At 55.7% G+C, this 122,845-nt stretch overlaps 1 protein-coding gene across 1 annotated transcript; it reads left to right on the forward strand.

Annotated features, from left to right (window-relative positions):
- The first annotated feature begins 696 nt into the window (after positions 1-696).
- CACNA1E (calcium voltage-gated channel subunit alpha1 E) lies at positions 697-94,154 on the forward strand. Its single transcript, XM_068416746.1, has 48 exons — positions 697-962; positions 9,790-9,895; positions 10,336-10,475; positions 21,983-22,086; positions 22,520-22,672; positions 22,973-23,154; positions 37,984-38,087; positions 49,518-49,633; positions 50,299-50,352; positions 50,710-50,799; positions 51,148-51,357; positions 52,691-52,803; positions 53,064-53,176; positions 53,301-53,432; positions 53,771-53,843; positions 54,245-54,362; positions 54,689-54,756; positions 55,874-55,971; positions 58,972-59,028; positions 60,032-60,640; positions 60,737-61,011; positions 61,605-61,764; positions 62,270-62,399; positions 62,939-62,998; positions 63,334-63,440; positions 66,454-66,465; positions 67,886-67,982; positions 69,368-69,528; positions 69,954-70,091; positions 70,671-70,872; positions 71,071-71,235; positions 71,662-71,772; positions 72,949-73,032; positions 73,118-73,243; positions 73,438-73,503; positions 75,651-75,742; positions 76,186-76,351; positions 76,484-76,611; positions 83,998-84,094; positions 85,778-85,883; positions 87,027-87,134; positions 87,668-87,768; positions 88,185-88,291; positions 88,941-89,049; positions 90,473-90,601; positions 92,062-92,242; positions 92,345-92,538; positions 93,514-94,154. Exons 1-48 carry the CDS (start codon positions 697-699, stop codon positions 94,051-94,053), a joined length of 6,858 nt encoding a protein of 2,285 aa, XP_068272847.1. The 3' UTR covers positions 94,054-94,154.
- The last annotated feature ends 28,691 nt before the right edge of the window (positions 94,155-122,845 follow it).

Raw genomic sequence — 122,845 nt, forward strand, 5'->3', positions numbered from 1 at the left:
CCCCGCCGCAGGTGCCTGCCCGCCATCGCTGCCCCGGGGAGCCAGAGGATGGGTGGCCGGGCTCCGGCAGGCTGCTGAAGATGGAGTCGGGAGGAAGGAGTTGGATACTTGGCTCCAACTAGGCTGGACCACGCTGCAACCTGTTCCCCCGGCCTCCCCTCCGCTGCGCTGGGTGCTGTACCAAATTGCGTCTTCCTTTGCGACGGGGCGGATGGCAGGAGCTGGATCCCAGCCCTTTCCCTGCCTGATCTCTGCTGGCAGGCGGCCCCCCGGGCTCGCCTTGCTTGCGGGGGGGGTTAAAAAGGGCTGGTGTGGGCTTGCAGGCAGAGCGGTGGGAAGGATGTGGCTGGATTTAACCCCTTGCTTCGTGGCGGAAGGTGCTGCTGTGGCCTCAGCTGAGCGAGCAGGAGGGCTGGGGGCTGCCCCTGGGGCTGTCAGGGAGGGGGCTGGAGGCAACCAGCTGCCCACCACGCCGTGCCAGAGGCGCTGAGCCGGTGCCACACATTGCCTCCTCTCCTCCACGCTGGTCCCCGCTCCCCCGGAGGGATGGAGGAGAGCTGGAGCTGAGCATCACCCGGAGAGGAGGAGGGGGCTGTGGCTGGGACTGCGCCCCGCAACCCCCCCCTCCCTTTTCTCTCCCTCCTCGCTGCTGCCTCGGTGGTGCTGCTGGGGCTCACCTGTGTGTTTTCTTCCAGGATGGCTCGCTTTGGGGAGGCGGTGGCTGGCAGGCTGGGCTCTGGAGATGGGGGCTCTGACCAGAACCGGAGCCGGCAAGGACCTCCTGCTCCTGCGGGAGGGACCCCGGGAGCCTTCAAGCAAACCAAAGCGCAGAGAGCCCGGACTATGGCTCTGTACAACCCCATCCCCGTCCGGCAGAACTGCTTCACCGTCAACAGATCGCTCTTTCTCTTTGGGGAAGAGAACATAGTCAGGAAATACGCCAAGAAGCTCATCGACTGGCCATATCCTTTCTGAGCCCCGCTGTGCTCCCCGGATTTGCCTCAGTGGCCACCCAGGACACGTGCATGTGGCACTAGCCGGCTGGTAAGCGCCTGCTTTCTGCTCTCCTTCGGCGTGCGGAGAGGGCTGCCCCGTCCCCCCGGGGATGCTTTGCTCTGTTGCTGCTTCCCCTCCTGTGCTCCGCTCAGTGCCTGGCAGGGAGATGAGCCCCTTGTCCCCACGGGGAGCCCCCCCCGGCCCCTCCTCAGTCTTGGGTTTGGCAGCCCCCCATGCTGGCAAGGAGGGGGAGCTCTGATCCCGGCTTAACCCTGCATGTTTTAGGGCACTCTGGGTGCGTGTGGATGGGGGGGGGGGTCGCGGCCTTTCTTCTATGCCTCAATGTCTCGCTGGAGTTTTGCCACCCCACCCCACCTCGAGCCACCCATCCTGCTGGGGACGGACCCCCAGGAGCCGACCAGTCCCTGCTGGGTGGTGGCTTTGTCCCCTCCTGCGCTTGCCTGCATGTGCCCCCTTTGCTACTGATGACACCTGGCAGGGCGCAGCCATCCTCGCCCTGCAGCCCCCGGCCCCCCCGCTCCACGGGGGCTCTGGGAACCGGCTGCCCCCTCCCTGCGGCAGAGGGGATGATGCTGAGAACCTCAGGCTGTGCCCCGCCGCCCCATGGGGAGCTGGCGCAGGGGATCGTGATTTATCCCAGGGACCCCCCTCCTAGGGCTGTGTGGAGGGTGCAGACCCCCCACTCCTTTCCCTGCTCCTCCATCCTTTCCTACACCCCTACGGGCTTCTCTCCCCTCCCACCCTCCCTGCGGGTGCCCCCGGGCACCCTGGCTGGTGCCCAGCACCACAGCACGCAGTTCCCCATCAGCCTGGGCTCGGCGCCCTGCTGCCGCCCAAGACCTCTCCTGGGCTTTGTCCCCACCGAGGACCTGAGCCTGAAAACTTCAGCGTGGCCACGCTTTGGCTTCAGGACCCTCCCCGTGCCGTGTTCTGCAGTGGTGATTACATGCAGCTCTCGGCGCTGCTGCTGCTTCCTCTCCCTGCAACTTGTTGGTGAACTTGCCGGCTCCTCCGGCGGGCGCAGGAGAGCTCGCCCTGGTGCCAGGCAGCCGTGCCTTGGGCTGGTGCAACAGGTACCTCGGGGAAACCCTCTGGGGAGGTGCAGGGATTCAGGACAGGTCACCCGCCCTGCTGAGCATCGTCAGGGAAATAGTCTCCTTGCAGCTCTGCCACGTCAGGTTGAGCCTCTGCCAAGTAGGGGCTGGAGAGCTGCAAAGCCCCCAGGGTTGGGGGGTGACCTGGGGGTGAAGGGATAGCTTGGGGTGGCTCAATTCCCCGTGGCATCCCTAAATCTGCCTCGGTGGGCGGCTGCGGGAGCATTGGTGGTGTAGTGAGGATGGGGACGCGGCAGCCCAGCTGGGAGCCCTGCGGGGCAGCGGCCAGGCCTGCCTGCTTTTCCAGAATATGCCAAATTATTCATGTGCTTTCTCAGCGCGGTGTGGGAGGGCTCTCGCCCCTTCAGTGTTCGTTTAAAGCGAGGAGGAGCTGGGGTGCTGCCGCTGGCCCGGCACTCCCCGCGTGGGCCGGGGTCCCGTGCCGGCGTGTGATGTCTCATCTCCAGGCAGCCGCTGTCTCCTAGAGACTAGAGCTTCACCACTGCGCCGTGAAAACTCCCCGGCATTATTCTTTCCCGAAATTTGCAATGCATGAGGGAGATGGGCTCATTTCATATTTTCTTCCAGAAGTGAGTGACATATCCCCACGTGAGTGCCAGGGACGGGCGTGCTCCAGGCGCGGGAGCTGAGCATCCTTGGCTGTCCCCTGCCTGGCTGCCGTCTCCTTTCTGAGAAACTCATCCACCCCGCAGCTCCTCTGCATCCCTTGAGCTCTCGAGGGCTTGGGGATGGAGAAGACTTGTTGGTGATGAGTTTGGTGAGGTTGGCCAGGCGAGTTGTTCCCGTCCTTGTGGTTGTAGCCTGGTGCACGCAGCTGGTGCCTTTCGGTAGGGCTAGGGACAATGTGTGAGCACCTCAGCTGCCTGGCCCAGAGCCCCCTGGCATCGCTCCTGGGCGAGGGCAAGGGTGGTTTGGGGAGGTGAGCGTTGGATTTTGGCCACAGTCAATGAGAGCTGCTGGCCTGGGGAGGGAGGTGGCCAGTCCTAGTGCTGTGGGTTGGAACGGGCACGGCACTGAGGGAAGCCAAGGGGGCTGGGGTGGAGCGCGGGGAGGAGTGGAGGCTCTTCTTCATCCAGCTTCAGTTGACTAGGTAATAGGGCTAAAAATAACTGGTGATTCAGGCCTGTATATCTGCTGGGTAACTGTATAATTATAACCAGCAGCCTCTGCAGTTTGGCTTCCCAGTGTAAACAGGGATGATGCATGGAGGGGAAGAAGGAGAAAGAGGAGGAACTGGGATTGGGATGCAGCTCCGTGGGGAGCCGAGTCTTTGAGTTTCTTGCTGGAAAGCCCAGTGTGTTACCTCCGCTGGAGCTGCTCTTTTTACTGGTCCTGCCCAAAACTTGAGGCAGCTGCTGTCTGGGCTGTAGGAACATCTACTCCTCTTCTCCTCCAGAAACACAGCCTCGTCCTGCCTGCTCTTCTCCTGCTGATGGCCAGGCCTTCAGCCCTGATTTCATTTGTTCAGCTGCCTGGAAAGCTGCAATTCAGTTAGCACGAGAGATGGGCTGCAGCTCATCTATATCTGCTCCGTTCTTCGTCCGCTTAATCACATTTGACCTGGATAAGATCCCTCTCCCACCCTAGAAAGGCCAGATGATACTGCATGGCTCTGGCTGTGTCCCCAAGGACAGCCTCTGGCTGCAGGGACACGCTGGCCGCTGGACCTGTCCCCTGGGTTTGGCAGGGGAGAGGGATGTCCATTAGTCCTCTGGGGACCTTGCTGTTCCCTACAGTGAGGACTTCCTCCTATCTCAGCCCCTTTGAGGACCAAACCTGGTGCTGGGCTGGCCAAGAGCAGCTGGGGTGTCTGCAAAGCCCCAGCGTGCACATCCCCAGCCCAGCACACACAAGGATTTTGCTCTCTGTGATGCACGCCCGTGCGTGCCTGAACCCTTTTGCTCATGCTGACTCCTGCTTTGACCTGGGTATCTATGATGCTGCGTGGGCGCTGCCCTCGGGGACCCCGGCAGCGTTACACCGCACCTGGGCAAGCATCTTCTACACCTTCGCTTTTGCCCAGCCAAGATTTCAGCAGGTCTCACCTCCCTGCGGGAAGAGCTACGCCATGTCGTGCCATCCTTGGGCAGCTCCCTCCCAAGAACATCTCTTTTTTTGTTTTTTCTCTCCGAGGCTGTTTTCTGTGCCCTTCATTCATCAGATTTTAAAATGGGGGTTGTTTTTGGGGAGGGGCGAGTAGGTGTAATGGCAGGTCCATCTTTTTGACAGCCGGGGAGAGCGAGGCTGCCTGTCAGATGGTGAATTTGAACAGAGGCAGCTGTTGTCATGGCGACGCCAAGTTGCATCCTGTTGCTGCGGCAACCAAAGTTAAAAAACTGATGTTAAGGCAGGAAAAATCACATGGTGTGGTTCTTTTTTGTTTTAAAAAAAAAAAGAGGAGAGAGATTTGATTTCCAGTTTTTTAAGCGTAGGGTGAGGTGGAGGAGAAGGAGACGCTTCTCCACGGAGCTGTTTGCACGTGGTAGGCAGGCACCCCTGCCTGGTACTGCCTTCGGTTTAGCCCCTGCTGGAGACCAGCCTGCCACGTTTTGGAGTCATAAGCAACAATATCTATGGCTGCAGGTAGCGCGTGGAGTCTCCCCCGTGGAGGCATGGCTGTGCGGTGAGGTTTAGGCAGGCTGAGCACCTTGCCCAGGTGCTCCCTGCAGAGCCACAAGCACAACCCCAAGCCCACGCTCGCTCTCCTGAGCCCATTTTGCCTGGGAGCTGGCTCATGTTCAAAGCGTGATGGGAGGGTTTGGGGTCTGTCGGCACCTTGTCCCTCTGGACATCACTTTCTGTCGAGCCCAGGAAAGCATGGATGGGCTGGGAGTGCTGGGTGGCAGGGCGCAGGGATGGGGACAGTCACGAGGGGCCATGGCTCTACAGCTGCTTGGGGGCACTGGATAGCCTGATCTGCTGGGGGAAGGTCCCCCCGCCCTCAGGGACAAGCCAGGCAGGTGCTGTAGGGCTGGGGAACCCCAGAGTTGAATTAGGACTGCTTGTGGTATGTGCTCTGTTTGGTATTTTGGGTTTCTCTTGGAAAACAGCCTTGGAGAGGAGGTGCTCACTTTCCTGCTGGGGTGCGGAACTGAGAGGAGGTGGGTTGGGATGTCCTAGGGATGGGGATGTTGAAGAGGTGGGTCTTTGTTCTTGTCATGGATGGGGTATGGGAAGGTCTGCATGGGGGCAGGCAGCAGTGGTGGGGTTGGGACCAGCAAGATGAAGTCCGCAGATGTAAGAGTTGAAGCTCCCTCTCATTGACACCTGGGGAACAGGGAAAGGCCCTCAGTGCCGCAGGTCCTGGGGGGTGGTGGGAAACAGAGACTTAAGTTTCTAGGAGATGTTGGGGCTGGGTTGGGTGATGCAGGCAGGGTGAGGGGTTAAATCATTCCTGCTCTTCTTGCCGGCTCTCTGAGGCAGGCTTCCTCAAGAGCCCCTTTGGAGATGCCCATGCAGCCTCGCTCCTCTGGCTCCTTCCCCACCTGCCTGCCCAGGAGCAGGGAGAAGACACAGTCACTGGAGAGATGGAGGGGGGCTCTCCACAGCTCCTGGCCCTTGTCTGTGTCTGGGGAGGGATTTGTCTTGCACCCAGCCTCTTGAGGCTGTGTCAATGTGCCATCAGCACTGTAAATCCATCTTCAGGGCTTGGAGCTGGGCACACGCCCTGCGTTAGCAATATAGATGCTCTGGGAGGACTGGTTTTGGCACCTGCCTAGACAGGGAGGTGAAGAGGGGGGGGTCACAGCTGGAACACCGGTGGCCAGACATCTCCCTGGTGCTCCCTGCCAGCTCCTGCCAGACCCACCAAGGAGCTCCAGGGTGTGGGGTTAGCCAGCAGTGCCTGCTTCAGATGGGCTGGGGCATGGGGCTTAGGGGGGGGCCGCATGGCCTGGGGGCACCTTTCCAACCTCAAATGCACCAGGAGGGAAGCGTGGAGCTGCAGGTGTGGTGTGTACTGGGATCGGACAAGTTGCTAAGGAAACAAGTCAACGGTGCAGGGGAGAGAGCGTTGGGTAAAGGAGATAAATCAATAAGAAAACCTATTTTTATCGGCTCCCTAATGATCGTCCAGGAGAAGCCAGACGAAGGAGGAGGAGAAGGCTGGAGGGAGACGGGCTTCATTATCGGTCTTGGAGGGAGGCGAGTGCTACTCTGTTTTGGGTGACGGGAAGGTTGTGTAACTAGACATGTAATGAGAGAGGAAAGAAAGGTGTGATAGAGCACTGTCCGGTGGGCTCCAGCCCCGAGCTGGGAGGATACTTGCTTGGCAGAAGCAAACTGTGTCCAGTTCTGGGCCCTGCACTTCAAGAAAGGTGTTGAGGTGTTGGAGTGAGTCCAGAGGAGGGTGACCAAGCTGGTGAAGGGTCTGGAGGGTCTGACCTACGAGGAACGGCTGAGGGAGCTGGGGTTGTTTAGCCTGGAGAAGAGGAAGCTCAGAGGTGACCTTATTGCAGTCTACAACTACCTGAAGGGAGGTTGTAGTGGAGTGGGAGTCGGCCTCTTCTCCCAGGCAGCTAGTGATAGGTCAAGAGGACACAGCCTCAAGCTTCACCAGGGGAGGTTCAGGTTGGACATTAGGAAGCATTTCTTCTCAGCAAGGGTCATTAGCCATTGGAAGGGGCTGCCCAGGGAGGTGGTGGAGTCACCATCTCTGGAGGTGTTTAAGAAAAGCCTGGACATGGCACTTAGTGCCATGGTCTAGATGACGTGGTGGTGTCAGGGCAATGGTTGGACTTGATGATCCCAGAGGTCTCTTCCAACCTGATTGATGGATTGATTGATTGAAGTGTGTGAATAAAGTTTCCCCTGGGTCAGCCAGATGTTCCTGCTGCCCCTTGGGGAGGGTGTTCTTACCCTTGGCCTCTCAAAACCTGGCACAGCTGGAGCTATGGGGGCTTGTTTCCATGGGGTTGATGCCTTGCAGCTCTCGCCCAGCTCTAGATGCGATAACCCAGGCCTTGGGTCCTTGGAAAACTGGGCTGGTGGGGTTTGGAGAGTCGCTTTTGGCAGCAACCTTGTGCTTAGGGCACTGCTTAGGGCAGTGATTGCCCTGTTTCCCTTAGACCTGGTATCTGCTGACCCACATAGAATCATAGAATCGTTTTGGTTGGAAAGGACCTTTCAGATCATCAAGTCCAACTGTTAACCCAGCACTGCCAAGCCCACCACTAACCCATGTCCCTAAGCACCGCTGGAGGTGGAATGGGGACATGGTCCCGTGCTGTGGCTGTGACAGATGTGCACTGTCCTTCTGCGGTTGAGCCAGATGTTGGAACCAGCAAGGAAATATAGGGGTGAGCTGAGCTGTTAGAGGTGGTCCTGGGCCCCCCATGCATGGCCAGGCAGGGCTCCCGCGCTGCTGGCTTTGGAGAAGTTGGGTTTTTCCCGTCTGGGTGTTTCCCCAGTGGGATCAGCGGCCGCAGGAGGGGGTAGATGGTGGCAGTAGATGCCCGGTGAGGAGGAGGGTGGGATGCTCGGCGGGGTTAGCCGCGCTGGGGCGGGCAGGTGGCCTGGCCGCGCCGTTCCCACACTCCTTATCTAGGCAAATGTGCCTCGCACCGGGGGAGCCGGCTGCGCCGCCCTGCTCACACGCTGCGTTCTGCTCCGCCTGTGCTAATTGCTCGCAGACTTTCAGGAAAATGAAACAAAAAAAGACCCTCAAGAGGCCGGTGGCTCAGGGCCAAGCGCCGCGGCCTGCGCGTCAGCTGAAGCCTGCGGCCGGAGGTGGGGGGCGGGCTGTCGTGGGAGCCACGCGGTGAAATCCTCGCTTGTGTTCAGCCTCGGAGGAAGACTTTTGGGGTCTGGCCTCCCCCTGAGCACGGGGAGCTGCTCACAAGTCATGCCCGGCTGGCCCCGAGGCCCGAGCCCGTGGTGGTGAGCTCGGCAGCGGTCTCTCTTTTGGTTTGCCTTTAACTCAGCGGCCATTAATTTCACTGAGTGGCCTTTTAAATGCCTTGGCTGAATCTCTCCTGGCTCTGCTCCCTCCCAGGTTCGATACATCCCAGCCCCTGCGGGCTCTCCTCCCGGCCAGCTCTCCAGGGACCCGCTCCCACCTTGCCCGCGTGACGCAGCGTGCACGGGGTTGCTGCTGCTGGGGTTAGTTCATGGTTTCCAGTTTCCCGTGCTCGTGGCCAGCACTTAGGATGACGTCTCTTGCCCAGGACCGCTGGTTTAAAGTATCTCTCTGTAGGCAGTGGGTTTGGCAGCCAAAAGGCAAGGTTGCAAAAGGGAAAATCGTCCCTTTGCCCAGGGGGATGGCACAGGCGTTTGGCACCTCCTGACCTGAGCAGTGCGAACCTGAAGCTGGGTCTGGAGAAGGGAAGGGCTCAGATGGGGTGCTGCTCCCGGTGCCAGCTTGGGACGACTGGAGGGTGGATGATTTCTGTACAGGCAAATCCATCCCAGGTGGGATCACATCCCCTTTCCACAGCCACAAGCCTTGGGCAGGTGGCAGTCCCCTCCCGGGGTGGCTGCTGATGCCAGTGGTGACAGTAATAGAGCTATGGGTGTTTGGCTTGGAGGGAACAGAATTTGGGGTTCTTTCCTGGGCGCCAGCCTGCTCTTCCCTCCACCTCTTCCCCCCCCCCACTCACTCAGGTCCTCCGATGCCAGTATCTGCTGGCACTTGTCCTGGCACGAGGTTGCTCCTGGAGAAGGGTGTGGCTAGATATGGCTGTAGGATTTAGGGTGCTTGTAAGAGTCCAACCAGAGCCTCTTGATAAGGTGTCAGTACTCCTCGGGGTCTTGCTGAACTGTGGCTGAGCTGGGATGTCTCTGGGGGGAGTTTCAGCCCTGTCTGAACTAGAGCTCAGACCCAGGCACCATCAGTGTCTTGAGTTGCGAATGCTCAGCCTGGTGCTCTGCAGCTCCCAGTGCTGCCTGGGCTCACCCTGCCACCCACAGGGTGCTTGGCAAGGGACCCTTGGTTCCCGGGGCACATCCAGCTTGCCAACACGGGGCACAGGGAGGGCTTATCCAGGTCAGAACCCCAGGACCTGCCAGGGATGCCCCATCCTCCTCGGGCCATGCAGGTGGTCTCTCCCATGGGGATGCTTTGGGACCAGGGCTGCTGATAAGCCATGACACCCCCCCCTCCAAGTCCCATCTCCTGCTGCTTTGTGATGGAAGAGAGAAGGCAAGCAGCAGGGCTGTGGCATACAGGCACGTGCCAGCCCAGGCCACTAGCGTGCCATGCCAGGGAGAGCCTCCCTGACACTGCTAGGGACTGTGCCAAGCCCTTTTCCAGATGAAGCCCAACCTGGTCAGAGTCTAGTTGTCCACCTTCATACTTGTGTCCATCTTCTGGGCTTCCATCACCAGTAGCATCTCTCTCCCAAGCGAGTTCACAGCCCGGCAAAGGCCATTGATTAAATGTCCCGTTGCCTTGGGAAGGAGGTGACGATGCTCAGCAGGTCTCCAGTGAAGAAGGCCCTGAGGGCTCTCAGTTTTCATCACCCCTCTCGTTTCCAAACAGCACCAAGGTGGGCTTCACCCTCCTGCCCCAAAGCAGTGGGAGGTGAAAGCTGGGCTCTGCGTGTGTGTTCCTGCGGGGAAAGCAGTGGTGGGTGGTGGCTAATGAGTAGGTGAAATGAGGGGTGGGCTGGTGGGTTGGGGACATCATCTACCTCTTCTCTGGTCCTTAACTCCCCTCCACTCCTTTTGAGTACATGATCCTGGCGACAATCATTGCCAACTGCATCGTGCTGGCCCTCGAGCAGCACCTCCCCGAGGACGACAAGACGCCCATGTCACGGAGATTAGTAAGTACCCCGCGTCCATCCCTCTATACCCTGTGGGTGAGTGGGGGAACCAGCCCAGGGGAGCTACTCCATGCTACCAGCCAATTTCTGCTGGTTTCAGGGTGGTAGGGCAGGAGCTTTACTCCAGGACCAGCCCCTCCAGCCTTCCTGGAGCTGCTGTCACATACTCCTCTGGCATGGAGAGGGTTCAGGAAGGTTTAAACCCTTAAAAAGTGGAGTAGGGAAGGGGGATTGGGCAACTTGAATGGGACATAGCCCCCACTTTTTGTTGCAAAGACTGGTGTTGGCTGAGGAAGGGCTGGGGAAAGCTCCTAAAGGGGGAGGATGGAGGTGGGGAAGATGGGATGGGACATGAGATGGGTCAATGTGAAATGGCTGGTGCTGTGTTTGCTCTATCTCCATCTCCCTCTCTGACCGTGTCACTAATTCCACTCTGGCAGGAGAAAACGGAGCCCTATTTCATTGGGATTTTCTGCTTTGAGGCTGGGATTAAGATCGTGGCTCTGGGGTTCGTTTTCCACAAGGGCTCGTACCTGCGCAACGGCTGGAACGTCATGGACTTCATCGTGGTCCTCAGCGGGTGAGTCGGGCGGTGCGGGGCTGGGCAGTCGGTCAAAGGGGCTCATCCCGGTGGGGAGATGAGCTCCAGGGTGTGGGGCAAGGCCCTGGTTTGCTATTGTCAGTGGTGGTTCTTCATCCCAACGAGAGAGGGGAGGATGGTTGCCCGTGCTGGAGGCTCCTGTGTTGGCTTTGCTGTGGGCAGCTGATGGAGGGACAAGGTTCCCCATTCAATGAGGAGGACTGGCTCTGAGGGCATCATGTTGAGCTTTCCTCAGCTGGTGGCCTGGCATCTGTCACCCATCTGGGCATGGCGTGAGGTGGGGATGGGGTGGGAGTGCAGTCTGGTGAGCAACTGGATGTGGTTTGGGGGAGGTCTTGGTCAAAGCCCTCAAGGGGAGGGAGAAAAATCTCTTCTTCTCTTGCTTTCCCAAGTGCTTTCCAGCCTTGGCCCGGTGCTGGGCGTTTGGGAACAAGGGCCGGGTGGGGCCGTGTTCCCAGGTGATGCTTGCTCAGCATCCCAGCATGCAGCAGCGATGCTGGGGGTGGTAGTGCACAGAGCTTCGCGGGTGCTGGTTGTGTCACTGGTGGTGTCACCTGCCGGGGACGTGGCCCAGATTTGAGTCCTGCTTGTGGTGTGATGGGCTGTGCCGGTGACACAGAAACGAGCAGGGGCATTTGGGCTTGTGTTAGCCAACACTGGTAATTGGCTTGAGCAGAAGCCCCCTGGGGTGACACCTTCCCCCCCCGCCCCCAGCCCCTCGGGGGGCAGGTGGGTGCCTGCAACCACCAAGGGGACCCAGGGAAGGGGTGCCTGGATCGTGGCTATTGCTTTTTGCATGCCGATGGAAACACCATGTTCAGAGGAGCTGGTTTGATGCGTACAAACAGATGGTGCATGTGGATTTCTGAGAACTTCATGAGCTCTGCTGGCTGCAGAGCTGGCTGGGAAACTGAGGCACGGGAGCCAGGCGAGATACTTGGGGTCTCTCCTGAGTTGCTTGCTGTACAGTCCTGTCTCTTGGCTTGCAGCTTTCTGGGTGGTGGCAACACATGGGGTGTGACACCTGTTTGGGTGTTTGGAGGAGGGAGGCGGATGCTGAGCTTGGTGCTGCCAGGGATGTGGCGATGGGTGCACCTTGTCCATGGTGGAGACGTGCAGGTTGGGACTGCGCTCAGGAGAACATGACTGGGAATGTTTTGACTCCCTTGGTCCAACGTGGACCTGGATGGCCTCGCTGGGGAGCTGGGACCACGTCTGCCTGTGAAGGCTGGGTGTCTTGGTGTGCTGGTGGTGGGGTGACTGTGAAGGCTGGGTGTCTCATTGTGCTGGTGGTGGGGTGACTGTGAAGGCTGGGTGTCTCGGTGTGCTGGTGGTGGGGTGATGCTCCTTGGTGGGTGCCTGCAGGCGGTGCAGCCATCGCACAGGGTGCTGCTGGCTCTTCTGCGTCTGCAAAGTGACTCTCAGGGCAGCGCTCCATGGCCAGACGGGCTCGGTGCTGCCGGAGAGTGGCCGGGCAAAGGTGGTCACATCCCTGGCTGTACCTCTGGGGACAGTGTGGGACATGTGCCACCCCCGCTAACGACAAGAGGGGATGTCTCAGCCTCGCCGTGCAGCTGCGGTGCGGGGCTGAGCGCGCAGGAAGCGGCCGGGTGGCTGGGAAACGCCTGTCGGCCGTCTCCTGGCCCGGGCACGCTTTGGGTCCTGGGCCAAGGGGAAGCGCTGGGCGTTCGCCGCGGCCCTCTCCGTGCCCTCCCCGGGGCTGTAACCGAGCCGGTGCTGAGTCAGCGCTCGGCAGTTACTCACGAAAGCCTCGCCAGCTCCGTTCCGTGCCACGCCGGGCCCTGTGCCAGGGAATCAATTGTCCGTGAAGGGCTGTTAGTGCCGTGCCGGCCACCCTGCCGCGAGGTGCCCGGGTCCCCCCCGACACCACCGGTTACGGGGCACAGCCCTCCGGGGTCTGCTTCACCGCCATCATCTCCCTCACGCCCTGATGTTGGCTCCAGCAGGACATTGCTCCCCAAGAAGTGCCCTGTTACCCACCAGCTTTGCCCCAGCGGTGCCAGTGCCCACTGGTATGGGCTCACCAGGCTTTTGGGGCAAACCCTGTTGTCTGATGGGCAGAGGAGGCAACCTGCAGATTTTCATCCTGGACCAGTTTGGGGGGGATTGGGTCACTGGGGGATCAGCTGGACCAGGTCGTGGGCTCCTCCGTGCTGTTCAGCTCGCTTTTGCCATGCGGCGGTGGCAAAGCTGCTGTTCTCCAGCGCCGTGGTCGCGCCTCCCTTGCCACAAACTCTTGCCTGTTTGATCTGCTGAATTATTGGCAAATTTGTCCAGCAAATTAATCCTCGGCTGGCAAATGACTTGCAAACAGCTTGCGGGAGATGGTTTGCACTTGGCGGTTCCTGCTGCGCCGGTTGCGTAAGGCGGGTGGTGAAGTCTGCACGGGGGATGTGTGCGGGCGACCGGCGGGTTCAGGATCATCTCTGCAGACTTAAAACTTGGCGCTTGATTAATATGTGAGTGTCTGGACAGAGACTATCGAGCTCGGGAGAATTAATGATTGCTGGGATCTTGTCGTGACTTAGCAAGAGGCAGCGGCTGTGGTGGAGGGGATGTTGTGAGCATCAGAGGTGTAGGGTAGCGCTCGCCTCGGGATGTGCTGACCCGTTTGGGATGCTGATGCATCCCATGGTGATGGACCTCTTCTCCCAGGCCACTAGCAATAGGACAAGAGGACACAGCCTTAAGCTTCGCCGAGGGAGGTTCAGGTTGGACATTAGGAAGCATTTCTTCTCAGAAAGGGTCACTAGACATTGGAAGGGGCTGCCCAGGGAGGTGGTGGAGTCACCATCTCTGGAGGGGTTTAAGACAAGACTGGACATGGCACTTAGTGCCATGGTCTAGTTGCCATGGTGGTGTCAGGGCAATGGCTGGACTTGATGATCCCAGAGGGCTCTTCCAACCTGATTGATTCTGTGATTCTGTGACCAGAGAGGATATCCATGTGAGCAGGATCCATCCTGATGGTCCCAGAGGGACCCAGCATCACACTCGCTGGCCCTTGTCCCTCCAAGTGTGCCACAGGGTCTTACTCTTCCTTTCTGGACTTATTCTTTCTGCCACGTGTCCAATGGGAGAGGTGCTTAATGCAGGTGCCACCATGGCCCCCCAGACAGTGTTGGGGTTTCCACGAGCTGTGGGATATTCTGGGCATGCTTTCCCTGGTGTTAATTAGCCTAATGAGGGGCTGCTGCCGTGAACAGCCTCCTGGGACCCTGTGCAGGAATGGGTGGCATTGACTTGGGTTCAACTGGTGTTTGCTGCTTGTGTCAATAATTCCAGATTTTTTTTCATCTCGGTGGAAATCAACGCCCACCTAAAACTCCCTGATGCTAAAGCTTCCACTGGGGAACTAATAGTCACATTTGTAAATCCGCTCTGTTTATAACCTGTGGTTTCCAAATCATCATCGCTGCCTGAAAAAGCCCAGCCTGTTCTCCCCCAGCTAAAAATATTTTTCTCCGAAAATGTGCATAAAATACCTTCACTCGTTCTGAGGCAGAGCTGGGGAGGGGAACGTCTGGGTTTCCTCAAGGCTTGGGGATGCTCGCCTTGCCCACGTGTGAACCAGACCTGGCCGGGCGCTGAAGCTGGACTCGGGACCTGCTCGATGCAGCATGTCCTGGACCAAAAAAGGGGAAAACCACTCAGAAAGGGAAGCGGGAGCTTGGCGACCTCTTAATCAGTGTTCCCAAGAGGGAAAGGTTGAAGGACTTTCAGCCATCAGCAACCGGAGCATCGGCTCCCTGCTCCCAAGGTGCCACTAGCATAACTCTTTTTTTCTTCTCAGCAAGGGTCATTAGACATTGGAAGGGGCTGCCCAGGGAGGTGGTGGAGTCAGCATCTCTGGATGTGTTTAAGAAAAGACTGGACATGGCACTTAGTGCCATGGTGTAGTTGGCATGGTGGTGTCAGGGCAATGGTTGGACTCGATGATCCCAGAGGGCTCTTCCAACCTGATTGATTCTGTGATTCTGTAACTCATAGAGAATGAGGACCCTACACCAGCCCGCCTTGTCCTACACCATATTTGAGGTGCTCATGGAAAAAGAAGGGTTAAACTCCCTCTGCAAATATCCAGGTGGGTGTGGGCTTCACACACTCCGATGCCTGATCGCAGCACTGCGTTGGCTTTTTTGTATAGCAGTTGCAGCACTAATATAATAACACCTTACGTGAGAGGTGAAGGGGTGCGGGAAGACTTCTAACGATGGGGGAAAAAATCAAAATGAAAATCAAAAGGTCCTTGTGAAGTTGTGCTGCTCGGGAGCCAGGGAAGCAGCCGCTGTAAAACCAGAATAAATACACCGGGGTCACTGAAAGGAAGAGCTGGTGTCAGGTTTTTTTTTTTTGGAGGGTTTAATAACAGCTGCTACACCTGGATGCCTTTTGTGAAGCCCTTGGGCACCGTGGTTTTCATTAAGGGATTTTTTTGTGGAGTGGAACACGGCCAAGGGAAGGCAGGAATGAATGATTGCTGGTGGTGCCTGCCGTGCCCTTAGCAAACCCGGAGCCAACCGGGGGGCACCAGCCCGTGCTGGAGGAGGAAAGCCCAGCTCTACAAGCTGGTCCGGCAACCCAAGTCACAGAATCACAGAATCAATCAGGTTGGAAGAGCCCTCTGGGATCGAGTCCAACCGTTGCCCTGACACCACCATGTCAACTAGACCATGGCACTAAGTGCCATGTCCAGGCTTTTCTTAAACACCTCCAGAGATGGTGACTCCACCACCTCCCTGGGCAGCCCCTTCCAATGGCTAATGACCCCTTCTGAGAAGAAATGCTTCCTAATGTCCAACCTGAACCTCCCCTGGTGAAGCCTAAGGCTGTGTCCTCTTGTCCTATCGCTAGTTGCCTGGGAGAAGAGGCCGACTCCCACTCCACTACAGCCTCCCTTCAGGTATTTGTAGACTGCAATAAGGTCACCTCTGAGCCTCCTCTTCTCCAGGCTAAACAACCCCAGCTCCCTCAGCTGTTCCTCATAGGTCAGACCCTCCAGACCCTTCACCAGCTTGGTCGCCCTCCTCTGGACTCGCTCCAACACCTCAACATCTTTCTTGAAGTGCGGGGCCCAGAAGTCCTCTCCCTGCAAAGGCAAGCACCAGTCGTGAGCCTGGTCTCTCCGTTGGGCCTCCCACCAAAATCCTGCGCACACCCGTGCCCTGATTTTCAGCCCTGGCTGGGGTGAAGCAGGAGAGAGCAATTCCTAGGAGGCTGCTTCCCTCCGTGCTTGCAGGGTGAGCATGGGGATGAGGAGGCCAGGCTGGCTTGTTGCTCATTGTGGTGCTGCAGTTTTGGGATGACCATCCTGGAAAGTGCCCAGTGCCCTTTTCGCAGTCCCCCATGGCAGAGGTGAGGATGCTTTGCCCTCTGGTACTCAGTGCACCTTGCACAACCCAAGTTCTGCGTGTCTTAGCTGGTCTTTTTGATCTTGGAGGTCCAGAGATGGAGCTGAGGGTCCTTGAATGGGTGTGGGCAGAAGCTCTGTGTGGGAACATCCACCTCGTGGTTTGGGGTGTGGGTCCCCAGCAGAGTGCATGGGGCACCTCCAGGCGAGGAGGTTCGGGGGGTGGATGTGAGGCATGGAGCACACGTGCAGCGTCCTGACAGGGTTATCCTGCTGGAGCCTGTATGCTGCAAGGACTCCACAGGAGCCTCCAAGGAGTGTTGTCCTGTAGGGTAAAGCAGTAGAGGCAACCCCCAGCCCAAAAGCAGAGCGATGCTGTGATCACACCAGACAAGGCTTTTTTCCTCTTCCCTTCTTTTTCGTGGACCTGGTCTCCAACCTGATGCCTGCCCCATCTCCCACCCCCTTCCCAGCTCTTTCCTTCCAGGACAATTAGTAAAGTGTTTGGTCTTTCGTTTGGATGAATAATTAATTCCCCAGCTTTGTGAATGATTCATGTGCCATATGCCAGGGCGACGGGACGTGCCTGACATCGGCACCTCGTACAAAGGGCAGCAGGGCCGTTTCCCCGGCCCGGCGAGGGGATGGGGTGGGTGGCGAGGGAAAAGGCTTTGTGCTGCTGGGGATGGGTGGTGGTGGGGACATTGGGAGACCCGTGGGCAGGCAGACCCATGGCTCTGGCTTTGGGGGAGACGGGCATCTTGCCTTCCCCTGGCACAGGGTGTGGCCCACGTGCTGCTCACATGCTGTGCCCCGTCCATCCCAGCTCCTCTTCCCCGGTGACTGGTTTCCCACGGAGTGAGTCAATCCCTCCCACACGGCTGCTGGTCCCCGGGGGCATTGCCACCCCTCCACCTCATGCGGTCCCCAGAGGCTCCTTCTGCGGCCCCAACACCCCTGCTCTGCATTGCTGGGTGCAGAGCTCCCGAGCTGGGGTGAAGCACTCGTCCTCCCCGGGGGTAAAGCCTTGGGCCAAGCTGCAAAGTCCCCATGTGCCATTTCTTTGTGCTACCATGGACCTCACTCCGGGAGAGGAGTTGTGGGGTAAAAGCTTGGCTTTGAGGGAAGGGGAAAGGGCTTATTTTCCATCACATCTTCACGTGGGGAGGTGGTATCACCCAGGCTTGGGTGAACATCCCTGGGGTCTCGGACCTCTCCTTTGCCATGAGTTCGGACAGCTCCTGCCGTGTTGCGTGGTCACCTGTGCCGTATTGCTCTTTGTGGGACCAACTCTCCAGCCTCCTGGCAATGACTTTAGGTTTCCACCAGGTCCCCTTGTGCAAACGCAGTGTCGCCGGCATCTCCTCTCCCTGCCAAATCCTGCGTCTGCCCGGTGGTGGTGCAGGGGAGGGAGGTGCAGGGTGGGCTTGCAGAGAGGCTGCTCCATCGTGTGCCAAATCCTGGGGGCTTCTCCAGGAAGAAGTGGCCTTGGAGAATCTTTTCACCCTCCAGATTGAAGGCTGGTGAAGGCAGATTTTGTTGTTCACCCTCATCACACCTCGTAGGGCGTCGTTGGTGCCTGGTTCAGCTGCCAGGAACGACGGGATCAGCAGCTTTGCAGCAGTGCAATCCACTTGTGTCACGGCCCCGAAACCTAGAAAGAGCGAACGAGGATGATGGAGGCTTTGAGGTTGCTCTGAACTGTGCCGAGGGGAGGACTTGGACCTGGTTTGTGTCCCTGGCATCCCCAACGCAGGGTCACTGCGCTCTGCTGGGGCGTCCTCAGGGTGGGTGACCTGATCCCGCTGGCCTTGCTTCACGCAGGGTTTGGACCCAAGAGCCTAGAGCTCATCCTGTGACCCGTGATGCTCTCTGCGGAGAGGGGAGGGATGGATTCACCAGCAGAAAAGTGCAGGAATGGGGTAAATTCATCAGGTAACTTACTTTCCGTGAGCCGTTTGACCAGTGTATTAATTATGAAGCAGTCTCCCTTGTAGAGTCAGGTGGCAGTGCAAGCCTTCAGGGGCCTTTCCACTTAATTATAAATATTAATTTGTGTGCCAGCCAGCCAGCACCCTCCCTGCCCCAGATTTTGAGCTGAGATTAGTCTGTCTCAGCCCATCCCTCCCGCCACCCAGCGCACCCCGGAGCTGCCCCTTGCTGGGACGGCTTGTGTCCACATGCCTCTGCAGTGGTCTCTGGAAATGGTGGAGGATACTCGGTTTGGGGTGGAGGGGGATGAATTGAGGGTCGATCTGATTGTTTGGGGGTTCAGCCTTTGCTTGGGGTCCCTGGTGGAAGCCCTTCGCAGCACACGCTGAGCTGTGGGTGCTGTCCCTGGGGGCCGAGGCTTCAGGGCTGCTGGTGCCGCTCCCGAAGGGATGATGGGGACGGGAGCGGGTGCGACGGGCAGCGAAGGCACGGTGGGTGCTGTAGTGTGTGATAGTGCCCAGATTTGGTGCTGGCTCTGGGCTAGTGAAAGGGCTTTGTGCGGGCAAGGTCATCAAGTGTCGCTCGTGGTTTATTCCGCTAAGACCCAAAGAGCAGAGAGTAATTTTAAATGTGATTATTCTTAATTTATTTTTTTTTTAACCCCCCTGGGAAAAGAAATCCCTAGGTGCTGGTGTTCAGCTGGAGGCGAGGGCATGCGCTTTGCTCAGCAGCCGTGCCTGAGGGCTGTGCATCGCCCCACGGCAGCCAGCCCCAGAGCCCGCAGGTGCGACGGGCACAGCGGGAGCTCGCCCCTAAATACAATAAAATCATCAGCCTGGTTGCAAACACAAAGCATCAGATTTTTTTTTTTTCCCCCCCTGAAAACATGTTTTTGTCTACTGGTGATTGCTCGCTATTCAATTATACTTTGGGGATTAGCGTGTATTTCCCATCCTGCCTCCTCTCTCATTTGCATTCTTCCAATAGCTCCTCTCTGCTCCTTCCTCCACCTGAAGTCTCTTTCCTCCGAAGAAGTAAAACTAACCCCTTTGCCTGGGTGACCTATAAAAACGCCTTCACTTTTTTTTTCCCCCCTCCTTTTTTTCTCCGGTACATATGATGAAAAGCATGAGATCATTGGGATTTTTATAGCCCAATCTGGCAGCTTTTTCAAATAACTTTGGATGGTGAGATGTAATTTTAGTTTGGGTCCTTACCTAAAAATAAAGAATAACTATTAGCACGTCAGACATGGATATTGTAAGTGTTCGTAAAGGGTTTAAATTGTTCTACAGCTACCGGAGCTGCTGCCCTGTGTCAGCACAAAGGTCTGTCACTGCCCGAGTCCCGTCTCTGCGCCGCGTATCCTAAGGAGCTATACGAGACCTTTAACGTGTGTCAATAACTGAATGAGAAATGGGTCGTACTGGGTGATACGGGTGGCTCTCTGCAGAACAAAAACGCCATGCTTAGAGGGTTAATAAGCAATTAACAGGTGAGATGCTGAGGTCCAAGGCAGGAGGGTGTGTTTTGAGGGTTGTATTTATTATTAGCAGTACGGTGGTGGTGGTGTCTGTGCGTACGAGCGAAGCCTGGCTGTTGGGGAGAGGTGATGTCTGTTAATTTAGAGCCACTGAAGGGCTGGGGGAAGGCAGACAGAAGCCATCCTTGCCGTACCTGGAAGCTTGCTTGGCTTTTTCTAGCCACCTCAATGGGTGGTCCAGGGCTGCTCGGACCTTGCTCAGAGGCTCTGGGGTGCCTGGGTGCTCTGGGATGGATGGGTCCCAGGAGCCAGGAGCCCCGGCTGTGCCCACAAAAGGATGTGCAGGCACCTATTTCGTAGTGTTGGGTCATCTTTCTGTCGTTGGTCAGGAGACACGTCTACAGTGCAACCACCTTGCGCTGGTGATCTGTCCAAACCTCCTTCCAAAAGAGCTCGTGATGTCCCTTGTCCCCCAGCGAGGACAAGGAGCACGTCACCTTGCCACAGAGGAGTCCCATTCTTAGCAGCTAAATTAGGGCGCTGGGAAGTAGTGCCCTGAAATCGCCCGAACCTTGCCTGGAGGCTCGGCGCGGCGGCTCCCGAGCCCTACAAACAAATCTGGGTTAGCGGAGGACTTTGGAGCCGGGGTGCTCCGCTCCCCTCCGCCGCGATGGGCAGGCGATGGTCCTGCCCCGGGGAGGAGGTGTGCGGTGGGGCTGGGAGCGGTGACGGCTCCACCTCCATCACTCTTCCTGGCTCTGTAGGACCACGGCTTGTGCTGCTCCGTGGTGGTGGGAGGGAGGTGTCGATCCCGCTCTGCTGCTAGGAGCCTTCTAGTTGGGTTCTTCACAGCTCTGGGCTTGCATCGGTGAGCCCTTGGGAGGAGGGCTGGAGCTTGCATCCAGCCCAGGAGCATCCCTGCTCTCCTGGAGATGCTCGGTCCCAGCTGGAGTCAGTGCAGGGACTGCAAGTGCCTTTTCCCCATCCCTTTGTGAGGCTGGTTGGACACCAGGCATTGGGATGTGAGGAGTAAAAGCTGAAGGAGGGTCTTGGGGTCTGCAGGGTCGTATTGGGCACAGCGTGTCCTCTATGCTGGTGTTTTGGGGAGCGCTGGGTTACCCTCCTGTCGCTGGCAGGGTGCACAAAAGAGATGAAAGCGCCTGTGCTCTTCTCTCTCCCACGTGCTGCCGAGTGGCCGTGCTTTATTATGCTTAGTGGTTTTGATCTTACGACCGATTTAACAATGCAGCTCTCCCCAGCCTCTGGGTGCTCCTGACTTAATTAAGTCCCTTTTCTGCTCTTCCATCAGCCCTGTGGGGAGCGGGGGCTGGTCACGGGCTGGGGCACGGGGACTGTGCCGAAGCGGGGCAGGGGAAAGTGCTATCAAGGGTAAAAGGTCCCTGTGTATATCGGGGAGAAGCAGCCTGATATGGGAGAGTGATGGGTGATGCACCCCAACTACTGCCAGGGCCGGGCTCTGCTGTCAACCCCTTGCGCTGGGGCAGGGAGGAAGAGGAGGAGAGGAAAAGGAGTTAAAACAGCCTGGTTTGCTGGTGGAGGAGCGTTTGTGCTGCCGGGGTATCCTAGGAAACCCAGGCGCCTTTCTGGAGGGGCAGGTTGGTACCTGCCGTACCTCGGGGAGAGAGAAAGAGTGCTAATTGCTCCGCGCGCCGGAGAGCAGCTCTGGCCTGTAATTAGATGAATTAGTGGAACAATGACCCAATTTCCCTGGGTTTTTTGGATTGCTGCAAACAGCTCCGAGGTTGCTGCCTCCCGCTGTCCTGCTCTCCTCCCCGTCCCCTCCTTACCCATCCCCTCCCTCCTCCTTGCCCAGCGCCCCAGGGACCAAGCTTGGGTGGGAGAGGAGGCCACGAGCTCCAGCATCACCATCTGTGCTCCTGCGGCTCTGCTGGCATCCCCGAGCCGCACCATCCCCGTTTCCCCCCAGCAGGAATGGGGGCCCTGAGTATTTCCACTGCTGGACTCTGTGTGCGTCGGCTCCCTTCTGCCCTAATTTGTTTTCCAGAGATGGGCTCGAACAAAAATCTTTGTGTTTTAAAAGAAAACCCCTGGAGTCCTTCCTGTGCCTGCCGGTTGCCTTCCAAGGTCATCAAACTTTCATTACTATGGATTTTTGAATGCGTGTGAGGTTCTCTGCTTGTTCTCGGCAATCCCAGAGGTGGGATTCTAAGGAAGCTCCATGTGTGGAAAAAGCCAGAGCAGCTGACGGCTGGAGGTACTGCCAGAGGAGCATGGATGACCATCAGGGGAGTGACCCCTGTCTCTGGGGCACCATCTCTGGTCCATGTGCCACCTGCCTGGAAGGGGCTTTAAACCCATGCAGCTGTGATGAGGATGATGTCCACAGCGTTGACTGCATGGCATCGGTGATGGCCAGCACTGAGGTGTACAGCTGTCCCCAGCCATCCTGGCGTGCAGGGGGCATTGATGGGGGACTGTCAGGGCTGGGTGGCCCCTGAGTGGCTTTGGCTGGCCAGAGTGGCCCGTGAGCTTTGATGCCAGCATCAAACAAGGCTTGCTGGCATGTGGGCTTTGGGAGGTGTTGGATCTCTGTACCTGCCCAGGGACATGGTGCTCCTTGTGATTCCCTACAGCGTGGTGTAAGAACACAGCTCCTGGCACCGGGGTCACCAAGGGCCCTGCCCAGGGTAACTCTGCTCTCTCACTGTCTGCCCACAGCATCCTCGCTACTGCTGGGACACACTTCAACACCCACGTGGACCTGCGGACACTGCGGGCCGTGCGCGTGCTCAGACCTCTGAAGCTCGTCTCGGGCATTCCCAGTAAGTTGGATGCTCCTTGTTCTCCTCCTGGGGTGTCCGTATCCATCCCTGATGTTCAGAGTGGGAGGGGGTCCTCATGCCACCTCGGAGATGTAGGGTGCAATCAAGGAAGAGGGGGACAAACCTTCCAAAACCTTATCTCACTAAGCCCAGATGGGACAAGGACAGGCAGGACACCAGAGCAGAGACCAGAGCCAGAAATCAGGCCTCCTGGAGCCTTGCTGTGCAGCCTGGCCCTTCCTGCTCCTCCTGAGACAGAGCTTTCCTCCATGGTCCTCACCTTCCAAAGGGATGCTCCAGGCTGTGCTGGCCTCTTGCATCTGTCTGATGACTGTCCGTCCTCTCTGCTTACTGTCCTCCTCTTGCCAGGGGTGGGATGGACGTGCCCTGGGCAGAGTAGGTGCTGAGCTGTGCTCTTTCTTTCCTTTCCCAGGCCTGCAGATTGTGCTGAAATCCATCATGAAGGCCATGGTGCCTCTCCTCCAGATCGGCTTGCTGCTCTTTTTTGCTATCCTCATGTTTGCCATCATTGGCCTGGAGTTTTACAGTGGGAAGCTGCACCGAGCCTGCTACACAAACAATTCAGGTGGGGAGAAGGGCTCTGCGCCCACTTTGCATCCCTTGGGTGGAAAACAGCTGGGATGAGTGTGTGTTGCCCTTGTAGGAAGCCCAGGGCTGAGAAGATCCTGCATTTTTGGTTCATGCACACCAGGCATCACCTGGTTGCGTTGAGGATGTCCCAGTTCCTTACAGGAGCAGTTTGTGTGCAGCTAGGGCTAGCCCCAGTGGGGTCCCCTGCTCTGCCCCAAGCACGTCTGCCTTCAGGCTCTTCCCCTCGCCTGTCTCCTGCCTCTCCCTTACCTCTGCCTCCTTTGGCTCTCTGCAGGTGAACTAGAGGAGCTGGACCCCCCCCATCCCTGCGGGGTGCAGGGTTGCCCCCCAGGCTACGAATGCCGGGAGTGGATTGGTCCCAATGACGGGATCACGCAGTTTGACAACATCCTCTTTGCTGTGTTGACCGTCTTCCAGTGCATCACCATGGAAGGGTGGACCACAGTCCTGTACAACGTGAGTAGCGCTGCTCTGGGGCTCCGCTGGCCAGCTGGGCATGGGGAAGGGGAGCTGGAGGTGGTATTTCCGTGTCCTGGAAACCTGTGAGATGCTGAGTTTCTTTTGTCATGGGGATGGAGTCGGTCCTTCCCATTTGGGCAGGAGATGCGTGTGTTACATGTCTCGGGGCAAAGGGACCCCTAAGGGCGTGGCTCCCATCTCTGGACTGGTTGCACAACCCATTGCAGAGAGCAAAACCCTGTGGGCATGGCCTGCAGCAAGCCTCCTGCTCGAGGGCTGTCCCTGGGGAGCGGGGAGGCATCCTTCCTTCCCTCCTCCTTCTCCTGTGCTTCCCGGGGCAGCTCTGTAAGAGAGGATGTGGCTTCTGGGCACTGGGCATCTGCTGTCCCTGCGGACCAGGGGGTGGACGTGCCTGCATCCCTGCAGTAGCCTTGGGAAGCCCTGGAGCTGGGCTCAGACCCCCTCCCTGGGGCAGGGACAGCGTTTCGGTGTCCAACAGGGCTCTGAGACCTTTGGTATTCATACTGGAAACGTTTGTCGGTGCTGATGAAGCTGGGCTGGGTTCCTGTGGTTTGCAGCTGCTTGAAGTTGCTGATGTTCAAGCCCTTGGGTATGCTGGGAGCAGTGTGGGGGCAAAGCTGGAAGCAAGAAAAAAAGCTACAGGCAATGACAAAGTGCAGTATAGTTGTGGGTGATTGGCTGAATGTGTATGTTTTTAGTTTATGGGCTAGAAGCAACCGTGCCAGTTCTGTTCCCAGCCTAATTTCAGCATCAATTTCGGCATCATTGCACCGGGAATGTTTTTATACCCTGGTTCCCATAATGCCTGGAGATTGGCAGAGTGGCATTGCTCTGCGGGAGGCAAATTGGATGGCTTGTGATGGGGAAACATGCTTTGATAGTTACTTCGTTGTGAGCAGAAAGGCTGGTTTATAGCCCCAGGAGAAGGCACCGCACTGCCAGCTTTGGGGTTCCCCTCCTGCTCGGTCCGTCCCAGAGTCCTTCTGGGGGTACGGGATGGAGTATGCAGGTGGATGGACCATGAAACACAGACTGGGGGAGAAAGGGGGAGAGTTCATGGCCAGGGGTTGACTTTGCCATGAGGATTTGGTTTTCCTCTTCCTAAAGGAGATGGTGGTGTCTGGATCTTGCTACTTCGATGGGGGAATCAGGCAGCAGCGCTCCCTGTGCTAGAGCCCTGGTTGCGGTGTGCGAGCAGTGAGCTACACGGATGGGTAATTTATGGTCGGATCGACCTTGAGGGTTTGTACCGGCAGTTCCCGAGGAAGTCTGATTTCCTGCTGTTTGGGATATCCTTAATGGGAAAGCTGGAGCTGATCTGTTCGGTGTCTGGGACTTGCTGAGCCACCATCTGGATCTTACTGGGTGGGAAGGGTGGGAGGTGCTGCTGGGGGCCCTGCACTTCAAGAAAGATGTTGAGATGTTGGAGCGAGTCCAGAGGAGGGCGACCAAGCTGGTGGAGGGTCTGGAGGGTCTGACCTACGAGGAATGGCTGAGGGAGCTGGGGTTGTTTAGCCTGGAGAAGAGGAGGCTCAGAGGTGACCTTATTGCAGTCTACAACTACCTGAAGGGAGGTTGTAATGGAGTGGGAGTCAGCCTCTTCTCCCAGGCAACTAGTGATAGGACAAGAGGGCATAGCCTCAGGCTTCGCCAGGGGAGGTTCAGGTTGGACATTAGGAAGCATTTCTTCTCAGCAAGGGTCATTAGATATTGGAAGGGGCTGCCCAGGGAAGTGGTGGAGTCAGCATCTCTGGAGGTGTTTAAGAGATTAACTGGCCATGGCACTTAGTGCCATGGTGTAGTTGCCATGGTGGTGTCAGGGCAATGGTTGGACTCAATGATCCCAGAGGTCTCTTCCAACCTGATTGATTGTGAGTGCTGAAAACCATGCTGTGCAGGACCTACCCCATGGGGTCCCCTGATTACACCACAATTGCTAAATCGGGGGCTCTCCAGGACACTTGGGGTGTCACAGCCCTGGCGTCGAAATAATCTTCCCAGCACCAGTCACAACGCGGGGCAGACGTGCTCTGTCATGGTGTCCCCAATGTCCGGAACCATAAGGTGCCTCCCTTTCCTGCTCCTCTGCAAAGAACCACCTATTACTTACCTATAATGGAAAGGATTAGGGACCTTCCTTGGCTTTTTATTGAATAAGGATGGGGGCCTTGGTAGTAAAATGCTGCTGATTCACTTTGGGAGGCGGTGAGGGATGGCCGCTGTTCCCAGCACTGTCAGGCTGTGCCTCCCGCCCTCCCCGGGGCACAGGCTGTCTCGCAGGGTGGCTGTAGGCTGCAAAGGCACCGGGTGCTCGGTCCTTCTGCTGCTTGGAGGCAGCAAAATGGGCTTCTGCCTTTTTTTTAAATAGAAAAACGAGGTATGGACATGGGGGATGTTGTCCCTGGGGGATGCTGGAGGAGGGCTGGGCAGGGATGGAGAGCCACTGGGATGCTCTGCTGTCACCTTTGTCACTTGGAGCAGCAAAGCAGGGTAGGCTCCTGCTGCGGACAAGCATGGACCTTGCCCAGCCCGTGCCCCAGGTTTGGGGGGATCGGCGGGGGAGTCTCTGCTTTCCCACTGGGTAAAGCGATGGGAGGCTGCGTCCTCGCTGGTTAACGCCGCAGCCTCGCAGAGGAGAGGGAGATGGCAGGAAAACCGCTTTAGCGATCTCTCAAAGAAATTGCTTACTCCAGTATTCCCTTGTGTAACTGTATCGTGATTTTAAGATCCATTTTTCCACAATTTTACTGGGTCTAGAAGCGCGGCTCCCAGAATTGGTAGATAGCTTTGTGAAAAGCTAATCGGCCCCACGGTGCTTCCCACGTGTTATCTCGTGGATGTGCTTGCCTGTCGTGTTGTTTTCATCAGCCTTGCCTGGGTGAGATGCTCTTTTGCTGGGTAGGTCACAGTATGGGTTACAAAAATAAAAGCAAAAGCCTTAGACTGTGGGGTGTTATGGCTTTTCCAGCTCCTGTCCCTGTGAGCCTGAAGGACTTTAATTTCTTTTAGAGGGGAATTTCAGCTTTGTGGCTCCTCTGGCTGTCTCTGAATTCCCAAACCAGGGGCTAAGGAGTGTTTTGCTTTTCTTACCCTGGAACAGATGCCCCTTCCCTGGGCTGGCTCGAGACCACACCTGATTTCAGTAGAGACCAGAGGGAAAAATAACGCTGGCAAAGAGGCTCGCTGCCCTACTTCTCCGCCTCTGCAGGTGTGCTGGCACGGGGCAGGGGCCGGGTTGCAGTTTTGTCATTAAAAGGCCATGCTGGGGTCCAGGAGAGGGTGGCAGGGCTGGTGGGGGGCTGCCATGGGGCTGGCCGGGCACGGCACAGGCACTACATGGTGCTGGTGGCTTCGGATGCTCAGCCCGGCTCCCCCGGTCCCAGAGAGCAAACAGGAGAGAGGAGTTTGAAATCGTGGTTTCCTCCGAAACACCGACCTGAGAGGCTGTGTTACTCACCGAGGTGGTTTATTTGCTTTCCTGTTTGGAAGCGCCCAGCTGTGGTGCTTGCAGGTAGTGAGGAGGAGCCTGGCCTGCCCGGAGCTGCCGCTCTCCTCTTCCCCCACACTGTCAGGAGCTGAGGTGGGAAGTAAAACCACCTGTGGCCAACATGTGCTGGGGCTGTGGGCTGGCTCTGCAGGAAGAGGGGTCAGCCCTGCCCATCCTGGCTGGGTCCCTTGCCCGGACCACTGCTCTGCACTCGCCGGAGCCTGTAACACCAGCCACGCGGCACGGGAACCGCAGCCCCTCGTTGGGCATGAACATTAGGTTAGTCCATGACAAATGAAAACCCAAGTGCACGGTGAAATCTGCTCTTTATAGCTGTGGGAGTGATGCCAACGTGGACAGATGCAGGCAGGGGAGCCAGGGCTGCCGGCGTTGCTTGTGGGGACTGAGGCTGCCACGGGGTGCAAGTGGTTGTGGGGTGCAAGTGGTGGTTGAAGTTGCACGTGGTTACAGGGGGCTGTGAGTACAAGCGTGGGCACGTGCCCAGCTGTGGCCCCGGCACCTTCCGCTCCAAGCGCTTTGCAGATGTGGCACGGCCAGCGTGGAGAACCAGAGCCGTCGGGTTAAACTCCGGATCCCAACGTTGCGGCCCCAGTAAAGTCCCGAGAGCCGGACCGACCTGCAGACAGGCTCCGACTGCACTGCAGCAATAACCAGGCTGCAGCTCGGTGATGCACAGGGCCATGGCTGTCGGCACCAATGGAGAGCAACATTTGCCTCCTAGGCACGGGCGTTAAAGCAGCATGGGAAGAGCAGCCATGCTGCTAATTAAAAATGCATGGCAAGGCCTAATGGGAGCTAGCCGGCCACGCTATTTTTCTATAGACCCAAAAGGTCTCTTGTGGCACAAGGGGTTGGGACTATAGGGAAGCAGGAGGGCAAAAAGGTACAGGGAGCCTTAGGAGATGCCAGTGCTGGGTGATGGGAGCCTTCTGGGCACTTGTGCAGCAGGAAGGGAGGGTGTTTACTGGGGGAGAGAGAATCAAGTCCTTGGCAGCTTCCAAAATACCTACCAAAACTCAGTGGTTGTGGGGGGGAGATGGGGTGTGCAGGTCTTGCAGCCCCATGCAAAGAGACAGGCGGTTGGAGACACGCTCGGTCGGTGCCAAGCGTGAGCAGAGGCTCTGCGAGAGCGGCTGTCAAACGCGAGCTGCTGCCAGGGAAGGGGGTTTGCAGCGAGCGTGACTCAGCCGCCACGTGCCTCCAGCATGGCTGGGGTGCTGCGGCCGGGAGGGCACGTGGGGAGCCTGGCATCACCCCGGGGTTTGGGATCCCCAAACCTGAGACCTTCTGCCTGAGCCTGGGTTTCAAATGTGGAATGCCCACCCCCAGCACCACTAGTCGAGTGGCCTCGGAGGGGCTCAGAGGAGGATCTGTTCCAAAGCAGCTGCTTTTCCATGTGCGTGTGTGTATAAAGTTGCTCGTCACTTGCTGGCATCAACCAGGGTGTCACGGTGGTCCCGTGGGATGCTCAGCACTCAGCTGCTCTCCCTGCAGCACCCACGTGTGAACAGTGTGAGCGGGACCTGAGCATCGTGTAGGTCTGGGTGTGTTTCTCCTCTTGCCTTTTGGAGATCGAGGGCAGGACCTGGCTTTATGTGGGGCAGCCAGGGGTCAGCAAAATGAATGACTTGACCAGAGAGGAGTTCGCTGCTTTTGAGGTTTGCTCAGACCCAAGGTGAGCTGGGAAACCTCCCTGAGCCTGGGCATCAGTGCCTGTCCCCTGGGGTCCCTGGTCCCGGGGCAAGAGCTGCAGCAGTGCCAGCCATGTGCTGAGGGTCGTAGGGACTCTGCAGCGAGGGCTGGCAGTGTGATCATCCCCCCAAAGCAGCACGTGCCTTGACACCACAGTGATGTGTAGAGCACTGGAGGAGCTCAGTACAGCAGCGATCCCGCAGCCAAGGGCTGAGCCTGCCCTGCTGCTCCTTCGGGCACTGCGGGGGGTGAAGCTGGGAGTGTGATGGGTAACGGTGACTCCTGGCAAGGAGCGGCACTGGCTAGAGATGGTCTCAGGGGAGAGGAGGAGGAGGAGGGGGAGAGGAGGAGGAGGAGGGAGAGAGGCTGGAGAAGGAGGGGATGGGAGGGATGGCAAAAGGGGGAAACCACTTGGCTTTTTAGCCCTCTGTGCCCTGGGATGTTGCCATGCTCTTGAGCTTGGAATGCTTGCGAAGGGAAAAGGAGTCCCTTCTCATGTGTTTTAAATTAAAACGCAACACAAAAAATATCCTGTCGGGGAGGTATGAAAATTTAATCAACACCCAGTGCTCTGAGCAGCTCAGTAGCAAGCACAGATCTTAATGCCTCTGCGGCTATTCCTGGCGGCTCCCGGCCGTGCGGGTGAAGCGGGGCGTGCTGGGGGGGGACAGGGGCTGCCAAAAAGTCCCCAGCGCTCATGGCACCACAGGACAGAGCCCCTTCCTGCTTCTTCCTCCAAAACGTCAAACGCTGAGTGTTTTAAGTGCGATTAATTTAGCGAGAACTGCAGAGAGAAGGCTTCGAGTTCCACCCTGAAGGTTTAGAACCTTCCTAACTTTTACCGAAACAAGCTGTTTTTTCCCCAAACGGCTCCCATGGGTGCCCGTGCCGGCAGCTCGCGTGCTGCCAGCCGTGGGTGCTGGAGCCCATCCCCGCCGGGCACGCGTGCGGCAGCCAGCCTCGCTTCTCCCTTCGGAAACAGCATCTCTTTAAATGGCCCTTTCTCCGCACTCAGCAAAGCCAGACCCTCGCCAGCTTGCCAAACGTCCCTGCCTTCCCCCCCCAGCTTCTTTTCCCTCTCTGTGTGTGTGTGCTGAGATGACACAGCAAGAAACAAACTGTGTCTGCTGGATCCCCAGCTTTGCAGGCATGTTCTGTCAAAAGCTCCCTGCCCACACCCTCCTCCCTGCCCGCCTGGGAAAGTCTCGCTCCTAAACCATCTCCCGGCAGGACTGGGGGAGCCGAGGGGCCGGTGGACGCACCGATGCTCCAGCACTGCCCAACCACTCCAGGCTCAAGGAGAAAGAGGTAGCAGGGGGTCTCGGCGCTGCCTGGCCCCCACCGCTCATCTTCATTAAGCCCAGGGTTTCTAATTTCATTAGCAGGTTTGGCACTGGAAATTGTGCTAGTGAGGCTTTGCAAAACTGTTTCCATGCCTCAGTGCTGCTGCTGTGCATCAGGGCTGGACCTGGGGGTATTGGGTGAGTTGGTGTCCTTGAGCAAGGTGGTGTGTGGGTCTGTTGCCGCAGAGCGTCACAGCCAGGGATGTTCCCGTGCTTCAAGAAAGATGTTGAGGTGTTGGAGCGAGTCCAGAGGAGGGCGATCAAGCTGGTGAAGGGTCTGGAGGGTCTGACCTATGAGGAACAGCTGAGGGAGCTGGGGGTGTTTAGCCTGGAGAAGAGGAGGCTCAGAGGTGACTTTATTGCAGTCTACAACTACCTGAAGGGAGGTTGTAGTGGAGTGGGAGTTGGCCTCTTCTCCCAGGCAACTAGCGCTAGGACAAGAGGACACAGCTTCAAGCTTTGCCAGGGGAGGTTCAGGTTGGACATTAGGAAGCATTTCTTCTCAGCAAGGGTCATTAGATATTGGAAGGGGCTGCCCAGGGAGGTGGTGGAGTCACCATCTCTGGAGGTGTTTAAGAAAAGACTGGCCATGGCACTTAGTGCCATGGTGTAGTTGGCATGGTGGTGTCAGGGCAATGGTTGGACTCAATGATCTCAGAGGGCTCTTCCAACCTGACTGATTCTGTGATTTAAGAAACGTATGGTGGGGCCTGAGCTGCCTCTCTGGGCTTGCAGCGTGCTCTTACGGGACTTGAAACAAGCAGAGATCCAACCTGGCAGTCACCAAGCCCCATGGAGAAAAGACCCCAAAGGTGATCCCACGAAAACCATGCCCCGCTGCAGCGCACAGGCTCTGGGTCCAGCAGGAGAGGCGGCGGTGCTGGCACATGGCCGAGCCCGATGCTGAGGGTCTGCACTGGGTTTAACGAGGGCTACGGATCTTTGCAAGTGCTCTGTCAGGACAAGTTCATCCTGCCTGCGGGGCGGTTAAGGGGGTGCAGTTATCTGGGGCTGGGGAAGGTGGAGGTTCGGGGCAGGCGAGGGATGGCTGGAGGGAAGAGGAGGAGGAGGAGGCGTGTATGGGGACAGCGTCTGCAGATTGATGCTGGGGCATCAAGGTGCAATTTCTCGGTGGATCGGAGGAGAACAGAACACAAGTTGGTCTCCACGCCTATTTCAGCTGTTTTGAAAACCCTTGATTTTTGGTGACGCTTCTAGCAGTGCATTTTTGCATTCCATTTAGAAAACAGCAAAATGAAATACACTGGGTTGTCTCCTGTCTCCCCACTCCTTCCCCTTCCCTGCCCATGCTCTACAGGCTTTGAGCTTCGTGCACCCCTCTGCCGGGACTGCTGCCTGCCCCCAGCACCCCGGGGCCGGGGCATGGGGCAGGAGGTGCCCACCCTGCCCGGGCACCCCGATACGTGGCCATGGCAGGATGCGTCCCGCCGCGGACCAGCCCTGGCCCTGCAAAGGAAATGTACCAATTTCCTCATTAACCTCGTTTGGCGAAGCAAAGCGTTTTCATTCAGATCTTGTCCAGCGCCGGGGTCGCTGATGGATACCAGGCAGGGCTGGCGGGGAGTGAAACATGGCCCTGCCCGCAGGAGATCAAATTAGCACGATTAAAGGGAAGAAAGAGACCTGTTAGTGCGCTGGGGAGAGCAGCAGCGGGCGTCAAGGTCTTGAGGGAGCTGGTTAGGCCAGGGAATCTGCTCTAAGGTGGTTTTCTGGGGTTTTTTTCCCCCCTTTTTGCTGGGATATGGAGATTTTGAGGCTGTTCCTGCTGGCCTGCGTGTGTTTCCCGGCTGTGGTTTGCAGGAAGGGTCAGCCTGGGGGCCGTGGAGGTGGTGCTGCGGGGATGGCATCAGCCGTGCTGGGGGCACAGTGTGTGTCACCACTATCGGGAGCTGCCGAGCCGAGGATTTGGCGTACGACTTGTGGGAGCTGTGGTGGTTTTGCACCCGCTGTCCCGGCAGATCCGCTCTGCGCCCGCGCCGGGCAGCAAGCCCCTGGGAAGTGCTGGGGAAGGCAGGCACAGAACCCAGGGCAAAGCCTCCTGAGATCCTGGCTTTCCCCATCGTCCCCAAACCCCCTCACTAGGATTGCACTGCGGGGGGGACACACAGACCTCTCTTGTCTGCTTGGGATGGCTTGGTCACCCCGTCCCTGCCTCTTAAAGCTGTGTGCAATGCAGGCAAAGCCGTGGGTCCCCGCGGGAGCCCTCTGTGGGGTGGGAGATCCCTGGCACGTCACGGCCAGTGGGTTACAGTCATGAATGTATATTAGCCCAGTCTAATTACGTGCCGGTTTGGTCCAGATTCAAACAGAATCCCCAGAGGCTCCCTCCTAACGCAGATGGATTTTAGGAGGGGACTTGACTGCCTCTGGGGCACCAGCGCGGGCGGTTGGTGGTGGCCAGGCTGGTTGTGGAGGTCTCCAGGACACATCTCCTGCTGGGGAAGGGGCAGAGGGGTCCCCTTCTCATCAGGGGAAGCCTGAAGTGGGAGCCCAGCCCTGTTACTAGACCCTGGAGAACCAACGAGGGTGGATTGCTGCCTGAATGAAGTCCAGCGGCTGCCCACAACCTGCTGCTGCCCAAGTGAGCTGGGTGCCTCCAGCCTTGCTGCCCAGTCCTTCTCCCCAAGCAGTGAGTGTCCATTGAATGCACCCTGCACAGGCACAACATGCTCTCTGTTTATTTTTAGGTAGGAAAGACTGAATTTGTGGGATTTTTTGTGTTTTTTCCCCCCACTTCCCCTATAGCAAAGAAATCCTAAAGTTTCCCATGTGAGCGCAGCCCGAGGGAGGGTACGTGTGGGCTGCGAGCTTGTGCTTTGCATTCGACTCGCGTATATATTTAGATTTCTTTAGATTTCTGGCCCCCCAAGTGAGACCTGCTTTTGCAGCTCCCTGTGCCTTTTCCCGCTCTTTGGGGGGAAAAAAAACCCAACCCACAACACAAGAGCTGCTGAAAGAACAACCCCGTGCTGGGGGTGGAGAAGCAGGAGCCGGCGGGGGCTCCGTTACCCCATGAGGGTCCTGCTCCCACGCCTTGGTGGTGTCATTTATAGGCTCGGAGGCTTTGCCAGCAGTGGGATGGGTCATGTCCACGGCAGAGATGTGAGTCCAGTGGTTCATCTCCTGCCAGAGTATGGCTAGAGGTATCTGCCAGTGCCTTGGTATGAGAAACACCCTTGGGTGTGGAGTCCCTTGGGGAAGCTGTGGTTCCTTAGTCTTCACCAACAAGCTCACGTTGGTTGTATTCATGTCTTGGGTATGCCTGGAGGCAGCAACTAGCATTTCTTGGGCTGGTGGTTGTGGGAGAGCTTAGGTGGTGATGGTGTAGGTTGGTGGGGCGCATAACGAAAAGGTGGTTGTTTTAAAGGGAAAAGAAGAAGCAGCAAAGATCAGCCATCAGACAGCTCCTCCGTTTCCCAAAGGGCTTGGGTGAGCAATGGGACCTGGTCTTCACAGGGAGCCAGGAATTTCTTCATTAAAGGAGTTACAGTGTTCATGTAATTTGGGGATTAAACTCCCTGTGTCTGCCCTGACCTCTTCACATGATGACCTCCTGGTACTTCAGCAAAGGGGAAAAAACGGTGGGAAGGCACAGTGGACCAAGGCGATGAACCGCTGCCTTTGGAGGGATATTAAGAATAAACGATGCCCTACAGGGATGGGAAAAGGGGCTGCTCAGTTGAGACAATTACATCCTGGTGCTGAAGAAGTTGGGAAGTGCTATGAGAGCTGCCAAAAATCACACCGATGTGGACCTCGTGAAGGATGCTCAAAGGGGCAGCGAGCGGTTCCCCACCTCTGCACGGTGAAGTGACGGCTGGGGAGATTTGGGCACGGATGGATATTTCACCCCAGCTTTTGGTCAACACCAAGACAGCGGCAACAAAAAGGGCTGGGTAGTGGGAATGAGGACACGGGAACGAACGCAGGTGATGTGGAAGCCAAGCTCTGAGACCATCACACCCGTCAGCCCAGCACTTGGGATGGCTTCTCCCCACCCCGTTCTTGGAGGGAGCTGGCACATGAAATGGCAGGTCTGGTAACAAGTATTTTTAACGACTCCGTCGCGTTGGGGGAGGCACCATCTGACTGGAGAATAGCGAATGCAATGCCTATATTTAAAAGCGGGGGGAGGAGGGGAAAAAAAGTAAGGCAGGCAAGAATAGGACTGTAAGCCTGACCTCAATCGCATGCCATTTCGGAACAGATTTGGAAGGCAAAAGAGGAAAAATGAATCATGGGTTTGCCAAAGGTAGGTCACGCCAGGCTAACCTGGCATCAGAGACCTGGAAACGTGTAGAGCTGCTCTTTGTAGTAAAGCTCTTGCTATGGGAAAGTGTTAATGAAGCAGAGAAGAGGGGAAGGAGAAGAGGAGCTCTGCGAGGCTGGCAGGGAAGGGAGCAGCACCGGGATGGCGCTGGGTGGTGTTGAGGGGACGTGGTGACTGGTGGGGCTCCTCGGGGATGAGTCACGGGCTTTCCTGCTTCCAGAGTCAGCCGGCTTCCTGGAGCTGGGGGGACGGAGGATGCTGCCGCGCACTGGAGGAAGAGATGCAGGATGCAGTGAGAAATGTGTCCAGTTCTGGGCCCCGCACTTCAAGAAAGATGTTGAGGTGTTGGAATGAGTCCAGAGGAGGGCGACCAAGCTGGTGAAGGGTCTGGAGGGTCTGACCTATGAGGAATGGCTGAGGGAGCTGGGGGTGTTTAGCCTGGAGAAGAGGAGGCTCAGAGGTGACCTTATTGCAGTCTACAACTACCTGAAGGGAGGTTGTAGTGGAGTGGGAGTCGGCCTCTTCTCCCAGGCAACTAGCAATAGGACAAGAGGACACAGCCTTAGGCTTCACCAGGGGAGGTTGAGGTTGGACATTAGGAAGCATTTCTTCTCAGCAAGGGTCATTAGCCATTGGAAGGGGCTGCCCAGGGAGGTGGTGGAGTCACCATCTCTGGGGTGTTTGAGAAAAGACTGGACATGGCACTTAGTGCCATGGTCTAGTTGGCATGGTGGTGTCAGGGCAATGGTTGGACTCGATGGTCCCAGAGGGCTCTTCCAACCTGATTGATGGATTGATTGATTGAAATGGAAAGCCATGTGCTTGTTGAGGAACAGCAAAGATATCTCCTCGGAGCCCAGGTCTCGCTGGTTGGGAAGGAGCAGTGAGGAGGAGGATGGGATGAGCGAGTGAGCAGGTGCTCACTGGAGGAGACGGGAGGTTTGCAGGCAGGATGGCAAAGTCTTGGCAACATCGCGTAGGGGTAGAGTGGGGACCCATCAGGATCACTCACTCGGGTCTCCTGCGTCCAGGGAAGATGAACTGAGCCCAGACTGGAGTAGGGAAGGGGCTACTAGATGAATTAGGGAGGGAGAGCCAGTCATGCAAGAGAGAACTGGAGGAAACTTGCTTTGGCTAGCAAAGCAGAGGCTGGCGATGGCCGTGGTAGCTGTCTATAAATCCATCAGGATGGGAAACAGGATTTCAGCCAGAGGCCAATGCTGGTAAAAGAACAGAGGGATATATAAAATGACCACAAATAAATTTAGGCTGAAAATTAGAGCAGCCATTAGAGCATCTGCTTGAGGAGCCTTCCCGTGGGAATAGTGAGCTTTTAAGGTAGAGTCCTGCTGCACTGGGTACTTTGTGGTCGTGGTCTCTGCCGCAGGCTAGAGAAGCAGTGGAAGACGCAGAGCCTGTGAAATGTCAAGCCCCTTGTGTTTCCTAAACAGGTCCCCTCAGCTGGGACCTCTGCAGCCTGGGTGCTGCAAAGGTACTGGAGCAACTCTTCCAGCTCCTTCGGGATTAAAAGGGCAAATTCTGGCAGTCGGAGCAGCCAAGAAGGTACCAGATGATGGGGTGGAGCCACTGCATCCTGGCTGGGCATCACCAGCTCCTGGTTTTGGAGGGAGCACTGGGATGTGCCCTGGAAAATTTATGTTGGGGATGGAGGGGTTCCAGCAAAGCTGGCACCAGCCAGAGGGACCTGTGTGGCTGCTCGGGGCAGGACTGTTCCTGGGGCTGCTGGCATCAGCCTGGGTGGCTGAGACCATCCCCGATCTCACTGTGGCCAGTGGTGTGTCCTTGGGAATGTGGGGTCCATGGCCACAGCTCCCCTCCCCTGCCCCAGCAATTCCCCTCCTGGAGCTGCTGGCTGCTAGTGTTGCTGGACATGTAACCCCCAAAACCCCCTAAAATCTCCCTTTACCTCCACCCCCACGGGAGCTGGGTAACCAAATGCACGTAGAGATTGGGATAGCAGACAGCCCATCTCATTGGGGTCCTGCCAAGCCCCTGCCTCAGATTTTCCAGCTGCAGGTCCCCGGTGCCACCAGCTTTGTCTGTGTCCACAAAACACCATGGGAAGAGGTGGCCTGGGCACTGCTGCTGGTGTCACTGGCTGTTAACCACAGGGAAATTGCCCTCTGTTCCATCATCCCATCACCATCTCACACTCCCATCTTCTGCTGAGCATCGCTGGAGGGGAGAAGGCCAAAGGAGGAGGCATGGCGATAGCCCAGCCCTGGGGGAAGATGTCTTCTTCACCTCTAGGAAAGGAGCTCATCTGTTTTGCATCCCCTGTGCCAAGGACCTTGGGGAAAGCCCGTGGCTTTTGGGCAGGAGCCAGTTTCAAAGGAGAGCAATCCTGGCATGGGTGGCAGGTACCCAATGGCATCTTGGCAGACGATGCCTTGAAGACTAATGCCATGGCAAACGGTGCTGTTAGAGCAGAGCGCGGTGGCCTGGGTGCCTCTGGAGGGTGGTGATGAGCATTGGCTATATGGGATTCCCAGGCATCATTCCCACCTCCCTGCACTTGCTTCTCCCATGGCCCCAAGGAAAGGGGCTGGTCGTGGACTGGGGCCCTTGAAAGGCGTAGGACCTTGAGAAGACACGTGTGATTTCCCTGGTGCTGAAGGAGGAGGGTGGTGAGTCTTTCCAGATGCTTTCTCCAACCTCAAAGTCCTTATTGCTGCTGCGTGCCAGGTGCTCCTTGGCACTGGGGTCTGTGCCCATGGCATCCCCTGCCCGGTGCTGTGGTCGGGAGGGGGCTGGCATTGCCCTTCCTGCCTTGGGCTCGGTGTCAGGGTGGTGGGGACACCCGTCTGGGGTTCCTGCTGGCATCTTGGTCTCTGGAGGAAGACTTCAGCGTGGTGGCTTTCTCTCCCTCTCGGAGATGTGCTTCTCCCCTTGCAGAGCATCGTCTCTGCTGCTGCGCTGGACGACCAGGAGACGTGGTACCAATGACTCAGATAAAGATGAGGGCTTAATTAGCACGGGGAGAGGGAGGGGAGAGAGAGAAAAGAGAAAGAGTCTTTCATTGCAACAAGATTGATGCCACCTCCCCCAGACAGTCACGTTCTACCGCATCACCCTCCAGCCCGGCGTCATGTGCGCTGTGCCTGACACCGGAGGACAAATGGGGCCCGGGCAGCGGCTGCGAGGTACACAGGGGCACTGCTTTATTAAAAGCCTCGGTGAAGGCATGTCTGGAGGTGCTGAGCAGGGCTGCCAGCAGCCTTCTTAGCTGTCGGGCTGCAGTTAGAGCTCCCCTCAGCTCCTTGGGGTTGGGGTAACACACCTGGGGCGGGAGGGTGTCTGCAAGGCATCAGCAGTGATGCCGTCGGCAAAATACCCGTGTGAAGGTGTGGGGCTTGTCCGCACCAGCCCCTTTCCCCGCGTGCACGGAAGCACAAGCATCATCTCCCTCTTCTTTAGCCACCAGCTTCCCTGGCCCTAAGGCACCTTATGAATCTTTCCCTCTTAACCAGCGAGGCTGCCTTGCCCTGTCTCGGTGGGATGCGGAGGGGAGCACCAAATCAGGCTGTTGGGGGGGACACACACCCTCAGCACCCCGATTTTGGGCTGCAGGGCCCTGCACCTCTGATGGTACCACTGTCTTACAGCCCCTGTGTCCCTGCAGGGATGGGAGGAGGAGGAGGCAGAGGAGAGCGGTCCTGCCCGATGAAGGCTGGAGAGCGTGGAGGGGAGTGTAGCTGGGCAGGGTGCTGAGGGGCATCGGGGGCACCGCTGGCCAGGAGCCCCTGGCTGGCCATGCCTGCCTGCATGGGTAGCTGCCCGGTGCCCATCCAGGCTCGGTGGGCATGGCCATGGCCATGTCACCCTGAGGAACCTGCTGTGGTCAGCCTGGAGGGAGAATCACCACTGCGCCCGAGATAACACACCCTCCCTCCACCCCGGGTGCTGGTGTGGAACTTAACATCACACGTGTTTTTTCTTTTCCCCTCCAGACCAATGATGCCTTAGGAGCCACCTGGAACTGGCTGTACTTCATCCCCCTCATCATCATTGGATCCTTTTTCGTCCTCAACCTTGTCCTGGGAGTGCTGTCGGGGTAAGCGAGATGCCGTCCTTCCCCTCCAGGCCGTGCCCGTCGTGTGTCTCCGAGCCCTGAGGTTGGCCCCCAGTACCGGTGTGTCCCCCAGGACCCCAGTAGCTGATTCCCTCCATCCTTGCCTGCCTGCCCCACAGCAAGGGACTGATCCCCAGCTCTGTTTAGCTCCTTCACTGCCCAGGGAGCTGGGAAAGGGGCAGTATTGAAGATGCTTTCTCATTGTTTCGCCTTGCTGAAGAGCTCGTGGTTTCAGTTACCTGCAAGAAATGGTCAATGTTGATCTTGTGGCTGCTTGCGACCTGCTGGAGGGGAGAGGCATGGAGGGGACCTTATGGAAACGTGCTCGGGTCTGGGATGTGTTTGTAGCGGGGTGTGCATTTGCTGGCTGGTGGAGTGTGGTGGGCATGGGGTGGGATGGGTTGGGAGTGATATGGGGCACCTCTGGGCTGTGTCACACTGGTGAGGGTAGGGGTGGCTGGGGTGCACGTGGACAAGGTGGGGACGTGGGGACAATGCAGCCGTCCCTGTTCTGCTCTTCCCAGGGGAAAGGAGGTTTTAATCTAAGCCATTAAGCTGGGTTGGGAGAGAAAAAGGCTCCTTGTCTCCATGACAATGTACTGTGGCTGCATCAGCACATCCTCAACCGCTGGCAGGGGTTGGTGCACGGGGAGAGCATGCCCTCTCCTGCACTGGGAGGGGTTGTGGGCTCCTCTGCCCTTGCTGAAGGTGGCAGCAGGGACCCCATGCCTGGAAGCTGGTCATTTTTTTTTCCTAATTACCCATCATGGCAAAAAAAAAGCCACCGTGGGACTGGTTTGGCCAGCTGGAAAGCTCTCAGATGCAGGGATCAATGTGGAGACTGGCCCTGGTCATCTCTGTCACTGTTCTAAGTGTCCCCGTGAGTTCAGGTGTGATGGTGGTGGTTTCAGGAGTGCTTCTGGAGCAGCAGGCTGGGCTTCAGGGGCTGTTGGTGGGTTGAATTTCCCCAGCTCTCAGTCAGGGGTCTGACTGAGGCCAGGGGCTGGGGGACAGGCTGCGGTGTTGGATCATGCCAACGTGTGGTGTGTTGCATGGACACTGAGGCTTTCGGTGCCAGTGTGATGCTTTCGGGATAGCACAGCTCTGGCCTGCAAGCCAGCCACCGGCAGGAGGACCACGGGGGTGGCTGGTGGGATGCTAGGTCCGTGCTAGGTAGCTGTTCCCATGCCCGCCGAATCAGATGCAGTTGTCTAGGGTTCTTCCCAGGCGCCGGCTGGCATTTCGACTGTTTGTTTATCGCTAATGGGGTTTGTATTGGGGAAGGATGCAAGCGGGTGGGTGGCCTAATTGGCAATGGAGATGCTCTCGTGGCGTGCCAGATACCTAGGGAAAAGCACGGCTGCTCAGCTCCCCGGAGGGCTGAGCGAGGTTGGGCGGAGACGGCGAGCTGGGCTCTGCCACCCCAGGGTGAGGCCACCGCGTGTGCCCTCCTGCCTGGCCACGGCCACAGGCATCCTCTGCGGCTCGGTGGGTGCAGCATCCTCTTGCCAAAGCTGCTGCCGGAGCTGCGGAGGGGTGCGACACGAGGCAGGAGCAAACAATCTAAGTCCTTGAGTGCAATAAGTGCTTTGTTCCTCGCTTTGCTTGCTCAGTTTTTATTGTTGTTACCACTTCTTGTAATCCTCTTGTGCTGGAAGAGGGCACTTGGCTCTGTTGTGGGAGGGAAGGGTGACCTTCGCATCCCCCAGGCTCTGAGCTGGGTGAGCAGGCAGGGTCTGGCTGGATCCCCCTGCATGCCCCACGGCTGGGCTCAGCTGGGAGAAGGTCACTTTGGGGATGAGCTCCGTGGAAACACCTCCACGAGAAGGAAACCTCCACGAGAAGGAAACCTCCACTAGAAGAACGTCTAACCCGGCGTTACGGCACTGATTTGGGGAAGGCAGGCAGGCAGCCGTGCCAGGCTCGCTGAAATCAGTCACTCTGTTAACTCAGGGTGCAGCGGTCAGTGGCTTGCAGAAACCTGGACCCATGTCGCTTGCAAACTGCACCATCTGCACCGGCGAATAACGAGGTCCACTCGGGATTTCCAGCCTTCTTCTCAAAGGTCACGCTCACGAGCTGCTGCAGAGCTGCCTCTCTGCTCTCATCTCAGCAGCGGTTTTCTGCGGGGAAACAATCGAACGCCCAAGGCAGGTCCTGAATGCGAAGAGGACATTTGTATGTTTAACTTGCCACCATCAGAAGTTTGCCGGAGCCCCAGATTTAGCAATCTCCTGGTTGCGATGCGCATCTCTCCCAGCAGTCAGTTCCCCAACTGTTAAGCGGAGGCATGACCTCCGTGATGTAAACAGCCTGGATCCATCTGCTCCTCGGCACAAAGTATGTGGGAGAGGAAAAGAAATTATTTCCATCATACCCAGGCTCCTCGATTTTTCTCTCTAAACACTAACACGCACACATGAACTGGGATTGCATGCGACGCTGTTAAGAGGAGATGGAGTTGCTCCAGGCAGGAGCTTGGAGAGCCAGTTCTTCTGGGGCTTTGGCATTTATTAGTGTGTCTATTAACTTTCCCCCCCTCTATGGGTGCAATTATGGATCAATTAATTCTAACAGAAAGCAGGAAGGGGAAAAAAAAAAAAAATTGGCCCCGTTCCTCTTTGAGAGCAGGTATGAAGCCCAAGGAGATGTGACTGCTCAGCTTTTAAAGCTGCACAAGCTGCCGAAATAATCCTGGCAGAGGAGAGTCGGTGGGAGTGAGCGAGGATGGAGCATCAGCTGAAACGCCCTGTTTGCTGCCACGTGGCAGCCGGAGGGTTGGGGAGCTCGGGAAGATGCCGAGACTCACGGCGGGCAGTGCCCTGCGGTCGGCCGGCTCCGGGTCAGGGGATGCAGAAGGTGCATGGAGGTTTGCAAAGGTCTGCTCTGCTTCCTTTGTGAGATGCTTTGGGTTTGTTTTCCCTCAGCTGCACCTCATGTAAAACAGTTTGGATCTGTGTGTTCGAGCTGCGTCTCCAGAGCAGCGGGGCCCCCGTGGGAGCTGCGCTGCCCAATCCCTCCATCCACCACCTCCCATCCGTGGTGCTGCAGTGGCAGTAATGCCCTCCCAGTAACGACCACAGCTCACCACTGGTCCTGTCCTCACCATTGCGGAGGTCCTGCCTGCTTATCCCCTCCTGGCAAGAAGGCGGCTTATGTCTAGCTTGTCGCTGGGAGCAAGAAGGTGCAAGAGTGAAGATAAAATATAAGCCGTGCTTGGAGGTGTCACGTTGAGGACTCCTGCGGAGTTTCTGATACCAGACAGGCTGCGTTTCGCCTCTTTTCCATCTCCCTTTCCCCAGTCCCTGCAGAGAAAATCTCGTTTGCAATCACCCTCCTCTATTCATTGCAGCATCTCTCCTCCTGTTGAGGGTTGGTAGACTCCTTTCCTCTACCCAGTCTTGTATTTCCAGCCCCTTTCCAGGGTGACAAAGCTGTGATAATCACTGGTATTCGTGGTCCGCAGCGATAGCTGAGTGGGTGCAGAGTGGAAGGGGATGCTGCCCAACCTGGGAAAGCTGGGGCATCAGGTCTGCCAAGAAGACCACCTCTGGAAGCTGATGGCAGAGCAAGAAGTTGAGCACGGTGGCAAGAAAAATGAAATCCATCTGCCTTGTACCAAACAAGAGAGTAATTTAAATCCTCCTAATTGCTTCCCCTCATCCTGGTGATGTTAAGTCTTTTCTCCCTTTAAGTCTTTTCTGCCCCCCACCCCCAGCTCTTGCACTAAGCCTTTGAAAGAAACGACTAATGTTATAATTAAAGGATCAGTTTGGCAAGATCTCTTTGTCTTAAGATCTTCTTTCTTTCAGGTTGGGTTAGCGCTGTGTTCCCAGTCTCCAGAGAGTTTTCTTCAGCTCCTTCAGGAGCCTTCTGTACCATCTCTGAAATCTTTTCACTTCACTTAATTTGAATTTTTTTCCCATCTAATTTTGAGGCATAACAAACGATGAATAAAATTAAGTTTTATAGCAATTAATAACAAGGGTGTTGAAGGAATAGGTGTACATTTTCAATGGAGGCAGGGTTTCTTTTTTGCTGGCTCTACGCAAAACCTGGGCCCCGTGAGTTCAAGCTGGATCAGGTGGTTTGAAGCCAAAAATGCTGGGAAAAGGATTAATGTCTCGGAGGTAGGCGGTTTGTGGAGGGGAAAGCGGGGAGACACGTCGCCACAATGCAGGAAGGCTTGTGGGGACATCGTGAGTTGATAGCAAGATGCCAACAAACATGCCTGGGTAATGTTGCATTGGAAGCATGAAAGCTTGGAAGCATTGTGGGGTTTTTTTTCTTTAATGGTTGTAGCATCTCAGGGAGTGGCTTGGAGGAGATGTAGAATGTCTGTACCCGTTGTGTGTTTGGGGATTCACTAGTTGGAACTGCTTTTGAATGGAGGTGTGGGTGTCATGAGGAAGGGGGCTGTGATGCCTCCTGCCAGGTCCCCCAGCATCATCATGGGATGCACCTTGGTCAGGCCGTGTTTGATGAGAAACGACCACGCTTGTCACTTGGTTTTGGGGAAGCTCATCGACGTGGTATTTGAACAGGAGTGAAGCAAAGGAGCCTTTGAGATCTTCATCTATATTCAGCAGCCAGGTGGGCATCCATATTCAATGAGTGCCTCTCCGCCTTGCTCTGCTGTACCACCTTTCTGCGGAGGGCCTCCAAGCCCTTTGCAAACAAGCTGCCCGACAAGAGACGCGCGTGTCTGGTGTGCCGTATCCCCCGGTGTTACAGGGAATGACGACTCCTCTTACAGCTAGCTGGACAGGATTAAAAAAAAATCCACAACAAAGAGACGACTCGGTGACTTTCCCCTTTGATTTCTCTTTGCAAATTATTTGCCAGCATGTCTCAACCACTTCAAATTTGCTCTTGTTCATGCCTCCTTGCAAATCTGCTCTGTGAACTGCCCATTGTCTGAGGACTGTGGGTGAAAAGGCTCATGTTTGATCCTCTCGACAAAGCACTCAGCAGATAGTTCTTCCTTACAGATTGCTTTTGGAGTTGTTGTTCCAGATCGTCGTAATTTCCGTCATCCTGGTTAATGACAGCAATTGTGTGGCCATGGCTGCAGCTCTTTGACTCAGTGGATGGCTTTGGAGATGCCCAGTTCCTCCATGACTTGGGAACAGGTTGCCCAGAGAAGCTGTGGCTGCCCCCTCCCTAGCAGTGTTCAAGGCCAGGTTGGATGGGGCTTGGAGCAACCTGGTCTAGTGGAAAAGTGTCCCATGGCAGGGGGGGTTGGAACTGGATAATCTTTAAGGTCCCTTCCAACCCAAACCATTCTATGATTCTATGGCCAACTCCATCCTTGGAAGGGGGTGCTAGGCACTCCTCTTGGGTGAGGTAGACAGGATGTCCTGAATGAATTGCGCAGCATTCTCAGTTCTTTGTACCTCGTAGGCGACTGTTTGTTTTGCAGTGGTGGAGTGACATATCTAGCAGTTGCCTTGTGGGTTTTACTCTTGATGGTTGGTTCTGAATTCATTGCATTTGTGTGTTGAAGGCGTCAATTAGAGTGCTTGGAAGCTCCTGGGAAGTTACCATGATGAAATGTTGAAAATCAGTGATTTTTTTTCCGTGCTGTAACTCACCTACAGTACTGCCCGTGCACCTTTCATCTGCAGATCGCTGTCACTTGCAAAGAGGGACTGTAAAACTGTTCTCCACTTACAGAGGATAAAAGCTGGAGCATAGGAGGGAAGGGGAGGAGTGACATTTTCCCAGCGCTGCATGAGCCAGTGGGAGTGATTGCGAACAAAGCCCGGGGCTCTTGAAGCAGTGAAGCTGCGCTGCTCGTACCGGCCCTGCCTGCTAAGAGTGAAATCAAATCCAGAGCTTCCATCTCTGCTTCTTGCTGCTGGGGCTACCAGACCCTCCACCACCTTGCTGTGGCTTTCTTGCAGCCCGGGCTGACCGTGCTATTGCTGCCTTTGGTGCAATGCTGCAAACAGCAGACTTCTCTGAGCAATGGGGACAGGGATGCAAGCCTCAGCGTTGTTACCCTTGGAGAAATGTTGAAACTGAGACTCTACAACTGCAATGTCGGTGGCTCCCTTCTCCCAGTGATATTTGTCCTCTTTGTCATTTATTCTTCTCTACTTCAAAACAATAAGCTCTCCAAACTGTTGGCTGCTCTGAGCCCAACTCGAGTGTCATGGAAAACCTGTCTCTCTTTTAAAGGTTGCAGCAGGGTTGAGCTGAAAACAAAGCAAGCATCCACATTGCGTTTTTCTCACTTTGATCGTGGAGTACTCCTTATTCTTGGAGAGCATGCATTAAGTGTGTGGAGAGGGGCTGTTCCCACCCTGAAACGCAGAGGCTGGGCTGGATGCCTGCATCTCTGCTGGGATCCATTGGTGAGGGCCAGGCTTTTCAACAAGGTACAGCTGATGCCCAACGATGTTCCCAAGAGATGTGTGAACTTGCTCTTGCCCCTTCTTTAAATGGGACAGTGATGTAATGGGTAATCTCAGGGCTGATATCTCCCAGTTCCATCCCACTTTGCCATTCGATGTTGCCAACTGCTTGTCAGCTTTTCATTCCCCAACTCATGTGTCTGCCAGCGCTCTATAAACGTGCTCTCTTTAGCATCGTCAGCTGTACACTCCGCTTCTTGCTGCCGCTTTGTCACAATACAGCAGACACGTAACTCTTGCGGAAGCACACGGGGATGATCAAAAGCCAGCGGCCACTGCTAAAAGGGAATACAAGAAATAGGTTGTTTCTTTTTTCCTCTTTTTTGTATTGTTTCTTTTCGCCAGTTAGTGCTTCATGAGAAGAGTTTCTCGAGACAATCCAGCTTCATTAAGGTATCATAGAAGGGTTTGAGTTGGAAGGGACCTTTAAAGGTCGTCTAGTCCAATACCTCTGCAATGAGCAGGGACTTCAACTAGATGAGGTTGCTCAGAGCCTTGTCCATCTTGTCCTTGAATCTGCTCTGACTTCTGGCAATTCAAGTGAACTTAAATCAAAATCAAGTTACCCTTATCCAAAAAGCTTGTTGCCTCCTTCAAAGCAGACCTGTGAAGCACACCTTCCCTCTGCAGAGGTTTTTGTACCTTTTGAACACCCTGCTCTAGCCTTTGCTGATGGTTCAGTGCAATAATCCCGGTCTGCGATGCCAGTTCTGCTGTGCCTGCTTGCCACCGTCTGTTTCAGTTGAAGCACCGGGTTACAGGCTGCACAGTTAGTTCAACACTCTTACTTTAGTTCCTTTACGCCTCTTGGGTAAATACCATCTGATCCCCCTGGTTTGCAACTGTCTCATCCGTGTTTTCCCATCCGTCTGTTGTCAGTTCTGTCCCATAACCTTCTCTGACACCCTCCTGGAGTCGAAGGCGTTTTTTCCTCTAATTGTGCTGCTCAGAACTGAGTCAGAGCCATGAGCTGAGACCTCGCGAGTGCAGAGGAGAGCAGCAGTATTACCTGATGTCTTACAGATGGTGTTCCTGGTTATACATCCATTATATATGTGTTTTTCACAGCAGCACGGTACTGCTGCCTCATCCTCAGTGTGTAATCCAGTATTTCTCCTCTTCCCACCTCATCCTTGCTGCTGCCTCATATCGTTTTAAGACCTGTTTGGTAACTGGTTTGTTGGAGGCGTCTTTAATGGTGGCAAAAGGTGATGAATTGATGGGCTTGAAGAGGGTTGGTTTGTAGTTTCAAAGCATGGAAGCCATGATATTGATGTGACCAGCGCTATATACCCTGTCTGGACTCAAAGAAGCTCTGGAAAGGATGAAAGTGGGTTGCAGCATCCGTGATTTTTTTTTTTCCTGTTTTTTTTTTGTTGTTGTTGTTTTTTTTGTGGTTGTTTTGGGTTTTTTTCAAAAAAGGAGGCCCATTTTCAAGCTGGATGCTTCCACATGGGTTCTTCTCCCATTAAAACCAGACCTGAGCTCTCCAGTCCTTTGAGCAGAGCGCAACGGTGTGAGCGAGGGTTTGGGGGTCTGGGGAGGAAGGCAGCCGAGCATGGTGCTGTCCTCCGAGGTGTCCTGCCGGGAGCAGAGATGCCCTCAGGCCACATGAGGGGAATGCCGAGGCTGTAGAGGAGAATTTGCAGGCAGAAGAGCAAACAATCTGTGCTCCAGTCGCCCCAGCAGGCTGGGCATGGCGTGTGGATGGATGGTGCCCTTGCATGCAGGAGGACAGATGACATTCTGCTCCCCAGCTCCCACCGCGACCTTCAGCGCTCGCCTCCATCGCTCGCTGTGTGCCTTCAGCTTTATGAGGACGAATGGGGAAGGGCTGCCATGCCACAGGGTCGGCACAAGTGGAGCTTGGCTGTTGTGGGTGGATGTTTTCATGCTGGAGGCATCAGGATTTGGGGCCAGGAGACCCAAGTGGGCAAGCAGAGGTGTTGCTGGTGGGGACCGTGCTATCTGCTGGGGTCCTCTGAGCCCCCTTGCAGGGACCCCATGGGGCAGCACAGCCCCAGGCTCTTTGCAAGGCAAAATTGGGCCATCCTTGGCATTGTAACCCAAACATGCTGGGGAGCAGAGCCCCTCGATGGGAGGCAGGCGCCTGGCTCTCTCGGCAATGCCACGCTGCCCTGCCTGTGACTTGGAGCCTTCCCAAGCGGCTGTCAGTCACCGTCGCTGGCCCTGTTCTCGCTCACGTACAGTATTATCTCTACCCGCTGCTGCAAATTGGCTCTGAGCAATCCTTGATCTGTCAGCATCGCCTACCCACTCTCAGATGTCACCAGCCCCCGCTGCTGCCCTGCTCAGTAACGTGTCTCTCTGAAATGTAATAATTCATTAAGTTGAGCTTAACTATTTCCCCCCACCCCTCTCTCTGCCACCTCTTCCTCCTTCTAATGGACAAAAGCAATTAAGCTCCATTAGGGATCAAGAGTGTGGGAAGTGTCTCCCTCGGAGACGCTGCCGCAGGGGCACGGACCTTGTCCCTGGTTGCATGTGGCACCAGCTTCTTGCAAATTAGGGCTCTGTGAGCAGTTGGGTAAAGGGAAATGGTGCTTGATGAGGTGGAGCACTGGAAGAGATGCTCCCATTCCCTCCTCTGGAAAAAGGTGATTTGAGGCACAGCTGGTCCTTCTGGATTTTATCGTGGACACATGGTGATGGCTCCTTTCACCGAGCAGCAAAAGGAGACACTGGCTTCGGCAGAGGAGGAGCTGGAGGACAGAGGGATGGGCAAGCAGGAGGAGGCAGAGAGGGGCCAGATTCCCAGCTGGTGTAAATCAGGGGAAGCTTTCCAGGTGCTCCCAGTCACAGAATATATCTGTAGGGTCTGGCTGGCCAAATTTCTGCCAAGGAGCTGGCTGGCGTGGGGCTATGGCCCGTGGGGCAGAGCTTCAGCGCGTGGGAGGACCAGTGGACCAAACCAGAGGGAGAGAGGCAACTTCCCTGCTAACTCTGGGTGCAGACGGCATCTTCTCACTTCTTGACATCCCCATTTGGTAACAAAGGCTGGTGGGGGGTGATGGCTCAGCCAAAATGGTCCTGCCTTTCCTCCAGCGAGGGCAAGGAGGATTTTTGCGTGACATGCCCAAAACCGAGAGTGCGTTTCGCCGCTGGCTGTGGGAGGTCCTTCCTTCTCCCCCATCTCCTCCTGCCCTCCACTTAGGCTGCTTTTCTCTTCCTTGCCTTTTGTTGTCTCCCCCTTCCCTGCCCTAGGAAGAAAGTCTCATTTCAGTCTGAAAGCCAGCGATGGAGGGGGAGAGTCATTCGATGCTTAATGCCGGAGCGGCAGGAAACTTCACCTTCCTGGGGTGGAATTAAAAACGCTTGAATTGTCTGGGGATCTTAAACGAGAGATGCAGGGAACATTCAGGGCTTTTGACACAAACACGCGTACACACATGCGAAAGCCCACACAGCATTAAGGGTGTAATAGCTCAGCTGGGGTAACGCACTTGAACTCGCTCTGCAGCAGACAGACCAATTCTTTCAGTTCTTTTGAATATTTTTTTTTTTTTGGAGGCTGGAGATTGCTGCTGGTCTCCAGGGAAAGAGATGTTTGTCTTGCAGGGAGAATAGTGCCATTTGTTCTTTGCTATCATGCTGTGCTCAGAGCAGCCCGGGACGGGGCTGAGGGCATGGGCTGGGTTTCTCTGTGCAGCTGGGGCTCTGCGGCTGCCGGGGCTCGGGGTGGGATGGGGAGCTGCAGCCAGCAGGTTGCATCCCCCTGATGTTGTTGGAAGGAAGGGAGGGCGTGCTGGGGGGATGTCTGGTGGGAGGGATGCTCCTTGTGTACGCATGTGGTTGTCAATAGAGGTATAATGTGCGGCTCGGGATGCCCCAGGTATGTGGTGTGTGGGACCTCCTAGAAGCAGGTCCAGCCGTGTCATCTCACAGATAACCTGTGGTTGGGAGGTTGTCTAGGTTGCCACCCCTGTTTCCTGCCAAGTATTTCCATTTCTCTGTGTGTGTGCGATGGCCTTTGCATACATGCTCAGGGCTTCGGGTGCTTCTTTGTACAGGGTGGGTGAGAACCTCTGCCCTCAGGAGAGCAGCCTGCATGGGCCTTCTGCGCACGGCCACGAGCGTGCGTGTCCCAGAAAGCAGACCATGCTTGCCAGCGTGGCCTTGTGTTTTAACTGCGTGTGAGAAACCGTATGTAGCCCTAGCTGCATGTGGGTGGCTTTGCACAGCTCCGGGCTGGGCTATAGGTGAAATCATCTCTCTTATGTGCTGAGGAGCATGTTTATGATCGTGCCCAGGAGTGCACGGGAGCACGTGGATGCTAGTGCATCCGTGCACCACATGTGTTAGAGGCTGTGTGAGCAGTGGGCGCGGCGTTAGCTCTGGCCGGTGGTGCTCAGCGTTTGGCATGGCATTGCCTGCCCTCCTGCCTGTGCAGTGCCAAGCTGTTGTCCTTCTCTGGACTGGTCATAGCACCCGGAGAGTTTGTGTGAGACACTGACGTCCAGAGAAGGACAACAGGGATGTCACAAGCCCTGGGAAAACCCTCCAAGGAGAGGCTGGAAAGAGAAAGGATTCAGAGGAAGAGCTGGGGAAGGTAGGGGACAGGACCTGCCCTTCTCCATCACCTTGCTGCCTCCTTGTAGTGCCTGGTTTTTATTCCCTGAAGGAACATACAGAAGCTGAGCTGGTTCTGGAGTTGAGTGGCTCTGGGAGCATCCTCCCTGAACGACAGCGGCTCCCAGCCGGGGCATGCAAGGCTGAGCGACCGAGCAGCGTGTTTGCTCACGTGCATCCACACCTTTCCTCCTGCAAAGGAGCCTCTCCTCCTCTCTGATCGTTCACCCATCCCTTCGCCATGCTTTGGCTGGCAATGGCCATGCATTGCCCCAACATGCTCCAGCAGCCCTTGGCTTGTGCTCGCCCTTGGTCCCCTTCTCTGCTTCTGGCCCCATGGTGCCCACAGCCCCCTCGCTGCCCCCCGGCCGTGCTGTCACCACCCCTCTCTGTCCTCCCACAGGGAGTTTGCCAAAGAGCGTGAGCGAGTGGAGAACCGCCGAGCCTTCATGAAGCTGCGGCGCCAGCAGCAGATCGAGCGGGAGCTCAACGGCTACCGGGCCTGGATAGACAAAGCGGGTAAAGGCTGGGTGGGCAGGGGGAAAGCAGAGCAGTGGACAGTGACAGGGGTTTTCCAGTTAAACCTGCTCCTGGAGCAGACTGGAGGGGATGTACTCACTAGTTCCCAGCTCAGGGCTCCCACTTGGACCTGGGCGAGGGCTGGAGATGGTGGAGGTTTCCAGGCTTCCTGCTGACATCCAGCCATGCGCAACAGCCCGTGGGTCCTGGTGCCCAAACTGCCCCTGTCCTTGCTTGCACCTCGTGGGGATCAGTTCAGTGTGTTCGGCTCTGGGAAAGGATGATTTACGCTTTCATCTAGCATTCAGAGTGGACCAAGGATGGTAACTTGAAACAAGGCCTGAGCCCCAGACCTCAGCTTTGGTCCTGGGTTGGGCTGTTGAGCCCCAGACCTGTCTACAATGTTCAGCTTCTTTAGTGGGGTTAATTACAGTGGAGGAAGAAGGGTTGATTACAAGTAATTTTTCTTTCTGGTGCAATGTGTGGTAGCTGCCACATGTCATCCTCCAGAACTTACTTTTGGACACTTAACCAATACTTGACAAGTTTACAACATAGAGCAACCACCTCGAGGCTGAGCAAAGTGCTTAGGTACAAGTCACTGAGGTCTGATGTGCTCAGCCAGCAGTGCCTTGTCTCCTGATGCTGAACTCTGTTTTGCGTAGAGGAAGTCATGCTGGCTGAAGAGAACAAAAATGCTGGGACCTCAGCCTTAGAAGGTAAGCCAAGCAATGCCCTGCCTAAGCATCTGCCTGCCCTTCCTCCTGCCTGCCCGCAGCTGGAGGTTGAAACCCTCTAGCTGCGGTGAGAGGAAGGAGGTTTGGGGATGCCCCAGTGGGGTCTGTGGCCTTAGAGAGGGGTGTGGGGAAATGGATTGACAGCATAACCTCTAAGAGAGCATGGAGGCCAGGAGATGTCTGGTCCCACACAGGGACAGCTCTGGACTAGGGTCACCTAGGTATCTCCATCCCATTACCAGACCTGAGTCAGCCAAGTATTGATCACCAGGTCATGGTCCAATGAGCTGGCTACTGGCAGAGTTGGGCCACCAACACCCCTTCCTCTTCCCTTCCCAGTGCTCAGGCGAGCCACCATCAAAAGGAACCGGACGGACGCCATGAACCGCGACTCGAGCGACGAGCATTGCGTCGATATCTCCTCTGTGGGCGAGCGGAGGCTGGCGCAGAGAAGACCTCTTCATCCAACCTTGGGTTAGTGCAGTTTGGAGCTTTCCTTCCCAAAACCTCTGCCAGTTTATTGAGTTGTGAGGGTCACACCTATCATGTGGAGATCGTCACAGATCAGCCATCTCTACCAGTTTGACAGCAAAGGGCACAAACCACCTGCTGCCCCCTGTACCGTTTAAAAACCGTGTGGTTAAGTCGTGTCCCATAAGAGCAAAGTCTGTGAGCCAGTTGTCCTGTCTCATGTTGCAGGGAAGGCTGGAGCACCCAACTCCTTCTCTCACCTTGACTGGAGCACCCAACTCCTTCTCCCCTTTCTTTTTCCCTTAGGTAATCCCTTGAGTCACTCTGGCCTCAAAGGTGCCAGAGTGGATGGTGCCTCCTACTTACGGCACAAGGAGCGGCTCCTGCGCATCTCCGTTCGCCACATGGTGAAATCCCAGGTCTTCTACTGGATTGTCTTGAGCCTGGTGGCTCTCAACACTGCCTGCGTGGCCATTGTCCATCACAACCAGCCAGCCTGGCTCACCCACTTCCTCTGTGAGTCCCTGGGCTTTGTGTAGGTGTGAGAGCACTGGGTGGGCAGGCAAAACCCCCCACAACCTTCTTATCTCCAGTAGCCAGAGGTTGCAGCACGCCCTCGCTCCTTACCCCAGAGCACGTGGGGATGAATTCCACCAGAATCATGTTGGTATGGAGCTGAGTGGGGAATAACCTGAGCTACGTTCACAGTTGATAACAAGGGACTGTGTACAGCAGTTTAATTCAGCTTTGCCCTTGGCCCTGTGGCCACTGATGGCTGTCTCAGCCCTGTGAGCAAACGTGGAGGGGTTTTACTGGCCTCGTGCCCTTCAGGTCTGATGCGTTTGTCAAAAGAGGGAAACAAACTGCAGGTCTCAGCTGGGTTTATCCTGACATTGTGAACAGCAGTGATGGAAAGCTTGCTGGAGGTCCAGCTTTGAATGTTCACAAGCAATTGATGGAAAGGCTTGAGTTTGCAGGGATGGGGCTGGTCATGGGAGAACCGCCCGGTCAAAGTTTTGGTGCAGAGCATGGCATGGAGATCCCAAGCTTGAAACCAATTATTGGAGCATCCCCCAGCCCACCGTGGGCCGTGGTACAAGGTCACGTATAAGAGGCAGCACACCCATGTCCATTTTAGCATGGTGCTAACTGCAGAGCAGCGTGGTCAACCCCGCAGCAGCCATGTGTTACTCCAGAGCTGCTGCAGTAGGGACAGTGCTGCTTTCTCAGCCATGTTATTCTTACCTTGAAAATGTCCCCATCGAGCACTGGGCCCGCCCAAATCTGCATTAGCATGCTCAGGCCTGCCGGGATCCCAGCACGCCACGGTGTGGTACGGCAGCTGGTCGTGGCGAGAAGCATCTTTTGGACAAGGTGAAGAGCCAGACTCTTGCCTGCTAATATTCATGAACCAGCTGGAGAAGCTTTTCACTGGCTCTTGGCTGTTCAGCTCGGTTGCCTTGGCCAAGTTCCAGCCGTGCAATGATTTAAATCCAAGTTGCTACTATTCCCCTACAGTGTCGTGTAGTTAATGTCTTTGCAGATGCCTCAACCACTGTCATATAATGCTAAAGAGCTGCTCTGCTCCAAGCCAGCCATCTCTGGTCTTCTCAAACCCCTGGGTGTACCTACCCTGAAAGATTAACTTGTGGCATTGGTGCTCTGTTATATACAATTTAGCTCCTCACAGACAAGCTTCCCTCATCCCAAACCCTCAGAGCTTGGGGAAGCAGTGTGGTCCTTGACTTGTCCCATCTCTGTGGTGTGCTCTATGGGCTCTGGGTGGGTGCATGCAGGATCTGCACTGCTTGGTGCCCCATTGGTAGCGCATCTGGGTTTTCTCTTTCAGACTATGCAGAGTTCCTGTTTCTTGGGCTCTTCCTCCTGGAGATGTCCTTAAAGATGTACGGGATGGGGCCGCGGCTTTACTTCCATTCTTCCTTCAACTGCTTCGACTGTGGGGTAAGTGGCCCCAGAGATGTTCTGGGTGTGGCAGGAGATGTTCGGCAGGTGTCTGCAGTGCAAGGTACCAAGGGGGAGAAGAACAGGATGGGCCTCACAGTGGGCAGGGGAACCCTTTCTCCTACAACAGCCTGCCTGTGCCACACTGAGACACCAGGTCTTGGGCAGGGTGATGGTGCCTCGTCTTCAGGCACGTGAAGATTTCCTGCAACAGCCCGTCCTGAGCCTGTCTTTGACTCATGGCTGTGTCTGCTTCTTAGGTCACGGTAGGAAGCATCTTCGAAGTGGTTTGGGCTATCTTCAGACCAGGAACCTCTTTTGGCATCAGTGTCCTACGAGCCCTTCGTCTCCTGCGAATATTTAAAATAACTAAGTATGTACCAACCGTCTGTGCCAGTCACCCTCTGTTCCGGGCTGTGGCTGCAGCCCAGATTCAGTCACTTCTGCTCTTCTGTCAGCATCACTGCAAGTGCTCCAGCACTGTCTCTGTTTTCTAGGTACTGGGCATCCCTGAGGAATTTGGTGGTCTCGCTGATGAGCTCTATGAAGTCTATTATCAGTCTGCTCTTCCTCCTCTTCCTCTTCATTGTAGTCTTTGCCCTGCTGGGAATGCAGCTGTTTGGAGGCAGGTAGGTCGTTTCAAGTCTGGGGAAAAGGAATTTCTTGGTGTCAAAGCCAAGTGATGACACCCTCTTGTGTGCCTAGGAAGACTGTAGCCTTGCCCCTCAGCCTGCTGCTGCCAGTGGTACCTCTCCCATACAAAAGTCCCTGCTCAGGCAGGTGCCTCTGGGCTGTGTGGGTCCTTCTGGCCAGGACACCTTTTGGGTTCTGGCACCAAATGCTCAGGAGGCCTTCCTTAGAGTGGGGAAAGGTCCTCCTGAGCACAGGAGAGCTGAGAGCACAGCAGTCAGGGGTTTGATGACCTTGATACTCCAGCCCATTTGTGTCCTCCTGGTTCCACTTCCAGGTTTAACTTCATCGATGGGACGCCATCAGCCAACTTTGACACTTTCCCCGCAGCCATCATGACGGTGTTCCAGGTAGGAGCTGGGCTACAAGGGGGTGCAACCAAAGGGACTTGGGACCATCTGCTCACTCCTTGCTGGCTGGAGGGGGCCCTTTAAACCAAACAAGTTCCCCTCCATCAGCTGTTAGGATATAACTTGCTCCCTCCCTCTCCTCCTGTATAACACAGTGGATGGCAAGAGATGGAAACTCTTCCACCTCTGTTATGCAAGGTGGAGGAGTTTCAAAACTCTTCTGAGGGGACCTAAATCCTCATCAATGTCCAGCATCTTCTCCCTCAAGTGCTGTAGAGCTGGGTTATCCACTGCACAGGGTCTCTGTCCTTGGCTCTTGCATGTTGGTGGGGTTGATCAAGGGGGCTGTCCAGGTGACGAGAAGGTATGGGTGACAGAGCTGCTGCCTTGCTTTCCTGCAGATCCTGACAGGTGAGGACTGGAACGAGGTGATGTACAACGGCATCCGCTCCCAGGGAGGTGTTCGCTCAGGCATGTGGTCCTCCATCTATTTCATCGTCCTCACCTTGTTTGGAAACTGTATCCACCTGGCTGCTGTGCTCTTAGTGGAGACAACCCCATCTCATCTCCCTCTCTGGGGGCACCTCCCTCCCCACCCACTGCTCCTTCCTCCTCTCCCAGTTGAGGAAGCCCTATCACACGTGCGGCAGCCCTGGATATCCCAAACGCAGAGAAGGAGCTGTCTGGAGGTGCACTGAGGGCTGTATATGTGGGATGGGTGAGGAGTTTGTCCCTTTGGCTGCCCCTCACTGAGCTGGTGAGGAGCCATCAGGTCCACCCTCACTAGGTGGCTGCAGACACCCGTGTCCTTAACACATGGCTTGTGCATCCTTAGCTGTTTGCAGATACTCTGCTGAACGTGTTCTTGGCTATTGCGGTGGACAACCTGGCTAACGCTCAGGAGCTCACCAAGGTACGTTCCAGTTGCTCCTTTTTCTTCTCTTGTGAAGATAGAGAAGGATGGGGCCAGCAGGAAAGGCACTGGGAGCAGCGCCTGTGACTGTCCTCACTCCAGAGTCGGGGTCATCTAGTCCCTTAGCTCAGCCTGCCTTGGAAAGAAGTCGGGTCAAATGGGCAGTGGAGGCTTTCCCTCTGGGAGGGTACACAAGGTGCTCCCCTGAAACACAAACCTGTGTCGCTGGGCAAAGCCATTTACACTTTGATTTAGGAAGGTGCTTAAACCTGCTGGTCTCTCCAGGAACACCCACCCTTCCCATCAAGTGTGGCTTAACTATTTCTCCGTTTAAGCTCCCCAGTTTCGTTGGCCTTTGGTCAGATCGAGATAACCCTCATCTGTCTGAGGGGGTCTGATGATGGTTATTTGCCCGAGCACTTGAGATGTGGAGCGGGAAGCGCTTTCCAGTGGTGTCTGTATTTATTCCCCATCTGCCCAGAGGGCAGTGGACGTGATTTAGGATGCAATTTAGGATGGTGCTTGAGAAGGTTATTGGGCTTAGCTGATTTTAAGACCATGCTGGGAAATATTTGGGGAATGCTGAAATGTTGGGGCACCATCTGGCTAACAGCGAGTAGGCGAGAGCTGCAAGGGTCATTGCTGCTCTCTGGAGGCCACCAGCGATCCTGTGGTGCCCATTTTTTCGCAGAGCCCCTGCCTATTACTCGGGTCCCTGGGGCTCACCGAGAGGCTTCCACAGTGGTGTAAATCTGACCCCGTCAGCAGCAAACAAAACGGGGCATGGTGCTGGTTTGCCTGAGGGGTACAGGGCTCCCTGTCCTCCCACGGTGGGTGCAGGTGACAGCTCCAGGGCTGGGAGGGGTGGGAGAGCCCCTCGGTACCAGCAGCGTCCTTTAAGGGAGCGCTGAGGTTCTGAAAAGGCTGAACGCTCGCTGATGACTCCTAATGACATTTTTTGCTCCAGAGACACAACCGTACCCATTAAAGTAATACCTTGGCAAATGCACGCCTTGGCACCTCGGGTAGCCCCGTGCATCCCTCGCTGCCTCCACCGGCTGCACCTTCCCTTGAAAACCCAGCACCCCGCTAAGCAAGTCCCCTCTTTCCTCCACAGGATGAGCAGGAGGAAGAGGAGGCCTTTAACCAGAAGCACGCCCTTCAGAAAGCCAAAGAAGTCAGCCCCATGTCTGCCCCAAACATGCCTGCTATCGAGTGAGTGACCCCCCCCACCACTACCCCTGTCCCCCCTGAGCCCAGCAGGGTGCAGAGCTGAAGCAGAGCCAGGCACGGCTGGTTATGGGGCTGCAGCAAGAAAAAGGGCTCCCTGCACGGGGTGACTCCCTCTGCGGGTGTCTTCCTGAGGATGGGTGGGGATGTAGGAGCGTGCTCCCCACAAGCAGCAGTGCCTTCGGAGAGGTGTCGGAGCGGGGACCAGGTCACCCCACAGGACCTGGCCATGCCCACCCCTGCCCCAGGCAGCAGCCTTAGTGCTTGGGCATGGCAGAACTCTGCTAGAAGCGGCTTTCTGCCCCAAATGGGCAGCTCAAACGCTCAGGGCTGCTGCCAGGGGTGAGGAAGGAGGCTGGGGAGGAAGAAGGTGTCTCGTTTTTTTCTTGAGGAGGGGTGATATTTGTTCCCAGGGAGCTTTTCTTCTTGGCGGAGCTGCGGGATTGCAGCAGGGCTGGGGGAGAAGGGAGCAGCAGTGTCAAAAATCTTGCCCAGGCTCCTTCCCTGGTGGTGGTGAATGTGGTTATGAGAGAGGGAACAGGTTTGCAAAACCACATTTGATTGTACAGAAATTTGATTTGGGCAAGAAAAAAAAAGCCCCAAACCACATAAACCCCTGGCATGGTGTTAAGGAGCCTTGTCTCTGCATTTCAGCACAAGAAAACTCTGTTTTTTCCTTTCTAGATGCCTTTTTTCCCTTTATTTTGCAGTGTCGTATGGTCTAAATCACATAAAACTTTCAGTCAACACTGGAACGAGGCGTTTTGATTTGTTTCCCAAAACAGTACATTTCAGTACGGCTGAAAGGATTTTTTTTTTCTTTTTTTCTTTTTTTTATAAAATCCTTTTCCACGGAATTTTAGGTTTCGTTATGCTTTGAAACCCAGCCAAGCTCATACAGGGCAGAATCTCTTGCAGATTTGCCGAGAGAAACTGCTGCCTTCAGCCAAGTGCTGATCTGGGGGGGTCAGAGACAGCGGTGGGATGTGATGGTTCCCCATCCTGCATGCGTCACCTGTGGTTTTAGGGGCAGCAGGAGCCTGGGGGTACTTGTAAGCCCTGCCTGGTGTCCCAGCAGCCCCAGGTATCACCCTGGTTTGGGGGTGATGGGGTGTTCATAGTAAATCTGTGCCTGGCCAAGTGCTGGGGGGATTTAGGGGAGAGATGGCAGAGTCTGTGTGTCATGACTGTCTCTGGCTGCCAGGGGGAACGTGTTGGATAACGTGGGGGAATAGAGGGATTGAGGCTGCGGAAGAGGCTGGAGAATGGACAGGTAGGAGAGAGGAAGAGGAGGAGACGGGCTACATTAGGGCACTAAAGGATTTGCCCACGCTGCACATCCCTGCTAGAGTTTTCTAGCCATTCTGGTTAGGAAAACAGATCTCTCGAACCTGTTGTTGTTGTTCTAGTGGCACTGAAATGGGAGGTGTTGATATTCGCAGATCTTTTTTCCAGCTCCTCCCCCTCATCAGGACGGGTAGCGTCAGGGGCAGGGAAGGGAGCGCTGTGCCATGCAGGCGACCACCTCCAGCATCAGGGCTGGTGTGCTCTTGGTGGTGCCCCGCTGATGCTAGCAGCCAGGGAGGGACGGTGGGGACATCGCAGCAAGGGCCAAGGCAGGGCAGGGCTGTTGGGAGTGCGGAGCGGCGCAGGCGAGCCGGTGTCTGCGGTTGGGCGCGCGCAGAACGCAGATGGCTCCATCGCTACGTGGGTACCTGGCGCGGGCAGGGTGGGCACGCGCGTGCCTGCCTGCGGAGAGGGCCGGGGGAGCGCTCCCACGGGGCCAGGCTGGCGGGGGCGGCTGCGGTGCCGGCCGGGGGGTTGTGTTCATACACGGGCGCCGTCGGTGCAGATGGCTCGGGGCTGTTCGAGTGGGCGGCCAGATGGACGCACGCGGGTGCCGTCATGTGTTGGTGCCTAACGAGGTGCGTGGATGCGATTGATGAAGGCTCGGCCACTTGCTGCGGGGACAGCGGCAGATCCCTGCCTGCGGGTCCTGCCTGCGTGGCTGGGCTGGGCAATTCACCCTCTGCCTGGAGCGTGGCACTGGGCTGTTCCTGTAAGGAGGCAATGGCCAATGTGCCTCACCCGAGGCTGAGGGTATCGTTGCACTCGCAGGATGGCAGCGAGATGTGTCCTGTCTCTTGGTCGCGTGTGGTTGGAGTGCATTCACTTGCGTGTCCTGCACACACACACGCACACATCCATGGCATTTGCAAAACCAAGAATTGTAAATCACTGCGTGCACGTTTGCATCTGCTCGCGGCTGGTTGCTTGGAGCTGCGCGTAGCTGAATCTTTTCTGTGCTAGTACAAAGGATCAAGCCTCGAATCTCCCCAGCTGCCTGAAGTCGGGGGGAGTGAAGGGCACTGACAGCCCTGTTAGGCTGCCCTATGTCGGGGCTGCTCGGGTGAAAGGGGCTCTGCAGCGTCTCAGCCCTGGGCTTCTGCCTCGGTTTTGCTGGGGAGCTTCACGTTCCCCTCTGCAGTCTCAGGGCAGCATTAACCCACGGTGATGGCTCTGAGCAGCTCAGGGCTCGTCTCATCTCTTCATCTGTAAAATTGCCACGTGTTGCTTGGGAGAAGTGAATTTGGAGCAGTTTGAAAGAGCCATTACCTATCCAAGGGTGTACTAGGACTCCTCGTGCCGCTGCTGCGTGGCTGGCCAGTGCGGGGAAGGCTCCGTGGCCCCCACGAAATGGATGCTCATCGCTGGTGTGAGCACTGCTGCGTGCATCTGCCTGGCTGGCAGCGACGTGTGCCACGGTGGGGCATGGGGATTGGGGTGCAGGGTGTGAGCGCGGGCAGCCCCACGGGCACCTCATTGCTGGTGAACACGCAGGGGGTTCGCTGCTGGCTGCTGGCTGCCGCTCTCCGGCATCCCCGCAGCCGCCGGCCGACAGGCTGCCCGGGTGGGGGGACACCTCTCTGTGTTGTCCACCCGGGGTGAAGGGGGGGATTGAACCCGTTTGTTTTTCCTCCCCAGAAGAGACAGGCGAAGGAGACACCACATGTCCATGTGGGAGCCGCGCAGCAGCCACCTGTATGTGGGGCCGCGGGGGCGCGTGTCGTCTGTGGCTCCTGTGCTGTCTGTGCGTCCGTGGGGCCGGGGCACGTGCCGCTCCCCGCCGGCCCCCTCGGCGTGTGCCTGTACTCAGTGTGCTCCCGTGGACCCCCCGTGTGTGTGTGCGTGTGCCCTCGTGGTCCTGCGTGTGCCCAGCCTGCCCGTGGGCGTGCAGTTGCGTGTGCTCCGGGCGTGAGCAGTGTATATGTACGTGTGTACTCGTGGGTGTTTCCGTGTGCCTCGGTGTGTCGGGATGGGCACGTGTGTCTTCTCTAGAGTGTTCGTGTGTGTGTTCATGCAAAGGTTTCCCGGCACAGCCCAGCCCTTCCTAGAACAAACCTGCAGGGACACAGAGCAGCCCCGTATGGCTCCTTCCCAAACCGCTGCTCCCCAAGCCCCGGTGCAGCCTTCCTACCCGGCTCTTGTACCTGGCATCTTTTCCCCTCTGATTCACTGTCCCCGTCCCATCAGGACTGCCATCCAGCTGGCTCTCCTGTCACAGTCCCCTGCACCATCGTTTGCACCAGTAGGGCAGCACCGCTGGGCTGGCGATGCAAAGACATCCCCAGTGCGAGGAGGGATCCCCGGCTGCAGCGAGAGGACATCGCCCCTGTTTAAGAAGGTGCCCCCAGGCAATGACACAAGAGAAAAGTGGTCATTGCCTGGCTGGGATGGGGCAAGCTGGGGTGCTGGCTGCTCCTAGCAAGCTGGGCACGCTGCCTGAAAGCTTCAGGGCAGCTGGGAGGCTGCTGGGACTGGTCCTCCATCAGCCCGATGCCTTCTGAAGGGGCAGAAGTGCAGTCTCAGCCCCGTTCCCAGCACCAGAGGGATGCTGGAGGGCTGGGGACAAAGCAGGAGCCCAGCCCATGGCCCTGGGGATGGCATTTCCTTCTCCCTGGGATTCCCAAATGAAATCCAGGGTGGGTGCTTCACCGAGGGGGGGGCAGATGGGACGCCGACCCCTTGCTGTCTCCCATTGCAGGCGGGAGCGTCGCCGGCGGCACCACATGTCGGTGTGGGAGCAGCGCACCAGCCAGCTGCGCCGGCACATGCAGATGTCCAGCCAGGAGGGCATCAACAAGGATGAGCCGCCCCTCATCAACCCCCACGCCAGCATCTTCCGCAGGAAGAAACCGGGGGACGGCGTCGCCCTGGAGAAATGCACCGATGAGCAGGGCGGCAAGGGCGAGCGGCCACCGGCCGAGGGACCCGAGCAGCCAGCCCCGGGAGCCAACCCCGGTGGCGGTGAGGACAGGAGGAGCCCATCACCCCGGGCCAGGCGAGACAAGGAGCCGTGGCACCAGAAACCGTGCCATGGGAACTGCGAGCCGGGCGAGCAGGACGGGGCAGGAGGCGACATGGAGGATAGGGCGCGGCTGAGGCAGAGCCAGCGGCGCAGCCGGCACCGCAGAGCCCGGATGGAGGGGAAGGAGCCGGCCGGAGCCCTGGGGAGCCGCTCAGCCAGCCAGGAGATGGGTCTGGAGGAGGCCAGCCCCACGGAGGGGGCGCAGGATGGGGACCGGCACGGGGACGTGGCCGCAGCGGAGGCACTGATTCAGGGAGAGCCGGAGGCGAGTGGGGAGCCTGTCAGGTTGGTACACAGGGAGGGCATCTTGCAGTTCCCACAGCTCCTGCCCCTCTCCCCTTATCTTCTCGCACCTCTTTTTCTCCCACATCCCTCCTGCAGGACAAATGGGGTCCCTGCCGGTGATGCTGAGCTGGTTGGGACCTCCCAGGAGGGGAGCCCCCCACAAGCAGCACCCGAGCCCGCCCGGGGCAAGACGGGCAGCCTGACGGGGCAGGACCGCAGCAGCCTGGACACCAGCGAGCAAGCGCTGCTGGAGGCCAGCCGCACCGTCAGCCGCAGCGAGCCCGACCTCTCCTCCATCACCCCCAACACTGAGAAGGGCACGGAGAGCACCACCATCATGATCGATGTCCACGACTCCGCTGTGGTACAGAGTGAGGACCCGTCTCTCTTTCCTGAGCCCCTCACCCAGCCCTCAGGGACCCTACGGGGATGGGGAGCCGCTTGCACGGCTTTTCCTGTCCGTATCCATCAACCGGGGGACTTTCCTTGCTGCTCCTTGCAGCACCTCCCTCCAGCACCCCAGTTTTGCACCCCGAAGGCAATGCTGATGTGCCACCGTCCCCTGGGGAGCTTCTCCCTTTCTCACCTCCTTCCCACCCGCCCCTTCGCCTGATCCCTCCTTCCCCCTTCCTCTCCGCCCCGCTGAAACACTTGCATCCCCTGTTTTTCCTAACACCTCCACCCAGCTCGCTGCCACCGAAACCCCTTAACAGCATCCTTGCTGTCAAGGTGAGCCGCTTTACACGGTGTTATTAATTAAACAGCACCGTGAAAGCCAGCCTCGTTAAAACCCCTTCCGTCTGCTTCATCCTGGCAGCTCGTGTCTTCCCTTCTGGTCCCTCTCCCCATAACAGCATGGGGATGCGCAGCACAAACTGGGGAGGTTGCATGTGCCCGGGTGGCAGGGCCACCCCAGGGTGCTGGCTGGGTGCAAGGCCAGGCAAAGGCTCTCGCTTTCCTGCAGTTAGCAACAAGACAGACGGCGAAGCCAGCCCCTTAAAGGAGGCTGAGACCAAAGAGGATGAGGAGGAGATGGAGAAGAAGAAGAGGAAGAAGGAGAAAAGCGAGACAGGCAAAGCGATGGTGCCGCACAGCTCCATGTTCATCTTCAGCACCACCAACCCGTGAGATGTTTTTTTGGACCGTAGGAGGGCTGCGAGGGGAAGGACATCACTGAAAGCAGGGGATCCCCTTGTGAAGGGGGATGAAGATCTCCCAAAGAGCCTGGCTAACCAGCCATGGTGTTCCCCAGGCCCCGGCAGTGTTCTCCCTCTGCGCCAGCCACGCTCAGGGTTTTCTCTCCCGACTGCTGATTGCTAGCTGTGATTTTTTTATTCGGTGCTTGTTCCATTTTTCTGCAGTTTTCTGCTCCCCTGTAGCTCTTCAGCCTGGAAGAACAAGCACCCCAATTTCTGAGGGACTCTCCCTGGCGGGTCGTGGGGTGTCTGGGGGGCTGGGACAGCTGAGCAAAGGGGGGTCAGCAAGCCCAAACCACCCTTGGGCTCCCTTGTTTTGCTCCTTAGGCTTTGCTGCCCATCTTTCTGCCCACGTGGAGTGGGTTTTGCAGGTGGGCCATGTCCGGGGCACGCCGGGGGCTCACAGGTTGGGGCGCGGGCTGTCTCCCCGCAGGGTGCGGAGGGCTTGTCACTACATCGTGAACCTGCGCTACTTCGAGATGTGCATCCTCCTGGTGATCGCCGCCAGCAGCATCGCCCTCGCTGCGGAGGATCCCGTCCTCACCAACTCCGACCGCAACAAAGTGAGTGCAAACCTCCCCTGCTCCCCATATTTCAGTAGGGTTTTAGGTTCTGTGGTGGGGCACGTGTGGGACACGGATCAGGGCAGCTGGTGGCAGCGCTTACACCGTGCCGGGGGGTCTGACTTCTTCCCCATCACCTTCCTCTAGAAACCCTGGAAATCCCTCTCAGCCTCCCGCACACAGGGTTTAGAGCCTGAGGAGCAGACCGGGGCACCTTGTCGATGATAAAGTAGCTTAAACTGGGGAGATGCTGATGTGCACAGGGACTGGTATGGGGGAGCACGATTCTGGCTCGCAGCAGCATTTCAGAGCTGCTTGCACCACGCATGGGAAATGTTTCTCTCCTGCCTGTGCAGGCTGGGTTTGTGGTTTTCTTGAACTCTCAGGACACAGGCTGGGTTTGAGGGAAGCAAACTGATCCTCTGTGTGCCCCTGAGCCAGGCGAGCCCCAGAGCAAGGTGATAACGGGGTCTGGGTGGGCTTCAGTGAACCTGTTTGCTGGGCAGCAGCTGCAGAGCGCCCGTGCCCTCTCTCTGCAGGTCCTGAGGTATTTCGACTACGTCTTCACCGGCGTCTTCACCTTCGAGATGGTTATCAAGGTGAGAGCCCTCACAAGCTGCCTGCGCCGGGGCGCCGAGTCCCACAGCCTCCTTGCAGCGGGTGGGAAATAGCTCAGGTTTTCGGTTCTGGTCCTAAATTGGGATGATGGAGACTTTCAAGCCTGGTTCTTAGCGCTGGGAGTTGAGAGTGCTCAGCACCGCTTTTACCAGTCGCCAGGCTCCCGAAATATGATGCTGCTTGATATATACCTGGGGTGTAGGGACAGGACTGCTGCTCCCCAGCGACGTCCATGTCCCCAGCCCAACCCTGCTTCCACCTGATGGCCCAGCTGCTCATTCTCTGCCTGTTTTTCTCACCGTTTCCCCCCCCACAGATGATCGATCAGGGCTTGATCCTGCAGGATGGCTCCTACTTCCGAGACCTCTGGAACATCCTGGATTTCATCGTGGTGGTGGGAGCGCTGGTGGCTTTCGCCTTGGCGTAAGTGGCTGTTGTCCTCGTCAGCTCTTTGCCTTCCCTTGGCCGGGGTGGGAGGAGGATGCAACTGTGTGTTATGGCTACTAGACCCTGATTTTTTTTTTCTTTTGGATTTCTCTGCACCCTTCTTCTCTGCTTCTGGGTTGGCTCCTGGCAGCAGTGCACAGTTGCTCCAGAGATGTGTTTCTTGTTTATCAAATGGTGGTGAGCAAGCAGGGAGGGGGCAAGGCAAGGCAAGCTGGAGATGCTAGGAAGAGGTTGGTGGTGAAAGTGGACTTGAAAGAGGGCAGAAGGGGCTGTTAGAGAAGGAAGAAGACAGCGAAAGCAGCAGCCTGCCAGGTGGAGCTGCCCTCTGAATATGTTTGTGCTGGAAGTGGTACCCCCAGCCAGTGTCTTTTCCTCTGCTCCAAGGGGGAGCGTTGCCCAGAGCCCTGCAGGGATGGGGATGCAGCTGGTGAGGTTTATTCTTGCTCTGCAGCGTGTTCCTGCTGAACATTGCCTTGCAGTTGGGCTCTGGCCCCGAGCTTGTGGCACCGGCAGGTGGGTCCTCCTCTGCAGGGTGGCTTAATGTCTGTGGTGCCTGTGCCATGGAGGGGAGAAGCATCCAGGGATGACTTTCGTGCTGCTCTGCCCTCCTCTGTGCTGCCGGCTGGGGCAGGTGGTGCAGCGTGTGGGGAAGCTGCCGTGCTGCTTCCAGCCCTGCTTGCCACCTGCCTGCCTCCATACAGCCTCCCAAGGGAAGGGCAGGTCCCGTTGGGCACAGGGCAGGTGAATTATTGAGGGCGAGCACCCCTCGGCTGCACTGAGCCCCCTCCCATGGAGAAGGTCTTTGCATCGTGCATCGATGTTGCCTGGCCACTCTTGTAGCTGTAGCTTAGCAGGTACCGAGTTTCTTTTGTCATGGGTGAGGGCTCTTTGTAATGTAAACCTGCAGGATTGTCCCTCTCCCCCATGTCCAACGGTGGTTCCTGCTGGAGGAGGTGATCTCGTGGCGTCGGGGGTGAGGGGCACAAAGGAAACGCAACGATTTCCCATGGGTTTATGCGTTATAAAACATTTATAAGAACACCTGCCTCTCCCCGTGGCAGCCTGTTGTTGCTGCGGGGCTGGGAGAAGGAGAAATCCTTCTCTTTTCTTCTCTCTCCATGAGCTCTTTGATGTGGGGCCGGGGCGGGGACGTGTCCTTCCTCTCCCCCTCCTCATCTCCACAGTGCTGGGTGGGGGCAAAGCGATGCCCATGGAGCGGCTGCAGTGATTATGTGGCTGAGAGTGACTGGTGACGGGGTCCAGCACTTCCCAGTTGAAGAAGTGCTGGGACATGCTGTGCTGTTTGGGTCTTCTGCCCTTTTTGCCTCCCCTCTGTATTTCTGTTTTCCCGTGGCAGCCCTGGGTAGCCGTGGGTGCAGCACGAGGTCTCTGAGCTGGCCCAGTGGTGCTATCATCATCCCCTGGCCGTCAGCGCCACATCAAAATCACTAATAAGCAAGAGTCCACCCATAGAGCCATCTCCCTGTGTGCCATCACAGCTTGCCCGCTGCCCCCTCGGAGCCCGTACAGAGGTCATCTTGGCTCATCCATAGCTCTCTGCGTGGAAAGCTAATATGTCAATCCAAATGCAGCCTAAATAAAAAGCCTGATATAAACCCTTAAATCTCCAAAGAGTTCAAATTAAATTAGCTGAAATAACCAGAACCACAACTGAAGAGGCTGCTCGCTTTCACCTCCCGTGGCACCCTCCGAGGGAGGCATTGCGCGGAGGAGCAGCGCTCGCGGCTGTGCAGAGCTGCCGAGGGGTGGTGATGCCTATGCCTGCGGCTGGCAGTGGCGGCAGAGGTTGAGGGGTGGAAAGGTTGGTGGAGAGGTTGAGGGGTGGAAAGGTTGGTGGAGAGGTTGAGGGGTGGAGAGGTTGAGGGGTGGAAAGGTTGGTGGAGAGGTTGAGGGGTGGAAAGGTTGGTGGAGAGGTTGAGGGGTGGAAAGGTTGGTGGAGAGGTTGAGGGGTGGAAAGGTTGAGTGGTGGTCAGTGTGTAGCCCTTGTTGTCTCGTTGTCTTGCCTGGTGAGCAAGGGCAGGAGTTTCTCCACCCAGAGGTACCCAGCAGAGCTGCCTCTTTCTTTGCTGAGCAGCATCTCCTTATGCTTGTTGGCACCAGTGTCTGGAAGCAAGAGGGACCCCCGTGTACTGCAAAATACCCTGGTGTGAGGCTGCTCGGGACAGAGGTCTGATATCCCATCATGGAAGTGCTGCAGAGTTCAACTGTCACCTTTCCAACACACCTTCCACCTGTTCCGCTAGCGTGCAGCCAGGGCCTGGGGTTATTCTTATGGTTTTTAAGAAACATTTTACTTTGTAGGCTCGCCAACAGTGCTGAGCCCTCTGCGTGCACGTGGCAGGGACTGAGCTGAGTCAGGGACAGGGGCTTGGTTACAGCTAGGGACCTTGTAGACCGCCTTGGCTTCTCCGAGCAGCTGGTTGCAGGAGATCCTGTGCTTCAGCTCAGGCTCTTCATCAGTGGATTTCTTGATGGAGGTGATTTACTAAAGTTAGCCTGGCTGGATGGGAACTGTGGCCTTGCAGGTAGATTCCCTCAGAGGCACCTGCCTTTGGCTGGTTGGGGACGAGCCTCAAGGTCCCTCTGTAACTCCTGGCCGAGGAGGACCATGAACCCTCCTCCTGTCACCCACCGTCCCACTCTCCGTGGGTTCCTCTTGCAGCAGAGGTTTCACTACACGCCCCCATCCCAAAACCTCCAGTGGGGAGGGCAGGGGCTCCTGCCTCGCTGGGCGAGTCTCTCCCTGGAGACAGGCCCCATCCTGGAGGACACAACGTGGTCTGCTCATTGCGTCTTCCAACCCGGGCGTGGGGCGGTGGAGGGCTGCCGCAGGGTCCCTGCTGCCCGAGGGGCTGCGGTTGTCCCCCCACAGCTCCCCCACTGCTTTTCTTACCTTCTTCCTCTCTTCTCTCTTTTCCCCTCTCTCTGTGGGTGCTGTTTGGTGGCTGCCGGGCTGGATCGCCGACAGGAATGCTTTGGGGTAACTATGCCATGCGGGGTGCCGCCCCGGGGAGCGCGGGGGGACGGGCGCAGGAGGGTGTCTGTCTGTCCGACCCCTGTGCTGCCCCTTAGCTGTGTTTGCAGAGACTGGAGGACGCTGCTCTGCTCTCCCCTACGGTGCCCCAGGATGCGTTAAAGGCGTCGTGCTCTGGGAAAGTGCAGGCGGGATTCTCTTTGCAAGCTCTGCTGTGCCTCGCCTTCGGAGGGGGAGCTTTCATCCTGGATCATGGGATGTGGCTCATGCCAGGCTCAGGGGGCTGGGGAGAGCTCAGCAAAGCCAGGCTTTCCTCCAGGGGTCATCCAGCTCTATGTCCCATATCGTGCTGGATCCCAAGCAAATCCACAGGTTTCCTGACATCTGAAGAGGTCCCTTCAGATGTAAACAGATGTAAGCAGATGTAAACCACTGCTGTTGAGTTGCCCTTGGTGGCACCTTGCACCAGCTGAGCACCGCCCTCAAATCCTCATCCCAGCCCCGAGCTGGGTGCCCCAGCCTCGAGTCGGGTACCCCAGCCGCTTACCCAGGCCCTGATACCAAGCAAAGCAGGAGGCAGGAGGTGCAAAGCGAGTCCCAGGGCTGTTTGCACAGTTGCTTCCCATGCGTTTGTGGGGCCGTGCTCCTAGGGAGGATTATTAATTAGCGGGTTTGTTTACATCTCTTAATGATTAAGCCCATTATTGTGCTCCCTGCTGCATTAACCCTCGCAAAGGAGCTGTGTAATTTGGAGCATCTGTTGTTGTAAGTCGTTTCCTTGATGTTTTTTGAGGGTGCCTGGTGGATCCAAACCGTGCCACCTTCACCAGGACCTCTCTGCTCCATCCTGGGATCCAGCCCATGGGCTTTAGTTAAAAGACAAGAAAAAAACCTGGTGTTGTGGTTGGGATTAATCATCATATTCAAGCAATGAGGGTCACAAGGTGGCTATTCTAAATAATTCTACTGGTAAACTCTGCCTCCCTCAGCTGACTTGGGGTGGAGGCAAGTGCAGCCCTGATCTGGAGAGGGAAGAGAGGGCTGAGCCGTTCCATGCGTGTGAGATAGAGGACCAGGCTGACTGTGCTGGGTAGCTCTGATGGAATAAGGCAGAAAGCTGTAAGAGACAACATTTGTGTGAACAAACCAAGCACAGAGCAGGTGCTTCCTTAGGGGAATGTAAGGACCAGGAGTCTGGACTTTAAACCAGAATGGAATACCCTTTGTGGGACACCTGCGTGTAGACCCCACTGTGTGCATCTCCCTCATCTTATTATGAATTTCTTGCAACCAGTAGTAATGATAGAAAACAATTTGCAACGGTGGGAGCCTTTGGCAAGCCCTGGCTGCAAATGGTATGTGCCTGCCCCAGGTCTGCAAGTTTATTGTCTCTCTGTTTTATTTCTCGGTCCCTCCAACACGGTAGGACCAACAAGGGCAGGGATATCAAGACCATCAAGTCTCTCCGCGTGCTACGGGTCTTGAGACCCCTGAAGACCATCAAGCGGCTGCCCAAGCTGAAGGTAACGATCCCCACCTCCTGCCTTACGTTTGTCTTCTCCAGCACGGACCGGTTGGTGCGGGGACTGCATGCATCGGTTTGCTCGTGGGCGATGAACAAGTAGTGTTCAAAGCATTCGCTGTGTTTTAGGAGCCCTGTTTTCAAACACAACGCCCTTCAGGCTGCTTCACATCTGGAGGTGCAAGGAGTTATTAGAAGCAAGCCTGGATCTCTGCAAGGTGTCAGAGTTAGGTGCCAGGGGAAGTGGGGCTGGAGTGGACAGGAGGCAGCAAAGCCCAGATGCTCTTCTGATAAAATAGAAGTATGGGATCTCTTTCCATACTTTTCAAGCTCAGATCTCTTTCCAAAATTCATGATCTTTCCCACCAGAGCAGCTTGCAAACAGCTCAGGATTTTGTGTGCTGTGCTGCCATGGCATTGCACTGGAGGGAGTTTTCCCATCTCAAGAGAGGGATTATTTGTGCAGCACAGGTAGGATTATGGATTTCCCTACCTTAGCTGGTGGGGTATAGAGCCAGAAAGGAGTAAGAGACCAAGGAAGCCCTGTTTTTTTAATTACAAGGAGTTATTTGGCTGATGGATGAGACCCAGGGTGGCACCCCACAAACATGGGTTTTGACCCCAGCTTTTCTTCCTGAGCAGTGGATGGATTCAGCCCGTGTCAGTTCATTTCTGGACACCTCTGTCTCCACCACGAAGCAGGGATGAGAGCATTCCTCTTTCTTAAAGTGCTGTGAGATCTAGGGCTGAGAGCACAGCCTGGGGAGGTGCTGCTACTGCAGGCAGAGGTATTTGCTCTGCCTCGTTATTCGTGGTCATGTGAAACAATGAGGTGTTTACTAATTGGTCTTGAGTGCTGCTAATTGCATCATTGGGGCGGTCCCTTGTCTGCTACCCTGGTTGCAGAGAACATTGAGGATATAAATATCCATCCCTGTTGCTGTCTCAGGGGCTGCTCGGTGTCTATGTGTGTGCTGGGGGTACTGCGGGTGTTAAACTCGTTCATAAAATAGCTCTTTGCCTGGGAGAAGGCCCAGCTCTTTCCTCCTTTCCCCATCAGGAGTGGGAAATGTCTTTCCACATAAATTTAGATAAGATATTTGGAATAAATTCTTTGCTGTGAGGGTGGTGAGACACTGGCCCAGGTTGCCCAGAGAAGCTGTGGCTGCCCCCTCCCTGGCAGTGTTCAAGGCCAGGTTGGATGGGGCTTGGAGCAACCTGGTCTAGTGGAAGGTGTCCCTGCCCATGGCAGGGGGCTTGGAACTAGATGGTCTTTAAGGTCCTTTCCAACCCAAACCATTCTGTGATTCTATGGTAGTCTGGGTTTGGTCCTGCCCTTTGCCAAGACTGGGGGTTCCCCAAGGTGAGCTGTGCCCTCTCCTGCAGGCTGTCTTCGACTGCGTCGTGACTTCCCTCAAGAACGTCTTCAACATCCTCATCGTCTACAAGCTCTTCATGTTCATCTTTGCTGTCATTGCTGTCCAGCTCTTCAAGGGGAAGTTTTTCTACTGCACTGACAGCTCTAAGGACACGGAGAAGGACTGCATGTAGGTGCCCTGTTCAGTAGGTCCGATGCTGCTGACACCTCTGGCAAAGGCAGGGTGCTGGGTAATGTCTTCTGTGGTTCCCAGTTAAGTCCTTGGTCATGACTCGCTCTTGGCCATAGTCTCTTGGGGTGGACGGCATGGGCTGAGCCCCGTCCCCATTGCTGTGTCAGCATGGGGTGCAGGACACAGAGCCCCATATTTTGCTCCTGTTCTCATTCCTTCTTCTGTTCCCTTTTGCTCTCCCTTTCTCTCCTTCCCCCCAGTTGTTGTCCAGCCTCTCCCCATTTCTCCCTCCAGCCCTGCAGGAGGAGAGGTGTCCCTCCCGCCCCTCACCGCACACACATGCTGCCCCCAGGATTTAAAGCCACTATCTCATAGTCTGGCAGCATAAAAAGCAAGGCCACTGCTCTCTCCCAACCTTGCAGAGGGAACTACGTGGACCATGAGAAGAACAAGATGGAGGTGAAGTGTCGGGAGTGGAAACGCCATGAGTTTCACTATGACAATATCATCTGGGCTTTGCTCACCCTGTTCACAGTCTCCACCGGCGAGGGTTGGCCCCAGTGAGTATTCTGCTCCGTCCTCTCCCCTTGAATGCGGGTGATCACATCCCCATTGGGGTGGTCAGGTTAATAACTGGCTACACCCAGGTGGGACTGAGAAAGAAACTGCTGGGCAGGGAGGAGGAGAGGAAGGACGAGAAATTATGTCAGGACAAAAGAGCTTTAGCCCCCACATGAAGCTGGGACCATGGCTGGAGTAAGCTTCTTCCTTGGGGAGTGAAGGATGGATAATCCCTTCTCCTGTGTGGCCCTGAGGTATATCTTAGCTCAAGTTTAGAGGTGACCATAGGACTATCCCTTTCTTCATGCTCATGTGAACTTGGGCAGTTTTTTTCTCTGTATGTGGAGCACTGGAAAATCCATTTTCCATCAGAGGCACAGGCAAAGCACCGTAAATCAAGCTGTAGCCACTTAGAAGGGTTGTCCTTGTAAAGGAAACTAAGACAGAGGTTTGTCTTATTGTTACAAGTGTGGACAGACAGAGCTGGCTGTACCAGGTGGGTCCCGTGAGAAGTGCCGCGTGGTGGCAGTCCTGATGGGTATATCTCTGGTTGCTTTTCTCCACCTGTCTGCCCACAGGGTGCTGCAGCATTCGGTGGACGTGACGGAGGAGGACCGCGGGCCCAGCCGCAGCAACCGCATGGAGATGTCCATTTTTTATGTCGTCTATTTTGTGGTCTTCCCTTTCTTCTTTGTCAACATTTTCGTGGCTCTCATCATCATTACATTCCAAGAGCAAGGAGACAAAATGATGGAGGAGTGCAGTCTGGAGAAGAATGAGGTACGGTCTGGTGAGGGGGAAAGAGGATGTTTCCGTGGGTTTTCTGCAGTTTGGGAGGTTGGGGCTCCCTAGATGTTGAAGAGGTGTAAGAAACCTGTGAGCCACCTGCTTGTCCAGCCCATGAAGGAAAGAAGTGTGTCAGCCACTGTTCCTCATGTTACCATTGGACAGGGTCTGATGCGCATTGTTTTATTCCAGAGGGCCTGTATTGACTTTGCCATCAGCGCCAAGCCCCTCACACGGTACATGCCCCAGAACCGGCACACCTTCCAGTACCGGGTCTGGCACTTTGTGGTCTCCCCATCCTTCGAGTACACCATCATGGCCATGATAGCGTTGAACACTGTGGTGCTGATGATGAAGGTGAGTTGGTTAGAGTGAGCCTGGCCTGTTTGGGGTGGTGGGGAGAAGGAGGATTGGTCAGGGACCACAGGGTATTTTGGTGGTTTCTAGGAGATGCTTTAAGACAGAGTCTGAGCATGTATTCCCTTGGCATAGTCACTGGAAACACCACATGCCCCAAACTAGAGGCAAGATCTTCCCTAAATCAGATGACCCAAATGATCTGGACCTCTTAACTACTGTAGAAAGATCTGGATTTACTCTGTGCTTCTTTCTTAGAAGCAATGGTAGCTGTCCTGGGAGAGGGCTGGAGAGGGGAAGGAGGGGATGGTCTTGAGGCACCCAGGGCAAGGAGCATGGGCCACCGCAGGTCTTTCCTGGGACAGTCATCAGCCAAGAGGCTGGCAGGCTTCCTCCTGGGTAGTGATGTCTATCTCTTTCCATCAGTACTACTCTGCTCCATACACCTATGAGCTGGCCCTGAAGTACCTGAACATTGCGTTCACCATGGTGTTCTCCTTGGAGTGCGTCCTCAAGATCATTGCTTTCGGCTTCCTGGTAAGTGACTGCTCCTGTTCTTGATGAGGGCATTAATTTGGGTTTTGGCAGCACATGAATCACAGAGGGAAGGTGTTAATGATGTGAGGTTGCTGCTGTTTATTTTGGGTCCTAGGCTGAGAGCTGCTTTTAGGTTGGAATATCTCTCCTTTGGTTCTCATTAAACTTCCCGCTGCTGGATGCTGGTGGGGGAAGCCACACCGTTACTTTTCTTTTTGCCTCATTCTGCAATACTTGGGTGCCTGGACCATGTGCTGTGCAGCTGTTCTGCTAAAGCCAACTGCTGCTGCAATCATGCTGGTGGCTGCAGTTCCTTGTCCCCGTGAGCTACGAGATGCCAATGCGTTACTGTCCTTGGGCTGCATCAGCTGGACTAGACCTGACCAGCGGTGAGACGTCCCTGCCTAATTCCCAGTCTTCAAGTGCCCAGCTGCTCATTTAAGATTTGAATTGTAGAATCATAGAATGGTTTGGGTTGGAAGGGACCTTTAAAAGTCATCTAGTCCAACACCCCCTCAATGAGCAGGGACATCTTCAACTAGATCAGGTTGCTCAAAGCCCTGTCCAACCTGACCTTGACTGCTTCCAGGGATGGGGCATTTGAAGCCCTGGACTGCCTTTTCTTCAGCTACTCTTTGCTGCTTACGAGCAACTGTTGGATTTGCTCTTTCGTAGTTTCTTTCCTGTTTCTAACTCATACTGGGAGATGAGATCTGCTAGCCGGAGGGTTTCTAGGCACCCTCCCTGCTCCCAGCAGCTCCAGCCATGGTCAAATCCAGTCTTATACCAGCTGCTGCACAAACAGCAGGGACTGAGGTGGGTCCGTGTGCCCACAAAGAGGACAAAGCAGCCTCGTGGCTGTGAGGGTCGGTGTGATGAGCTGTTGCAGGCTGACCAGGGTTGGCTGTGGCTGCTTTTCCCACTCCCGTTCACCAAGGTGGCCTGTTGGATGCGTGAGTCATCTCCCAGGAGAAGCTGCTCACTGCAGACACGCTCAGGTCTGCCACCGTCTCAGACACAGGATGATGCTCCAGACCGTGGCCGCATACAAATGGGCAGCAAGGTCTCTGCCACTGCTGCCGTGGTCCGTGAGCAGCCTTGGCCCGTGGCCCAGCTCCCTTCAGACCTGCCATCCCCAAGCTCAAATCCACGTTCCTTCTCTCCTTCCTTTTGCAGAACTATTTCCGGGACACCTGGAACATCTTTGACTTCATCACTGTCATCGGCAGCATTACGGAGATCATCCTGACGGACACCAAGGTGACGCAGGGGCTGGGAGCAGCGGGATGAACTGCTGTGGGGTGGGGGGCTCCCGCCTCCCTCTGACCCTCTCATCTCCTCCCAGTTGGTGAACACCAGTAGCTTCAACATGAGCTTCCTGAAGCTCTTCCGGGCTGCTCGGCTCATCAAGCTGCTGCGCCAGGGTTACACCATCCGCATCCTGCTCTGGACGTTCGTGCAGTCCTTCAAGGTAAGTCACAGGTGCCCTGGTCTCCTCCCAGGCCACGGTGCTGGGGTGCTGCTCCCAAATGCAGGCTGTTCCCAAGGTCTTGTTGGCTTGTAGGAGAGACGGATCAGCACAGCTTACCTGCTTGTGGTGCTTTTCGTCCTCCTCTGGAGCTGGACCTGTGCTAAAGTGAGGTGACTCATCTGCTTCTCTTGCAGGCCCTCCCCTATGTCTGCCTCTTGATCGCCATGCTTTTCTTCATCTACGCGATCATTGGGATGCAGGTGAGCACAGACATCTCGGCGTGCATCCCTCTCGCATGAACAGGCTGGACCAGCATGTCCTCAGCGTTATGCGCCAGCCTTGTGCCTGCCTGTCATTGCTTCACTCAGTCACCGTGTCTGGGAAGGTCCCGAGGGTGGAACATCTTGTTCGGGAGCTGCAGAGCTGCATGCCCTGGGGGAGCTGCCACGGGCTTGTTCAGTCAAGCTCCACAGCTGCCTTCCCAGCTTGTACCCTTGGAGATGTGGCCGTGGGGACTCAGCTGGGCATCCTGTGCGGCGACTGCTCTCAAATCACCACCCCTGCATTTCATAGGCACTTCAGTTTTAGAAATGACACCCCATCTCCAACTCCCTAGTAGCCCCCAGAGATTGATTTCATGCCTGAGGGACCTGGCGAGCAGCCTTCTGCCTTCCCCATCTGAACGGCTGGGTCACAGTGGTGATCCCCACAGCCCGCCATCCACCTTGTCCCTCTGTGGAGGGATGGCCTGATGGTCTGCTTAGGGACCTGCGATGACCTACCAGGTGGTGGGAGGTCTGCAGAGCATGGGGAGACATGAGCTTTCCAGGCTCCAGCTGGTAAATAAGAAGCACGTGAGCTAAAACCCCCAGCTCCACACGTGCCGCAGGGCTGGCTCGCTTCTGCGGTGACTAAATCCCACGCTGAGGATCTGACAAAGCATCTTCGACGATGAACGCTCGGGATGTGGGGCTTCACCAGGGGAGGTTCAGGTTGGCCGTTAGGAAGCATTTCTTCTCAGCAAGGGTCATTAGCCATTGGAAGGGGCTGTCCAGGGAGGTGGTGGAGTCACCATCTCTGGAGGTCTTTAAGAAAAGACTGGACATGGCACTTAGTGCCATGGTCTAGTTGCCATGGTGATGTCAGGGCAATGGTTGGACTTGATGATCCCAGAGGTCTTTTCCAACCTGATTGTTTCTGTGATCTGCTGCAGCACCCAGTGCCATCGCCCGCCGCACGGGTTTGGGTTCTGGGGAGGCGGCAGGCAGCGCGGTGGCCCCCGGCACGGGCTGCTTGGCAGCGCTGGTGTTTAGTCTCTTCCACCCCCTCTCTCCCGCCCCGAGAGTCGCGTGGCTGCTTTTGGCTGCTCTGTCCTACACGTCTCAGCACCGGCTCCAGGTGTTCTCCGCACTAAACAACCGCCATCTGACTCAGCCCCCCCTCCCTGCCGTGTGGTAGTATTTGATTTATTTTAATTTTTTTTTTTTAACGCTATTGTGAACAAATCCCTAAGCAGTAAAGTCTGTGGGCGTTATTTGAGCAAAATAGCTGGAGGCAGAAAATATTCTACAATTACACTTTCCAAAAAACCTGTACAGGGAAGAAAATACTCCGCAGTTAGGGTATTTTTAGGTTCACGGAAAGTGGAATAAATATCTAACTGTAATAACAGCACTTTTTTTCGTATTTGAGGCACTTCACAAACATTCCTTATGTCCTACCACGGCCTTGGCTGTGCGTCATTATTAGAATATTGTCCATGTTTGGGGCTTCGTTGCCTCTTTTGGCCCTGGGGACGGTAGTCCCAGGTGTCCGTCTGTCCATGGTGGGTCAGCAGTCGGTCTGTCCCTCCCTCACCGAGCCTTTCCCCACCCTATTTGCACCACTGTGCCCAACTTTAACATCACGGACTGTTTCCCCACCGAGGGAAAAGCGCCTGGGAGTTTCCAGGACCAGGACCTAGCACCCACACATGGTGCTGTGACTCGTCCCTGTGCCTCCAGCACGCTCGGGACCGCCGGGATGGACGTAGTGGGATGGACGTGGAGCGGTTGGACTTGGTTGATCCCAGGTCCTCCGTGCTCCTGTTTCCATGGCAGCTCGGCCTCTCACAGCCTTTGCTGCCCACCACAGATCCCTGCTGAGGAGAAGAGAGTCTCCTTCCCTGACGGCTGCCTGGTGCCAGCTCCTCGGCGTGCTGGCTGGGCACCGGCACGCGTTTGCTGGGGTGCTTTTCCATGGGGGGTTGCACAGAGAGGGCGGCTGTCGAGTGCTTTGGGGGCTGGCTGTGCAGAGGGTGATGGACCTGGGGCAGGATCGGTCCCTGCAGCGAAGATGAAGGTGCAGCAGCTTCCCCAGCCGCCGAGCTCTTGCCTGGATAACTGAGCCCTTGTTCTCCCTCCCGTAGGTTTTTGGCAATATCAAACTCGATGAGGAAAGCCACATTAACCGGCACAACAACTTCCGCAGCTTCCTGGGCTCCCTCATGCTCCTCTTCAGGTAAGCAACCATAGAACACTCCTTTGGTGGTCTTTTTGGGTACAGGCATGCCAGGACCCAGGCTGGGCAGGTTCTCACCACAGGCTGTTTGGTGGAGGTCAGCTTTTGGTGCCAGAGAGCAGCTGGGCAGCACAGGAGCTCAGGGACACCTTTTTTTCCCTGCCATCTTGCCCCAAAAAGGATGTCTGTCTCCCAGCTCTTTGGAGCAGCTGGCTGGGGGGAGTTGGCCCCATGTGCCAGGAGCTACACTCTGGCACGGCTGCACTTGTGTGGGTCCAGCTGGGTTGCTGCTGACACAGTGCCTTGCTCCTCTGCACACTGGAGATGTGCTAAATTGGGGTAGGGGGTTGCACAGCTTCTTGTGGAACTTCTCCTGGGGGCACCCTGCCCCGGGTCCATCCCATGCCACCACGAGCGGCTGAGCACAGCTATGTTGGGCGCAGGAGTGCCACGGGAGAGGCATGGCAGGAGATCATGCTGTCCTGCCTGGAGGGCAAAGGCTGCGAGCCGGACACGACGGCGACGTCCGGGCAGAACGAGAACGAGCGCTGTGGCACCGACCTGGCCTACGTTTACTTTGTCTCCTTCATCTTCTTCTGCTCTTTCCTGGTGAGTTCCTCCTCCCTGAAAGCCCTGAAGGTCCCTCTCATCAGCCCCCCAACCTGTACGCCCGCCATAGGGTCACCTCTGTTCTCTCTCCCCCTACTTTCCTTTCTCTCTGCCTTTTCCCCCCTCACTTAGATGCTCAACCTGTTCGTGGCAGTCATCATGGACAACTTTGAATACCTGACTCGGGATTCCTCCATCCTCGGACCTCACCATCTAGATGAGTTTGTCCGGATCTGGGCAGAGTATGACAGAGCAGCGTGGTATGTAGCCAGCTCCTTCTCTCCCGAGCACCCTCTCAGAGCTGGTTTTAAGCAGACGTCTCTGTTCTCTGCTGTTGGGAGCTGGCTGCGATGGCTGGGACGGGCAGGGAAGGGCTGCTCTCGCTTGCAGTCGTTACTGGGGCAGCAGCCGGTTCCTACAACGCCTGGTGGCACAGGCGTCTTGGGTGACGTTCACGGTTTGCCGTGGTGTTTGTCCTGAGTGCTGGAGGTTCCTGCTCTTTCTCTCCTCCCCGGCCAGCAGTCAGGTCCCTCTCAGCCTCCTTCCCTGTCCCCGTGCACCAGCTGGGTGCCTCTGCCCTGAGACCGGCTCCATCGCCTGGTCCCCAGCACCCACAGCACCCTGTCAGAGCAGGGCTGAGTGTGGCTGGTTCTCAACGATGAGGAGATGCTGGGGGTCTGCTGGGCTCCTGCCAGGTCACCCATGGAGGACCTTGTTGGGAGCATGTTTGATGGGTTTGGGGAATTGGGAGCTCTTCGGCTGGCCAGCCTGCTCACTCTTCTAGAGATGGGAGGACTCTGTTTCCTGCACCCATGCCTCTGCTGGTGAGGATCCCAGCAAACATGGCTCCCGTTCGCAGGCAGCAGCCTGTTCCCAGCACTGGGACGGGTTCACAGCGGCCGTACATGCTCTGGGTGGCCGGGCTTTGGCTCCGCTCCCGCTGCTGCTGCAGAGGAGCTGCTCTCCACCGCTCCTCCCAGGATGGAGCATCCCTAGGGCAGCGTGGAGCCCTCAGCAGCTCTGGGAGCACGTTTGCCCTCCACTCAGCCCCGGCACTATGGGGGTGTCTTGTGTGGCCCCTTCCTCCCTCCCCCAGCCCAGTGACAGCCTCTGTGGAGCCATGACCCACCACTGCTGTGCCGGGGAGCGTGGGCAATCTTAGCTCAAGAGCCCTTGGCAACCACACACGCTCCCTTTGGAGACTCTTCGCCTCCACTGCTAATGTCCTGCCCCTCGAGAGATCAGCTCCAGCCAAGATATTTTTTTATGCCTGATATCATCAGCTTCTGGCATAGTTTCCTCCACCGTTTCTGTCCAACACCGTGCAGCTCAGTGCTGGCCAGGTTCCTCCCTGCCTGGCCTCCTCCAGCACACTTGCTGCTGTGCAAGGTCCCCGTGGGCAGGTGGGTATGCTTGTTGGTGGGTGACTGTGCCTTGTGCAAGGGGGAGAGGTCGGCACAGGTGAGTAGATGTCCTGATGAAGAACTAGAGAAGGGAAAGGAGGTGCGAGCAGTGAAGCATCCAGCTGCTCAAGCGTGGGGCTTCTCACCCATGGCTTTTGGGAAGGATTTCTTCACACCAGGCACTTCATTCACTCTTGCTCCCCGTGTTGGTGGCCTGGGTCTCCAGGACAGTCCCTGAAAAAGCATGCCTGCACTGTCCTATCGATGCCATGTACCCCGCTGATTTCTGAGCAAGCCGTGCTCTTTCGCCGTGGTATGTAGCCAGAGGTTAGGGGATGTGCACAGGAGCTGGAGGTGCTGGGCCCGTGGGGGCAGCCCTGGCCCCCGCTGCTGGGTGAGGAATGGGTGAGTACAGCCGAAAGAGTCCCACCACCGGAGTGGGGCAGCAGTTCTGCATCCTGACACCAGGACCATCACATGAAGGTCTTGTGGGGAGACTGCCCAACACCGGGGGGGGCTCAGGGATGGGTTCTGCCCAGATGGCTGGGTTAGCTCTGGCCAGCAACGGAGAGGGGATGGGAGAAGAGCAAGGAGAAACCGGAGGCAAAGGTACTGGGTAGGCTGGTAACGCTGTTCTTTACCTCCTCACGTGGTTGCCCTCCAAGCTTGTCTAAGGATGCCCAGGAGGCTGCAGCACGCTGCACCTCAGCACTTCCACCCCACATGGTCCCGCTTCCCAAAGGGCTCTGGTCTGGAGCGGAGTGGGGAGCTCAGCATCCGACGGCCCCTGCACCCTCTCCTGCCAGCCCTCCGCCTCCACTGCTTCGTTGTTTCAGCCGGTGCAGGGGGGATACGGGCTGTATCCTGCGATGGCTGCATCCGGCTCTGGGGAGATGTGCTTCTGTGGGCAAGAAGGGGTGTGTGTGGGGGAGGGTTTGCTTCTAATAATGTGTACCCTTGGCAGAGCGTGGTCTGATGGTCGGAGCACGGGACTGGACCGCGAGAGACCTAGGTGCTAGTGCCACAGCCACCGATCACCAGCTGGTCACATTATCTCTCCCCATCTCAGGTTCCCCAGATACTGGAGATACAAGTGACTCAGCTGCCAACCTCCCTGGGACCTTGTGAGGACCAGAGATTTGGCCATGCAAGGGCAGGCTTTTTCTGGTGGTGCAATGGGACACAACTCCATCAAAAGGGCTTGTGATGGCTAGAACCCGACCAAGCTGCAGGCTCACCCCGTCTAAACTCCCAGCCCTCTCCCACCAGGTGTAGGCAGCCAGGGGCACGATGAGGAAGGGTGATGGGGTGGTGTTCACTGCCAAAACTGTCCTTCTCCAGGGCCAAGATGGGTCAGTGTGAGGAGGTATGAACTGACTCGTGGTGGAGAAGGCAGTAGCTGATGCTCACAGCTTTCCCCTCTCTGGGTCTGACAGAGCCAGAAGGAGAAGAGCTGTGCACCCCTGGGGGTCTCGCCCCACAGATGGCCCCAGCATCCCCCGGTTAAGCTCTCCCTGCTCCCCTCTACCCTCTCAGTGTCCTATTAACCCACCTGTGCTTCCTTTGCAGCGGCAGGATCTCGTATAAGGATATGTACAAATTAGTACGGGTGATCTCGCCTCCTCTGGGCCTAGGAGAGAACTGCCCCTACAGGGTGGCGTGCAAGGTTTGCCTCCCAGTCCTCCGCCACAACCTGGCCACGGGACGCACCATCCAACCCTCCTTCCCCCCCCCGCTCCACCGCCACCGCGCCTCCCGAGGGAACCCTGACGTTGCTTTCCTTCGAGTTTAAAGAGGTCCACGGCCTCCCAGAGCCAGCAGCTGTCCCCCTCGAGGGGAGGCATGAGTGGGGCCAGGGGGGGCTCAGAGCCTTCTGGGGTGGGTTTCAACAAATTGAGTCCCCCAGCCAGCCCCCCGCCCCAGCTCTGTCGGCACAGAGAGCCCCCCTGAAGGGTGCCGGGCCAAATGCCACCGTCCTTGCTTGGCCTCTCAGGAGTTTTTTGGGGAGGCTTAGATGTGGTTTGCTCCTGGGGAGGGAAGAGGGGAGCAAAGGCAGGAGGATGTTGGGGACTTTGCCGTTGTTTTGGAGACTAAGGACTTGGGAGGAGGATGGGAAGGCCAGGGTGATCCCTCTCCCTGGGGGATGCCGAGCTGTACCCAGTAGACTTCATCAAGTGTGGCACTTGGAGGACACACGACCACATCTCTGGGGAGCAAGACTCTTGCTAGTCTTGCCTTAGCTTGCTGGACCTGCTTGGGAGGTGGTGGCACCTGGGTACATCTCTGGAACTCAACAGCTCTTCTCCTTCTGCTTGAGCCAAGCTGCTGTCTGCTGGCTGTGAGTCCATGGCAGTGATTTAGCCTCCTTGTGTCTCTCTGACATCCACCTTTTTTTTTTTAATTTTATATTGGGGTGACAGTTGAGCAAAATCCTGCACCCGCCACCTTCTCTGAAGTGCCACGACGCCTATGTCTGTGTCCATGGCATGAAAGGATGAACCGCAGAGCTTAGTCTTCCCTCTGCATCCCTCACAGCATCTGAGAAGATGTATGAGGGAAGCTCAGATGCCCCTGGCCCTTGATCTTGACTCTTCAGAGGAAGAGGGTTCCTTGGTGCAGCATGGTGTAGCCACCACATCCTTCTTGCCACATCAGAAATGCTTCTTCCAGCCAGCATCCCTGGAACGGGTCTGTTACCCTCCACAGCTGGTCGTGGGGCTGATGCACACATTTCAAATCTTGAAGTAGACCACCAGAAGTAAAGCAGAGCAAGCAAGACAAGGCCTGGGTGCTCAGTCATCTCACTTATGAAGAGGTATTTAGGGATAGGGGTTTTCTTGCAAGAACCTCAGATGGCTCATCTGTTCAAGGAGGGGCTCCTTGCAGTCTTTTCACTCTTCTCTGTTGCATCCCTGGCAAAGGCTGGTGGCTTTGCTGAGGACACTTGCTCAGGTCCCTGCAGACAGAAGACACCTTCGCGAGGAATTTCTAGTCTTAACTGACATCAGGGTTTCACTGGCACATGCTGCTCTCCTAAGCTGGATCACCTGGTGCTCAGAAGGGTACCTGTAATGCTTCCTGGGAAGAGGGAGCTCTGCAGCAGTCTGGGCTTTTTCTGACTTTGTGGGATGGACAGAGCAGTGAAGGTGGATAAATTCAAGGGGAGATGGAGGCAGAGAGAGTGAGACCAGCGTCATGTGAGGAAGACCATCCCCATGTCTTCCTTGTGTTACCTCGGTCTCCTCCTCCCTGTGCATGGGGTGTTTCAAGGACATGAGAGATTTTCAGGGATTCCTGTTGCCCTGGAACAATTCCCAAAAGACAACTGATGAAGAAAGAAAATCCATGTGGTCGTTGCATCTTGCCTCCGTGGTCCATATCGCAAAACGCCAACCCAACTTGCTCACCTTTCAGTTTGGTGAGCCTGCCCTGCACATCACAGTACACGGTTCACCTTCCTGGAGCCCACACCCGTCCTGCCAGGCAATGCGATGACAATGACTTGCAGAAACAAGCACCAACGTGTTTATGGAGTGGTGGACAACCTGCTCTAGAAGGGATGGTGCTTGGGCAAGCTCAGGATGCTGGATAGGGGTGCAGCATGGTATGGAAGCATACCCGCTAGGCCAGCCGCAGGTGGGCTAACAAAGGGGCATTGATGCAGGAAGACTTCTCGTGGAAGTCCAGCAAGCCTTGTCCTTATGCTGAGGAGAGCAGGTCTTGTAATCACATCTTGCTGGGACTGCATCCTGGCAGCCAGCTCCACTCCTTGGAGCTATCTCTGCCTTCCTTCAACCCATCTGCTTCTAGCAGTCATGCAAAAGTGAGCCAAGGAGGTGGGCATCACCTTTACCCCTGAAAATAGCCCTTTGAGATGGTCATGGGTCAGGCGAATTCTCCACAGACATTCATGTCCCTGTGGACATCTCCTGCTCCTGAATCTGCTCTTATATCACTTGCTATTCTGGTGCTCTGTTCTAAACAGCCTGGTTCAGCACAGTATTTAACTTCCTAACCACAGGAGGACAGATGTCCCCCAGATTTCCTCCTCCATCGCTCACAGGTTCTCTCAGAGCACCAGGACCAAGCCATTACTGCCTGGTGGTTTTACAGGCCGCCCTGTGCCGTAGCCACAGGGCACATCTCCGTCCAGACACAGGACAGATGGCCAGCTCTCCCATCAAGGATGTGCCCGTGCTGGGACCAGCTCTTGGGAACCATCCTGTTCAGATGGACGTCATTCCACGTGCCTTCCTGTGCTTCACTCCATGGGGATGTGGTTTCTGGGCACTGCTGTGCTGCTCAAAACGCTTTAAGATCTCTGCTCTGAGAAGCAGCAAAGCGTGCAGCCTGTCTGTGAGAACAGCACAGTTCTCGTGCGGTCCTTCTTGGTTCCCGATGCAAACTCTTCCTTTCATGGGAATCCAACCCTCCTTCATCGTGTGGAGAATCCCAGTACGAAAGACGGTGCCTGATGTGTGCTGGGTACCCTGAAATCCCCCCTGCCAGGAAGGGTGGCTGGAAGATCACTGTCTTGCTCTCTTTTTGCACAAAGTTCTTGAGCATGAAAATTTTGAAGTCATCTTCTCCCCTTCAGACACCTTGGGTCAGTGCACATCCAGCTCTGCCAAGACGCTGCTTCTGGACTCCTGGACACGGACATGTTGTCTTGATCACCCCACTTAATAGTCTCCAGTGTTGTTATCAATCCTCTTTCCAACCCTTTAGGAGTGTCAGGTCTCAAAGGGGATGGCTTGTCCAGCCAGTTCTGTGCCCACACCCCAAAGAGCTCCCGTTGTGGGTCGTCACCATCTCTAGTTCACATCTGAAATGTCAGGACTTATCTTGGTGGGGGCCTCTTTGGCCAGGGGTCTGCTTCTAAACCCGTGGTACCCCCTGAGAAGAGATTTCTTCTTCTCCCCTTTCCAGCTGCTCTGAGCACATGGGTAGGGAAGAGGCCAAGATCCTGCAGGGAGTGCTTAATTTTTCGGCGGTGCCCTCTCTCCCAGGCCACCCAGTTGAGATGGGCTCCTCTCCAGCAGCATCCTCCCAGCCCAGCTGTAAGGGCCAATGCCTTTGCCGTTGAGAGGTTGCCCTTGCCCGTTAACCATCCTGAACGTTGCGGTGCAGGGCAGAAGCCTGGCACGAGGGGAAGAAGAGGTGGCTGAGCCCAGGATCCCTTGGACATGTACTTTAGCAGCCCTCCTGGATGAGCAGAGAGAGGGAGACACAGCCTGAACATCTCAGCCTGGCAGAGGGCTCAAGGTGTCACCGGGTGGCCTGTGTTTTGGTAGCCTTCCTCCCTGCAGCAACCCTAGGCAGGTCCTTACCGAGCAGAAGAGCACGAGGTGGGGGTCCGTCCTAGCCGCCTCCCTTGGGAAACCCAAACGAACCCTGATGTTGGAAGGCCCAAACAGCTGCCTCTGCTGAGACTCTTTAAACTCCAACCTGGTGGAACTTGCAGCCGCATGTGGGAGAGAGCCAGGGCGGGAGCATGGCATGTACAACTTCTCCTCCCGGTTTTGTTTGTTTTTTTCAGCCAATTCAGCATGCCTTTTGCACTGGTGCATGGTGGGAAAGTGGTCCATCCGCAGAGCCAGACGGATGCAACTGGGCATCTTCCTTTGACAAGTGACCCTGGCCCACTGCCTTCTATGCAAGATGCTGCCTCCCAATTGCATAGACCTTACGAGCTGGGGATACACAGCCTTCCGGCTATGGGTTAGGTGGCCATGGAGAGCGGTAACCCAGGCACCCGCCCCGGGAGGGAAGGACGCTACGGAGGCCACAGAGCACCGTGGTGCAAACCACCATTATCTCAAATAACCCATGGCTCGAGTGCCGTGTATCTGATTTATACCACTCGCACACAGCCCTGGAACCTGTGGGACAAGGTGGGGGCTGCTGGAGGGCTTTAGGAAAGGGGTTTGAGACCAGAGGAGGACTCCCAGACTGCTAGCGAGACAGGCGCTTGAGGCCAGCAGCAGAGAGGAGAGGGGTGAGTTGCTTTCTGCCAGCATTCCTGGGTCTGTGTGAGCAGTGCTATAAATCCACGTCAGGACAGTCTCTCATGTATGATTTGCCTTGATTAACGGGTTTCCTGTTCTTTTCCTGTTTGTCCGTTTGTTTTTTTTTCTCTCCTGTTTTCCTGTACTATTTCTGTTCGTACGTTTTTCCGCTCTCTGGGAATGCCTCCTCTCTCTCTCTGCATCTCCCTCCCTCCCCTTCCCCCTTCATGAGCAGTGGCCGAATCCATTACACTGAGATGTATGAAATGCTGACTCTTATGTCACCACCGCTAGGCCTCGGCAAGAGATGTCCTTCCAAAGTGGCCTATAAGGTAGATCAACCCTTCCTTCTACGGGGTCTAGAGTCGAGCAGGAGCTGGGGGAGGTGTGGGGATGGGGGGAGCCGGGGAGGGGTTTGGGGTATCCAGCGTGTGTTTAGCTCACTCCTGGGGAGCCTGGTGTGCTCAGAAGAGTCCTGGCCACGCTGGCTGGTCTCCGCTGCCCAGGCACGTGATGCTGCTGTGGTCACTCGCAAGCCCGGGGAGCTCTGGGGTGGAAGAACCTGGTGGAAGAGGAGGGGCAGGATCAGCAGTAGCGTGGAAGTGGGAGGGCTGGAGAAGACAAGCTGAGGAGCAACCCCATAGCATGGTTAGGGGAGTGAGATGTCCTTAGGAGCTCACTGACCCAAGCTTGTCCCCTGGGCTTGGAACCATCCTTGTCCCGGCCAGTGCAGAAGCAGGGCTAAAGCCCACGGAGTTGGGAGGCAGGTGGGCAGCAAGGACATACCCCAAAGGAACAGCTCTGCGGTGCGCGAGGAGCCAGCCACATTGGCACGAGCCATCCCAAGGATGGCTTGCACCAGGCGAAGCCAGGTGCCTTCTAAAGGTGTCTCTGAGTTTTACCCCCTTGTTCCTCTTGGGGTGGTGGCCAGCAGCTGGCTCCCAGCGCAGGAGCACGGGAAGCCCTGAAGGACGTGGGGTGGGAGCTGCTAGGACAAGACCCAGAGCTACAGAGCAATGTGTTGCCCAGGTCGGGAGCAAACTGAAGCTTTCCTTGGCCACGGGCTGCCGCCCGCAGCCCTTTCAGCAGCGTTCAGGGGGGTTTCGGCTCGCTTGCCAACGCGCTGCCCCCCTCTCCAGCTCTCACGTGTTTGCTCAAACACGCATACATCCACCACCGCACTTCTCCAGGAGACAAAGGGAGGCTTGAAGGCAGGGAAAAGGACGTGAGAAGCCGGGTGAAAAGGAATGGGCAGGGAAGGGATGACCCAAGGTATTCACAAAGCAAAATATACTCTCTGGAAAGTGGATCTGGTCACTTCGGTTTGCACCCCGCCTGCCCCAGGGTGGGGAAGGAGCATGGCGTGTCTAACCTGCCTTGGTTGCCCTTCTCTCTTTCCTTCTGCACTTTTTCTACCCCTCCTTCCCTTCCCCACCCTCGGATAATTTGGACCCTTGTGCATGTGCTGGCAAACTTCATCTCTGAAAGACGCAAAAAGGGAGCGCCAGGATGTAGCATGCTAGAGGAATCCAGCCGATCTGAAGTCCCTGAAGGTTAGGGACCCTCCTCTCCCCTGCCCCAGGTGGGAAGGGTTGAGAGCCAGAAAGCCAAACCCCCCGGGAACGGAAACCTGAGCCCCGTCCCCCCTTCCCGAGCGTCCCCCACGCCCGCATCCCGCACGGACCAGGCGTGTCTGCCCAAGAGTGCCGGGAGGTGCCGCGGCAGCCCGGTGCCGTGGGGAGGGGGGCTCAGGGGCCGTTCCTGGGGCGCAGGAGGAAGGCCCTGGAAGGCAGTGAGCCGGTGTCCTGGGGTGGAAGGAGCCGGGGCGGGGTGGCGGGGTGATCCTTGCCCTTCTTTTTTGGCTGTGCTGTTTTGACACTCTTTGTTGCTTTTTATTTTTTTTTAATTTTTTTTTTTTCCCTTTTGTTTAATGTTTAATTTCTTTTCCTCCAGCCTGGTCGATGTGTTTTTCGATATTGTTTTCCGTCCGCTGTTTTCTTCTCTCTCTTGCGCAGAGACTGGTGCTGATGAACATGCCCGTGGCCGAGGACATGACGGTCCATTTTACCTCCACCTTGATGGCGCTGATACGCACGGCCTTGGACATCAAAATTGCCAAAGGTGGGGTCGGTGGGGTAGAGAGGGGACAGAGCCAGGAGGGTTTGAGAGTGACTAGCACTCATCCTTTAGGCAGGCTGGGGACATCACAGCCAAATTGGGTTTGGCTGCCCAGAGCCTGGCACATGGATGGAAGCGATTACCTCGAACAGGCAAATTTCTGCCACCCTCTACAAAAAAAATCTATTTCTTTAGGGAAGAGGTGGCCAGTTTTCCACTAGAAGCTGCTTCTAGAGAGCAGAAACAGCTTGATGTCCACTGTGTAAAGGGAGAGGGAGAGAATTCCCCTTCCTCCCCATGTACAAAACCAAGGAAGGAAAAGATCACATACGCTTGGCTTCCTGAGGCTGGGGAACAGAGATCTCTCTCTCAGGGAAGATAAAATGTTCAGAGCAGGAAAACCTGCTTTGTTGTTGTTGCTGGAAACACTCTGATTCATCAGATCAAAGCTTTCTGCAGACACATGCCATTTCCAATAAAATGTGCACTGGGAACGGGTCGACTGTTGGAAGAAAACCCAACCCAGGGCAAGATATTGGCAAAAGCCCAGTGCTGAGACAGATTCTTGGGTTCAAGCCCCTCTAGATAAAGCAGAGATTTGAACCTGGGTCTCCTACAGCTCAGCAGAGTTGCCCTGGGCTTAAGTGTCTCTGGTTGGCACGTGTTGGCAGCTCCCTCTGAGCCTGGGTCTTCCTAAGCTCAGCAAATCCCTTCACCACTGGCCAGAGAGCTCTGCTCTCCTTGCACAGCATCGCTGAGTATTGAAGGATTTCAACCAAGTGGAGCTGCTCTTTCACCAGCACATGATCTGCTCACCAGAAAACAGAAAGTGGGGCAGCAGCAGGTGTGTGTGGGCTGGAGTAGGATTGGAGCCGCGGAGACGGACCCAAGGCGAGCTTGAAGATGGCAGCTTTGAGTGGGAGGGCAGGGGATGGGGAGATGGAAGCCCATATGGAAGGGGTGGCAGGAAAGTTTCCCTGTGAGAGCAGGAGACCAGGCTCGCTGATGCAAGGTGGCCCTCCCAGCCCAGAGAGAGCTGGTTGTTGCTTGTGAACCTCACTTCAGGATGGGGAAGGGGTGTTTTCAGTTGGAACCTGGTGCCAGGTCTTGATGTATGTGGGCCATTTTTCCCCCCCGCTGTTCAAGGTGGTGCAGATTGGCAGCAGTTAGACTCTGAGCTTCAAAAGGAGATCCTGACCATTTGGCCTCACCTCTCCCAGAAGATGCTTGACCTGTTGGTACCCATGCCAAAAAGTGAGTCTCTGGGGGTGCTGTCATCTCTACCAAGTTTCCATCTTACCTGCAGCAGCTTCTTCCCAAAGGGAGGTGGGGACCGGTCAGACCTGTCCCCAGGTGGGGGAGAAGTGGGAAAAGGGTTTGTGTTGCTACAGACTGGCCTCTGCCTCGCTCTGCCTGGCTGCTTGGGAGCCCTCTTGAAAAATGCCCAGTTTGCAGTGACTTGCTCCTGCCAAACCCAGAGTTTCCTCTAAATCATTTCTGGAGCGTATAAGGGCGGGAGGCTGAGCATCGCTTGCTCTGTTACATATGATGATGTGGTGAAGATGTATGTCTTGGAGGCTTATGATGGTGCTTTCAAGCCGTCTCCATCCATTTTGTTTCCATGTGGAGTGTCTGGGTGTTCATCTCTGAGTGGTGAGCAGACTTTGAGGGTCACCAGGGTATCCCACAGCAGAGCTCTGCCCGAGATCCACGCTGGTGCCTTCAGACCTGCTGTTTCTGTTAAGACAAAAGTGTCCCCCACCTTCCTTCCCCTCTTATGCTCTCAGCCTCTGACCTGACTGTTGGCAAAATATATGCAGCCATGATGATCATGGATTACTACAAGCAGAGCAAAGCGAAGAAGCAGCGGCAGCAGCTGGAGGAGCAGGTGAGGCTCAGTGAGGGCACGTGGTGGGCAGGAGAATCCTAGAATCATGGAATCGTTTTGGTTGGAAAGGACCTTTAAGATCATCAAGTCCAACCGTTAACCCAGCACTGCCAAGCCCACCACTAACCCATGTCCCTAAAAGGGACATGGAGGGGGGGAGTTCACAGCACCCTCACTGCTTCCTACCACGTCCTGACCGAACGTGCGGCCAGCTGCAGGGGATGCAGCTGAGGGATGAGGATGGTGGTACAGGTTGGGCTTTGGTGGCTACAAGGCACACATACGTGCATCCTCAGCCCCCAAAAGCGAGCATGAGCACGCTGTCGCCTTCCCAAGTGGCGGGGACTCGGTTGGTGAAGCACGGGATGTTCATCTGCATCTCCCGCAGGCTCAGCTTCTTCCTTTCCTCAACACAGAAAAACGCCCCCATGTTCCAGCGCATGGAGCCGTCCTCCTTGCCGCAGGAAATCATCTCGAACGCGAAGGCTTTGCCTTATCTCCAGCAAGACACGCTCTCGGGCCTGTGAGTATTGCCCTGAAGAAGGGAGGTAGTCCTGTCGCTTTTCTGTTCCTGCAGCCCTCGTTTTGTTCTCTGGAGCTGGCACTGCGATGCACAGAGGGTTAAATTGCTGCCGAGAGCAGGAGAAACACAGTCCGGGGCAGAAAGCTCCCAGCACAAAGCTTTTGCAGGACGCCAGATAGCTGGTGTGCATCAGCATCACCATCACCAGCAGAGGTGGCTAAGGGGGATGGCCAAGTGTCTGCATGGACGTTCTCCTTGCAGGACCATCCCAGCACTTAAGTGCAAGCTCTGTTACCTAGGAGGGTCTGGGGTGGACCTGAACCTTGAGAGCAGTTGAGCAGCGGGTCCCTGGGTGGTGCAGGGCTGGTGGGGGATCCCAGCACCCTGGCTGGTGGGAACGAGATGGTGGGAGTTGCTGGCACCGCGCTTGGGATGTCCCCACTGCTGCCACGGGACTTGGGACACTGGTGTCCTCTCCTGGCTGGGCACCACTTCAGCTCTCCAAGGAACATGATGGTTGTCCTTGGGGGTCTTGACAGCCCGGAAGAGCAAGCACAGGGGCTCCCCAGCTCTGAGCCACTGCAGAGGCCATGCCCAGTGATGGCAGCACCTGGCTTGTGGCCTCCCTGAAGCTGGACTGTCTTTGCAGGAGCAGCCGAAGCGGGTTCCCCTCGCTGAGCCCGCTCTCGCCACAGGAGATCTTCCAGCTGGCGTCCATGGACCCAGCCCATGGGCAGTTCCAGGAGCACCAGTCTCTGGTAAAGTCACGCACTGCCTAGCGGGCGCTCGCCTCTGGTCCCAGCGAGGGTGCTGGTGGGCACGGGGAGGTGTGGGGCTACCGGCACGGCGGTGAAACACTGCTCCCTGCCCCTGTGGCAGCGAGCACGGGGGAGGGATGGCAGCTGCTGGGTCATGCGTGGATCCAAAGCGGGGGACAAATGTCCCCAGCTGTCCCCCTCTGGCCCATTGCCTCTGTTGGGGCACTGGGGCCGCAGCCGTCCCTGGACCAGCCCTGGCTGGTGGGGCCAGGCAGCAGCAAGTGCTTTTGGGGTGAGAGCTGTGACCGGGGTCCCATGTCCTGCAGTAAAATATCCTTCTCTTCACAGGCTGCTCTTTTTGTCCCTGAGCGCTCATTTCAGTGGGTTGCCCCGTGCTGAGTGGTGGTATCTGATGTTTGCGGATCTGTGTCCGTTTTGTTGTCAGTGCTGGTGTCCCCAGTCCCAAACCAAGCTGTCAGACTGTCTCCGACAGGAGCACTCCCCTCCGGCCTCACGCACATGCCGGCGGGCAGCAGCAGTGTCTGTCTGTCTGTGTATATACACATATATACATATCTATATATCTCTCCGTGTCTGTGTGTGTGCGTTCACGCACCACCCCAACGCTCATCGGACGCAGCGCTGTACCACTGTGCGTCCCCAGCCCGGTCCATGTCCCCAGGGTGTGTAGAGCTGTGTACCATGCAGGCAGGCATCCCCTGCCCCGGCCACGCCACCCTCCTGCCACCAGGGAGGTGGCAGATGAGACCCTCCCTGTAAAGTCACTTCCTAGCAGATGTCCAGGGTCGCTCCCTGTCCATCTCCGTGATGCCACATCCTGTACAAAAGAGTCCCCTAAACTGGGAATTGACCAAAGCACAAAGGTGCCATGGTCGGCACACTTCATTTTCACAGAATCACAGAATCAATCAGGTTGGAAGAGCCCTCTGGGCTCATCGAGTCCAACCATTGCCCTGACACCACCATGTCAACTAGACCATGGCACTACGTGCCGTGTCCAGTCTTTTCTTAACGGGGATGTGGCCAGAAAACCTTTAAAGCAGGGTCAGAGAGAAAATCCCACACGTTGTTCCCTTCTGGCCAAAGGAGAAGGAGTTACAGCCCAGGCAGTCAGGTGTCACCATCCAGGCAGGGTTTCCACCTCCATGGAAGAGGTGTGCGATGAATTGGCCATGCAGCGAGCCTGAAGCACCGCATCTGCGCTCACCTGTGATGAATTGTGAATCAGAGATTATTTTTCAGTGGCGGCGTGATGGGTGATATACCTTAGGCTCCCTTTTTGGCCCACTGCAGTTCCTCCCCCGGTTGAGTGAGCAGGGCCGTCCCCTGCAAACGGGGCAGGAGCAGCGCGCTGCCCTGCTCCGACCCCATCCCAAGAGCTTGGCTGTGTGTTTATTTCCAGGAGCCAGAGGTTAGGGAGTTTCAAAGAGTGCAGCCCTCTAACCGTGGCAGCTACCTTCCTGTGGACACTCAGGACCACGCTGTCTCTGGGAGGGCCTCCTCCATGCCTCGTCTCACTGTGGATCCCCAGGTAAAACCAAGCAAAGCCCCCACGGGTGCCGGGTCCAAGCAAAGCCTACCAGGTAACGCTGGGGCTTCTCTCCACGCTGAGTAAGTCCCGTGAGCCCCACAGCTTCCCCAGCACCTCGATATTGGAGCATCTCCCCATCTTTGGGGTGCTGCATAAGTAGGAGAGCTGCTGTTCCCCTGCATGGGGGACACTGGCAGCCAGGGGGATCGATCTCCTGGCTCACGTGGGAGGTCCGCGGTGGAGCAGGGCCACGCCAGGAGGTTGCAGGGTCCCCCTGCACTGGGACACCCCTCCTTTCCTCCAGCCCTGTGTGCTGGCTGAGGTTTGAGGAGGCCCTGCCCGGCTGTCAGATGATCTGCCAGGTGACGAAACGCCTTTTCCTTCCTTTCCCGTTGTCCCAATGCACATGCTTCTCCGTCTGTCCAGGGGAACCCAGGCCACATCTCACCTCCTCGTTTGTCTGCCCGGTTTCTCTGTCCTTCTGTCTTGTACTCCGCCTCCACCGAGACACTGACACTGTTATGGGGTTTGGTTTTGCTGTGAAGTGTCTGGGTCTGCTTTGTCACAGAGGTCCTGGTGTCGGTGTGACGTGTCGTGGCACTTTGGTGGGGCGTGAAGAGGAAGGGAGGCTTTGCCGCGTGGGCTTTAGTGACCATTTGGCAGTGGGATGATGATCAGAAGGAGGGGATGGGAGCAGAAAGGGTACGGTGCGAGGAGAGGAGAGAGGAAGAATGGCCTGAGGCTGCAGAGGCAAAAAGCTGCTAGAATAAAGCAAAGGAAAATACAGGAGGAGGTGATTTTTTCCACAAAATGTGTGAGAACACAAGCTAGAAGGAGGCGAGAAGGTAGAAAGGAGAAGCATGGAAGGGAGAAAGGAAGGGAGAGGGATGATAAAATAACAGCATGAGTGGGGAGAGAGGGAAGGAGTGCAGGGGAAGGGGATGTGGGAACAAAGGAGGGCCAAGGAGGACCAGTGGCAGCAGCCAGGAAAAGAACCACCAAGCGAGGGGCACTGGAGGATCCCCCCTCTCTCAGTGATTTCTTCTTCGATGTCTCTGTTTGCTCCACTTGGTCCTGTTCTTGAGGCGGGGAGGGATGCTGAGGCAGCCTGGGGGGCAGTGGCCTGCTCCCCCCATGCCCCCCCACCTGGGGCAGGGTGCTGCTGCTCTCCCCCCGACACGCAGCGCCTTGACTTGAACCGCTGCCACTGGCTTTGCTTGCAGAGCACGAGTCCCTGCGAGTGGGGCAGGGCAGCCCACAAGCACAAAGCTAACCCCCCTTTGTGCAGAGGTTATTTAGGGGGCTGCGCTCAGGCTGGCCACCCCCCTACCCTGAGCCCCCCCATCCCAGCGGCTGCTGTGCCAGGGCTAATGGGTGATCTGGTAATTGCTCGCCCGCCATCCCTCCCCCAAGCCCTCCTGGCGCTGACCCCCTCCCCGGCTGGCCGGGGTTGCTTGCAGGTGGTGACGGACCCCAGCTCGATGCGGCGATCGTTCTCCACCATCCGGGACAAGCGTCCCAACAGCTCCTGGCTGGATGAGTTCTCCATGGAGCGCAGCAGTGACAACACCTACAAGTCCCGCCGGCGCAGCTACCACTCCTCGCTCCAGCTCTCCGCCCGCCGCCTCAACGCCGACTCAGGTGAGCGGCCCCATCCCACACCAAAAAAAGCCCCCCAGCCAAGCGTCCTCCCCCCCAGCTCCTGGGGAGGGGACGGTGAGGACTGACGGGGATGTCCTGCAGGCCACCGGTCCGACGGGCATCGCTCGGGTGGCAGAGAGCGGGGCCGATCCAAAGAGCGCAAGCACTTGCTGTCCCCCGATATCTCCCGCTGCAACTCGGAGGAGAGGAGTCCCCAAGCGCACGACGAGTCGCCAGAGCGGCGGCGTGAGTCCCGGTCACCCAGCGAGGGCAGGTCGCAGACACCCAACAGGCAGGTGGGTGACAAAAACCCTTCCTATAGGCAAAAGGGTTCATAGAAAAAGCTCCTTGCCAAAACCGGGAAGATAAGCCCCAATTCTGGGAGCTCTGCGCTGTCTCTCCTCCCTGCGGTGGCATCCACCTGTGTGCCCCATGAGCTGAGCGGGTCGGGGCTGCTCAGGCACCCTGCAGAGCTTTAGGGGAGAGGGGTGGATCTCCGTGCTGATCCTCTCACCGTTGTGGCATCTGCCCCCCGCCAAAGACGCAGTGTTCCAGCTACCTAAGCCTGGAGATGCCCATGCTAGAGCATGCTTGAAGCCCACAGAGATGCTGCTCATAGAGACCAGCAGCTTGTGAGCTGGTAGCTCGTCCTGCAGTGGGTTTGCAGGTGCTTTTTTACTTTTGACCACCAAGAGCAGACACCATCCTCATCCCTGGAGCAGACCCCGAGGCAGGGATGGGGCAGGTGCAGCGGGGCCTCATCCAAGCAGGAGGATGCTCCGGGGAGCCCAGGCTCACGGTGAGGGGTAGCGGGTGCCCATTGCTGCCTGTCACCCCTGTATTCCCTGGAGGTTCTGACCTACGAGGAACAGCTGAGGGAGCTGGGGTTGTTTAGCCTGGAGAAGAGGGGGCTCAGAGGTGACCTTATTGCAGTCTACAGCTACCTGAAGGGAGGTTGTAGTGGAGTGGGAGTCGACCTCTTCTCCCAGGCAACTAGTGATAGGACAAGAGGACACAGCCTCAGGCTTCGCCAGGGGAGGTTCAGGTTGGACATTAGGAAGCATTTCTTCTCAGAAAGGGTCATTAGATATTGGAAGGGGCTGCCCAGGGAGGTGGTGGAGTCACCATCTCTGGAGGTGTTTAAGAAAAGACTGGACATGGCACTTAGTGCCCTGGTCTAGTTGGCATGGTGGTGTCAGGGCAATGGTTGGACTCGATGATCCCAGAGGTCTCTTCCAACCTGATCGATTCTGTGTCTTGGTGCGTTGCAGGGAACGGGCTCCCTGAGCGAAAGCTCCATCCCCTCCATCTCGGACACCAGCACCCCCCGGCGAGGCCGCCGCCAGCTCCCGCCGGTGCCCCCCAAGCCGCGTCCCCTCCTCTCCTACGCCTCCATGCTGCGGCACGCCGGGGACGCCTCGCCGCCCGCCGACGAGAGCGAGGGGGGGTCCCCGCTCCTCTCCTCCACCCTGGAACCCAACGCCGCCGGCCTGACCGAGTCTTCCAGCTCCCCGGCGGGGAAGCAGAGCCGACAATCCACCCCGCAGCGCTACATCTCGGAGCCCTACCTGGCCCTGCACGACGACTCGCACGCCTCAGACTGCGGTGAGGAGGAGACGCTCACCTTCGAGGCGGCCGTCGCCACCAGCCTCGGCCGCTCCAACACCATCGGCTCGGCCCCGCCGCTGCGGCACAGCTGGCAGATGCCCAACGGGCACTACCGGCGGCGGAGGCGAGGGGCAGGGCAGGGCGTGATGTGCGGGGCCAGCATCGACGTGCTCAGTGACACCGAGGAAGACGACAAGTGCTAGAAGCTGTGTGCCCCCCCCGTGCACCCCATCTCGGCTCCCCTCCTTCAGCCCTGCCCCTCTCCAATGCATGCTCTTCGCCACGCCTGGGAATGAAATGAAACCAAAACCGAATGCAGGGGGAAAAGGAGAAAAAAAACCAAACCGACCAGAACGGAGGGGAAAAAAAAAGAGGGGAAAAAAAAAAAGTCTTTGTGCAAAAAAAAAATTAAAATCTGTCGACTTTCCTTTATTACTATCACTTTTTTTTTCTGCACAGAGAAGCATTTGATGGGCGATGGAGTGGTCCGGCCGGGCACCGTGCTAAGGGGCGAGAGCCCCCCTGGCCGCAGCCCTGCTCCCTGCCCCGAGCGGGACCCCCGGGAAGGCTCGTCCTGATGGTTTTCTGCTCCCCGAGGCCAGAGAGTCCCAGCAAGGGGGTATCGGGGCCCCCTTTGCTCTGTTGCTCAGGCTCGTGCTGCTGTGGCTTTGAATTTCCCTCCCCGAGGGTCTCATCCAGCCCGGGAAAGGGGCGAGGTGTGATGGTGGGGTGAGGGGTTGGGGTGCACTGGGCAGACCAGAGCGGGCTCTGCCTTTAGTGGGGGGCAAAACCGAAGCCAACTGGTTTGTACTGGGGCAGGCGGGGGCTCAGTGCTGCTGAATGTATCCTGTCTCCCACCGACACATATTTATTTATATACAGAGAACTCTAGGCGTGCCTGTGCGTGTATATACGGTATGTGTGTGTATATATATTTATATGCTGTATATATAAAGATATACACATACATGGATTTGTTTTAGTCATCTGACAATGCCGGGGAGCCCCTTGGGGTTGGGACTGCCCGCACCCCCTGGGGCAGGGGCAGGGCCGAGCCTCCCCGGGGGGCTGCTGCGCACCCGTCGCTGTAGGAGAGCGTTGGGAACGTCACCCCCCCTCCCCTCACCCCATCTCAGATGTTGCCAGCGGTGGGAATTGTGTTTTATCTCTTAGAGGTGGCCACAGTGAGGGGGTCTTCGGGCTGCTCTGGATGCCCAAGGGACGAGGAGGGGACTGTCCCTGAGGGTATGGCTCGCTTGGCACCAGCGGTGCCGCGGGGGTGACGGCAGACCTCTCAGAACCCTCTTTGCTGTGTTTTCCCAGGAAAAGAAGATTCCTGCGCCCGCAGGGAGAGAAGATGTTGTGCGTGACGGTACCCTCAGGTCTGTCCTCCCGGCAGAGGAGCCCACCTTCGGCACCTCCCCTGCAGCCACGGCCCCTGCCCGCTCCCGGGGGGGCTGCCATGGGGGGATACTGGGTTTGCAAACCCCGGTACCCTGCCATGGGGGCAGGTGGGTGTCCGAGAGCTGCCGGGGCTCTGTGAGAGGAGCGTGGTCTGGGGGGCTGAGCAGGACCCCTCCTGCGGATACTGAAAATGCAGTACAGGGCCACCTTCCCACACTGGTCATTAATTAATCTGGTAATTATGTGCTGTCAGCTCTTAATGATCCGTGCGCATCCTTGGCTGTGGGTGCGATGCTTTGCCTGCCAGCCCGGGGAGGTGCTGGTGGCCTCGTGGTGGTGGGTGGTGGCTCACCCTGGTGATCTGTGAGTTGTGTCCGGCCTCAGCCCCAGCGTGGTCCTGGGGAGCCGGAGGGTGCTGTGCCTTTGGAGCTGCGGGGAAGGGCTTGCTCCGTGGGTCTGGTTGGTGTGGTTGGACCGGGCATGGCCGCGTGTGTGTGGAGATGGGATGTGGCCTTCAGCCCACTGGGCTGGGCAGGGGGAGGCGGCGCAGCCCTCGTCCTGCCCATGGCTTTGCTCTGCTGCGGGTTGTTGTGGTCTGAGGCCTTGGGGTTGTCCTTCAGCCCCTCTGGATGGCGGAGCGGAAGCTCTGGCCAGGCTTTGCTTTGGTCCTGGATAACCCATGTCTTCTCCTAACTGAAAGATGCTACGGGCACAAACTGCCCTGCTCCTGCATGTGCAGATCAGCCCCCGCCCCGATCGCTTTGTGAGCTCCCGCAGAGGAGCTCTGCTTTGCGAGGAGCAAATCCCACCACCTCCAAAGGCTGCTCGGCCATGGACCAAAGCCCCTCTTTCTAATGACCGAGCTGCACACCCAAAGAGCGGGTTTTACTCATGGGGCCAAAACCTCCTGCTGCCTTGGTCAGTCCCTGCCCAGGGACAGCACCTCTGCCATCCCTGCTCACCCCACGCTTCCCAAACAGACGCTTCCAGCTGCTGAAGGATCCCAAAGTTCCCCAGGAAACCTCTCCATCGCTCTGGCTCAGCTCCTGCATCCCCCATCTTGGTGCTTGGCGGGGGCGAGCTGTGCCCCGTGCAGCTGTGGGAAAGGTCCCTGGTGCTGGCTGGTGGCATGGGCATCTCCTGGCCCCTTCTGGGTATCGCCTGGCCCCTTCCAGCCAGCCGTGAGTAGTTCGTGGCTTCAACCTGAAGCTGCTGGAGCATCGCTCCTTGTGCTGGAGTTTGGGGGAGCCAGGTCTGATGGGCAGCGTGGGACCCCGTGGGGGCCAGGGCCAGGGATACAGTGGTGCTGGGGGCCAGGGGAGGCGATGCCATATGTGCTCTAAATACACACGCTGGCATCATCTACTTCTAAAGGCAGCAAGGTGACGATACGCCGGGCTGAGGAGCAGCCCGCGGGGAGGGGAGGAGGCGGCTTTGTGTGTCTGTGCCTGTTGGGTGGGAGGGAGGGAGGGATGCTCTCCAAGGGTGGGCACGTTTCATGCGGATTTCAAGCTTTGGGCGTTTGCTCTGGCCCAGAATGGGGCCGGCGAGCGGTGTGTGGTGATGCTCTGCGGTGGTGGTAGGCCTGGGGCTGAGCCCCCCTCGGGGTGCACCCGCACGGGGCAGGGGGCTGTGGCATCCGAACCTGAGCTTTTTGGCATGTAAGACCTGTGTTTTACTGACGTACAGAAACTGTATGAAGCAAACTAGAGCCCTTTTTTTCCCAGTGGGGGCCCAAAAACAGCCCGCTCCTGTCTCTCCTGCAATAGCCACAGTCCTGCTCCTGCACAGGAGGGCAGGCAGGGACCCGCGGGGACAAGGTGGCACCTCCAAAACAAACCAAAAACAACCCCCCCAGGAGAACCATGGAAAAGACTGCACCGAGGGGGAAGGAAAACCAGCCCCGAGGCGCCGTTGCAGCCTGCGTCTTGCTTTTCAAGGCGCTGGACTCACTTTGCTGCTGTACGATCGCTCGTCCGTGGCTTTTTGGACATGTCTTCTGCCTCCCGGCCACGGGGGATCTGCCACTGCGCTCGCCGTCAGTGGCTGCTGGCTGTGCTTGACTGTGGGAGGGAGGATGAGAAAGGGGGGGACGTGTTTCAACCTCTGCTTGAATGGGACAAGCCCCTGCTCAGGCAGGGATTCACCAGTAGCATGCAAATGGTTCCCAGTTTGGTGCTGGGACTGGGCTTGAAGCCCTGCAAAGCTCCTGGGGAGCCCACGGAGGGTGTGCGGGGAGGTGAGGCAGCCCCAGAACCCTGCTGCCCCAGTCCTGTCCTCCTGTCCCCCTGTGAGGCCTCGGAGGGCAGAGACCCCCCATATGGGGCTGGTGGCTTCTGGGGCCGAGGGGGGTGGGTGGGAGATGCTCTGCCTTCATCCCCCAGGCACTGGGGTGGGATGTTGTAACATAACATGCTCATTCGGACCCAAACGGGGAACCGAAGTGACTGACGGCGATGTACAACTTCAATGTTTTTTTTTGTCTAAAGGAAAGAAAAATAAAACCTTGTTGTAAAGAACCACCGCGGAACCCGTCTCGTTGGCATCCCCCAAAGCTGGCGGGGCCATGGGGACCATGGGTGAGATGCTGGACCCCTGCAAAAGGTCCCCGTGGCAGGGAGGGGGTGGCACACAGCCTGTGCTGGGCAGCCCCACCACGTGGGATGGGGTGATCCCCGGCGTGGGCACAGGGGCCATCCCCTGCCAGTGCCACCCTGGCAGCCCTGCGGTCCCCGGGCAGGGTGGGGGGCTGTGAGGAAGAGAGGCAGGGGGCACGTTTGGGAAGGGTTGTCACCCTGGGGGAGCTGTGACTCGTGCCGGCTGGGGGGCACCGGGGGTCTGGGGGCACCGGTGGGGCCAGGAGCCTGAGGAGCTCCTAACAGCAACATGGCACCAGACTGGCTGGGGGAAGCCAAGAGCATCGTGGTGACATTGTGTCCCTGGAGAAATGCAAGGGAGCACCGGGCTGTAAACCGGGGGCTTGAACAGCTCGGCCACCCCTCCACACCTGCACCCGGGAGATGTCAAGTGGATTCAGATGCTGTTGCCTGGTCCAAAGCTCAGGGGTGAGTTGTCAAGCAAAGATGCTGAAGTCAGGTCTTACATATTTCTTTTTTTTGCAGAGCTGTTTAAAGCACAAAACGTTCTCCAGCAGTCAGAGGCGAGTCAGCAGCCTGTGGCAGTCTGAGCACGGGTGGCAGGGACATTTTATGGCTGTTTAACAGGACTCTTCTTTTTTCTTTCCTGGTGATGGGAGGGTGCTGTGCCAAGAAGAGCCCAGGAGAGGATGAAGGCAATTGCTCTGCTCATCTGGACCACTTTGAGCTCAGCTCACCCTGTGTGTCTCCCACGCGCTGCTGCCCCTCTCTGCGTGGTGCCACCGAGGACCAAGCCCAGACGTTGTGACCTATAGGAACCGGCTTTGTGTTACCCTTCACTTTGTGCATCTTTATTTCCCAAATGCTCTCAGGTTTGGTTTTCAATTCTTTGGCTCATGAAGTGCTAAAAAGCCAGTTTTCAGTGGGAAGTGTACGGTTCCTCCGGGACATCGCCCAGGAGACGGCCCAGCTTTGAGGGCTCTGGCCCAGGCGATGGATGCAGTAACGGTCGGGGGCTGGAGGCAAAGCCCAGCATTTTTCAGGTTGGGAAGCACATTCCTGTTTTATAGCCAAAAAAAAAAAAGTGAACTGCATCCCTGACTGTGGGGAAGGCTCTGCAGGGAGGTGATGCCCTCTTCATCCCCGAGGGCTTGGCACTGGTGCTGCAAGCAGTGTAAGGAGAGGACCTTCTCCTGGTGCGGGCAGAAGTCCTGCATTAACATTTTTTGGAGTGAGTGTCTCATCTGGGGCCATGGAAGAGATACCTGGAGCGATGCAGGGAAGGCAGAGCTTCACCCTAGCAAGGAAAACTGGTGCTGCAGAACAGGGAGCCTTCGCTGCTGGAGAGCCAGCGCTCTGCCTGGCAGGAGCAGAGGCTAAAAAAAGCCCCTTGACAAATGGAACAGAAAGGTTAAAATTATCTGTACATCATCTGAATAACAATGGCGATGCAGATTGTACCTGCTTATAATAGCTCCAGGAGACGGGGGATAAATCGGGAACAAAAGTACCCCAGAAGCAGATGCTGCTGGCAGAAGGGCTGGGGCTGCTCCTCCTCTCCGGGGCTCGGGAAGCTGCGGGGGACAGGGCCACCAGAAGCACCAAAACCTGGCCTGTGTGTGCTCCCCTCGCCTTGCCCCTGGGTGCTCCAGGGCCCTTCCAGCCCCAGGTCCCAGCAGAGCTGCCCAGACAGCTTGCGGACTCCCAGGACGGGGGAGCAGTCCCTGCCCGCAGTACCAGCATCACGGCAAGTGTTGTGCACGGCTTGTCTTGCAACCAGGCACCTGGGGGAAACAAATGGTCCTTTTTCTGGGACTGCTGCAAATCGTCACCCCGTAACCTGGCTCTTCTTCCCAGGAAAAGACCCTTCCCAGGAAGATGCTTCACCCTATTAGATGTTTTTTCTCTGTCTCTGCCCTGCAAAGCCAAAGGCAGGCACACGGCGCTGGGGGCATCTGTAACTGCCAGGCACTGGCTCTTCCCTAAAGGCTCCCGAGGTTATTTCTAGGGCAGGGCATCAGCAATTGTGCAGCCCTGGGGTGTTGCGAGGGAAGCCTGGCTCCGGTCCTTGGGCACTCAGACACCCCCTCGGTCAAACGCCCCGTGACGACCATGCTCCCTCCTCCAGCAAAACAAGGGAAACTTGGATGTGAGGACGCTGGAGTCAAACCCAAGCCCCTGGGGGAGGAAGGGACAAGAGAGGGGGACAGGGAAACTTGAAAGAATGAAACCTTTTGTCTGCCTTTTTCCGGTCCTAGCAATGGGCAGGGGTTTGCTCCCTCTGGGGACACAGCTGATGGCTTGGAAGAAAGATGCTGGGGGCAGCTCTCGTCCCCCCCTTCCCTTTCATTCCTCCGGTGGTGCTTACAAGCGTGTTCTCCCGGTGCCAAGGATGTGTGTGGGCTCTGAAGTGGGGCTGGTGCTTACTCACGCCGGGAGCCACGTGGCATTGCTGGCTCACAGGCTGGCAGCACTGACGGTTCCCCGGGCAAGCATCCCCCCATGGGTGATCATCCTCCCTCACATATGAGCATCCCCCCCCATGGATGAGCATCCCTCCACAGGTGAGCATCCCCCCACGAGCAAGAACATACAACCGCTGCTCCTTCCTGGCACCGCCGTGGCTCCCCAGGGAAGTGAGATGCACTCACAAGGATTGTCCTCCCCAAAGGGCTTGAACAGCCCAGCCTGGTTCAGCACCTCTGTTTTTTTATTCTTCTCATTTATTTTTGCCTCTTGACAACGATCCTCCCTGCTGGGTGATGTAGTGCTGCGCATCGACGCTGGCTGTGTTCACCAGACCATGTGTGAGCAGGTGAAATACCCTGGAAGTTGGCCCCTATAAGTGCATGGAAGAGCGAGCTGGCAAATGCTGTCTCCCAGGAGGTTTTTGGGAGCTGCTTTGTGTCACGTTCTGCTTTACAGGTGACAGGGAGCGAGGGGATGGGCAGGGCGGTCTTACCCCACCTCTCCCATGGGCTTGTCTTGGTACCCACCATCCCATCTCCTAGTTAAACGCCACAGAGCAGGAAAGAGCCCGCTGTGCATTTGCCGTTGCTATTTCTGCGTATATAATTAAAAAAAAAAACCAAACCAACACAATTCTGCTGTCTGAATGAAGAAGGCAAAAAGCATCCACCCAGCAGGCCACTCCAGCGGACTCCAGCAGAGGTACCGGTGCTATTTGGGGTGCAAGGCAGAGGGAATAGGGGTAAGGGTTAAGGATGCACCGTTATTTGTTAAAGCCAGGCCTAAACTAGGCTTTCTCTCCCTCCCACGTGCTCTCCCCTGGGACCCAGTCTGTCGATTTACGGAGCAATCTGCCATAGATGATGTGATTTTCAGATTGATTTTCACAGATCATAGCCATCATGGACGGATGTGGGGTTTTTTTTTCCCTTTCCAAAAGAGGAGGAGCAGAGGAAGGAAATAAATCCGAGGGTTCTACCTCCCAGCGGAGTTTTATCCTATGTTAAATTCAGCAAACGGTGCCCAGAAAAACACGAGGGCATCAGGCCATGGCGTTGCACCTCTGGGCGAAGGATGGAGGGTGCAGGACCATCAGCTGCCCCCTTCCCTTGGCCTGGGAAGCGCTGACAGGGATTTGCAGATGGCCTTACAATTTCCTTGTGAATTTACTTTACGGGGAAAAGAAAATAAAAAAGTGCAACCAAGCACTTTTTTTAGGTTTTTCTCACTGATCAAAGGGTGGGATTCATTTACACAGGCATAATTTTTTGAGGACCTGTCCCAGCTTGAGCCCCTGCTCCTCCAGCAAATGATATTGTGCTGTCTCAGCAAGTCTCACCTCCTCCAGCAGCCGGGAGCGCGTTGGGAAACCAGCGTGAGTTGTGCGAGGGAGCTGTGAATTAGCGCAGCTTCCCCTGCCCCTTGGCAAAGCCTCATCTCACACCTCGCAGCAGGAATAGCTACAGCTGCTTTCTGCAGCAGGAGTGAGAGCAGAGGGGGTGCGATGGAGGGGGCAACGGGACAGGCTGTGAATCCTTGCATCCTCTCAAGGACACAGCCCTGGGTCACAGCCTGGCTGCCACCCACAGCCCAGGCTACCCACACCGGTCCTGGGAACAGAGGTTTTGCTGTGGTCTCCATGGCCCCAAATGCCCGCTGTCTCCAGCCGTGTGTGTTCCACGGTGATGGACCACCCCGCTGCAAGGCCAAACATCCTTATCTCAGGTCTCAGAGATCACTTAGGGGTGGAGGATGCCCCAGCAGGTAGCAGGGAAGGAAAGTAATGGAGGGTGCAAGGCAGGCTGGGTTGACTGAGGAAGCCACCCGTGCCCACCCACTGCTCTTTGCTGCTTGGGGACATTTCTGGGGGCCTACAGGAAAGCTGGAGAGGGACTTTCGACAAGGACATGGAGTGATAGGACAAGGGGTAACAGTTTTAAACTGAAAGAGGGGAGATTTAGATGAGATATTAGGCAGAAATTCTTTCCTGTGAGGGTGGTGAGACACTGGCCCAGGTTGCCCAGAGAAGCTGTGGCTGCCCCCTCCCTGGCAGTGTTCAAGGCCAGGTTGGATGGGGCTTGGAGCAACCTGGTCTAGTGGAAGGTGTCCCTGCTCGTGGCAGAGGGGTTGGACTAGATGATCTTCTAGGTCCCTCCCAACCCAAACCAGTCTACAGTTCTATGAAATCCCTGCTTCGCCTGGTGCTGGTTGGGAAGAGGGACATCTTCCCACCCCGCGCCGAGCGGCCAGTGCTGCGGAGGACCAGCTTGCTCTTCCGTGCCTGTGGCATCTCGGTGGCGCCGGTGGGGGTGAAGGCCTGTGGCTGACAGCGGAACGGGCAGATGGGATTATCGGTCACACGCACTGCCGCTCTCTTGTCTCAGCCTCTTTTCTCCCCTGCGTTAGCTCCTCGGGCGGGTTTGCAGCCTGCGACAGCGATTTGATGCCTGACACAATCGGCTTCTCCCCGCTGTCTGTGAGAGGCTGGCGGGTGTTTAAACATACCTGACAGGACGTTTCTGGCCAAGGCTGGCCCTCCTCTGCATCGCGCCCCAGCACGAAAGGCTCCCTGGGCGCTGGGGAGCCCCGCAGCCGCAGCGGGATGGCCTTGGCAGCTTCTCTGCCCGCTCCCACCCCGCTTCATGCTGTCCCAGACACAGCCCACCACCATGCGACCTGCCAAATTGCCTTTGCTTATTTTCCCCTCTCCTGCATTTTTCTCTTTGCTCTGGTATTTAGAGACCCTTGCCCTAGGAAGGGCTGTAGAGATATGCTCCGGTGACAGCAGCTAAAGGCCGGGAAGTCATCTTGGCTGCAGCAGGCACCTTGCCCTAGACCTCCTTCTTCACTGGCTGGCCCAAAGCTGGGGTTAGCCGCCAGCTCTGGGTGCTGCACATCAATTAATACCATTAAGGTATGCACAGGCGTGTTCTGTGATTACTTATCACCTCTGGCCACCAAGCTGTTGCTGCCCTCTGAGCCTCTGCCTCCACCACCCCCTATGCTAGAGGGACCCTCCGAAATACTCAGCCCAAGCAAGCGGACTGCAGGAGGCTGCAGCAGAAGGAGATTTTGCAAATACAACCTGCAGCCCCTGCGCCAACGGACTGCTATCAGACCTCGTTGTTGTGCCACCACAAGGCTCGTGGGGTTTGGAGGCAGAGCCACCGGCACCCAGCAAGCCCCAGGACTTCCCCTGAGATGCTCTGCAGAGGGCTTGGTGCCAGCTCCAGCCTGGGATGCCTGCTCCCAGCTGTGCAGGGCGAAGGTGCTGCAGACCCCAGGTGTGTTCTTTGAGCTGCCTCTTAAATAGCGGTGATCAGGCTGAGGGACCCTCCCTGCCCTTTTCCTGGGGGAGTTGCAGCCAGTCACTGCAGAGATGGATCTGTCCCTTGGCTGGGATGGGCTTTCACTGGTCCTGAGTCCAGCCCTGCTCACAGGTGAGGAAACTGAGGCACAAGATCACAGGGCTGAGGCCAGGAGTTCCTAGTGGGTTGGGCATTGCTCCTCTGGCCTCGGCAGGAGCTGGTGCTCGCTGCCTGCATGCTTTAATCACGTTTCTTAAAGTTTCTCCCATGTAGAAACCCCTTTTTGCTCTGCTTGCAAGAGTTACCCGGTGGGGCATCAGGAGGCTTTCAAGCTGTGCTTGCTGGGGCTGACCTGATGGCCCCACTGCCACCAGGGCTCTAACCTACCCCTTGGACCAGCGTCTGCATCCAGGGAAAAAGATTAAGCCGTATTTTTGGACACAAAAGACTCCAGCTCCAGTGAATTAACTCGGAGATGTTATTACAGGCCGTGAGAACAGGTCAGGTTTCAGTGCGGGAAGGAAGCGGGGAAGTGATGGTCTATGGTTGTGTGCTGGCTGAAATCAGGCCAGAAAAAATGCTTTTTTCCATTCTCTGCCCCTTCCCTTGGCTCACGGTGCAGGGGGACGGCTCTGCCATCCCTGTGCAGTGCTGTGGGGGGACGGGGAGCTGGGATGGTGCTGTCCTACAAACAGGCAGGGGTAGGGGGAGAAGCTCCAGCAGCGCTGGGAGGGAGCCTGGCTCTTCTCCCAGCAACAAAAACTTATTTCATCTGGGAAATTGGAGGGCAGGAGGGCAGGACAGACCTCCCAGGCTGAATTTCACAGCCATGAGTAGAACAAGTTGTTGATTTTGCCAGCCCTGCCATAAGGAGACACGTTGCAGATGGAGAACGCTGTATCCTCCGTTCCTGACAAACGCCTGTCATGATAGCTTGAATATAAAGCAGGGGCTTAGGCAGAGGAAGCTTATTTAGTGTTTGTATTTTTCCATAAATTCATGTTTCTCTGTAGATCGTAAGAATGTTCAGAAGCCCAAAGCAAAGCCAGGGCTCTCGTGTGAGCAGCAGAAACTCAGGCTGAGTCCTGCAGAAGCAGCAGCCAAGGCGAGGATGCAGGTGTTGGCATCCCCATCATGCGGAGGCAGGCAGGCACAGAGCATGGCAGCGATATTCCCAGGGGGTACCTGGGCTGGTGTTGCCTGGTCCTACAGCACGGAGCCTTGTCTGGATGCCATAAAGCCCAGAGGCCACATGGTAATGCCGGTGGCCAAGCCACCAACCTCCCCACCCTGGTGTCAATGCCATGGGCCCCTGCCAGGACACGCTGCAAGGAGAAGGGAGGGCTTCTTTTGGGGACTCTCCTTGGCATCCTCCTCCTGCTCAGCTCCCTTGTTCCTCGTTTGCTCCAGCAGCCACCCTGCACCCCCAGAGAAAGGATTTACAGGGTCATTCCCTGGCAGCGTCCACCACCCCACCGCGGTCCTGGCAGTTGGAGAAGTGAGACAGACGACGGCAGGACCAAGGGGACAGCTGAGAGGTGAGTGGTAAAATCGCAGATAGATTTATTTTAAGCTGCAGCTGGAATTTTATCTTATGCTTATCCCTGTGCTTTGTGCCTGGCGCTACAGGGACAGATGTGAAATGCGGCTCCGTTTAGAGCGTGGGAATAGCAAAATCTCCCTTGAACAGCCACGTTTTAATTTGCATTTCTAGGGCTCTGGCAGAAACCTGGCTCCTGTGGTGTACTCAGCAGTGGATGCACTAAATGGCCACGAGTTTCTGTATCACTGACCTGCTGGGGCAATCTGGGCAGTTGGCAGACCTGGTAGATCTGGTGTTAACACCGCAGTGCTGGCTGCGAGCAGTGGCTGGGGAACTGGGGGGTGAATGGGCTGGTGGGATTTTTTTAGTGGGTTTTGGTCTATTAATCCAAATCTCAGCTTGGCTTGACTTCTTCGGTGCTGCTGGTTGAATAGGCTGCGACGCAGGATTGAATGTCACTGTGCAATCCAATGGGTGATGGGCGTAGAAAGGAAGGGAAGGCAAAAATGGAGGGGAGAGAGCAGCAGGGCTGGAGGGGATCCATGCAGACCCTGTCCTGAGAAACACAGTCCCCATGAGCGTGAGGATGAGCTGCTCCTAGAGAAAATAAAAGGAGGGAGCTGCAACCTAACAGCTGCTCTTTCATGCTCCTTGGTAGAGCGCGATGCTCGTGTGGCCACGGTGGAAGGTGCTGTTCCTTCTGCACCAAGCGCTCTCTCGGTGCTTCTACAGCGTGGTTGGTTCTGCTGCCATGTGCCGCAGTAACAGCCTGCCTCTCAGCAGGGATGGGGCTCCTGGGGGTGCTGCCGTCTGGACGCCCAGGAGGAGACAGGCCTTGCTCCCCGCAACATGTCAGCTCAGGGTGGGAGAAGCAAATCCTATTTTATGGAGGCATGAATAGCTTCATCGATGGAAGCAGGAGACATTACTAGAGGTGGTTGTCGAGTCCTGAGCATCCTGGCTCTGGCTCCAAGCATGAGTTACCTGATGACATGAGGTCTGAGCGGTGGAGAGAGCAGAGTGTGCCTTTGGTGGGAGCAGATGCTCATGGGCAGCTTGCTGGCTGTGCAGGCAGTGGTTGCCTGCCTTGCCTGCTGCAGATAGAGCTCACCTGGCTCCCCACAGGCTGCTTGTTTGCATGCATGGTTGGCTGCCCATGCCTTGTGTTGGCTGGTATAATGCTCCCTGGGGCGAGGATGGCTGTGGGTATTTTGATGAAATCTAAAAACCTTTCCACGGCTAATCAAAGTGCAGCCAGCAATCAGCCCGTGCTCTGCGACTTGGCCAGATCCAGGGCCTCAAAGGGGTCTGCATCTCAGGAGGTGCATGTAGCGTGTCCCAGTCAATGGGACGTGGAAGTTTGTGCCGCTTCCCCAGGCAACAGAAGAGGCTGCATGGAAAAGATGGCTCAAGGTGCTCTGTGAAGCCGCAGCAGCCGTGTGAGCTCACCCCACATGGGCTCCGTGGAGCAGCAGGGCAAGGACCCCCCGCAAAAGGGAGTTCTGGTGTTGTCAAAGCTCTCCCGCAGCAGCCGTGGCCACGAGTGTCTGCTGACAGCCTCTCCTGCGGGGACCCCACTGGCTCTCCAGCAGCGATCTCCCAGTGCTGGGTCGGGAGAGGGGCTCTCCAGGCCCCGGCAGCAATCGGGGCGCATGCCTGACAACCTGCTCGCCCAGGTGTGGGTCCTGCTGAGCTTTGGTCACATCAACCGAACCATTCAAGTGAACACAACGGCCGTGGTTTTTAAATGAAACCTGCTTCTTTTCCCCTTCACTCTACCGCACTCCCAGCTGTTCCCAGGTGCCTGCTAAGTGCTGGGACTGTAACGGATGGGTGACCCAGACTGGTGGCTCTCGTCCCCTGCGAGTACCAGCTGCTGTTCGGAGGACCAAGGGGCCTGAGTTTCTGGTCTGCTCCCTCTGATGCCACTGTTGTCTTGTGTGGGCGTCATAAGCCCGCGGGGATGTGCAGAGCGGCTTGTCCTCGCCCTTTCTGCAGCGATGCTCTGTCACTCTGCAGGTATCTGTTTCTGTGCATCTGCTCGGGCGCTGATCTTGCAGACCCAGCCAAGGGTGGATGAATTTATTTCTTTTCAAACAGAGGCAGCTGTGAGGCCCTGACAGTGGAGAGCATCTCTTGTTTTGCAGGAATGCAAAAGCCAGATGATTTCTCAATGTGCCCAGCTAAGATAATACCGAATAATCTTGTTTGCATTTTAATTTCCTAGCCCTCTTGTGAAAAGTGGATATACACCACTGTTCTCCTCCTCCGTGGGCGGCGTGTGCCTGCAAACACGCTCGTCAGAGGGTAGCCCTGGCAGCAGCTGGGCTTACCCCGTCTGCTGCTCTGTCTGCCAGGAGTGATGGGACCAAAGGGACATCGAGGGCTCTAGGGTGGCTGGGAGAGCATGGGTGCTGCGACAGCGAAGGCTGTCCCACTGGCTGGAAGGTGCAGCAGGACACTTGGCTTTGCTTCTCTGTGTGCCTGGCAGAGGCTGGGTACGAGCAGCAGTGCATGTGTGTGGCAATAACACCCACCTTTGGTTCCCCATCAGAGACGCAGGCACTCCTCAAGGCTTGAAGTCATCCCAGGGGCTCCCAAAAGTTCAGGCCATGTGTGCATGGGAGGGATCTCTGCTTGCAGAGGAGCAGGCGTGCAGGTGAAGGCAGTGCAGGTTGTGACCCCATCCTGGTACGAGCACACCTCTCCCTTGGCACATGCCTCGGCAGCCCAGCCTCGGTAGCTGGGTACCAGCATCCCCGAGCGTGACCCCATTGCCACTGCCCTGGCAACGCTCTTGGGTTTTGTTTGCATTTCTTCAAGGCAACATACCATAGTCTAAGAAAGTCTCTCGCCTATTTGATTTCTTGGTTGCATCCCCATATGTACTTTACCAAACAAGTAGGACCAGCATATCTCTCCACCCCTCTACCTGGTGAGGGGAATTGCTTGCAGCCCAGAAAGCCAGCCGTATCCTGGGCTGCATCCCCAGCAGTGTGGCCAGCAGGTCAAGGGAGGGGATTCTGCCCCTCTGCTCTGCTCTCATGAGACCCCACCTGCAGTGCTGCGTCCAGCTCTGGGGCCCCCAACAGAAGAAGGACACGAAGCTGTTGGAGCGAGTCCAGAGGAGGCCACGAAGATGATTAGAGGACTGGAGCCCCTCTGCTGTGGAGACAGGCTGAGAGAGTTGGGGCTGTTCAGCCTGGAGAAGAGAAGGCTCTGGGGAGACCTTCTAGCACCTTCCAGTACCTGAAGGGGCTACAGGAAAGCTGGAGAGGGACTTTTCACAAGGGCAAGTAGTGACAGGATGAGGGGGAATGGTCTTAAACTGAAAGAGGGTAGATTTAGATTAGATATTAGGAAGAAATTCTTTGCTGTGAGGGTGGTGAGACACTGGCCCAGGTTGCCTAGAGAAGCTGTGGCTGCCCCCTCCCCAGCAGTGTTCAAGGCCAGGCTGGATGGGGCTTGGAGCAACCTGGTCTAGTGGAAGGTGTCCCTGCCCGTGGCAGGGGGGTTGGAACTAGATGGTCTTTAAGGTCCCTTCCAACCAAAACCATTCTGTGATTCTATGATTCTTACCAGCTTGGGCCAGTATCACCTACTGGTGGTGGGCACTGATGTAGGATCCTGCAAGCCTGCCCCTTCCCACTTGTTTTTTCTCCACCCTGCCTGTCTGTCTTGCATCCTCACTCTGGAAAGCTGTGGAAATAATCAAGTGTTTGCGATGATTTTCTACAGAGCCCATTTCCTCAGAGAGCTGATTAAAGGCGAATAGGAGAGAATCTAATTGCATCCGTGCTTTTATCTCCTCCCGAGGCATCGTGATTTTCCAGGAGAACAAGAAAATCCTGGATTCTGCAGGGTCAAAGAAACTTCTCTCATCTCCCTTGTTAGACAGAAGCGGCAGCTCTCACTGTGCTGGTGTTAGCAGAGTTGTACCGGGGTGAACGTGGGCCGGCTTGTGCCAAGCACGTGAGGAGCGATGGGCAAGACTCTCGTGAGCAGACACCCCAAAAAGCTGGGGGCTGTGCTGTCCCACGCAGGACAGTGGCCGCGGCTGGTGGATCGCAGGCTGGGCATCCCTCGGCGTCGGTGGGGATGCACAAGGTTTCTCCTGGCAGCTGCCGTGCTGCGGGCAATGCCGCAGTGGTGGGGCAGGATGCTGTGGCTGCCCGAGCGGCAGGCCCCGTGCTGCCCGTGCCCCTCGCAGGTAGCGGGAGGATGGCAGCTTTCTGCCTCCTGCTTTCATCCTCTCCCTTAGGGACACGTGGTTTCTGCCTTTCATCCTCTTGCTGTTTTACAGCCAGGCTCCTCTCATTAATTCACCTTCGGAGGGGGTTGGCTGGAGATGTCCCTGTAGGGTGTGCCAGGACCAGCCAGCAGATCTGCTGTGGCAGGGAAGGACGTCCAGAGGGGATGGGCTGGGGGTCTGGCCATGCACCCCCACCAGCCCCGTCCAGGAGAGTGGAGGCTGCTGGACGCCACGGGCGGGCGAGATATCTTTGATGCACAGGGACAAGCCCTTGTGTTTTCCTCGCTAACCTCCATCTTTGCCTCATGTATTTTCCAAGCAGGTCTCTATGGAAACAGGTACTGTTTGTCACAAAGCCTCTGTTTTTCACTTTGCTTCGCTGCTCTCAAGGAAGAAGGGTGACAGACCTATAAAGGGCAGAGGAGGTTGAGGCAGGGAGAGACGTTTTGGCCGTCTTGGCCCTTGGCGCAGACGGGAGCTGCCTTGGCATCCCTTGGTCCTGCCCTCACTGATGGGAGATGGAGGCTGAGATCAACCAGACCCCTTCTTGGCTCTCTCTGTTTTGGTAAGGACTCGATGCCTGGCTCACACAGCCCTTCCTCCCATCCCAGTTGGATGGAGGGGAGCACTGTGGTGTTGAGTGGGGGGGAAATCATCCTTGCCCACAGTTATAGCTCAGATTTCATGTTTCCCCAGTGAGGTACCAGCCCTACAGCACCCTGGGTCTCCTGAAGGTCACCCAAGAAGCTGTCAGGCGTCCCGACAGCACCCACCGTGACATTGCTACGGGGTCCACGTGAGCCACCTCTGCGCTAGCTGTGGTGCGGGGGGAGCGGGAGCTGAGGGGCGCGATGCAAAGGGGCCGGAACCCACCACGAGAGAGAAGGATGCACGAGCCCCCGCCTTCGTGGGACGCCGGAGCATCGTCATCTCGCAGAGCTTCCTGCCCACAGCCCCTTCCCAGGCTGGTGAGATTTCTAACTTGTTTGTTTATTTTGGTGAGGGAGGGGGGTGTTTTAGGAGCTGAGAGAGGAACGTATTAAAGGAGGGATTCAGTGCCAGCTTGGCATCCTCTGCATCAGACGGAGCAGCGCACCAGAGCGCGCTCGGAGCTGCAGGAGGGAGCTGTGCTTGTCAGCTCCTTCTGCTGCGAGTCGCCCTTGATATTCAGCAACCCTCGTGCCTTTCCAGGGGCTGCGCTGGCTGCGGGGGCTACTCAGTCCAAAGCAACCTGCAGTAGACTAATACTCAGATCCTGGGGTTTTTTAGGATACTCTACGCTGTTTCTGTTTTCCACCCAGACAGAGAGAACTGGGCCCTCAATCAGATGTAAATAGCCTGACACAAAGATGAGTCCATGGTGGCACCTCTGCATCTGGAAGGAGGGTCTTCCACCCTGACCAGGAGCTGGTGTCCTCTCCCCCCTGAGAGCTGCTCCTGCTGCCCATCACATTGGCCAGAGGCTCCTTGGCCCACGGAGGATGGAAGGATGTGCTGTAAGAGGTCTTTGCCCCTCACCCTGCTTTTCTGGAAGTAATTCTTTGTGTTCAGCCCAAACCAGCCATGTGTAGCCACCCTGCAGGTACAGCTTGCTCCAGATGAAACCCATCTCTCCCCATCCCCTATCACCATCTCCGAGGCTCTCCAAGGGCACCCAGCATGAGAAACGCTCCCTTCCCACTGCTCTTTCTGAGAGAATTATATTTGCTTTAAGAACAGGGATTCAGACTGTAACGCTAATGGTGCTCCTTTCCAAAAGGAGTCAATATTACAGAGTCTTTGTGGCTCTGCTAGAATTACAATAAGTGATTACTGGGGTTGAAACACTGGTTAATTACCTAGTCATTTGTTGTAATGCTCCCAATTAGCTTGTGAAAGCATAGCAAACGCATTACTTCACACCTGTTTTTAACGGCTTATACAAGGTTATTCATAGATAGTAGAAGATAAACAGCTTGCATGTGATATTAAGGTGGTATAGCACTTTCCTGCTCCCTTGGGTGTCCTTTCTTAGCCTGGGGAAGACAGGAATTCGTACGTGAGATGAGGTAAGCACCTTGATGTGATTCATTTTGCATCCAAGCTCATCACATCACCTTGGGTGTGATTCAGTCAAGCGCGGCTTTCGCGGTAGGCGTGGGAGCCTGTCAGACCCCATGGCAATGCCAGCAAGGTGGGATGGTTCAGCCTGCTGGGGAAACTGGTCGAAAGGAGGTCCTGCAATGTTGCCCACCTTTCTGAACCTCGTGAAGCTTGGTCATCCCAGCCTCTTGGTGCTGGGGAGTAGAGGAAGGGTTTTCATGGCCAGGCAGAGGGGCCAGCCTTCACCCAGCCCCGCTTCTCCTCACCGCCTCGGCGCACCGCCTGATTTCGTGCCCACAAGAACGCGCGCGTTGAGGCAATGTTTGCCCATACAAGTGCCTGTTTGCCCACACAGCACATTTGTACATCTGGCTTGGCAGATTGGTGCACACACAAAAATGGGCAAGAAAACGCTGAGGCCTGGATGGCAAATTGGGTCTGTTTTTCTTTCCTTTTTTTTGTGAAGGTGCTGTTCACAGTTACCTGGTTACAGCTGCATTGAAATGTGCCCTTCAGGAGAGCTTTGGCTCCTAGATATTGCACTCCAACAGCCTAAATTTTGTCTCTGCGTTTGGCGCAGTAGGTCACCTAAGAATATTTGTTAGTTTTTTACTCACAAAGCTTTCTGATGACCCTTTCCTGAACTTGGTCTCTCGAGGCATACCACAGAATCACAGAATGTCTGGGGTTGGAAGGGACCTCTGGAGATCATCTAGTCCAACCCCCTGCCAAAGCAGGTTCACCCAGAGCACGTTGCACAGGGTCGTGTTCAGGTGTGATTTGAATATCTCCAGAGAAGGAGACTCCACAGCCTCCCTGGGCAGCCTGTTCCCATGCTCTGTCACCGTCAAAGTAAAGAAGTTTTTCCTCATATTTAGATGGAACTTCCCATGTTTCAGCTTGTGCCCACTGCCCTTTGTCCTGTCACTGGGCACCCCTGAGAAGAGTCTGGCCCCATCCCCTTGACACCCACCCTTAAGGTATTTGTAAACATTGATAAGATCCCCCTTCAGTCTTCTCTTCTCCAGACTAGACAGACCCAGCTCCCTCAGTCTCTCCTCGTAAGGGAGATGCTCCAGTCCTCTGATAATCTCTGTAGCCCTCCACTGGACTCTCTCCAGTAGCTCCTTATCTTTCTTGAACTAGGGGGCCCAGAACATCCCTCCTGCAAGGCCTTTAGTCCCTTCCCTGTGCTACCCCGAAGTAAGCTGGTCTGTCGGCACAAGACCTACAGCCCGAGGAAGGATACTAACTCAGGTCCTAGACCCAAGCCTGGCATGTTCATGTGATGATACCCTAAGGGGTAGTGATTTAAAGCAAGCTGCCCTGCCCAGGGCTGGCTCAACTTGCCCATACAGATGCCAGGAGGTACCTTAAAGCTGCCAATAACGTGGTGTTGTGTGTCTGGACTCAAGATCATATATAAGGACAGGCTACAACAGAGCATCTTCTCCAGCCTCACCGAGCGCCAGTGGCTGGTACGGTGACCAGTGACAGAGACCTGGCAGGGCCAGCACTGGCTGAAAGGTGAGTGTTTCTGGACGTGGCTTTCTTGACTTACTCCATCTTCCATTTCACCCTCTTTTCTTTAACAACCCCATGTATGAGTACAAGTTGGGGTCAGACCTGTTGGAGAGCAGCGTAGGGGAAAGGGACCTGGGGGTCCTAGTGGACAGCAGGATGACCATGAGCCAGCAGTGTGCCCTTGTGGCCAAGAAGGCCAATGGCATCCTGGGGTGTATTAGAAGGGGTGTGGTTAGCAGGTCGAGAGAGGTTCTCCTCCCCCTCTACTCTGCCCTGGTGAGGCCGCATCTGGAATATTGTGTCCAGTTCTGGGCCCCTCAGTTCAAGAAGAACAGGGAACTGCTAGAGAGAGTCCAGCGCAGAGCCACGAAGATGAATAAGGGGGTGGAATATCTCCCTTATGAGGAGAGGCTGAGGGAGCTGGGTCTCTTTAGCTTAGAGAAGAGGAGACTGATGGGTGACCTCATCAATGTTTATAAATATGTAAAGGGCAAGTGTCATGAGGATGGAGCCAGGCTCTTCTCAGTGACATCCCTTGACAGGACAAGGGGCAATAGGTACAAGCCGGAACACAGGAGGTTCCGCATAAATATGAGGAAAAACTTCTTTACAGTGAGGGTGACCGAACACTGGAACAGGCTGCCCAGAGAGGTTGTGGAGTCTCCTTCTCTGGAGACATTCAAAACCCGCCTGGACGCGTTCCTGTGTGATATGGTCTAGGCAATCCTGCTCCGGCAGGGGAATTGGACTAGATGATCTTTCGAGGTCCCTTCCAATCCCTAACATTCTGTGATTCTGTGATTTTAAGCAGAGGTCTGTGTGCAACTGTCTGCAATGGCTGAGAGACAAGACATGGATATAGGTGCAGCTTCCCGTCCAATTTCCCTGCTCAGCAAAGACACGCTCGAGAGATTATCCCAGCATGGGTGATGGTTTTTAACCACAGTGGCCATAAAAAGACTCCGTTATTTATCTCCAGGCTGCTTAGTGATAAAGTGGGTGGAGAAGGAAGCCACATTTCCTGCTCAAAAAGTGTGTGGGAATACCTTTTCAAATGTTAATTTCTCAGATTTTTCAAAAAGCTACCCAAAGGCACAGGTCCGAGGAAACATGAAGTCTGTGCATATTCAAACCAATGAGATTTTAAAAAGTCTGCAAAGATATTTGGGGTGGGGAATAAGAAGGAGCTCCAGGAAAAAACCCGCCACCATTTCCCCCACTTCAAAGTTAAAATTAGATGTGCGTATTTCCCTCTTCTCTGATGAATCCCTCCAGGGAAATAGGTGATGAATGCAAAAACCTGGAGGGAGGAGGATGAGCCAAGGTTTTCCCCTCCAGCAATGCTGATGAACGTCCTTCTCCCAAATCCTTCACCCCATGGGCACCCATCATCAAACTCCAACCCACTGGCAAACAGTAAAACCACCAGGCAGGGCTGAGGGGGGCTGGCTTGGGACAAGCGCCCAAGAGAGACAAAAAGCCACACATCTTCACTACTGTTTTGCATCTGAGGCAATCTGCTTCCCCAATATTAAATTGTCCCACTGTAAAATTCATCAGCTTTCAGGACTTCATTATTGATAAAAACCCTTTCTGGAGGAGCCGCCCAAGCAATATGTGGCTAATTGGCTGTTGTCAATACACATCCTTGGGTTTTCTGTCATAGCTTTTGCTTTAAAAGCAAAAAAAAAACCCCTCATGTGTGACTTTAATGCAGATTTGAAAGAAAAGAAAAAAAAAAAAATCTCTTGGGTCTGTACCCACCACAAGTTTTAAAGTGCAGAATTTGTGTCTGTTGTTGAATAAGAAATGCATGCTGACTGCCAAATTTCAGCTTGAAAGCAGCCAGAAGCTATCTGGGAAAAAAAAATGCTTTGCAAATACCTTTTGTAATTGTAAAAATAAAGAAAAGAAAAAGAAAGAAAAGAAAAAAAAAAAACCAAACCAGAAAGAGAAGAATTCACCAGTTATTAACCCTTGAAAAATATGGGATCTTGCGTAACTCAGAACCCAGAGTGACATCTAAGCTGAACAAATTTTTGAAAACATGAATTTATAGTTTGCATCTTATTCCTCATAGCCAAGCAGTTTTATAACCAATGTCTCTTCATCCCAAGTGCTCAAGCAAGAACAGAAAATGCCTTAAGTCTGGCAATAAATGAGGTGAGAGGATATGGATTCTGCTGTCCTGTACAAATTCCCTCGTGTGTAAGGGTTTGGTTAACTCCCATTTTGGCCAACCCTGGAACACTAATGTCCTTTCTTGGTCTGGAAGCTGTCGCCATTGAAAGGGGACATACAGCTCCCAAGAGAAGCATCCGATGGTCTTTGCTTCCCTCTTGCTTTCCCCTTGGCCAGGCGGTCCTGGGAATATATGGGGATGTTCAGTGAAACCTCTTCCTGCTTGCTCCTCCACAGTAATGAAATGCAAGAAGAGGTTTTTGCACTGAAGGATAAGAAATCTGCAGCAATCGGAAAGAGGCTGGAGATATCTCAGCTGGACTGTGACCCTGAGCTGCAAGGGTGCTTCCAGCTGGGTGAGCATGCCTTCGCACCTTGGTGAGCGGGCGTCTGCGTCAGGCATCGTGGTTCAGGAACCGCACGGCCCCATCGTGGTCAATCGACTGTGTCCATCTGCAACAGCTCCTGAAATCAGAGTCAATGAAGGTAAGGGGTTTGGGGCCCAACAGGTACACCTCTTCCCCATCACAGCACTCCAAGCTGATGCTGACGTGCTTCCTTTTGCCCTCGCTCTCCTTGGGAGCCCCTCCTGACTTAGTCTGCATTTGCCATCCCCACCCTGCTATCGAGCCACTTAGTGCACAAAAAAAATAAGTCTTTGTGATGCACAAAGGAAAGGAAATCATGGGGAAAAGCTCTTCAAAACACATGGGGTTTTTTTGCAGATCAAGAATTTCACAACCTAGTGGAAATCACAAACAATACCGGACCAGGCATTCGTAATATTTGGTGCCTGGTTTGTGTAGCTGCTGCAGCTAATACCCCCAAATAAATACTTGCGTGATGAATCCCTTGGAAAGAAAACCACAAAGAAAGAGGCTGTCACATGAAACGAGATGATTTTGATGTTTGTTTTGTGTTTATAAACACAAATTCTGCCTCTTGGGCTAATATGTTTCATCTAAATCCCTGTTAGTCTCTCGCTAGGTAAATAAGTGTTTGCTTTCTGTCCTCATCCCATCCCTTTATCCTTCTCCAAAAGCCAACCAAGAAGTCCTTATCCTCCTCTCTGGACTCAGGCAAGCTTCTGCATATTTCGCTGAGGATCTAGAGGTACAAAGTCTTAAATTCTAGAAATAATTGCAATTTCATTCAATGTGATTAAACTACGGATATTTTCTCCTTGGGATTTTTTTGCATAACAGCAACAATAAAACCCCATAAAGAAAAAAACAAAACCTGTTGGCGTCATCAGAACCTAAAAATAACAGGAAGATGACTGCTGGTGCCAGAATGATACCAAACAAAATCTATTATTGAATTAGATTCTTTCCAATTGTTGTTCTTAGGAATATATTTCCCTTTTCCCCTCAGGGTTTGTTTGGAGCCAAGGTATTCTGCCTGTCAGTGCCATTCCAGCACTCAAATTAACAAGAAGTGATGCCTCTTACAGTAAAAACCAATATCTTACTAAAATATTGATGAAGACGAATAAGCTAAGGAGTTTGCAGTGTCTGGTTTCTAGCTGGCAGTCGGGGGATAACGTCGAACGGAGGGGAGAGCTGCACAGCCTCACCCCACTGCCCCGGCCAGGACGAGCCTCCCGCTCCTGGAGGGGTAGACCTGCTGTCCTGGGAGCAAGCACCAGGAGAAGCCCGACTCCAGGTACTGATGTAGCCCATGGTGTGTCTGGAGCACCCAGCACTCTTTCCTCCTTGCTTTTCTTCCGCTGCCAGATCTGCAGCATCTGTTTTCTCTCCGGTGTAGGTTTAGAGGCCCTGCTTGCTTGGGTTTGCTGTCCATTCATTTAAAGGGTTTAATCTTTTATTTATTTGCCCGATCTTTCACTCTAATTAAGTTCCTATCAAGCTCGTTTCATTGTAGCTGAACATCTTGGCAACCGTAGGGCTTTCTGCTATGATGGAGAAGGGACTTCATCCAAAAGGTCAGCTTTTATAGCTTAATCTACAGTTCTTTCCTGCTCGAGTATCTTAGCATTATTTTAAGGGTCTCCTGAAATCATCTGTCACCATTCCTCAGAGCATTTCTTGCTCGCTGGTATCGCTGCCCCATCATTACAATTATCTTGACCAGCGAAGATGAGCCGATTGCTGACACTGCAGTGAGGCCCTCTCGAAACGCAGGCTGCGCTTTCATTAGCTTGGTGGCATGCACTTAATCTGCAGTACCACCCGGAATTTATCTAACCGTGGCATCTCCATCTGTAAGGATTCCCTGACCGTTATATTAATACTGCCGGCGTCCTCCTCTCTGCCCTGGCTGCTGATTTTCTTATGGCACAACATTTCAGGCTGTCCATCAGACATCTCCACTGTCACAAGTGCACTTGGTCCTGCAGACAAGGTGATGCTGAAGAGACCCACCATGAGGGCTGGAGGAGTCCTGGCTTCCACCCAGGGTCAGAAAAAACCCATCCACATTATGCAGCATCCTCTCTTGAGCTTTCCTGCGCTGATGAAGGGGCGTGAGATGACCAAAAGCTGGTGCAGCCCAGCAGCACAGCCAGGGTGATCCCACTGTTAGCATTAGCACCACTGACCTGCTTTACCCCGGGTGTTTTTCCGATAGCCAGCGAGCATGTCGGATGCGGTGCCTCCAGCTCCACCATCCAGACGTGCGCTAAATGACACAATCCGGGCTGGAAGGAGCCGTGTGTTTTCTTCTGCATGCAGCTACTGCTGTGCTTCCAACACCTCTCTCCTTTTTCCTATTTTTGTACAGTAACTTTGCACACACAAACGTCAAACAGCAGCCGTTTGGCCAGCATTTTGAAAGCAACTGGTGATTTTAGCTGCCTGAATTTCGAAGCTAGGGTTTCCACTCCACACAGCAAAAAGCATTTTTTTTATTTTCTTCTCCAGTAGCTGTAGATATTTTTACCCATTTCCTTTGTAAATGCGAACCATGGAAACAGTCAGACCTGATCAGGCATGAGCGGCTTTGAGGTTTCCCCTTGTAGAAAGAAAATGTCACGGTGCTTGTCAGACCCAAGTCACTCTGGGCTTCTCCTCCTTCAGTTAAGCATGAGCAAACCTGCAATGTGTCAGAGCCTGCACTAGGTAAATGTGCCGGATAATTTTGGAGGTCACTTCATTGCTGGGTTTGAAAACTTGAGCAGGAAGCTGTGATGAGAAGGGTTTCTTGAGAAGTCTTTTGCTCCTGCCTGAGCCATCCCATTCCCAGAACCTTTTCTGGTTGTTTAGTCCCTCTTATCTCTGTCTGGAGCCTGAATTAAAAAGGACATGTGCAGTTTTTGGAAAAAAAAAAAACCAAAACCTCAAGCTACAAGTCAGATCAAGGCTTTGAATCCTCCAAAGGAAGGCTGAAAAATGCAGCTGAAGGAATTGATCTTTAGGGGGCAGATTTCAGCTGCTGTAGCTAAAAGGTCACTTGTTAATAGTTTGTTTTTTTGCTGTGGGCCCAGAACAGACCTCTAAGCTTGCAGTGCGTGGCTGCTGCTTTTCCAGTGAGCAGTTAAGAGCAGAAGAGGATAGAATTCAACAAGTGTCCCCTTGGGATGGAATGAGGAGCGCTCGGTGAATGAGGTGCTATTCACCAGGGAAAAAGCTACAGGATACTGATTTTTTTGAGTGTCCTTATTTGATGACACAAGAGTAAAAAATAGTTTCTTTATCTGTGCTGGAAAGCATTAAACCAGAAGTCCTAACTGCAGAGATGGAATAGCTGCACCAAGATAGCTGTGGACAGCCATGCTGGTGTGCTCCCACGAAGAAGGTGTGGAATAAAGGATGAGCCTGTGTACTTCCCAAGGTCAGGATAAAGCCAAGTATGCCACCCCAGAGCACCTTCAAAGGGTTTGGTTGATACCCCGAAGCACAAAGCAGAGCATGGCAATGTCATTCACCTTTTGACTCAAATCAGCACCAGGACAAAGTGCCCCCGAGATCAGCTCCATATTTGTCACTGTCCCATGGATGGAGGCAGGGCAGTGACTGTGCGGTGCGCGGGTTTGCCTGTAAATCCCATTCATCACACACCAAGTCTTCTTCTGTCTAATCCTCTCTTCTTCCACGCATGGCTAAATGATTTCGTTGCAGCAAGGCAGTGGTCCCTGATAACATGATAGGAGGCGATCGCCTGAGTGGCTTATGTCAAACCTCAGAAAAATGAATTTTCAAGAAGTGTCACAATTAATTTATCCACTTCTCATAAAACTCATCTTGCTAATCCTTGGTTCTCAAATGCCTTTTTTTGGTGGGGTTGACTTCAGCCCGCACCTAGGCTGCCCTCTGCCATTTCTTGGCGGGGACTGGCCCAGGTCAGCAGTCGAGGGGAGGAATATAAGCAAGGAGAACCGATAATAGACTGCAGGTTTGTAAAAAACACGCTCGCCACACATGGGCTGGGTGGGAGAAGAAGTAGTAGGCTTAAACAATAGCAAAGCAGATGCAGTTTGAACATGACAGAGGAGGGAAAGAGAACATGGTCATGATAGGTGTAGGGTAAATGCTGGAACAGATCGTGGGAGAGATTACAGGGGCTGCACCTGAAAAGTTTGTGTGTGGAGCCTGTTAAAAAAATCTCTTTGGAGTGGATTTAAGTGTGGATGACCATGCCCTTGTGCTGGAGAGGTGAACTGCCAGACCTCTGCAGTTCACCTCAGCCACGTTTTTTATGATTTTTGTCATATTGCTGTTGGAGATCAGGAAGAATAAAAGGGAAAGTCTGTCTTCTCTTATAAAACTAGAAGTAAATGCATAACACAGCTTAATTGAAATTACTGACTTCCCCAGATAAGCTGGATGTAACTAGATCAACAGTGATCTGGTTAATATAGAAAAATTACTTGCGATATCCAGCGCTCACAGATTAGAGCACTGAGGATGGGGTGGTGAGACACTGATAGCGAATCTCCATGGGGAAGACGACCATGTAGATTTGCTGCTGACACAATAACAATAACTTCAGCAAAAGCAAAACTCGGTAGTTCAGCCCTAGAGCAGGAAAAGGAAGGGATAAGGAACTGGTTTTAACAGCACTATGCCTGGCTTTTGGTTCTTTGTTGAGTTTCTTGAGCAGTTCCCTTCTGTTCTGGATCTCAGTTGAAGGTGTAGGCTCAGTATGATCTCTGAAGTCGTAGAAGAAATGAAGTCATTTAAGAATATAATTGAAAACACAACAAATCCTTTGGGCTGAGTGCTTTGTCCTTGAGTTCAGCTGGAAACCTCTAACATTTGAGGGACAAGCTAGAGGAAAAGAGAACTATTTAAGGAGCATCTGGAGAGATGGTCTTCAGATGCCCTTTTCCCTATTTATGCTTATTAGAGATGGAATTGAAGTGCAGCATGATTAAATTATGCATATAAAGAAGAGCTTCCACAAACAAGAAAACATAAGCAATGTGGGAAGGAACAGAACTGCAAAGAGAATGAGAGGAGCGAAACCAAACAGGATGCCAAACTGCAAAAGACATTTCAACAGCACCTAATTAAAACTGTTCTCATTTGCAACAGACAGAAGGTAAAGACATTCACTAGGAAACAGAAGAAAGGGGGAAAATATCAAAAGGAGTGATTTAGTCAGTCATGGGAGATTCTGGAAAAATAGCAAGCTTGAGCAAAGGCCAGTTGCGGAACACGAAATGCATTTAGAGTTGGGGGGTTATTTCATTTGTCTTACAGCACAACTGAGAGACTCCAGCTGGTAATAATGAAAAATATAATGTGCAGCAGCCCCTGCCCACAGCGCCTGCAGCCCATGGGGAGCTGGCACTGCCAACGTCTTGCCTTTATCTCCATGCAGTGATTTGAATAAGATCACATAGCAACCAGTCCAGGACTGAGAAATCAACCCAGTTCTGCCAGGTCCCACTCCAATAACTGAATCACAAGATCATCTCCCAGCTTCTTTTGTTAATTAATGAATGTTCATGTTTTGGCTTCAGAAACCATAGACACAGCAGTAACGGTGAGGCTGAAAATCCAGCATGATACCTTCATTAGTGGGATGAACTAACAACACTACTTCTTCTGTGACACCTTTCAAAACCTGACATGTTCACCACTGGGTTCATCTGGTTTCAGACGTGTAGCAGAGCAGCACCAGCTTAATAGTGGAATAATCATGACAAATGAGTCCTTAGGCATCTTTCAAAGAGACCAAATCAAATTTTCACTTGTGTGACAAAACCACACAAGATGAAAAAGCAAGAAGAAACTAGCCTATACTTTGCTTGTCTCCGTCTAAGCAAAATCATCTTAATAATTGGTGCACATGGCATGACAAGTAGTGAATAGCATTTGAAAGGGAAAAGGCTGTCGTGTAGCACGTCGAGAATGAAAAGGGGAAGGTATTTTTCCTTCTTGTGGCAGAGCTTTTGCTCTCAGAAAGAGCTGGCTAGGTGGAAACTGAGCTTTCTTGCTAGAGAGAGGCTGATTTATGTGTACACAAGAAATCTCACTGTTCAGAGATAAGATGCCTAAGTGCTTCGTTAATGATGAATGATGAAGCAGCAGTCAGAGCTGTAGGAAGGAGCTCTTCATTAAGTAAATCAGGAGCTGTCAGAGGCCTTTGGTAACCCACCCGTCTAGATGCTGCCTGAGATCCAGCCGTCCTCTCCTCGTCCACCCATGATGCTACACGGCAATGCCATAAATCACTTGTACAGTCCGTGAAGAATTGCCATCAGACCAAAGGTGCGTGTTAAACAGTCCCATGCTGGGGGGCGGGGGGGATGGTTTTTCTCCCCTCCTGCCTGGATAGGTCTAAAATATTTAGCCCTGTGTCGGTGAATGGCAGCCAGCAGGGATGTCTTATCCCTCCTAGCCCCCAGAGCAGGGGGTGCCCAAGGGGCTGGAAGTCCTTCTCAGGCCAGTCCAGTTTTATCTCTCGCTTTTGGTGTGTTTGTGATTTGGCTGTGAGGACCAAGGCCAGGCAGCAGTGGTGTTCCCAGCTCTGACCCTGAGAAAAGAGCAGTGTCACAGAGAGACAAGTGGCCTGGGCATGTGGCCGTAGTCATTGTCCCCTCAATAACGTTATTTTTGCAGGGGCAGTAGGAGACAGAAGAGCAGAATCCCCCCCTAGACTGCCTCCTTCTTGGGGAAGTGACTGATGAGCCTGGCAGCCTCTGAACAAATATTTCTGTTGCAGAGAATTCACTTGTCAACTTGGAGAAGCCCCGAGAGGAAATTTCCAAAGCAGATCTGTCGGAGATAACGACACCACACAAGGAAGCCCTCCTTAGGAGGAACGTCTTCAGAAGATGTGGTGAGTTTGAAAATACGATACTTCTGCGTGTTCCTGTTGATGAGTTAAAATTCAGGCATCCGTGGCTGAATTTTTAATGTGTGAGCTGTAACAGATGAAGCACAAGGAGACAGTGATTCATTTTTTTCACCTTCCCTGATGCTTCCTTGGTCAGTCAGACTTTGGGGTTTTTTTTCCAGCTCAGAAACCTCTTTTCAGGCCCGAGATAACTCGCTGTGTTCTGCCTTGTCCAGATTGCAAACCAGGGAATTTTTGTGCATCTGGATGTTTGTGTAATTGCCTAACACTGTGAAACCCCATCTCAGCTGAAACCTCTCAGCTCCACTGTTAGATAAAAAGCAATTAACAGCAACCATAACCAGAAACACTTTTAGAGTGAGGACAGGC

The sequence above is a fragment of the Nyctibius grandis genome, chromosome 21, assembly GCF_013368605.1.
Source record: "Nyctibius grandis isolate bNycGra1 chromosome 21, bNycGra1.pri, whole genome shotgun sequence".
Taxonomy (NCBI): domain Eukaryota; kingdom Metazoa; phylum Chordata; class Aves; order Nyctibiiformes; family Nyctibiidae; genus Nyctibius; species Nyctibius grandis.

Bases quoted from the DNA above. Each gene is read 5' to 3' on its own strand.
- CACNA1E (XM_068416746.1), top strand. From the start codon at position 697: ATGGCTCGCTTTGGGGAGGCGGTGGCTGGCAGGCTGGGCTCTGGAGAT. The intron at 51,358-52,690 runs GTGAGTCCCTGG...TTTCTCTTTCAG, and splicing joins CTGGCTCACCCACTTCCTCT to ACTATGCAGAGTTCCTGTTT. The intron at 90,602-92,061 runs GTAAAACCAAGC...GGTTGCTTGCAG, and splicing joins GTCTCACTGTGGATCCCCAG to GTGGTGACGGACCCCAGCTC.